General features: G+C 32.7%; 11 protein-coding genes and 1 pseudogene across 11 annotated transcripts; 6 read left to right on the top strand and 6 right to left on the bottom strand.

Moving 5' to 3' along the window:
• Positions 1 to 36,448: 36,448 nt before the first annotated feature.
• LOC124944519 (transcription repressor OFP13-like) lies at positions 36,449 to 37,075 on the bottom strand. The gene has a single exon (XM_047484791.1). It carries the CDS (start codon positions 37,073 to 37,075, stop codon positions 36,458 to 36,460), a length of 618 nt encoding a protein of 205 aa, XP_047340747.1. The 3' UTR covers positions 36,449 to 36,457.
• Positions 37,076 to 38,651: 1,576 nt separating this feature from the next.
• Positions 38,652 to 48,110, bottom strand: LOC124919871 (pentatricopeptide repeat-containing protein At5g04810, chloroplastic-like). Its single transcript, XM_047460234.1, has 10 exons — positions 47,036 to 48,110; positions 46,837 to 46,964; positions 45,692 to 45,832; positions 44,497 to 44,583; positions 43,764 to 43,917; positions 43,497 to 43,556; positions 41,284 to 41,712; positions 40,272 to 40,567; positions 39,994 to 40,123; positions 38,652 to 39,374 (listed from the first exon to the last, which is right to left on the bottom strand). Exons 1-10 carry the CDS (start codon positions 47,996 to 47,998, stop codon positions 38,820 to 38,822), a joined length of 2,943 nt encoding a protein of 980 aa, XP_047316190.1. The 5' UTR covers positions 47,999 to 48,110; the 3' UTR covers positions 38,652 to 38,819.
• Positions 48,111 to 58,513: 10,403 nt separating this feature from the next.
• LOC124944509 (lysine-specific demethylase JMJ25-like) lies at positions 58,514 to 61,704 on the top strand. The gene is made up of 10 exons (XM_047484779.1): positions 58,514 to 58,693; positions 58,774 to 58,889; positions 59,011 to 59,110; positions 59,210 to 59,342; positions 59,405 to 59,468; positions 59,545 to 60,220; positions 60,324 to 61,017; positions 61,102 to 61,187; positions 61,375 to 61,494; positions 61,588 to 61,704. Exons 1-10 carry the CDS (start codon positions 58,514 to 58,516, stop codon positions 61,657 to 61,659), a joined length of 2,241 nt encoding a protein of 746 aa, XP_047340735.1. The 3' UTR covers positions 61,660 to 61,704.
• A 17,950-nt stretch (positions 61,705 to 79,654) lies between these two features.
• Positions 79,655 to 84,105, top strand: LOC124919869 (vesicle-associated membrane protein 727). Its single transcript, XM_047460232.1, has 6 exons — positions 79,655 to 79,812; positions 79,963 to 80,161; positions 80,242 to 80,443; positions 80,520 to 80,640; positions 82,100 to 82,162; positions 83,741 to 84,105. Exons 2-6 carry the CDS (start codon positions 79,972 to 79,974, stop codon positions 83,882 to 83,884), a joined length of 720 nt encoding a protein of 239 aa, XP_047316188.1. The 5' UTR covers positions 79,655 to 79,812; positions 79,963 to 79,971; the 3' UTR covers positions 83,885 to 84,105.
• Positions 84,106 to 88,074: 3,969 nt separating this feature from the next.
• LOC124944501 (lysine-specific demethylase JMJ25-like) lies at positions 88,075 to 91,246 on the bottom strand. The gene is made up of 10 exons (XM_047484770.1): positions 91,067 to 91,246; positions 90,871 to 90,986; positions 90,649 to 90,748; positions 90,417 to 90,549; positions 90,292 to 90,355; positions 89,541 to 90,213; positions 88,744 to 89,437; positions 88,574 to 88,659; positions 88,279 to 88,398; positions 88,075 to 88,194 (listed from the first exon to the last, which is right to left on the bottom strand). The coding sequence occupies exons 1-10, from the start codon at positions 91,244 to 91,246 to the stop codon at positions 88,123 to 88,125; spliced, it is 2,238 nt and encodes a 745-aa protein (XP_047340726.1). The 3' UTR covers positions 88,075 to 88,122.
• A 7,624-nt stretch (positions 91,247 to 98,870) lies between these two features.
• Positions 98,871 to 103,782, top strand: LOC124939318 (iron-sulfur assembly protein IscA-like 1, mitochondrial). The gene is made up of 3 exons (XM_047479803.1): positions 98,871 to 99,166; positions 103,217 to 103,334; positions 103,427 to 103,782. The coding sequence occupies exons 1-3, from the start codon at positions 98,971 to 98,973 to the stop codon at positions 103,533 to 103,535; spliced, it is 423 nt and encodes a 140-aa protein (XP_047335759.1). The 5' UTR covers positions 98,871 to 98,970; the 3' UTR covers positions 103,536 to 103,782.
• Positions 103,783 to 104,860: 1,078 nt separating this feature from the next.
• On the top strand, positions 104,861 to 105,718 carry LOC124919868 (germin-like protein subfamily 3 member 2). The gene has a single exon (XM_047460231.1). The coding sequence runs from the start codon at positions 104,942 to 104,944 to the stop codon at positions 105,593 to 105,595; it is 654 nt and encodes a 217-aa protein (XP_047316187.1). The 5' UTR covers positions 104,861 to 104,941; the 3' UTR covers positions 105,596 to 105,718.
• Positions 105,719 to 106,427: 709 nt separating this feature from the next.
• On the bottom strand, positions 106,428 to 107,605 carry LOC124919867 (protein YIPF5 homolog). Its single transcript, XM_047460230.1, has one exon. It carries the CDS (start codon positions 107,366 to 107,368, stop codon positions 106,625 to 106,627), a length of 744 nt encoding a protein of 247 aa, XP_047316186.1. The 5' UTR covers positions 107,369 to 107,605; the 3' UTR covers positions 106,428 to 106,624.
• Positions 107,606 to 119,112: 11,507 nt separating this feature from the next.
• On the top strand, positions 119,113 to 123,367 carry LOC124939302 (ribonuclease H2 subunit A-like). The gene is made up of 8 exons (XM_047479788.1): positions 119,113 to 119,261; positions 119,349 to 119,420; positions 120,503 to 120,626; positions 120,717 to 120,804; positions 121,174 to 121,311; positions 121,393 to 121,480; positions 122,373 to 122,493; positions 123,001 to 123,367. Exons 1-8 carry the CDS (start codon positions 119,177 to 119,179, stop codon positions 123,182 to 123,184), a joined length of 900 nt encoding a protein of 299 aa, XP_047335744.1. The 5' UTR covers positions 119,113 to 119,176; the 3' UTR covers positions 123,185 to 123,367.
• A 4,587-nt stretch (positions 123,368 to 127,954) lies between these two features.
• On the bottom strand, positions 127,955 to 138,701 carry LOC124944484. Its single transcript, XM_047484746.1, has 2 exons — positions 138,416 to 138,701; positions 127,955 to 128,196 (listed from the first exon to the last, which is right to left on the bottom strand). The coding sequence occupies exons 1-2, from the start codon at positions 138,699 to 138,701 to the stop codon at positions 127,955 to 127,957; spliced, it is 528 nt and encodes a 175-aa protein (XP_047340702.1).
• On the bottom strand, positions 129,237 to 130,240 carry LOC124939295 (annotated as a pseudogene).
• On the top strand, positions 132,167 to 133,053 carry LOC124939286 (ras-related protein Rab2BV-like). Its single transcript, XM_047479775.1, has 2 exons — positions 132,167 to 132,331; positions 132,565 to 133,053. The coding sequence occupies exons 1-2, from the start codon at positions 132,167 to 132,169 to the stop codon at positions 133,051 to 133,053; spliced, it is 654 nt and encodes a 217-aa protein (XP_047335731.1).
• Positions 138,702 to 144,179: the final 5,478 nt, after the last annotated feature.

Genomic DNA, 144,179 nt, shown 5'->3' with positions numbered 1-144,179 from the left:
AGGTTTTAGAAGCATGCACGATGTCCTTATATAGAATTCTAACAGTCACATGGCCTAACCGCCATTTCGATATAAGGCGAGCCCACTAATTAATGTAAGACATTTTTTCCCACAAGTTTTCATCATTAATTTAAGGGTTATGTCAGTCATTTTCCTTAACCGTGAGAGGCACGCGTCTTCAAGTTTCTAGAAATGACTGTTCAATATTTTGAGCGGGAAAATTAGATGACAGCGCATAAAAGACAGCTTCCCTTAATCAATTTGAAGATGAAGTGTCTAATATCACACGTAGTTAGACGTTTCATTTACTTCTACAATCTAGGTGAACTAAGTGTCTATTAGATGCAGGCGTCTAATCACGTGTCTTATAGATGTCTATCCGTCTATTAGACATGTGTTTGGTTAGACGTGAGCGTCCAACTGCTCTTGTCTTGTACACATTTGAACATCTATTAGACTTCGATGTCTAACCGCATAGGATTTTCACCAAGACATTTCACATTAGATTGTGTAAGTATTTGTACATCTAAGTACTTGCTTTTCTTTTAGACGACCTCGTCTAATAGACCGATTAAAGCTTTCGTCTGCTTACATCTTTATTTACACAATAAATTTCTCCTCAATTTATGCATGTACAAGAAGAATAAACAAATGTTTTTGCAGTCCTCAAGACCAAAAATATTTAAAAGTAAGAAAACACTTAGTCCTTGGAAGTGGCATGGGCCATTATTGATCCTCTAGAACAATTCTTCAGAAGATTATCCTCCAATCTTCCTTCCTGCATCTTCCCTATATCACTTACACAAGTAAATATTTACAAACTTTGGTACCCACATTCACTTGGGTCCTCGATCAATCAGTCCCTTAGGAATCCATATTTGAGTTATCTTGATGGATTTCCCATTTTGTGTTGTAATAAGTGCGTATGATTTTGACTTAGAAGACAACTTCCTGCTAGCCACCGATCCCTTAACTTTAGAGGATGGTTTTCTTTTAAAACTCTTTGACTTCTTGTCAGGTTTTGGTTTGCCAGACTTACTGGCTGCATCTAACTTAAGTTTCAACTAGCTAACTGTTGGTGGAAGATAAGCTATCTCATCCGTTAAAGTTAACTCCTCACGGTATGGATCAGTTCCAGTGTTAGTTAAACTCCCTTTGACAAAGCTTATTGGCTTAAGTTTGTCAATTGTTGAGTTTAATTTCTTATAGGACTTGTCTAAGTCATTGTTATAAATCCTAGACCGGATTTACATCCAGCAAGCCTCAACAGACTAATCTGATATTTGATAGTTTCTCCAGACCTTGTCCAAGAACTTACAATATAAGTTAAACCTTTGTTTTCAGAAGAAAGGGTTTGAATCTTTTCTTTGAACATTTCATTCTCAGATGAAATCTCATCCATGTTTTCAAAAACTTTTGGCTCGGAGGTTTGAGAAAACAGTGGTTCATCTTCAGATTCTAAGCTTGTTTTGTTTTGAGATTCTCACAACTTTTTATACTCCGAGACCATATCATTTAGTGCAGTCACTAGTTCATCTCGTGAGAAGTTTTCTGGAGAAAATTCCAATACCTCAGATTCCTTAGAATCTTCCTCTTCTCTTGCCATGAAGAAAGCAACCTCTTCATCATCGCTATCACTGGATGATGAATAATCTGAATTACTTTGAATCCACTTGGCCTTGTTGTATGCTGCCAAGAGGACCTTCAGCTCACCTTCATTGTCATTCTTCTTCTCATCACGTTTCGGCTTTCTACACTCTGACCTGTAGTGACCTAGATTAATACCACATTTAAAACACTTATCATTAGCTTTTGATTTATATTTATCATCATTAGTATTTTTTGAAGAACTTGAGTTAGGAATGCTCTTCTTCATGTATTTCCCGAATTTCTTCACGAGAAAAGTCATTGCATCGTTGTTGAGCTGATGGGCAGACGCCTTTTCTTCATTTGCAACTGGTGACTCTTTAGAAGGCACCAAAGCCTTGGTAATGATGACGTATGTGGGGTGCTCCACTTCATTCCTTGAGTTCAACTCGAACTCATAGGCCTTCAAATCGGCAAACAAGTCGAAGAACTCCATCTTATTGAGGTCTTTGGACTCCCTCATCGCCATAGTCTTGATGTCCCACTCCCTATGTAACGCTCGCATGACCTTTATAGCAATCTCTCTATTGTTGTAGGTCTTGCCAAGAATGGATAGGGTGGTGACAATCTGACTGAATCTTGCATCAAACTCAGTCATCGTCTCTCCTAAACGCATCTTGAAGTTGTCAAACTGCTGAGTGGCAACAGTGATCTTGTTCTCTTTGGTTTGTGTGTTGCCTTCATAGAGTTGAGTGAGTCTGTCTCAAATTTCTTTGGCAGCCTCGCAAGATATGATGTAGTTGAACATGCTATCATCAAGGGATCTGTATAGGACATCCATGGTCAGGTTGTTGAGGTTGTTCTTCCTCTTATCTTCATTTGTCTACTCAGATTTTTCTTTGTCGATCTTGATAGGTCCTACGGTGACAACACTCCACATGTCATCGTGCAAGGAAGCAAGATGGGCACGAACTCTCTTCTTCCACACCATGTAGTTTTCTTTCGAAAACATAGGAATCTTAGAGGAGTTAACATCTTTTGGCATGATTCAAGTTCTAGTTTCTTGAGAATAGAAAACAGAGCTATGATACCAATTGATATGATCGGTGTAATCAATAAAGACAGGGGTCTGACTATTGATGACAACTACGGAAAAACGGTTTGATAGAAATATTGTTAGGGATTACTATCATTGTCTATTCTTCGCAAACCTTCATAAACATTTAAAACGATTCAACTGAGAAATTGTTTGTTTGGGTTTGAAGCCTTGAACCAATGAATAATGAAAGACAGAAGGAAAGAACACAGCAAGATGTTTATGGATGTTCGGAGCTAACTCTCCTACGTTGCCCCTTCTTGCAACAACCGGAAGAACTTCACAAAACTTTTTGAATCAAAGACAGTTCATTGAATAGCTAACACTCTGTTGAACAGAACTCTGTTCAACTTACATTATGATTAAGAATATCTCTCAGCTAAAACAGTGTTTTTGATTCTCTCTCTTGAACTTGAATATGATGTACAATCAGTAAGTGCAAGAGTGATTCGTAACATGAGGAGAGTAACTGGTAATTCTTCTAGCAGATTTGTCTATTGTCCTTGAGCAGCTAAATATAGTGGAAGGACACCAAAAGTCAAATCTTCTGTATGGACACGTGGCACGCGCCCATAGGATGGCCGCATAAAGGACAGAGTACATCAGTCTATGTGCTTCCAGAACGTGGCCGTACTGAACGATAGTGCGTGGGATATCCTTCTGCAACTGTCCGGTACTGAACACATAGTGGGAGGAATATTTGCGTACGTGGCGATCATTCATTTGATGCAAGTAGATGGCGTACTGATCTGCAAGAGAAAGTGGAGCAGGAGTAGCGTACAACTAGTTGATCGTGGGTAGACGTATGCTAACTTAAGACGGTTGATGAAGAGAGGCATTAGACGTGCTCCATTAGACCACCAAGTCTAATAGAGTTAGACGCCAACGTCTTATCAAAGAGATCCATTAGACTACCACGTCTAATGTAGTTAGATAACACTGTCTAACTACGCATCCCATTAGACTACCACGTGTAAAGGAGTTAGACTACAACGTCTAACCTTACATCACTTTAGACTAATCTGAAGGAGTTAGATACCAACGTCTAACTTAGTGTCTGTTAGACCGACACGTCTAACTACGTATCTGTTAGACCGGCATGTCTATCTACGTATCTGTTAGACTGACACGTCTAACTACGTATCTGTTAGACTTGCATGTCTAACTACGTATCTGTTAGACTGGCACGTCTAACTCCATATCTATTAGACTGGCACGTCTAACTACGTATCTGTTAAACCGGTACGTCTAACTACGTATCTGTTAGACCGGCACGTCGAACTACGTATCTGTTAGACCAGAATGTCTAACTACGTATCCGTTAGACCGTCACGTTTAACTACGTATATGTTAGACCAGCACGTCTAACTTCGTATCTGTTAGACTTGCACGTCTAACTACGTATCTGTTAAACCGGTACGTCTAACTACGTATCTGTTAGACTAGAACGTCTAACTACGTATCTGTTAGACTGACACGTCTAACTACGTAATATGTCTAATTAGTCTGCTTAAACCACGTCTAATTTAGCGAAATCTGATGCACCTGCATAGAAATAATTAGACGGATTTAACACTTTTTTGTTAATTAACTTTTTACTTAGTTTTCCAAACAATTTCTTCTAAGTTAATTAACTCTTAATTTTTCCCAACAGTATGGATCGACCTAGATGGTGATCAATTTGTTCAAAACAGTTTGTGATCAAATTTTTAATTTTTTTAGGATTCTTCGGTCCTAGCTCAAGAACATTGGTCATAGGTCTCAGTCCTAAATTAAAAATATCGATTCTAGGTCTCGATCCTAGCTTATTTTTATCGGTCATTGGTCTTAGTCTGGACCGAGAATCCTTGGTCAGATTTCTCAGTCATGGGCTAACAAGCATTGGTCCTCAAGAACACCAAGTGCATATTTTTTTAATTAGTTTTTTAGCTCAGATTCTTTTATCTAAGAGATTGGGTAGCTTCACAAAGCTCCTAAGAACATGTTGATCATCATCTTAAGGTATGGATCAACCTAGATGGAGATCAATTTGTTCAAAACAGTTTGTGATCAAATTTTGAATTTTTTATTTAAAAGTTGTTTTAAAGTGAAAGGAGCTATCAAATAGTTTCCTTATAACACATATACTTAATTGGTACCAAAACAAAAAATATTGGATGCTCGTTTTGACAAATTCAAGAAATCATAATTTTCATTTTATTTTGAAAATTTTGATTTTAGTCAAACATGATCGAAATGAGTGTCCAGCATCATTACAACCATGTTGGGAAGTTTTCTGGCCTGTGATTCGGTCGAATTAACACAAGAATAACAAACCCGTTTTTTTAATTTTAAAAATCAAATTTGAATTTTTGTTTGTTAGATTTATTCATCAATTCTATCATATCCAGATAGTTTATAAATCATCTAAGGATGGATTTCCAACCATCAAACATTATAAACAGTAAGCATACAAGCTTAAAAATTTCAAATTCAAACTGTAGATATGAACTAGAGGTTGATTTGAACCTTACCAAGGATTGGAGAACAATCCTTGATTCTTATGGAAGCTTTCTAGATGCACAGATCCGAGCTTCCAAGCCTTAAATATAAATTTCAAAAATCCGAAACTCTCAAGTTTTAATGGCGGATATCGAATTTCTTAGATTTAAGAGGGTTGTGTTTATTGGTTCTCTTTGGAATGACCTTAGGGTGGTATTTATTGTAAGAATATAGAAGGAGATTGTATTGGATGATCTTTCAATTACATAGGGCATGTCTCTTATATAGACATTAAATTAAACTTATAAAGAAACTAATATAATATCGATATTAACACAGTTTATCATATTGTGATAATATCTTACAGATATATTATGAAAGGATCGGTGGTACCAATAGAGACAGTGGTCTAACTATTGATGACAACTTCTTGATAAAAATGATTTGATAAAAATCATGTTAGGGATTTATATCACTTTATATTCTTCATAAACCCTTGCAAACTCTTGAAGAGATTCAAGTGCGGAAACGTTTGCTGAGGTTTGAAGCTAAGAACAAATGAAAGAGAAGACGACATAATGTAAAAGACACAGCAGGTTTTTATGGATGTTCGGAGCAAACTCTCCTACGTCACGTCACCCCTTCTTCCAACCACCGGAAGGATTCACTATACTTTTCTTTGAATCAAATACAGTTTCAGTGCTAGCTAACTGTTGAACAGAACAGACTCTGTTTAACTTACAGAAGGTTTAAGAATATCACTCATCTGGACAGTGTTTTTATTCTATCTATCTCTTGATGTACAAAACTCAGTAAGCAAGTAAGAAATTCGTAAGATGGATTGTAAGTCCGACAGCTCGTCTATTGTCCTTGAAGATCCTTAAATAGGAAACAGGTACGGTCGAATCTTCTACATTGAAATGTGGCAAGCACCCATTGGAAAGCCTCCATAGTACACGAGTACAGCAGACTACATGCACAAAGATTGTGGCCATACCAATTTGGTAGTGCGCCGAATATTATTCTAGAATTGTCCTGCAAGGAACAAGTAGTGGAAAGAATATTTACTTACGTGGCATTCATTCATTGGATGCAACTGACTGTCGTACGGATGAGTGGAGAAGGAGTAGCGTATAGTTAGTTGATCGTGGGTAGACGAATTCTGACTTCAAGCAACTGCTAAAGTGAGGCATTAGACGTGCTTCGTTAGACTGCCAAGTCTAAGGAAGTTAGACGCCCACGTCTAATAGTTGGATCCATTAGACCACCAAGTCTAATGTAGTTAGACGGCACGTCTAACTATGGATCACTTCAGACTAGTCTGAAGGAGTTAGACGCTCTACATCTAACTTTCAACTGTTAGACTACACGTCTAACTACGTATCTCTTAGAATGCATGTCTAACTACGTATCCGTTAGATTGCACGTCTAACTACGTATCCGTTAGACTACACATCTAACTACGTATCCGTTAGACTGCACGTTTAACTACGTATCCGTTAGACTGCACGTCTAACTACTTATTCGTTAGACTGCACGTCTAACTACGTATTCGTTAGACTACACGTCTAACTACGTATCCGTTAGACTTCACGTCTAACTAGAAGCGCGTCTAACAACCAACATGTCTAATGAACCTGATTCAAGCTAAGTCTAACTTAGCACGTTTTGATGCACCTGCACAAAACAATTAGACGGCTTAGTTTCATTCTTATTTAAGTTTTTCACAAGTTCATCATCAAAATACCGTTAGTCAAAATAATTTGACCCAACAATTTCCTTTTTGATGATGTTAAAACTTTGCACAATTAATTAGATAAGTTAAGTACCCATAAAATTAAAGTAAGAATGATACTTGTTCGCAAACTACACAAATAAGTTCCAAAGATCAATATTCCAAAACACAAGTTTAGAAACCAACAAAAGATAGTTTAAAAGAGAGGAGATTATTGTTCTTCCCTTTTCATGTTTGGGTAAGCAAACCCTTCACCGGTCAGGAGGTTTTGAAATGGAGGGAGAGCACAGCCACCACGACCACCTCTTCCACCGCTTCCACAACTTCCACCACCATGGTCACCGCTGCGACCTCCACCTCTTTTGGTTGGTCTGTAACCTCCTTCATCAACTAGTTTTATTTTGGATCTAGTGTCGGTCGAAACACCTCCTCTACTGCTTCCACCGCCTCTTGAACTTCCTTCCCCCTTTTTAACATTATCAACGTCAAGGGAAATAAGGTTTTTCTCTTTATTAGCAGCAACTTCAGCATTTTCAACGGCTTGAATCTGTCTTGCAAAGGAATCAGCTTGTTCCATTCGCTCAACATCAGCTTTGTTCATGTGATTAGTTAGCTCAACCATTTGACCTTGAACCATATTTACTTCAGCCATAACTTCTTGATGAAGATCAATGTTGAATTCCCTTTCACAATCAAACCTTACGGACTGCCGTTTGAAAAAAAAAATTCGAATTTGGAGTAGGTATTGTTGAGGATGTTGATCTTATACGTGTTCCTCTTCATAGTTTTATCCATTTCTTTATGATTTTCTAGAAGAGAGGCGAATTCCTTCTTGTTTGATCTTTGACTCTTTTCGATTATTATCATTTTGGATTGCAAGTCCAAAACATTCTTTTGAAGGGTGCTCATCATCTCTGCCATAGATTTTAACAGTTTTCCCCCTCCGAGAGAGGTTTCTTCATTTGATGAAACTTCATGAGAGTCGGCAGGAGCGGTTTGAATTGGACTGACATGAGTGTGAACCTGCAACGACTGCTCTGGTTCATCCGCCTCAGAAGCAACTTTAGACTTATTTTCATCTCCTAGAATGTCTTCACACACCTTGTGAATCTGATCAGAAGGACCGTCGGAGTGAAGAGGAAGGTCAACAACCTTCTCATAGATGTTCGCAACTGTAATTTCCAGAGTTGATCGAGGAATTGGTGAACCGGGAATAAGGCATTGAGATAGTGGAAGACTTTATGATGACGTATCATTGTTGTCTTGTTCCCCCTCAGCGGAAGAACTCTTATCAGATTCCTTTTCTTTTGAGGGTTTCCCCTCAGAGCGTGCTTTGATAGGCTGACTGACTTCAGCCTCCTTCACTAGAGATGCCTCTATTCCAAGAACAGGAGATTCCAGCGCATCTGCTTCTTGAAAAATATTCGGTTGAACGGGTTCGGTATTGATCTTTTCTTCTTCAATGATTGGATCAGGTTGAACTAGATCCTGAGTCTGTTCAATTCTAGGTTGAGCCATAAGACGTTTTTCTTCAATAGACAAATTTCCCAGTTCAATGAGATGAGCAGCGGCTTGCTCATCTTTCGGTAGAATCAGATCAAAATCTTCAAAAAGTTGCATCAGATTATCTTCATCTGAAGAATTACCGAATGGATGTACTCCTGAGCAATCTTCTTCATGAACATATCTAAGTACGATTGAGATATAGTCTTGCATGATTTCGTCAAGTTTCTTCAAAGCCTTCTCCTCTGTATCAGCATTCTTTTCCATTAGATTGAAGTTAGCTTTTCTTGCTTCGAGCACTAGAAAAAAAGTCTGACCTCTGAGATTGGCTTCAAACAGCTCCAACCAGCTCCTTTCTCTTTAGAGCTTCATATACCTCAGAAGTTTTAGCCCATTTCAGGACTCGCTTTTCTATGTTGATCAGCTTCAACCATTTTTCTCTTATACCTTTTCCTTTGATGACCTGATCATATCTGTTGGACATCCTATTCATAACCCACGTATCGAAGATGTTAATCTTTGCAGCAGCTTTTACGTTGGCCTGATCCACCATCAAGTTCACAATACATGTTACCTCTGAAACCTCCTCATTTGATGTAGTAGTAATGGTCTTACCCTTTCCAATAACCTTAACAGGTTTTGGAGTAGGCCTCGGTTCTCCGATAGTTATGCCAGCAGCTCTTCTAGTGGCTCTCATTATCTCATGAGGAGTTAGGGGTTTGGAAAAATGTCCAGATAAACGTTAGATTGGACTATCTTTCCTGTCACTACGAACTCTTCTTGAACAAGTTTGGATATTGATGTCTCGTCATTTGGCAAAGAGAGAGCCTTTTAAGACATGACAACAGCAACAGGGGTATAAACAGCACCCTGCTCTGTTTCGGCAATAAATGTATCTTCAGCAGCTACTGGATCAGTTTGACGGACATGGGATGGAATCCTGTCAAAATTTTCAATATTTGGACCAACTGGCTCAACAGTTGGCCCGACAGCATGTTCCACTATAGGAACAGAAACAGATACATCTTGTTCCAACACAGGAACATTAAACTTGGGCACTTTGGCCTGAGATGAAGTAGGTGTTACCTTAGATGAAGCCTTCAAAGACTTAGACGCCCTCGGCGCCTTTCACTTTTCTCCTCTAAAAACGGAGGACTTTATCGGCTTTCTTAACTGACTAGCAGAAGGAGATAGGGGAGACATTGGGATAGCAGCAAGTGCGGAAGGACCTTTCTTTACTCTGGAATCAACTACCCTAGAGTCTTTCTTCGAGGAGCTTTTCTGACTATTAGAACTAGTCTCTGATTCGTTTGTTGTTCTTGCCCTTTTGTCCCTTGTCGAAAGAATAGAAGCAGTAGGTTGCTTAGAACGGGTGATGGATCTTCCACCCGTCTGTTGGCTAGACGCGCCAGAGAGGGACTCCTTGGAGTTCTTCATTCGAGTGAGAGTGTTGGCGACGGTGAAGACGTTGAACACTCGGCTAGAGTTAATAGCCTCTTTATCCCCCATAGGAACCCCTAAGTGTTCCTACAATCAACTGAGTTGAGCAGAAAAGCTCACGCTTTCTTTATTTTTGGAGTCAATCATCCCACACAAATTTATGAAAAGCGTGGAAGCCCAGTTGACTTGAATGCCCTTGGAGATGGTCGTCATATAGTCAAATCGATCCTGACTATAGAGATTGAAGGATACCGCTCTTCCTTGAAGAGCCTTTGTAACAATATCGTTCAATAAGATGAAATGGGGTTTGAGAATCTTCTTACTCCCATTTAACCTAATTTCTGAACCGTCGGATGAGAATGCAGTCTTCATTTCTATAATAATTTCCGATGGAAGATGAAGACTGAATGTGTGGCCCTCCGATGGAAGTTCGAAAAACTTCGCATAGGACGCCTCATCGAAAGAGATAACCGTTTCATTCATCGTTGTCGTAATAGAATCGCCAACCATGGTTTCTAATTTAAAGAACTCCCTGACTTCCTTCTCGTAGAAGATAAATGGGCCGCCAAGATACTTCCCGAGACCAGAATATTCCTGAGATCTGAACGTGTTGACCACCTCATGTTGATCGAAAGTATACACAGAGGGAAAATCCACCTACAAAGTACAATGTCCGAGGGTAATCTTCTTGTTGCCCATTTTCAGAGAAGATGAACAGACACAAGATGAAAAAAGGTTCTTAGAGAGAAGTTTGAAGAAATCTAGAGTTCTTGAGAGATTTTAAAGAGAAAAACTTTTCAATCACATGCAAGATGTCGTTAAATAGACTTCCAAGAGTCGCATGGCTTAACCGTCACTTTTCCTAAGGGTAGGACCCATTAATTAATGTTAGACGTCTTTTCCCACAGAGTCATCATTAATTTTGGGGTATATAAATCATTCTCTCTTAACTTGAAAGACATGTGTCTTCATGTTATTTGAAGGTGACTGTTTTATGTTTGAGCGGGAAAATTAGATGACACGGCATGTGGGACAACTGTCCTTGATTAGTTTAATACACACGTAGTTAGACGTTTTTTTTACTTCTACAGTCTATGTGATCTAAGTGTCTATTATACGCATGAGTCTATTAGACGCGTGCGTCTAATCACGAGTCTTATAGACGTCTAGCATCTATTAGACGTCGATGTCTAATTACGCATGAACAACACGTATTAGACGTGTGTTTGGTTAGATGTGGGCTTCCAATTGCTCTTATCTTATAAACATCTAAACGTCTATTAGACGTTAGCGTCTAACCGCGCATGTTATTAACCAAGACATATAGACTTAGATGCATAGAGTGTGTATGTAAAAATACATCTAAGTACATACTTTTTCTTTTAGATGACCTCGTCTAATAGATCGATTAAAGCATTTTTTCTGCGTGCATCTTTATTTTTACAATAAATTTCCCTCTCAATTTATGAAAATATAAAAAGAATAAATGAATGTTTTGAGGTCCTTAAGACCAAAAATATTTTTAAGACAGAAAACACTTAGTCCTTAGAAATGGCAATGGCCATTGTTGATCTTCTAGGATATATACTCAGAAGAGTATGCTCCATGCATCCTTCTTGCAGCTTCCCTGTATCACCTACACAAGAAAATATTTACAAACTTTGGTACCCACATTCACTTGGGTCCTCGATCAATCAGTCCCTTAGAAATCCATATTTGTGTTATTTTTATGGATTTCCCATTTTGTGTTGTAATTAGTGTTTATGATTTTGACTTAGCAAACGTCTTCCTGCTAGCCACTGATCCCTTAGCTTTTGAAGATGATTTTCTTTTAAAACTCTTTGATTTTGAGTCAGGTTTTAGATTGCCAGACTTGCTGGATGCATCTAACTTAATTTTCAGTCAGCTAACAGTTGGCAGAACATAAGTTATTTCATCTTTCAAAGCTAACTCATCATGGATTGGATCAGTTTCAGTGTCAGTTAGGCTCCCTTTGACAAAGCTTATTGGCTTAAGCTTGCCATTTGCTGATCTTAACTTCTTACAGGACTGGTTTGGGTCATTGCTATTAAATCCTAAACTGGATTTAGATCCAGCAGGTTTCAACAGACAAATCTGATATTTGACAACTTCTCTAGACCTTGTTCATGGACCAACAATATAGTTTAGAATTTTGTTTTTAGAAGAAAGAGTTTGAATCTGTTCCTTGAACATCTCATTCTCAGATGAGATCTCGACCTTGTCATATTCAAGAGTTTTTGATTCTAGAGTTTGAGACAAAACAGATTGAGACACTTTAGAGGAAGATTTTATTTCATTTAGGGATTCTTCTAGCTTCCTGTACTCTATGACCATATCATCTAGTGCAGCTACCAGTTGTTCCCTTGAAAATTTTTCAGAAGAGAAGTCAAATATCTCAGATTCCTGAGTTTTTTCTTCTCTTGCCATAAAGCAGGCAACCTCGCCGTCATCACTTTCGCTGGATGAAGAGTAAGAATCATTATAGTTCCGCTTGTTCTTCCCGTCCCCTGCCAAGAGAGCCTTCAGCTCCTTTTCTTCGTCTTTTTTCTTCTCATCACACTTCGGCTTCCGACATTCCGATTGGTAATGACCTAAGATGCCATAGTTAAAACACTTAACATTAGCTTTAGATTTCTTATTATCATTTGAATTTGAATAGTTTGAGTTAGAGTTTCTCTTCTTCATGAAGTCACCAAACTTCTTCACGAAGAGAGACATGGCATCGCTGCTAAGCTGTTGGGCAACTGTCTTCGCATCAGGAGCAACTGGTGACTCTTCTACAGTCACTAAAGCTTTGGCAATGATGTTGTATGAGGATTTATCTTCTTCAATCCTTGAGTTCAACTCAAACTCATAGGTCTTGAGATCAACAAACAAATCGAAGAGCACGATCTTGTTGATGTCTTTGGATTCCCTCATAGCCATCGTCTTTATGTCTCATTCCCTTGGTAAAGCACGCATGACCTTGATAGAAATATCCCTATTGCTATAGGTCTTGCCAAGAATAGATAGAGTGGAGACAACTTTGCTGAACCTTGCGTCAAACTCGATCATTGTTTCTCCAGGATGCATTTTGAAACTGTCGAACTGTTGAGTGAAAACCATAATCTTGTTCTCCTTTGTTTTCTCATTGCCCTCACATAGTTGGGTGAGTCTGTCACAGATCTCCTTGGCAGTTTCACACTCGATGATGTAGTTGAACATACTATCATCAAGAGATCTGTACAGGACGTCTAATGCCATATTGTTGAGGTTGTTTTTCCTCTTGTCTTCACTGGTCCATTCGGATTTCTCCTTTTCAATCTTGATGGGACAATCTGTGATAACACTCCATATGTCGTCATGAAGAGAGAAAAGGTGAGTACGAACTCTCTTCTTCCACATAATATAGTTTTCTTTTGAGAATGTGGGGATTGCGGTAGCACTGGAATCTTTGATTATGGTCGACATTCTTTGTGATACCTTGAGAATAGAAATAGGGCTCTAATACCAATTAAAAGGATCAGTGGCACCAATAAAGACAAGGGTCTAACTATTGATGACAACTTCTTGATGAAACGATTTGATAGAAATCCTGTTAGGGATTTATATCACTTTCTATTCTTCACAAATCCTTGTAAACTCTTGAAGCGATTCAAGTGTGGAAACATTTACTGAGGTTTGAAGCTAAGAACCAATGAAAGAGAAGACAGCAGAATGTAAAAGACACAGCAGGTTGTTTATGGATGTTCAGAGAAAACTCTCCTACGTGTCACCCCTTCTTCCAACCACCGGAATGATTCACTATACTTTTCTTTGAATCAAATACAGTTTTAGTGTTAACTAACTGTTGAACAGAATAGACTATGTTCAACTTATAGAAGGTTTAAGAATATCACTCAGCTAGACAGTGTTTTTATTCTATCTATCTCTTGATGTACAAAACTCAGTAAGCAAGTAAGAAATTCGTAAGATAGATTGTAAGTCTGGCAGCTCGTCCGTTGTCCTTGAAAATCTTTAAATAGGAAACATGTATCAACGGTCGAATCTTCTGCATTGAAATGTGGCAAGCACACATTGGAAAGCCTCCATAGTACACGAGTACAGCAAACTTTGTGCACAATGATCGTGGCCGTACCAATTTGGTAGTGCGCCGAATATTCTTTTAGAATTGTCCTTCAAGGAACAAGTAGTGGGAAAATATTTACTTACGTGGCATTCATTCATTTGATGCAACTGGCTGTCGTACTGATCTGCACGGATGAGTGGAGCAGGAGTAGCGTACAACTAGTTGATCGTGGGTAGACGGATGCTGACTTCAAGCAACTGCTGAAGCGAGGCATTAGACGTGCTTCGTTAGACTGCCAAGTCTAAGGAATTTAGACGCCCACGTCTAATAGCGGGATCTATTAGACCACCAAGTATAATAGAGTTAGATGGCACGTTTAATAGAGTTAGACGGCACGTCTAACTACGGGTCACTTCAGACTAGTCTGAAGGAGTTAGACGCTTTGTATCTAACTTTCAACTGTTAGACTGCACGTCTAACTATGTATATGTTAGACTGCACGTCTAACTAGGTATCTGTTAGATTGCACGTCTAACTATGTATTCGTTAGACTGCACGTCTAACTACGTATATGTTAGACTACACGTCTAACTACGTATTCGTTAGACTGCACGTCTAACTACATATCCGATAGACTGCACGTCTAACTACATATCCGTTAGACTGCACGTCTAATTACGTATTTGTTAGACTGCACGTCTAAATAGCAGCGCGTCTAACAACCAACACGTCTAATGAACCTGATTCAAGCTAAGTCTAACTTAGCACGTTTTGATGCACCTGCACAAAACAATTAGGCGGCTTAGCTTCATTTTTATTTAAGTTTTACACAAGTTCATCATCAAAATACCGTTAGTCAAAATAATTTGACCCAACATATTATCTTTATATTATATCTCTAATATATTATATGAATTATATTTATTATTTATACTCCTCCTAAGTCGATTGGGGGAGTCTACTGGCTTGAATCAGTCAAAATACATTTAATGTATTTTGGTTGTTCTTTAGTCAACTCGCTAGAGTGGGAAGTGACGAGGCCTACGGTTGTAGGGGAAATGATCACGACCTCAAGGTGGTCATTTCAAGCTTTTAATTGAGTTGATTTGGTGTACCAACGAGGGAGTTCCAAAAATCTAATTCAACACGGTTGTTGAAGCTTATCCAGACAACGGTCACGACGAAGAAGAAGGATGGAGTAAAAACGAAGTCGTTTCATGTGTATCTTGGTGTATGTTTTGACGTCGTTGGCGTCTGGGTGATTTCAGTTAAAGGGGTTGACGTCCCGTTAGTTGATTCGGTGCTCCTTGGAGCACGCTTCCTTCCGTTACAACGGGTTGTGTGGAGGCACCTTGGGCGTTGGTTGACAATTTAATGTCGATCCCAGGGTTTTGGTTGCGACTGTTGCTTATTTTTTGTAATTTCGGCTACACTCGATTGTGAATTTACTTATATTTTAAAACCTTAAAGGTTTGTTTGAAATTTATTTTTCTTTTACTCTTTTGACTTTAAATTTAATCTTTTAAAATACACAAAATATTAAAATAAATATGGCAAATATTTTACCAAAATATTTTATTTTTTTCATATTTTAGGATTTAAATAAATAATTCTCTTAGGTGAATTGGATACAAAATTTACTCTAAATTATTTATTTTTGTCCTTTAATTTTTCTAAAATTATTTTGAGATATTATAGGTAAAACATTTATCCCAAATAATTTTATTTTTTATTTTGGCCTTAACCCTTAATTAATTTGATTAATTAACCCATTAATTAGTCATAATTAATTGTTTTAAATAGGCTTTTGGCCATGAGGATAATTATTTTGATCTTATTTATTTAAAAATAATTCAAAATAATTAATTTTTTTATTATATATTGAGATGTAGATTTTTAGTGCTTACAAAAAGTCTTTCAATATCCTTGTATATACTCATTTTTCACACCTAATTTTATAGTTTATTCTTTTCATAAATTGAGTCTATAAAATTTTCTCAAATTCATTCACGGACTCATTGCACGATTTATATTAAAGACGATTATTTTTAGAACAATTGAGTTTTTGAAAATAATTGATTTTGAATTCTTAATAAAGTTAAAGTAGTGATTTGTATATGTTACAACACTTAGAGCTGTTATTATACTTAGAATATTCAATGTTTATTTAATTAATTACCTTGAGTATTTATAAAAAATAAAAATTAAAAAAATATTTTACAAAATATATATTAACGTTTTTATAAAATTTAGTTAGTTATATTTTATTTTATTTTAATTAGATTAGTTTGTTAGATTTGATTTCTTGAATAAGTTAGTTAGTTTTTTTATTTATTTAATTAGAATTCTTCCTTATAAATAGGAATAATTAAAAATAAAGTTGTTTATTTGTGTTTTTAACAAAATCTTTTTTTGTAGGATGAAGGGGTGTGTAAAGGGGATAACGTGCAAAAATAAAAAGATAACGGTGTCTACACAATCATGATAAGCAAAGAAAAAAGAGGTTGCTAAAATAAAGGAAGAAGTTGTTAAAGTAAGAATAATTCGTGAAGAGAAGCATGAAGGCTTGGTCAATTTTTTTTAATTAAAAATTAAAATGACCAAGTATTACATCATTATTAAATAAAGCTTAAATCTCATAGATGAAAACTTGATATTTATTGACATTATTTTAAACATTTGTAAATGTTTTGTAAATGTTTAAAATAGTATTTTTCACAACGGTCAAATGTGTTAAATGGGCCTTTGGGCCCTAGTATTTCATAGCTTTGCCTATAAATACCCCTCTTAACACCCTAGGGAGCTGGACTTTAACTCTCGACATTCAACCTTCTCTACCTCTACCTTCTCTAAAATCTGCCCTCTTTCTTTCAAGAGTTCCAACTAGTTTTGTTGGGTCTTTTTTTTAGAATTTTCATTCCTCTTTGTAAAAGAGCAACCCTATTGTAAGCCTCTTTGCACAAAAAAAAAAAATTTTTTATATATTTCAATTTGAATTAGAAATTGTTTTTTTTTATTTATTTTATCTTGCACTCAAATCCCATACATTATTCCTCTTAAGTTTGCTATTTTGATAGGCGTGTAGGATTTTCTTTATTTTGTATGTATATATGTAACATAATAAAACATAACTAAAAAATAAGATAAAAATTTCAATGTAAATAAAAGGTGCTTGACCAAAAAGAAAAAAGTTTCTTTTTAAAACCAAAATCGGCCCTTGAATTGGCCATTTCAAAAGACTTTAAAGCATAACAAAAAAAAAAAGTATCAAAAAAAATCTGTTTATTTTTTTTATATACAGTTTTATTTATTTATTTTATATTTTTGAATGGTTAGATTTAAGTATTTTGCATATATAAATGTATAGTTAATAAAAAAAAATTGGATTTTTTATGCAATTTGGGATCCATTTGAATCACCATAAATAAGTTAGAACAGGGTCATGTTGAAAACCTGAAGCTGACCCAAGACCGAGGATCCAGGACTTAGGACTGAGGAATGAGGACCAAGGACCGAGCATCAAAAGACCGAGGATGGAGGACCTAGCTGCATTTATTTGTTTATTTATCTTTTTATTTATTTATTATTTTATTTTCTGTTTTCTTTAGTTTAGTGTTAGGGTTTGTTTGTTTGACATTTTTTATTTTGCTTAATTAAGAGTTGGTGGCTTACTTGATATCCTAGGTTAGAAAAAAAAAATTAAAATTAAACCCTAAAATTGAACTTATCCCAAACTTAGACTTAGAATCTTCTTTAGACATAGGACTTTTTTTATTTTTTTTTATTTTTTTTATTATTATTTTTATTATTTTCATTATTATTTTTTATTTAAATAAAAAACCCCAAAATAGTAAAATTTTATACTTTTAAATAATTCACTAAAGTTTCTTAAAAATTAATGTAGACTTAGGATAATTAATTTTTGATTAATAACTTGCCTATAGTTTTGATTTTTAGGATAACTTTATGTGTGAATTATTTACTCTCATTTTCTTTTATCTTTGCTTATTTTGGCAAAGATAAAAGAAAACGATAGCAAATAATTCACCCATAAAGTTATCGGTGAAATCAAAACTAGGCAAGTTATTATTTAGATTAATTTTTAAGAAACTTTAGTGAATTATTTAAATTTCTAAATTTTACTATTTTGGGTTTTTTATTTAAATAAAAAATAATAAAAATAATAATAAAAATAATAAAAAAAAAATTAAAATTATATGTCTAAAGAAAATTCTAAGTTTAAGTTTGCGCTAAGTTCAATTTTAGTTAGGGTTTAATTTTAATTTTTTTTTTCTAACCTAAAATCAAGCAAGCCACAAACTCTTAATTAAGCAAAATAAAAAAATGTCAAACAAACAAACTTTAATACTAAAGAAAACAGAAAATAAAATAATAAATAAATAAAAAGATAAATAAACAAATAAATGCAGCTCGGTCCTCCATCCTCGGTCCTAGGTCTTCTGATGCTCGGTCCTTGGTCCTTATTCCTCAGTCTTGGATCCTCGGTCTTGGTTAGCTTCAGGTTTTCAACATGACCCTATTCTAACTTATTTATGGTGATCTAAATGGATCCCAAATTGCATAAAAAATCCAAATTTTATTTTTATTAACATATAAGTATACATTTATTTATATATGCAAAATAAATAAATGAAACAGTATATAAAAAAAAGATTTTTTTTGTTATGCTTTAAGTCTTTTTAAATGGCCAATTCAAGGGCCAATTTTGGTTTTAAAAAGAAACTTTTTTCTTTTTGGTCAAGGAACTTTTATTTACATTGAAATTTTTATCTTATTTTTTAGTTATGTTTTATTATGTTACATATATACATACAAAATAAAGAAAATCCTACACGCCTATCAAAATAGCAAACTTAAGAGGAATAATGTATGGGATTTGAATGCAAGATAAAATAAATAAATAAAAACAATTTCTAATTCAAATTGAAATATATAAAATAAAAAAATTGTGCAAAGAGGCTTACAATGGGGTTGCTTCCTTCTCAAAGAGGAATGGAAATTCTAAACAAAAGGCTTATGACCCAACAAAACTAGTTGGAGCTCTTGTTTAGATTTTTGAAAGAAAGAGGACAGATTTTAAAGAAGGTAGAGGTAGAAAAGGTTGAATGTGGAGAGTTGAAATCCAGCTCTGGAAAAAAAACTATTTTAAACATTTACAAATGTTTAAAATAATGGAGCAATCTCCACTTGACATGTCAATAAATATCAAGTTTTCATCCAATGAGATTTAAGCTTTATTTAATAAATGATGTGTAATACTTGGTCATTTTAATTTTTAATTAAAAAAAAATTGACCAAGATGCTTCTCTTCGTGGCTGAATTATTCTTACCTTTGACAACTTCTTCCTTTATTTTAGCAACTTTTTTTTCTTTCTTTGACCTAGAATGCTTTTCATGATTGTGTAGACACCGTTATCTTTTTATTTTTGCACGTTATCCCCTTTACAAACCCCTTCATCCTACAAAAAAAAGATTTTGTTAAAAACACAAATAAACAACTTTATTTTTAATTATTCCTATTTATAAGGAACAATTCTAATTAAATAAATAAAAAAACTAACTAACTTATTCAAAAAAATCAAATCTAACAAACTAATCTAATTAAAAACAAAATATAACTAACTAACGAAATGTTATAAAAACGTTAATATATATTTTGTAAAATAATTTTTTTATTTTTTATAAATACTCAAGGTAATTAATTAAATAAACCTTGAATATTCTAAGTATAATAACTTCTTTAAGTGTTGTAACATAGACAAATTACTACCTTAACTTTATTAAGAATCCAAAATCAATTATTTTCAAAAACTCAATTGTTCTAAAAATAATCGTCTTTAATATAAATCGTGCAATGAGTCCGTGAATGAATTTGAGAAAATTTTATAGACTCAGATTTATGAAAAGAATAAACTATAAAATTAGGTGTGAAAAATGAGTGTCTACAGAATGCCCCTCTTGGACAAAATTTGTAGAAAACACTCGGTTTAGAAAAATGCATGTCCAAGCTTGAAAATAGGCACTGCGTTTTGAAAACACCCAATTTATAGTTTATTTTTGGCTTCCTTGAATGAAAAGAGAACAAACCTGACGAGTCTCTCGGGAGACCCGTGTAATTTACCCTTCATTCTTCAAAGTCGGTTTATCATCCACTCGTTGACGATTCACCTTTGTTTAGAATATGCATCGCTCCTGGTTTATTGATCGTGTAGATCAAGCCTGGTGGTTTCGATCATATTTCCACACACCTCGCCTAGTCTTTGGATTGTACATGAGTACACATCTTGACTCAGTTTGCTGATTGTGTTTATTGTTTATTACTCTTTTCATTGAGCAATTTAATATTTATTTTAATCACAACTATGTTTAGTGATTAAGTTTGTCTCGCTTTTCACATGGAGCAAAAAAATCTTAATGATTATTCTAATCACAACTCTTCTTAGTGATTATTATAGGTTTAATTATCGCTGGTCAATTTAGCGAAATACTATTTAATCACAATTCTTCTTAGTGATTATATAGATTTATCTTGCACTCAAATCCCATACATTATTCCTCTTAAGTTTGCTATTTTGATAGGCGTGTAGGATTTTCTTTATTTTGTATGTATATATGTAACATAATAAAAACATAACTAAAAAATAAGATAAAAATTTCAATGTAAATAAAAGGTGCTTGACCAAAAAGAAAAAAGTTTCTTTTTAAAACCAAAATCGGCCCTTGAATTGGCCATTTAAAAAGACTTTAAAGCATAACAAAAAAAACAGAAAGTATCAAAAAAAATCAGTTTATTTTTTTTATATACAGTTTTATTTATTTATTTTATATTTTTGAATGGTTAGATTTAAGTATTTTGCATATATAAATGTATACTTATATGTTAATAAAAAAAATTTGGATTTTTTATGCAATTTGGGATCCATTTGAATCACCATAAATAAGTTAGAACAGGGTCATGTTAAAAACATGAAGCTGACCCAAGACCGAGGATCCAGGACTTATGACTGAGGAATGAGGACCAAGGACCGAGCATCAGAAGACCTAAGACCGAGGATGGAGGACCTAGCTGCATTTATTTGTTTATTTATCTTTTTATTTATTTATTATTTTATTTTCTGTTTTCTTTAGTCTTAGGGTTTGTTTGTTTGACATTTTTTATTTTGCTTAATTAAGAGTTTGTGGCTTACTTGATCCTAGGTTAGAAAAAAAATTAAAATTAAACCCTAAAATTGAACTTAGCCAAACTTAGACTTAGAATCTTCTTTTCTTTAGACATAGGACTTTTTTTATTTTTTTTATTTTTTTTATTATTATTTTTATTATTTTCATTATTATTTTTTATTTAAATAAAAAACCCCAAAATAGTAAAATTTTATACTTTTAAATAATTCACTAAAGTTTCTTAAAAATTAATGTAGACTTAGGATAATTAATTTTTGATTAATAACTTGCCTAGTTTTGATTTTTAGGATAACTTTATGTGTGAATTATTTGCTCTCATTTTCTTTTATCTTTGCTTATTTTGGCAAAGATAAAAGAAAACGAGAGCAAATAATTCACTCAAAACTAGGCAAGTTATTATTTAGATTAATTTTTAAGAAATTTTAGTGAATTATTTAAAGTTCTAAAATTTTACTATTTTGGGTTTTTTATTTAAATAAAAAATAATAAAGAAAATAATAAAAATAATAATAAAAAAAAAATTATATGTCTAAAGAAAATTCTAAGTTTAAGTTTGGGCTAAGTTCAATTTTAGTTAGGGTTTAATTTTAATTTTTTTTTTTTTTAACCTAAAATCAAGCAAGCCACAAACTCTTAACTAAGCAAAATAAAAAAATGAAATAAAATAATAAATAAATAAAAAGATAAATAAACAAATAAATGCAGCTCAATCCTCCATCCTCGGTACTAGGTCTTCTGATGCTCGGTCCTTGGTCCTTATTCCTCAGTCCTGGATTCTCGGTCTTAGGTCAGCTTTCAACATGACCCTATTCTCTTATTTATGGTGATCTAAATGGATCCCAAATTGCATGAAAAATCCAAATTTTTTTTTTATTAACATATAAGTATACATTTATTTATATATGCAAAATAAATAAATGAAACAGTATATAAAAAAAGATTTTTTTTTATTATTTTTTTTATATTTAATTTTTTTATACTTGCTGTTTTTTTGTTATGCTTTAAGTCTTTTTAAATGGCCAATTCAAGGGCCAATTTTGGTTTTAAAAAGAAACTTTTTTCTTTTTGGTCAAGGAACTTTTATTTACATTGAAATTTTTATCTTATTTTTTAGTTATGTTTTATTATGTTACATATATACATACAAAATAAAGAAAATCCTATACGCCTATCAAAATAGCAAACTTAAGAGGAATAATGTATGGGATTTGAATTCAAGATAAAATAAATAAATAAAAACAATTTCTAATTCAAATTGAAATATATAAAATAAAAAAAATTGTGCAAAGAGGCTTACAATGGGGTTTTGCTTCTTCGCAAAGAGGAATGGAAATTCTAAACAAAAGGCTTATGACCCAACAAAACTAGTTGGAGCTCTTGTTTAGATTCTTGAAAGAAAGAGGGCAGATTTTAGAGAAGGTAGAGGTAGAAAAGGTTGAATGTGGAGGAGTTGAAGTCCAGCTCTGGAAAAAAAACTATTTTAAACATTTAAAAATGTTTAAAATAATGGAGAAATCTCCACATGACATGTCAATAATATCAAGTTTTCATCCTTAAGCTTTATTTAATGAATGATGTAATACTTGGTCATTTTAATTTTTAATTAAAAAAAATTGACCAAGCATTCATGCTTCTCTTCGTGGCTGAATTATTCTTACCTTTGACAACTTCTTCCTTTATTTTAGCAACCTTTTTTTCTTTCTTTGATTGTGTAGACACCGTTATCTTTTTATTTTTGCACGTTATCCCCTTTACAAACCCCTTCATCCTACAAAAAAAAGATTTTGTTAAAAACACAAATAAACAACTTTATTTTTAATTATTCCTATTTATAAGGAACAATTCTAATTAAATAAATAAAAAAACTAACTAACTTATTCAAAAAATCAAATCTAACAAACTAATCTAATTAAAAACAAAATATAACTAACGAAATGTTATAAAAACGTTAATATATATTTTGTAAAATAATTTTTTTATTTTTTATAAATACTCAAGGTAATTAATTAAATAAACCTTGAATATTCTAAGTATAATAACTTCTCTAAGTGTTGTAACATAGACAAATTACTACCTTACTTTTATTAAGAATCCAAAATCAATTATTTTCAAAAACTCAATTGTTCTAAAAATAATCGTCTTTAATATAAATCGTGCAATGAGTCCGTGAATGAATTTGAGAAAATTTTATAGACTCAGATTTATGAAAAGAATAAACTATAAAATTAGGTGTGAAAAATGAGTGTCTACAGAATGCCCCTCTTGGACAAAATTTGTAGAAAACACTCGGTTTAGAAAAATGCATGTCCAAGCTTGAAAATAGGGACTGCGTTTTGAAAACACCCAATTTATAGTTTATTTTTGGCTTCCTTGAATGAAAAGAGAACAAACCTGACGAGTCTCTCGGGAGACCCGTGTAATTTACCCTTCATTCTTCAAAGTCGGTTTATCATCCACTCGTTGACGATTCACCTTTGTTTAGAATATGCATCGCTCCTGGTTTATTGATCGTGTATATCAAGCCTGGTGGTTTCGATCATATTTCCACACACCTCGCCTAGTCTTTGGATTGTACATGAGTACACATCTTGACTCAGTTTGCTGATTGTGTTTATTGTTTATTACTCTTTTCATTGAGCAATTTAATATTTATTTTAATCACAACTCTGTTTAGTGATTAAGTTTGTCTCGCTTTTCACATGGAGAAAAAAAATCTTAATGATTATTCTAATCACAACTCTTCTTAGTGATTATTATAGGTTTAATTATCGCTGGTCAGTTTAGCGAAATACTATTTAATCACAATTCTTCTTAGTGATTATATAGATTTAAGTATCGCTTGTCAGTTTAGCAAAATATTTTTTAATCACAATTCTACTTAGTGATTATTATGAATCTAAGTATCGCTGGTCAATTTAGCGAAATACTATTTAATCACAATTCTGCTTAGTGATTATATAGATTTAAGTATCGCTGATCAGTTTAGCGAATACTTTTTAATCACAATTCTACTTAGTGATTATTATGATTTAAGTATCGCTGGTCAGTTTAGCGAATACTATTTAATCACCATTCTGCTTAGTGATTATATAAATTTAAGTTCCGCTGGTCAGTTTAGCGAAACACTTTTTAATCACAATTCTGCTTAGTGATTATTATAGATTTAAAGTATCGCTGGTCAGTTTAGTGAAATACTTTTTTAATCACAACTCTGATTAGTGATTATTATAGATTTAAAGTATCACTGGTCAGTTTAGCGTAACATTTTTTAATCACAACTCTCTTTAGTGATTTAAGTTCGAAGTTAGACTTCCTTAATTTTCAAAGCACTAGCGTCTTCTTCAACGGTCTTGAAATACTTTCAAGAATCGGTTCCATACTTTCTTCCTTAGAGTATGTCGAGAGGAAACCACAAGTAACCGATGTTCTTCGAGATTCATACTGTCACTTTTGGGGACTTGTCTTTCGCCGAGACGTTTTGCCTTGAGCTTTTCGAGGGATTTGTTCGCTCAAATGCTTAATCTTTCAACCATGCGTCATGAGGTTGAGTCTCGCTTCTCAAATTCGGAGGTCAGTGTGCTTAAGATTCTATGGCCTTGGGCTCTTTTTATACTCGGGGTATATTTAATAAAATCGGTACATTCTTGTTCTTGCATTGGCAATTTAGACAAGAGTCTAGATGAACAACAAATGGTGATTTCAATATCTCAACCTCTACGAGTATTTTTCTATTTTATTCAGCCTCTTTTCTTTATGACCGGGGTGTATCTGATAGATTCAAACACTTTGTTCTTGCTTAGAAATTAGATAGAATCTAAATGAACAACAGTATTGTATTTCATATCTCAACCAACACAGTCTTTGTTTAATTGATTTTACTTTTCTTGAGGTCTTAGATCTTTGGCACTTGACCTCCAATTGAGACGAAACATCGCCTTTGTTGATGACATGGTTCCGAGTTTGGGCATTCATCTTTTTATGAGCTCCCTCTTAAACATCAGTAGTTTAAGCTTTTGTCTAGGCTCGAGATAGATCCGTTTGCGAAGCGCTTTACTCAGATTCCACAAGTTACATTAGTTCGTCAAGAGACATCCATTGGGGAGAAAAGTATTTTCCCGCATCCCTACTTATTTCTTGCACTCGCTCATCAGTTCGCTTGGTACTAGAAAAATTCAGGGGACTATCTTGTTTTTATCTTCCACAAATGCCCCTAGTTTTGACACAAGAGGTTTGATTGTTTTGGATAGATTTGTGATCCCAATTTCTCGTTGGCTTTAACTCTTTGGGGATGTATTTTGTCCTAGCTCAAGATTTGGCTTGCTGGGGATTTGAGACCGTACTTGTGAAAAGTTGCCTACGTATTCTCATAAAAGGAGAAATTCGGTCCGAACATAGTTCCGAAATTGTATCACGAATAGATCGTGATTCTGCATCTCGTTGAGGAATTTTCTTAAGTTTCTGCTGGAGTTGCAATTGACTTAAGCTGGGGAAATTTTCTTAAGTATCTGCTGGAGTGGCAATTGACTTAAGCTGAAAATCATTTAAGATCCTAAGCTGCTAGAGAATAAAGTGATTTATCCATGTGTTAGGCGTTATATTTACTCATTTAAGCTAACTATGTGAGGATCTTTCAATCATTTCATTTTCATAAAATACCCCTAGTGTTGATATAGGGTTTATTTTTGAAAATGTTTAGGACAGGGCTCATACAAGCTGCCTACGTATCCCATAGCTAGGGGAATTCAGGTCCAACGTAGTTCCATGCACATGCTTGTGAAAATGTTTGTTTGAATTCTTGTGAAAACGTTGAAATCCTAAGTCGAAGAGAAAAATACTTTAGCTTTGGGCGTTATATTTTCTCAAGTGGGACTCTGTGAGGATCTTATAGTCATTTTTATTTTAATAAAAATACCCCTAGTATTGACTAAGAGTTTTTGGTTTAGGAATCAACTCAGAGTGTGATTAACTCCCTTTTTAATGTATATGCAATGAATGTATGCGATGTGAAATGAAATGTCTATCAACTTCTTTCGATAATTGATAGTGGTGACCGCACCCTAGATGGGTTGCCTACGTACTCTCGAGAGAGATCAGGTCTCACATAGTTCACAACTTGTGAAGTTATGAACTTTGGTTATATGTGTAATGAATGCACGTGGTAAGAAATGTCTATCAATTTCTGTCGATAATTGATAGTGGTGACCGCACCCTAGATGGGTTGCCTACGTACTCGAGAGAGAGATCAGGTCTGACGTAGTTCACAACTTGTGAAGTTATGAACTTTGGTATATGTGTAATGAATGCATGTAATGCGAAATGTCTATCAATTTCTGTCGATAATTGATAGTGGTGACCCCACCCTAGATGGGCTGCCTACGTACTCTCGAGAGAGATCAGGTCTCATGTAGTTCACAACTTGTGAAGTTATGAACTTTGATGTATGTAATGAGCAATGAATGCATGTTATGTGAAATGAGATGTCTATCAACTTCTTTCGATAATAGATAGTGGTGACCGCACCCTGAATGGGTTGCCTACGTACTCTCGAGAGAGATCAGGTCTGACGTAGTTCACAACTTGTGAAGTTATGAACTTTGGTTGTATGTGATTCGACACGCATGCTTTAGACAAAGTATCTTTTGAGCATGTCGACATTGAAGGGTGCTGAGAGTTCTTCTCCGTCCAAGGTGGTTAATCTCGTGGCGCCGCCTGAAAAGACCTTCTTGATGAGGTAGGGTCCTTCCCATGGTGTTTGGAATTTCCCTCTAGGGTCTAGTATCTGTAAGTTCTTCTTTAGAACTAAATCGCCTTCTTGAATGTTCCTAGGTTTCACCTTCTTGTTGAAAGCTCTGGTCATTCTTCTTTGGTATTCTTGCGTGTGACATAATGCGTCTAACCTCTTGTCTTCCATGAGGGCTAGCTAATTGTACCGTGACTTACACCAATCTTCCTCCACTACTTGTGTCTCGAGTAAAACTCTTAAAGTAGGAACTTCGATTTCGATAGGTTACACTGCATCCATTCCGTAGACTAATGCAAATGGCGTTTCTCCCATTGACGTTCGAATGGTTGTTCTATATCCCCATAAGGCGTATGGAAGCTTCTCGTGCCAATACTTGTACGTCTGAGTCATCTTCTTGATGATAGTGATGATGTTATTGTTCGCTGCCTCTACTGCACCGTTCGTTTGAGGACGATAAGGTGAGGATTTGTGGTGTTCAATCCTGTATTCATCTAGTACTTTGAGTACTTCTCCTCGGAAGTGTCCACCATTGTCTGAGATCAAGGCATGAGGAACTCCATAACGTGCAATGATGTTGTTTCGTATGAACTTGGCAACATGTGATGACTTGAGAACCTTGTATGATTGAGCTTCGACCCACTTTGTGAAATAATCGATAGCTATAAGGATGAATTCGTGTCCGTTTGAAGCGTGAGGATAAATTTTCCCGATGATATCTATTCCCCATGTCGAGAATGGCCATGGTGAAGTCATGTAGTAAAGTAGAGATGCTGGGGTGTGCTTCAAGTTCGCGTAAACTTGACATTGATAACACTTCTTAACATATTCTACACATTCTTGTTCCATGTTCTGCCAGTAATAGCCAAAGCGAAGGATCTTCTTAGCGAGTGTTGATCCGTTCATGTGTGGGCCACATGTTCCTGCATGTACTTCCTCCATGATATGTGATGCTTGAGGCTGGTCGATGCATAACATGTTCTGACCGTCATAGGAGCGTCGATATAACTTTCCTGCGAGTAGCACATAGTTGATTGTGTATTGGCGTAGAGCTCTCCTCTCTTTCTTTTGGAAGTCCGAAGGATACTCTCCATGTTCAACGTACTTCTGTAGAGGTTCGAACCAAGGTTTGGGCACCACTTCGGTGTTGGCAGTCGTCCTTTTCTCAAAGTCTCGTTTTTGTTTCTAACGAATCTTTAAAGGCTTGATTTTGATTCCTTCCGGGATTTGCATCATGGCTACTAAAGTGGCCAAAGCGTCTGCGAATCGATTCTGACTTCTCGGAGCATGTGTGAATGTTACATGTTCAAACTTTTCTATTAGAGTCGATAAGTGTTGATGGTAGGGTTTGAGGTTGTCTCCTTTGACTTGCCATTCACCATTAGCTTGTGAAATGACTAAATTTGAGTCTCCTACTACTTCTAGACGTCTCGCTCCTTTTTCATGAACAATCTTCAAGCCAGAGATGCACGCTTCATACTCTGCCTCATTGTTCGTCACTTGATATTCGAGCTTGACTGAGATTGGGTTGTATGTTCCCATAGGATCGATGAGTAGTATTCTGATGTCATAACCTTGTTTTCCTGAAGCTCCATCGAATAATAGCTTCCAGGTTGTAGGGTTAATAGTCATCACTTCGTCGTCTGGGAATGCTAACTCCTCTTCTTCTTTAACTTCGATTGGTTGGTCTGCGAGAAAATCTGCTACAACGCTCCCCTTGATAGATTTATGAACTGTGTACACGGTGTCGTACTCTAATATCATCATCATCCACTTATCTAATCTCGGAGACAAAAGCGTTTTCTGGAATAAATGACGAATTGGATCGAGTCTTGATACTAACTTGACTGTGTGGGCTTGCATGTAATGCCTTAGCCTCTTAGTGACCCAAGCTAGGGCCCAACACACCTTTTCTACTAGCGAGTAATTAAGTTCGTAGCCTGTCATGCGCTTGCTTATGTAGTAGACTGCGACCTCCATCTTTTCCTCGTTTTCTTGGGCTAGTAGACTACCCATTGCGTTTTCCGTGATTGTTAAGTATAGGATTAGCGGTATGCCTGGTCTTGGCGGCATCAGAATGGGAGGATTCTTGAGGTATCCCTTTATCTTCTCAAATGCGTTCTGACAAGCGTCATCCCAAACAAATATTTCATTTTTCCTTAAAAGTTTAAACAAAGGATCACATGTCATAGTCAACTTGTTTATGAATCGACTTATATACTGGATCTTTCCTAGAAAGCCTCTCACTTCTTTCTCGCTTCGTGGAGGTGGCATTTTCGTGATCGCTTCTATCTTGCTCGGATCAACCTCAATTCCTCTTTGCGTGATTAAGAAGCCTAACATCTTTCCTACTGTCACTCCAAATGTGCACTTATTTGGGTTGAGCCTAAGTTGGAACTTCCTGATGCGTTGTAATAATTTGTCAAGATTTTGGATGTGCCCTTCTCGATCTTTTGATTTGACAATCATATCATCGACATAGACTTCTACCTCCTTGTGGATCATATCGTGAAGAATCATCGTGGCAGCTCGTTGATACGTTGATCCTGCGTTCTTCAACCCGAGAGGCATGACTCGATAACAAAATGTTCCGACTTCTGTGATGAACGTTGTCTTCTCTTTGTCTTCAGAAGCCATCAGTACTTGGTTGTAGCCTGAGAATCTGTCCATGAATGATAGGAGTTGATGGCCTGCTGCATGATCCACTAGCACGTCGATGTGTGGTAGTGGAAAGTTGTCTTTAGGGCTTGCTTTGTTGAGATCCCGATAGTCTACAAACACTCGGATCTTTCCATCTTTCTTTGCGACTGGGACTACATTGGAGATCCATTCTGGGTAATCTACCACTTTGAGGAATCCTGTGTCGAGCTGTTTCTGAACTTCCTCTTTGATCTTGTCCACGATGTCTGCTTTCATTCTTCAGAGATTCTGCTTCACCGGTTTCGCGTCTTCATAAAGTGGTATGCGGTGTTGGATGATTTCTGAATCAATGCATGGCATATCTTTATAGGACCATGCAAAAACATCTTTGTTTGCTTTTAAAAGTTTAGTCATATTTTCACGTTCTAAATCATTTAAACTTTTTCCGATTAAAATAATCTGAGGATCTTCTTCTGTGTTAAGATTTATTTCAATTGTTTCTTCTACAGTGGAAAAAATTTCCTTTTGTTTATCTAGATATTGTCTCATCTCATAGGTCATTTCTGATTTAAACGTTTCATCGGAAGACATATAATCAAAAGTTTCTTCTTCATTATTAAAAATATTGTTCAAAGTATCCACAGACTTAGAGTTATCAAAATAATGTTTTGCATGTGAATGAAATTCAGAAATGATAGATTTTAAGTTCAAATCATTTTTAGCGGATGCATGTTTCGTCAAGTACGGATCCTCCTCCTCGCTATCCATGATGTCTTCACTATCGGAATCCGTGTGGATCAACTCTTCTGGCCTAAATGGCTCAGAAGGTCTTGTGTATGCGTCGTCTTCAGAGTTGTTCCTTGATCCTGGCTCGCATTCACGGAAGAGTTCGTGCATTCCTTCCAGTACGTCCTGCCAATCGTCTGGTTCCCCCTTAATCACGAAAGAAAAAAGGGTTTGAGTAAGAAGGCAATCAGAAAAGATTTCCAATCCTGGAAATCGACGTTTGGAGGTTGGGTGTATGAACGGTTCTGGGAATTGGAAGTAAGGAAGGGTTTCTCCTTGTTTTACGAATTGGCCATTCAAGGTACGTGGGATTGGAATATAAGTGCCAACTATTTTACCTTTGCTTTCCTCATGAAGCCCAAATGGCTCGTAACCCATACCACGACGATTCACATTTCCTACCATCTGCACTAAACCTGGTATTCCTGAAGCTTGTGGACCTAAACCAAAACCCGGAAAATAATTCATCTTGTTCATCAAATTCAACACTAAAGGAGAGAAATAATCAAACACCGGTATCTTGTACGGATCATTACCTTTCTCTGATATCATACCCACAGTAAAGTCGTTGAGGCGAGCCTCTTCAGATGTAGCATGTGCTGAGCAAGTTCCTACCGTAATATACGACTCACCATTTATCGTGATTAGTTTTCCTTGCAATACAAATCGAACCATCTGATGTAGGGTTGACGCTACTTCCTTCATCTGGTGTAACCACGGTCGACCTAGAATGATATTATATGATGGTTTCATATCGATGACGACAAATTCTACTTTAGATGATACTCCTGCTATTTTCACGATTGTTTTGAAGCTACCCATAATTTCTTTCTTCGCGCTATCAAAACCGAGAACACATAAGTCTGAAGGTACAACACTTTCTCTCTGGACACTGATCTTCTCTAATGTTCTCCACGGACAAATATTCAAGGCTGACTCATTATCAACTAAGGCCATCGGAACAGATTTCCCTTCCATGCTCACAGAAATGTATAACGCTTTAGAATGATCTGCACCGTATGAAGGCAAATCTGAATCATCAAAGGCTATCTTCGGTTTTGTTACTACCCCACATACCATTCCAACCAGCTGTTCTGGGGAAGTATTCACTGAGATGCTAGCTTGAGAAAGCTCGTTTTGTACAGCCTGTCGATGCTCAATAGAATACATCAAAAGTTCCCACATTGACACATTGGCATTTGTTTTCTTTAGTTGGGTGAGAAGAGCGTCGTCAGCATTCTGAGCGTGTGGAACATCAGCTTCTTTACCCTTTTCTTTGTTAGTTTCAGTTTGCTTCTCCGAAGGCGTTCTTTTCATGAATGTGGGCTGGTAGTCGGTGCCTCCTCGTGTCGCATGTACCTCAGTTTCATTGGGATTGACATCTTCATCTATCTTCCAAAAATCATTCGGGTTTACAACAACTTCACATTCTTCAGTTTGAGACCACCAATCGTTTGCATATTCAACATTTGCTTGTAATGGCTTACCTTTCCACCAGTCATTCAGGATGTTCTCATCAGCTTTGGCCAATTCGTCTTCCCACCAGTTGTCTTGGTTAGATTCTTCGAAATCATCAAAATCAGAAGCGGAAATCATCCAAATATCATCCTCCATTAGGCGAGGGGAGTCTAACATCCTCTCTATCTTTGCGTCTAACTCTACCAGGTTGACATTGTGCTCCGGCAAAGGGTTGGACTTCACTTGGGGTGCCGGGATAGTTCCATCATCGATAAGATCCTGAATCTTATGTTTGAGGGCGAAACATAAGTCAGTAGAGTGTCCTTTCGCTTGGTGGTATTTACACCACTCATTGGTAAGTCTTCCCATTATTTCTCTCCCTAGTTGAGGGGTCAACACTTGAATGATCTTTCTTGGTAACAGCACTTCTAGAGCCTTGGATGTCGACATTCCCAGATCAATGAATGTCCTGCGAGGAGGCTTAGTACTACTAGTTCCCGTTTGAAGTGGTGTGTGAACCTGTCTTGGTGGAAACATTTGTTTTTGGGGAAAGGATTGTTTTGAGGGACGCGCTGCTCCATCATTCTTTTCCTCCCAGATGTTGGCAACATGGCTAATTTCTGCCTTCTTCCGTGGATTATACCGGGGGGCGCTGAGTATGACTTTTTCCCTTCTTCGGCTTCCTTTATAAGAGCATCATCATACCCCTCACCAGCACTAGTTAAGTCTTCCAAGAAGCGGTATTTTGCACCTGACAGTTTCTTTGTATATTGTACGTTCATATTAACGTAAAGCATGTCGACTTGGGCCTGCTCACTAGGTAGTTCATCTAATTCAGAAGCGACTTCTTTCCATCTGTTCGCGTAGCTTTCAAAAGTTTCGTTTGCCCCTTGGCGGATTTGACGTAGCTTCCGCTCAGGTTTGTCAACCTTGACAAACATAGTGAACCGACTAATGAATGCCTTGGCCAATTCCTCTATGGTCTGGTATTTTGCAATATTCTGGCGTGTATGCCATTCTAGAGCTGTATCCGCCAAGTATCTAGGAAATAATTGAGTCATCGTGACTTCTCCTAGATTGTGTGGCATCATATTCAAGACATATTCGTTCATGAAGGTCGCAGGATCCTTCTTTCCTGAGTATTTTGGGAGATTTGGCAATTTCAGTCCGAGAGGTATGGAAGCGTTTTTTGCAGCTTCCATACTATACCTCCAAGATTCCATGGCCCTAGAGGTCCCTCTAACAGTTGGTTCACTTAGCTTCTTCAGGATTTCAGCTTGTATCTTCTTCATGTTGTTCATTTCCTCTACTTGATCGAGAATAACATCAGATATTGAACCATTTTGTCCATCAATGGACCGAGGTGCCCAATTATCTCTTCTCATTTTTGCACCAGCTCTTGCTCTTTCGTTGACCTCTTTAAACTCAGCGTCACACTCTTCTATTAGCGCCTTTCCTTTATTGATCTGGGTGATCCATGATAACTGTCTATCTGCATATGCCTTAGCTTCTTCATCAGAGTCATACCATTCTTCTTCCTTCACTCTTTCATCATTCTCAGGATTTGAAACAGTTGGTTTAGAGGAATTCAGATTAGAGGGATGGGGTCGTGGATCATTAGGAGGAACCATCGCTTCCACTTGTGCCATTAGAAGTGTTATCTTGTGTTCTAAAGCTTTCAAATCATCTTTGATTTCCATAGATTCTGCTTGGATGCTAGTAAAGTGACTTGTCCTTCGTCCTGGTGTGGGTTGCTCCTCCGAATCAGACATAGCTCTTGCGTAACGTCCGGTAATTGGGTCACGTACAGAGTAACAACCTGTGATTGGATCACGCGAGGTTGCCATAGATTAAATATCTGTATTCAAAATGGGGTATAATGAGTTTGGACCCTTTATTAAGATAAGACAAGCAATGCACTGCTCGTATGCACTTAATCCCTAACACGCAATAGACGCTCAATTTACCCATTCACATTTTATAACATTCAGAAAAGGATGGGTAAAATAGAATGAGTTATTTTATTAAGATCCTGAGTGTTTTGGATAAAATCACAAACTCACAATCGCAAACATACCACCCCTCGTCCTCATGTTACATACTCAAAAGAAAATCTAATCTAGCAAAATAAAATCTAGTCTAATAATAAGAAAATACATGAAGGAAAACTAAAATAATCCGGTATCCGTCTTCCTTAGTCTTCTTGCCTTGACATTTTCCTTCTCTCAGATGGTTCTTTGATTCTAAGAGGAATCTCTTTCCTCTCTGAAGGGATCTTGCGCTTTGATGCTTTAGTCCACTTCTCAAAGTATGCTTGGTAAAATTTGAAGTCGATGGGTCTGTCGATGGGTGACAACGTTCCTTTGAATGGTTCGGATTTTCTTAAGCCAAATTGTCTGAAAAGAGGAGGCGTGTAATATGATACTATTTGATTTAATCCGCACAACACAATAATTGGTTGCTCCCCCATTGAGTAGATCATCTTTCCTATTTCATACCAAGGTATTAAGTCTCTAATATGCATGTTGTCTCTAACCTCCACTGGGATTCTAATCGCCTCGAGTCGCGTCCTTTGAATATCCAGACTGAAAATGGTGGGTGTAGGAATTGGAGAGAGCGCTTCAATCTTCTCGAGGATCCAAATGCAAAGTACCATGGGTGCTCCTCGTTCGGACATTCGATTTTGGAATGGTTCATTAAGGCCTAACAATGTTTCCACGAGGACCAAACCCGAGATATCGTAAGCTTCTGTTCTTAATGTGTGAGCAACTTCGAATGTTTTTGAGGATGGTCTTCCGTCGCTTGGAGCCAAAAGATAGTGGGCTATGAGTACTGTCATCACAATTAGATGGACATTGGGTATGTCCGGAATTTCGTCGTTTCTCATAACCAGCTTGTGCCAGTTTTGGAAGTCGATGACGTTGTTCTTTAGTATTAGATCTACATCAGCCTTTTCGTAATCAAATTCCTCCCTTATGACTTTCTTCAAAGATACTGACTCTGAAAGGGGTTTCAACACTAGGATAGGATCGGATCTGACCATAAGAATAGCTCGAAATTCTTCAAATGTAGGGCATATCTGTCTTGAGCCTAGGTGGAATGTTCTAGTAACCGGACTCCATCTTTTGCGCATTTCAAGTAGCAAACCAGGATGAGGTCGTGTGTTCCATAGGCGAAGGATCTTATTCAAACCGTAGACACTACATTGGAGCCTTCCCATTTCGAATTTCCTAGCCCATTGGTTCACTTGTCTGCCATCTAACATCGACATTGTAACCTATGTATTAAAGACACAAAGACAAGAACTCGTTAGGTTAGATTCCTCTTTTAACTTTTCTAAGTTTCCTCGATTTTACTCTTTTAAAGTTATTAGGTTTATCCTCAAAATTTTGGAATTGTTCATATGTTTCATGGAATTTTTAAAACTTTGAATGGATAAACTGAGCGCCTAGAAATATCTATATGCATACATGTATTTATCATATATAGCAGTCAAGTAAAGGGCTTCGTGACGTGGCTTTGTTGCTCGACAGGACGAGACGAGGCAACGGCTTGGTAGAATTGGCTCTTTGGATTTTTGTTCTAAAGTTGGAAATGGCTTAAGAGAGAGTTGTTCCACCGACAAGGATACTATCCCAAAAGGGATCTCTTGATGCAAGGGGAGATCTCAATTGGACATCCCCCTCACCTCTATTTCAAAATCCCTCATTTTTAATAGTAGGGGATATTTGAAAAGAAGAGAGGGTTAATCCGGGTTTTTTTCCTAGTGTTTTTCTCAACTCTCAAATCACACAAAAAAGCCTTCAAGGCAAGGGTTGAGGGTGTCATTCACATTGACTACCCTTAGCACATAAAATATAGATGTGTGAGCTTCATCCAATGATGTATACCCACACACCTCCACGTTGGAGCTCCAAGTCTCATGCAAATAATCAATTAATGTGAACATGGAGTATGAATTAAAGCGTAAGAAAGTTTAAATACTTGACCAAAATTACTTTCAAGTCAAACGTCGAATGTCCCCAGCAGAGTCGCCAGAAAACTAATAAAAAAATTTAGTGACTTCTCCAAATGGATGAAAGAGTTAGGATTGAAATTCGGGATTACATTAAATCCAAGCTCACTCAAACTCTAGTTTCTGAATCCGTCTATATCGAGAACCATTGGTTGATGTTAAGAATGTGGATTCAGACGGCTAAACTGGTGGGTTCGAGACCAACTTCATTTACTCCACCGAGAAAAGCTCCATTAATAAAACTATGGTTCATCTTCCCATTCATCCTCAAATACATTAACAAATTAGGAAAACGTTTAAAGATGAATCTCCTATAAAATGAAAACAGTTATTTATGTTATATATTTACAATAGATTATAACAAGATTTAATTTAATCAATTCATTAATAAAATTTCAGTTTCATTGATTAACTAATAAATTATTGTTCTTATCTACTTCATTTTATATCTTTTGTTCTTCAATTATTTTTCTTCTATTGAAAATCTACGAGTTTCATTAGTTCTTCTTCATCAATATTAATTCTTTATCTTCATTTTGTTTTTAGGAAGGCGAGTATGTCTTAATTGTAGTTCGAAATAAGCAAAAATAACATTTCAATCACATTAATCTTTTAATACTTAATATATTCATACATAAGAGTCCACTAAATTAAGGTTTGAATTCTACAAAGTGTAATATTTAAATTGTATATGAAACTATATTTTACATTATATTTTTGGTCTTCTTCCTCAAATCTCTCTTTCTCCTAGCTCTCATAGATGGAGATATGGGAGGAGACGACGAAGATGAAGAGGAGGAAGATGAAAACAAAGAAGAATAAGAGGTAGCAGAATCAGAACATGGCGGCATAGACACCCCAACAAGAAGATCAGCGAAAGCACCAACAATAAAACCATGGTGCATCTTCCCATTCATCCTCAAATACCATCCCAACAACTCCTCCAAACTCTCCCAATCTCTCAATCCATTTATTTCAACCATCTCCTCCATTGATTTCCTAAAGTCCCCATATGGATCTGCAGAATCCATCGCCCAAGCTACGCTGATCTTTTCAAATGGAATTCCCTCATGATCAGATATAATTGGTTCCCTCTTACAAACAAGTGATCTAGTTCCATTGGGATCGAAGAACAACCTCTCTGATTTCAACCCACGTATGATCATCGACTCAGTTGAATGATCCCCAGTGTAAATCTCCCTTTCTTCTTGAAAAATAAGACTATTTGGTTGCATGCATGAAGACAATTGCAATGGCTGCTGATGAGTAATTAATGGTTCTTCGTTCTTGCAGAGAAATGGTAGCTTCATCTTCTTCCCCATTTGTGTTGAAAACAGTATTTTGTGTGTGTCTAGTTTCTAGAGAGAAAGAGGATTGGATTGGATTGGATGGGGGATAGATTCATCTTCTTTATAACCATTGTTTCACTGGCATGTAATAGGGAATATAATAATATTGGAGTATTTTAATGTAGCCATCTTATTTGTGTTGGTTAATTAACAACATAAAAGGATAAAATAGGTTGAAACAATGAAAGAAGACATTTAGAAATCCATTGTGCTTCTAATGATAAGGATGTGTTGTGCTGGAAAGAATCATTGTTTGGTAATTGTTGGTGTATTAATTATATTTTCTTCTTCTATCTTAAAATACAATTTATATGCATGTATATGATGGTATTCCTTTGTTTTTTTAATATTTTTGTACTGAATGTGAATATTTTTAGTTTAGAGGAATTATAACGATCCTATAGTAATGATCTCAATTTAACTTAAGACGATTTTAGTAAAAATTGAACCCATTCAAAGATAAAAATTTTGTCACTTGAAATCCCTTGAGAAGTTAAGAAAGATGTTGAAAAATAGTATAGCTAGGAAGAAGCGAATTATACCTAATACAATTTAAAGATTGTGAAGATATCAAAATATTTATAACATAAGGCTTTTGAGTGAACTCGATCCAACAAAGTAAATGAAATAAAAAGCCGAGATTTGGTTTGAAAAGTTTTATGATCTCTTCACACTAATTGTTCTATCATTGGATAATCGGAATTTTTATCCAGTTTTGGCTCAATTTAGATCATTACAATATCCGAATCATAATCTTCTTTTTATCTTAATTTATAATTTAAATTAAAGCTTATTTTATCAACTTCAAGCTAATCTAAAACAAATTAATATTATTAAAACAAATATAACTTATTACTAGTGTTTCAAGCTAATCTAAAACAAATTAATATTATTAAAACAAATATAACTTATTACTAGTGTCTCACGCAGATAAGACAATGCAATTACCTCTTAAAAAATAAGGGTTTAAATAGAAAGTAATATAATGTTAAAATAATATTAAAATGATAACAATAATAGAGTAATTAAATTAATTATTGATGCATGTTGGATGGGCTGTCTCTATGTGAAGATGTACCAAACTTCCAATTATGAAGGCAGACAAGCAACATACAGAAGATTCTAGACACATGTTTGTTGGGGACAAAATATCAGGTTCAAGATTTAGTTTTAAATTAATTGTAAATAATATATACATATATATTAATAACTTTATTTTGAGTTATGTGAGATAAAAAAACATCAATTGGTATTAAAAATACATAGTTTATTTATTTATGCATGCAGAATTAGTGACAATAATGAGATCCTTCATTATGATTGGCCTAAATTTGAAATTATGATATTAAATTCTATTAAAAACATTACAAAAATGCTATCATTTAAATGAAGTCATAACTCTAATAGTCCTGATAAAAAAAGGAAATGTAGATTAAAAAAAATGCTATTGTTAAGAGTTTTGAATTGTATAGTGTGGCATGTTTTTGTAATTTTACCTGCTTCTAAACATATTATTTTCATCAATATATGTTACAATTAAGACAACATAATAAATGGATCGAATCAATTCCAGACTCAGAATAACATAATCGAGCTCCAACAGTTTAGATTCAGAGCACAATCTGGTCATTCTTGCATAAATAAATGAATACATTAAGTAATCAACTATTTTATCCAAAAGTTTTTGAACAATGATAAGAGGAAGCTCGTCACTTGTTTACTTAAACCATGGCCTTTGACCAAAACTAGGATTCCCATCAAGCTCATCAGTTTCATCATCACTTTCAGTATTATAGCATTCCTCACCTTCATCATCATCATCCTCGTCGCTTATATTGTTTCTCAGATCGTTATTTCCCAAAATGGAATTCGAATTAAGGGTATGATGGGAGTTCCAGTCGGGAGGGAAGGTCTTTTGCAAGGCTTGTGTGATCTCTCCACCTGCCCTTTCAATTTTGCACAAGCATTTTGACCAGTGAACCGCAGTCCCCATGTCAATAGTCAAGTCAGATTGGATCATCTCTTCACAAAGTGACAGAATTCCCGAGTAAATATATCCTTCAGCTACTGTTGCCCTTGAAAGCAATGACGTCATCAGGCAATGGTATACAGCCTTGTCTGGTTTCAGGCCCGTCTTCTTCATCTCTTCAAAGCATTTCAAAGCTTTCTCCGGAAGAGATGCCCTGGCCCACCCGTGTATTAGAGTTGTGTAGGTTTTCACATTTGGCATCACTCCAAAAGCTTCCATTTCGGCAATCACTTCGGTTGCTCTCTGCCAAGATGATAGAGATAAACAAAATGAATCTATTTTCAAATAATCAGACATTCTATTGATTCAAAGCTGATCATGACATGTACTTGATTTGGAACCAGTACTTCAAATTCTAATACATTAGGGGCTTGGTTGGTGTTTGATTATTTGAATTTAATCCAATTATCCAAATAATACAATATCCTATAAATTCAAATTATTCTCCCCCACCAAATCGTAGGCTAAAATACTTTCTTTTATTCTTTGTACATAAAACTAAAAGAAATTTTCATCATTCTATCTAAATAATCAGATTACTTACAAATATCTAATCCATCCAGTATCCCCAAATCAAAACCATTACAAAACAATAACTAGAGTTATTTTTAGGAAAAAATATGTATATATGTACATGAATGCCTAAAATGGAAAGCTTATTTAAATTGTGCAAAAATACTCATCCTTCTTCTTTCCATTAATGTTAATAAAATAACTTTTAACACTCAAAATCCTTGAGTGTTAACGGGAAGGGTTGGTTGTTAACTCACAAAAAATGTATATTTTTGCACAAGTTAAAGTAGTTTATACAAATATCTTTTTCAGGCATTCATGTAACTTTTTGGCAAATAAAAAGGCCTACCAACATATCACCAGCTTTGCAACAAGCATTTATCATAGATGTGTAAGTATGAACGTCTGGTTGAACCCCTTCTTGTTTCATTTGCTGCATCAGATCAGTAGCCTCCCAAACATCACCTCTTCTTGCCCACCTATATATAACCAACCACAAAGACTAGAATCTTAAATAGAAGAATCCAAAAGTATCCAATTCTGGACTCAATCTTATACAGGATATTCAAATCGATGATCAGATAGCCCTGACTTATAATACCTCTTAACCAGAAATAAAGAACATACCCATCAATTAAAATGTTATAGATAAACGTGTTTCTGGGTATTCTCTGAGAACTCATTTCCTTTGTAACTGCCAAAGCGCTTTGCATCCTGCCTGCTTTACAGCATGCCTTAAGCAATGCCTCGTAGGTATACACATCAAGGTCCAGTCCGTCGTTTTTTACTTGTGTAAAATACTCAAAAGCTTTTCCAACATCACCAAGAGATGCATAGCCATGCATGATGGTGGTATATGTATGTCCATCTGGAGCTATTCCCGCAAGTGACATCTCATCTAATATTTTGACAGCCTTTTCCATCTGCAAGGAGCAGTGTGAATAGAAAATTTATCTAACAAAAAAACAAAACTGAAAGTAGTGAGATTGAAGAGCAGGAAGCCATATAGAAGTAAGACAGACTTTTCACTAGCAAAACCAATTCAAGAACATTGACTACAAGAAAGAATTGTCATAACAGACTATGAAATCAACATTTTTTTGCAGATACTGGTTGGCCTATTTTGTTATCACATTTATGATATGGATTATGATCAAGAATAATCTACAATTGTTACGTTTGTGAAATAATCTGAAAATTTGCATCATGATCTAAAAAATAATCTGTATACTAAATGAAGTTAAATATCACAAAATAATCTGAATTGGATCATGATCCGGAAAATAATCTTTAAAATGGAGCAAAAATAAGCACACTTTAATATGCAAAAAAACAATATTATACTAAACAAAAAAATAAAAAAAATAACTTTCGTTAGTACTGTGGCAATTTTCCAATAAGATTGTGATTCTGTAGGAGATTGTGACTAATTACATACCAGTTTCCAAATAGGCTCACAATTAAATCTAGTATTTCAGTATTAAATGATGGCAAAAAAGTTACCACATTTAAAAGCCTCTATAAAATTAGAAAAAATCACTAATGTTGATTTTCAAAACCTAAATTATTCTCCTCTCATAGTATGAACCTTGTACAGTAATTGAAAGTCTAATTCTTCAATAGCATGTTACGAATTTACCTGTCGTTTCTCAACCAGGCCTAGAATTAAAGCATTGTAGGTGTGAACACTTGGAATGCATCCTCTCCTCCTCATCATGTTGAAAACCTCCAATGCTCTTTTAATTTGTCCGGCTCTAGAAAAGCCATGTATGATGGGCATAAATGTTCGTGTTGTAGGCCTGTGCCTCCCTCTTTCCATTTCCTCAACAGTATGAATAGCACGATCCATATTACCCATCCAACAAAATGCTCTAATGATGTTATTGTAAAGTACAGTGTCTGGTTTAAGACCATCTCTAATTACATCTTCAAATACCGCAAATGCATTGGCCCAGTCTTTTAAATTTATAAATCCAGTGATCAACATAGAGTATGTCTTCAAGTTATGCTTTATACCCGCTGACTTCATCGCTTTGCTGATCTCAATGGCTTTGTTAACTTTTCCCATCTGAAAAATGGTATTCAACCAAAATCAGTACCATATCACTTTCAAGGACAACATTGCATGTGAATTGATAGCGGGTGAAGATACATTCATAAATATGATGAAAATATGAAAAACTAATATTGTAAAGTAACAATCGCAAGAATTGTATTGCTCCTTCCGAACAATGAATTCAGAGCTCATTTGGAAACTGGTATTTTGTCACAATTCCCTTTTAAAAATTACCAAAGTTAAAATTCAAAGTGAAATTTGTTTCATTTGGTATATGATCCAGATTGTATAGTGTGATTTTTGCTTTATTTTGGTATAGTGAATATCTTTTGGATCATGATCCAGATGAAAAACATAACAAATGTAGAGTTTTATATATCATGATCTAGCTCAAAAAATTGCATACGATAAAGCATTATATATAATTAAAAAAAAAAGCATTATATGCAACTACTAGAAACGATGATGTACTGATGAAAGGGTATTATGTTGGCTTAAAGATATTGTTGCAGTGATGCAGTTAATGTTTGTGCATGGGAAAAGACCAAATATTGTAAAGTAACAATCGCAAGAATTGTATTGCTCCTTCCGAACAATGAATTCAGAGCTCATTTGGAAACTGGTATTTTGTCACAATTCCCTTTTAAAAATTACCAAAGTTAAAATTCAAAGTGAAATTTGTTTCATTTGGTATATGATCCAGATTGTATAGTGTGATTTTTGCTTTATTTTGGTACAGTGAATATCTTTTGGATCATGATCCAGATGAAAAACATAACAAATGTAGAGTTTTATATATCATGATCTAGCTCAAAAAATTGCATACGATAAAGCATTATATATAATTAAAAAAAAGCATTATATGCAACTACTAGAAACGATGATGTACTGATGAAAGGGTATTATGTTGGCTTAAAGATATTGTTGCAGTGATGCAGTTAATGTTTGTGCATGGGAAAAGACCAAATAAATGCATAAACTCTCGAAGGTGTAGATATATGCATGAACTAATTAAGAGAAATCGCCCTTGAACTTTTGATGGTGAAAATAACCCCATTTGACCTCTATAGCAGCAAATCCTAACCTACCGCTAAATATATGATAGCAAGCTGACTGGATTGTCTTTTTGTTTAAAAGGAAGTTGTTATTCATCATTATGAATGTCACTGTTGGATCTATTTGAAGAGAGAAGGAAAGACTGAGTGTAGTAAGGCTCCATTTATCACAAGTTTAAGAACAATGTTCCTCTTAGATTAGTTCTTGTATATTTGATCTTTTGTTCCTTTGTTCATGACATGAGTTGGTATAGAAGCATCTTTTCCACTTGCAGTTTGGTTGCAAGATTCTGAACGAAATCTAAAGAAGTTCTTCCACATTTAAGAAGAAAAACGGTCTGAGTCTTTTGATATTTAGATTTTATCAAAATGGAAAAAATCAGAAAAACAGTCCATTTGGTAAAAATGAATATCTATAAACATTTCTACAAATTTGACAAAACAAAATCACTTTTTTCACACCTCTACCACATTTTTTTATCCATTTTTCACCTACAAAAGTAACATTTACTTCAATCATATTTTTCATATCAAATACAAACAAAATCACTTTCGAAATTAACTTTGGCAATTTTCAAAAGTCATTGTGATTGTGATAAAATACCACTTTCTAAAAAGGCTGGCAGCAAAAGTGTTGAAAAATAACATTCAGGATTTAGTAGCAACGACAACATCGGAGGTCCATTCCTTTTTATCTACCGGTAAAATCTGAGTAAAGGAAAGAAAAATGATACTGTCTACCTTAGTGTAATGATTGATCAGACATCCATAGCTAATGACTGATGGTGAAAACCCACATTCCTGCAAAAGCTATCTACATTAGATAAAATGGAGAAAACAAGAAAATGGCATTATATTGTACCTTTCACACATGTTAATAACAAAGGTGGATGCATCATAAGACCTCCATTAGAAGGGAATGAAACAGGTCATAAATAAAAATATTAAGTCAACACTTTAATCCAACAACTTTAGAGATCCCTAAATCATCTCGTTAGTAGTAACTACCTTGAGTCTACTGAAAACAACTAGACACTTGTCTTCATCTCCTATCATCGTGTAGCCATCCATCATGGTGTGATAGATGTCAATATGAGCGTCAATACCTTCTTCTTCCATCTCCCGCACCAAGGCTTCAGCTAGATCCATGTTACAGTTTTGGCTGTTTAGAAGGGAGGAAAACATGATAATATAAGTAAAAAAAAAGCATGGCAGTAACTTCCTCTAAAAGCGGCTAAAGTTATGCAAGGTGAAGTCGAGATGTGGATGAATGTTCAAGATCGTGAAGAGATTAAAGAAGGGCAAGACCAAATATGAGAGGGGAATGCAAAGTTTGAGTATTGACGCTCATTTTGACAAAGATTCGTCCTAAATCTGTTTGCAAGAGTAATGTGGTTTCCAAAAGAAAAGGTAAAGGTCAGATAGGTAAAATTATGAAAGTTTGTATCAAATCCTGAACAGTGATCCTAATGAAACATGGGAATGATAGATAAATGATCATTGTTGTGCTATGTGACAATCGTTTGGATGGTCTTGGATGCTGATTTGGGGGATGATGAGATTTATTTTGAAGGAAGACACATGGAGGAGTTGGCTTGATTGTTTAAACCGGCTTCGTATAATTGTTTTTTTTCATTTCATTTGGCTGTTACAAATCACTTTTTTTTCAATCTATTTTAGAATAGAAAAAAAACACAGAGCAAGAGAAAAGTGTTGGGGAAACAATCTATTAAGAACTTACCAATGGGCATAAATTATACTTCCATAAATGTTTGAATTCAATGGTGTATGTCTCTGTTTTGCCTCCCTAAACAACTGCTCTGCAGCCCTGCACAAAACAATGATAATATTATATTCCACTTTTCAGAACATCCAGCCCACTAGCCGTTATGTAACATGACCAATATTAAATGGCTTGAGAGGAGAGTTCATGATTAATAGGTCATGAAAAAATTAAACATAAGCTATTTGAGTTTTCTTACAAAAAACAGGTATGTTTCTTACAACAATGGTGTTCTCAATTGTTGCGTACTATGTACCTTTACAAAGTATTAGCAAGAAAATTACCCGAAAAGAAATTCAATTTTCAATAATAATAATAATAGGCTATGTTGCACGGATACGGGTACGGGTATCGTATATCGGAGGATACGGCGATACGGGAAATTTTGAAAATATAGGATACGATACGTTTAGGATACGCATATTATTAAAATTATTAAAATATGTATATTAAATAATAATTAAAAAAATTAAAATATATTAAGAGTTAGTTAATAACTTGATGTGAATCTTAAGTTTATCTTGTTTATCTAAGAAGAACATCAGATAGACAAAGTAAGATGAAAGAAGCTTCAGTGAAGAGGATAAAATGTTAGTTTATGGTTAGTTTTATTTTAAACATTCAAGTCCTCTTAAAATTTTTACTTTTTAAAAATTACCCAAAACGTATCCAAAAACGTATCCAAGCCGTATCCAAACCGTATCGGATTGGTCAACTCCATAAAAAGTCATCGATACTTCTTTTGCCGTATCCGATACCCGTTTTGCCGTATCGTATCCGATACTCCAAATTTATTTATTTTTGGAGTATCCGTGCTACATAGATAATAGGGTTTATAACAGAAAAAATAACTTGAGAAATAATGGCTCACTCAAAAGTGCATCTTCTATTGTGTTGACATGTTATTTCAAGTTTTTCATGCACTTACTTTAAATGATAATGCAAAAACCAGAAGAAGGTGCAGATAATTTTTTGTGGCACATAAGTAAAGTTTAATAGAATACAATTGACAGAAACAAAGTCATGAGAGTTATAAATCAAATGAAAAGGACATGAAAATGAAGTAAATGACAAGGAACAGTACTATATAACAGAAAGCTTCAAAGTGAACTGAAGTGCTAACCAAGTGGAAGATGAAGAACATTCTACTTACTGGATATTGCCAACTCTTGCAAATCCACCAACGAGGACATTATGAGTGACCAATGTCATTTCAATGCCTTCTTGCTTCATTTTTCTAACACAAGCTAATGCTTCTTCCATGTCTCTACCTACTGCATAAGCATGAATCAGGCTGCAGATAATGAATAGTTAAATACATAAAACATTTGGTTGTCATTCATAATGCTACAAGGCTTAAGCTATATGTTAAATCAATAAAATAGAAATCAGTTCCTTTGACATCTGACCTCTTCTTCTTCCCAACATAACCTACACTTTGTAAAATTTCATGATATACTTAATTTCTCATTAACTATAAAATTCTATATAATGAATGTAACAAATGTGAATCCATAGCAAAAATAAAAATAAAAAGTAACAAATATGAATCGAACTCTAATGGAAATATGAGAATAATATAACTCTAATACTCCCCTTCACACTGGATCATATGAATCCAGCCTGTGACATAAATATGAAAAATGAAGTATGCGTTTTCTGGTCCTTTTCTCAAAAGAATAATAAAAAGTATGTGTTTTCACAACCAAAGAAAAAATGATTGCATGAAGGGATATCTGAAGTTACTAGAATCTTCTTATCACTGCATCACGAAATTGTAGCACTCCAAGCATTATATAAGAAATTAGAAAAACTTCCAAACTTTATTCACATCTTGCATATTCTCTTCATGTGTAATTTTACTATGTATCTATTAATCTTCTTAATATTCTATCAATTTGGTGAGACACCATTGGACAATCGATATTTCTCATCCATATCCAGCCAGGTGTGGATGAGAAAATGGGACACGCCTAAAAAGGGCACTAGCAGTTGAACGGGCAACTGGTTATTTCTCATCCATATCCAGCCAGGTGTGGATGAGAAAATGGGATACGCCTAAATAGGGCGCTAGCAGTTCAATTTTCATCCGGCTAATTGGGCTTGGTGAGTGCTAAGAAGATTCATGTAGGGAAATGGGACGGTTAGATCATGAGCAGTTAAAGAAGAGAAAAAATCTTAAATGATCTGCGCAAATGTATATTATGTGACTAGTTTCAATTAGCAAAATAGTTGGCCAACAAATAAATTCAATGAAGCAAATGTAACAAGTCTATAGAACATCATATAGATAATTACCTTGTATATACATGCGATGTTGGTTCTATTCCTCTAGCCCTCATGTTCTCGAAAACACTACGAGCATTATGCATATCTCCACGCCTTGCATAATATTTCACCATCAAGCCAAATTCTTTTCTTGAAGGCTAAAAATTGAAAGAGTCAACATACATAGTTCTTGTTGTTTGCAGTCATAGTTAACAAAAAAAAAAAGTACCTTCTCTATCCTTTCAAATGCTTTAACAACAGCTTGCCAATTCTCAGGCTGAGTATCCACAACCCTTCGAAATTCCTTCCTAGAACCGTCTCTTTCTTCATGCCACTTCGATTTATGCTCAATTTCTTCCTCTCCATAAACCCACCTCTTCCGATCATCAGACCGGTCCTTCAGTCTCCTACCATCGTCCAGCTTCACAGTCAATATTCTCCCATGAAATTCCACTCCGTCAAACTCCACAGCCTTCATTGCGGACTTAGTAGCCATCGAACCATCAAATATTACGAACCCAAACCCCATATTTCTTTTAATGTCATTGTAAGCCTTAATCACTATCACATTCTTTATTGGACCAAATTGCCTAAAATATTCAGCAATTTCATTCTTCTGAATCCATAGTGGAAGATTCCCCACAAAGACTTTTCCTTCTTGGCGGAATTCATCTCGTCGAGGCTTCTCCAAGTTTGAACTATCATTATCGTCTGAAGACTCATCTCCCACCGAATGAAACGACTGTAGCGGTTGGGGTGGTAATGGAGGAGGAGGAGGAGGAGGAGGAGAGAGTTTACTTGTTAACCAGAGCTTGCCTGTAAGATTTTTCGATTTGTCATTCTCTGCAGTAGTAGTATTAGCTAGGTTTTTAAGAGGGTTTGAGGTGCTTTTAGGGTTTGGAGGGGGAGTTTGAGAAGGGAAGTTCTTAAATGTCTTGTGAGTACTAGGACGGCGTATGTTACCAGAAAATGACGATGATGAGGTGGAAGAAGAGGCAGTCGAATTGTCGGATTCAGGTGAGGTGGGAGATCTTAGATAGATAGTAAGCGGAAATACGGCGGCGGAGGTGGCGGAATTATGTGATTTTCCGGCGAGGGAAGAGGCGGAAAACAGCGATAAACAAGGTTTCTGTGTGGATGTGTAAGAGAAAGAGGATAGGTTCATTTTTGGTGCTGCATCAAGAACTTCCATTAGGAGGAATCTATGCAGCAAAGTCAAGTGAAGATTGAGCAGCAGCAAAGTAAACAAATATGGGGAGAATGATTGTTTGGTCTGAATTCATGAAATATGTTGTGCCTTTTCGTAAACTTACATAATAATAATGCGATTTCTTCTTCCTTTTACGTTGTTACAGAGCCCCCAATGGTTGGTTGGTTGTCCTCTTGCGCTACCTGCTTCCAGGAAGCATTTAGAACGCAATCGAACCAAACCAATAGAAACTCTCAATCAATAAAACCAGCCAACAATAGGAATTTAAAACTAAATGCAATCCAAAGTACAACAAGGTAAACACTTACACAGCATGCTCAAACTCATTCTCAGATATTTACAAGACCTTCAGAACACTTACACACCATTACTCTCAATTATAGGCTTAAAAGTAACAAACCCATATCTAAAACATTTTCTTCCGATTCATGGTTTTCGATTTAAGATGAATTAGACTAACTGGTTCTATTGAAAACATCACAAAATATAACATATCTCAAACAATAAATCCGCATATAATCGAAGAATGACACTCAAGAACAATGTAAAATGTTTTCATTGACATCATCGATTACATGATGGATGAGTACTTACAGGCGGATTTAATAGCTTCGGAATGTTCCTAAGAAGTTTTCTTTAAATCAAAGCCCAAGCTTTTCCCATAGTCTAGATATCAAGCGTTCCCCAGAACCTTGAAGACAATCTCCGATCTTTCTTCCTTGCTCTTTCTTCTCTCTTTCTTGCTTTTTCTCTCCTTTTTTCTGTTCAAAAATAGAAAAAGAATGTTCCATTTAAATCTTTCTTTTATTCATAATATATAACTAACTGATTATATATTATATATTATATATTATATATTATATATTATATATTATATATTATATTTATTCTATCTAATTCTAACTAATATATTCTATAATATATTTATTCTTATTCTATCTAATTCTAACTAATATATTCTATAATATATTTATTCTATTTAAACAACTTAAATCTAATTTATTAATTATTAAATAAATATTAATATATTAAATATTATATTTATTCATAATTAAAAAATATTTTAATTTATTAATTTCTAAATAAATAATACAGGTAATAATATATAATCTATAGCTTCCTAATTAAATAGTCTCTAAATTATTTATAATTTTAAAATATATTCATAAAAATAATAGTCACAGTCATAATTTTAAAATTTGAATTCTTTGTCTCTATAATTTGTAAGGCTAAAACTAGGGATAGTAAAATTACCGATATTAAAGGTATATCGAAAATATTGTACCGTAATATATCGAAAATATTGACTTTTAAGGTATACCGAAAAAAATATAAGGTATAATACCGATGATACCGTAATTATTGGTACGGTAAAGATACGAGATTTTTAAAATTTTGGTATATCGAGATATACCGAAATAGTATTTATTTATAAGTTAATATATATATATATATATAATACTTATAAGAAAATAATTAGATAGATTTGAAATTAATTTAATTATATAAATATAATTTTTGAATAATATCAAAATATAAGCGATCTCTACCTTACCGATGGGATTGATTTTTTTAAAAATTAATATATTTTTTAGGTATCAAAGGTATAATACCGATACCGTACCGAAAATAAGGTATATCGAAATTAAGGTAAGGTAAATGTATGAATTTTTTGTATACCGAAATTAAGGTATATCGAAACAGGGTATACCGAAATCAAGATAAGGTAAATATGTATGCATTTTTTGCATACCGAAATTTTAGGTAAGGTATAAGGTATGGATAAAATATTAAGGTATACCGTACCGACTCACCTCTAGCTAAAACGGAGAAGCGCATTCTGTCGGTATAGATTGAAATTCATTCTTTCACCAGGTTTGTATATTTTCAATTTTATTGTAATTTGTGTCTATATGAATCGTTTTTACATTATTTATGTTTCGATGATAATTTTCTTAGTATTTAATAAATTTGAAAGTTTAGAATCTTGAAATTCAATAATTTTTAATGTCAAAATAAATCTAATTTATTATTTTTCTCTCTTTAGTATTTTTTATTTTTCTAATGTCATGTTTTGTTTCGTTTTCCTTAAATGATTCATTTTTTTTTAATATATCTTGAAATATTAAAAAAAAAATCATGTTATATTAATTATTGTAAAAATATTTTTAGTCTGGGTAGACTTGAAATCATAGCTCGTAACAGAGAGGATGAGAAATATAATAATAATTATATTAGAGTCTTTTCATACTTTAATAAAAATAATGTAAAAATTGTACAACATAAATTTAATTAAGGATAAGTTTGATTCAGCTTATTGGATCTAGTTAATTTCATAAAAATTTACTTATAATCGCTAAAAATGATAAGTTTGATTCAAACTGTTTAATTGCTAACTGAATTCAGATTATACGAATCTAGCTTATTTATTTTTTATATTTATAATATTATATATTTAAATATATATATTTATAATATTATATATTTAAATATATATATTTATAATATTATATATTTAAATATATATATATATACTTATTAACTTAATTTTATATATTTATAAATTATTTAAATTAAAAAATAATATATTTTAAAATAAATTATATGAATATATTAATTTTTATATTTTTTTATTAATATATAATTTTAAATATGTTTAATTGTAATTTGTTGGTAGATTATGCAAAATTAATATAACTAGCCTGAAAATGGATAAAAATATATTTATAATATTATTTATTTATAAATATTTTAAAAAAAATTAATATTATTCAAATTTAATTAATTTAAAATTAGTTTTAGTTTAAAAAAAAAATAGTTTAATTTTAAACTTAATGTTAATATTATTCCATCGGCACCCCACTTAACCCCTCAATTGATTATCATCTTGTGATTCACGCCTTTTTATATGACTTTTTTTTATCTCCTCAGGGAACCACCTACCAAATTTAGTCGACCTCAATTGATGACACAATTCTTATCTCTCGTCAAACTCAACCACCAATCCATCACACTCGACAAACTACCCACCACCCGACCTCCATCTCGTGACCTCTCACTTTCAAATCTCGTCAATCTAACCACTAATTCCGACCGCACACTCGACAAATCACCCACCACCTGACCTCCATCTCGTAACCTCACACTTTTAAATTCTTTCCAAATCAAACACTAATTTCGACCTCACACTCGACAAACCACCAACCACTCTACCTCCATCTCGTGACCTCACACTTTCAAATGTTTGTCAAATCAACCACTAATTTTGACCTCACACTCGACAAACCACCCATCACCCGACCTCTATCTCAAAACCTCACACTTTCAAATGCTCGTCAAACCAATAACTAATTTCGGACTCACACTCAACAAACCACCCACCACCCGACCTCCATCTCATGACCTCACATTTTCAAATGTTCGTCAAACCAAACAATAATTCCGACCTCACACTCGACAAACCACCCACCACCCGGCCTTTATATTGTGACCTCACTTTCAAATGCTCGTCAAACCAAAAACTAATTCCGATCTCACACTCAACAAACCACCCACCACCCGACCTCCATCTCGCGACCTCACACTTTCAAATATTCGCTAAACCAACCACTAATTTCGACCTCACATTAGACAAACCACCCACCACCCGACCTCCATCTCGTGACCTCACACTTTCAAATTCTCGCCAAACCAACCACTAATTCCGACCTCACACTCGACAAACGACCCACCATCCGACCTTCATCTCATGACCTCACACTTTCAAATGTTCGTCAAACCAACAACTAATTCTGACCTCATACTCGACAAACGACCCACCACCCGACCTCTATTTTGTGACCTCACACTTTCAAATGCTCGTCAAACCAAACAATAATTCCGACCTCACCCTCGACAAACCACCCACCACCCGACTTCCATCTCGTGACCTCACACTTTCAAATGCTCGTCAAACTAACAACTAATTCTGGCCTCACACTCGACAAACCACCCAACACTCGACCTCCATCTCTTGACCTCACACTTTTAAATTCTCGTCAAACCAAAGAATAATTATGACCATCACACTCGACAAACCACCCACCACCCGACCTCCTTCTTGTGACCTCACACATTCAAATGCTCGTCAAACCAACAACTAATTTCGACCTCACACTCGACAAACCAGCCACCATCTGACCTCCATCTCGTAACCTCACCTTTCAAATACTCGTCAAACCAAACAATAATTCTGATCTCACACTCGACAAATCACCCACCATCCGACCTTCATATCGTGAACTCACAATTTCAAATGTTCGTAAAACCAACCACTAATTCCGACCTCATACTTTCAGATGCCTCGTATCCTTTGTTTAAAAGTTGTGTCACTATATATTATAGTCAATAATGCATTCTTGAAAATCTAAATTTGCATGTTTGAGATTTGAACTATAATCTCAAATATGAAATGTGAACACTTTAACCACTAGACGACTTAAGATTGTTAAAATAATTTATTATTTTGTGTATGTATAAATATTTTGTATTTAATATTTATTACCATTTTGTTAATTTTTATATTAATCAAAAAAATGTTGCAATTCTTTGAATACGGATGATAAATATATGTTAATAAAAAAATAGTATATATATAATGAGAGGAAAAATTATAATAAAATATAAAATGTATTTATATAAAATTAATGATAAAAAATAATATAATATATATAATGTAACTTCATTTAATATATATATATGAGAGAAAAAATTATAATAAAAGATAAAATGTATTTATATAAAATTAATAATAAAAAATAATATAATATATATATAAAATAATTATATTTAATATAGGAAAAAAACTCACTTAGAGCTATGTATTTGCACAACTAGTCTAATATTTAGACGTATATATTAATAAAAGGTTATTTAAACAAAAATTAAATTGACTTGCCTCTTTAAGTATACTATAATTAATTTTTATATTTTAATTCATATATTTATTAATTAAATATTAATATATTTTTTCTCTTCTTCTTTTTTATTAATTAAACAAGTTAAATTTATTTTATTCTTAAATTTTTATTTTTTTTATATTAGTTTCTCCTTTTTATTTCATTTTCCTTTTTTTATCAGTTTTTATTTCTCATAATTCTTATATTCTCATTTCTTTTTTAAATTAACAACTTATTTATGAATTTTATATTTACTGTAATATTTTTTTTTAAGAATTTCTTTCTTATTTATTTTAGTATGAACAAAAATAAAATTAATAATTTTTATTTAATTTTTAATTCATGACTTATAGTAAGAACATTGTTTTGTGTAATATTTAATTATTACTTTTTTGTTATTTGATTAATGAATTGCTATTATTATTCAACTCTTGATTATTAATTAATTTATTTTTGTTTTGAAGAATTTTTATTGTTGAAAGGATAAGCTATTGTCATATTAACTATTGAGACCAAATCAATTTTAATATAAGAAAAAAAAATATAAAAAAGAAAAAACTTAAAGTATATATATATATATATATATATAATAAAATTAAAATAATTAATAATAAATACTCATATAGAAATAATAATAAAATTATATAAAAAATAAAAATAAATAATTCAATTATTAATGAAAAAGAATGAGAGAGAAAATATATTAATATTTAATTAATAAATATAAAAAAAAATTAACTATTATTTATTAAAAAAGGTTTAAATGAGCTAATTTTTGATAGAATGTTTAAATAACATTTTATTAGCACATAGATTTAAGTGAACTAGTTGTACAAATACATGAGTATAAGTGAATTTTTTTTTAATATATATATATATTATATAAATTATTAATAAAAAAAATATATATATTATGATGAGTGAGAATATATATACTTAATAAAGGAAAAAAGAAAAAAATGTAAGATAAAATATATTTATAATTTTTAAAATCTAAAATTTAATTAAGAAAGAAATAATACAAAAGAGAAAATACCACGAGTGGATTATTATGGTAGTTATTGACTTTAAGTAGCATTATATATATATATATATATATTATATATAATATATATATATATATATATATATTATATATTATATATATAATATATATATATATATATATATATATATATATATATATATCAAATGAGCCCTAAATTCTTTCCTAAAATTTGGAAAATCTATTAATTTGGAAAATCCTCATTGATATTGGGGTATAAATAATTTGGAAAATCCTCATGGATATTGGGGTATAAAAAAGTTGAACTTGTTTGTTTTTTATGGATATTTATCAAAAGCAATTTTTATTTAATAAATAAATAAGTTATTTAAACTTTTTTAGAATGAATTGTTAAAATATAATTTTATATTTAAAATTGAAGTTTAATAATAGTCTATTATTTAAAATTAAGTCATTTTTGCTAAAATTTAAGTAAGACAGATTCTGAAATTTTAGAAATGACTCATTGATCAACAAAGTTGCTTAATATATTTGTGCCAAATTCGAACTTAATAGGGCCTCTAGTCTTAGGTTCACACATTAAATTTTTTAAGCTGAAAATATTGAAGATAATGAATTTTTACTTAAAGATTGATTGTGAACCATCATAACTCAAAAATTGATTCCAATACAAGTTTTATTCACAAACTTTGCACAAATTCAAAACCTAAATGAGACTATTGGATGTTATAAAAAAATACAGGAAAATTGTGAAAATATTTGAATGTATTCCCTAATTATGCGATTAAAAAATGATTTTAGACTTTGGAATTTCATGTATTCTTTGGGAATTTTATTTTGCTATCATTCATGATTGTGTAACTAGAAACATGTTAGGGATATAATGGTTTAAAATTATCTGCATAATAGGGGATGAGAACCTTCAAACTTTAGATGAATGTTAAAACTTAGAATAACTTATAAAATAAAATCTAAACATCTTATGTACAAAAATGTGAAAAGGTTTATGTAAAGACCTTTTTAACGGGTACAAAGGACTTTGCTATACTTTATATACATCTACAGTATTTTACCCTATATCATTCATGATTGTGTAACTAGAAACATGTTAGGGATATAATGGTTTAAAATTATATGCATGATAGGATGAGAACTTTCAAACTTTAGATGAATGTTAAAACTTGGAATAACTTATAAAATAAAATCTAAACATCTTATGTACAAAAATGAGAAAATGTTTATGTAGAGACCTTTTTTAACGGGTACGAGGGACGATGATTCCCTTTCCCATAGATATGTGTGAAGTAATGACTATTGAGTGTGGCTCATTGCAAGATTGGTCTATTAACTAAGTTGTTTGTCAGTTCTAATGTCAAATTGATGTACAATATGTGCATAATTTTTAAATATTTTTTTTGATATTATTTATAGGTGGAGATAAATACTCGCCATTTTTTCAAAGGTTATTCAGACGGTGGAAGATATGATAACTAGTGGTCTGTAATGCTCGACCATAAAGATTGACATCTATCTCACAACTTTGAGAACTTATTTCCCGTCATTGTGACGAATTCATTAGGGCATTGACAATCCAAGATCGAGATTCTAAGGATGAATTTCTTAATATTAAGTATAAATGGTATTGAATGTTCTAAATTTTGGGCTTTGTATCCAAAAACCTATATTGTATACGGACTTACAGAAAAATTTGGAAGGGAGATTCTATAACGAGACTTCACTTAATTTAAGAATTTTCCGAACATTGTAATCATATTCGGAAAATTCTCAAGCTTCAAGTTTCATTACGAAATTGTTTATTCCAAATTCTTCGGTAATCTCGTATACAATATAAATTTTCAGATTAAAGTCCAAATTTAGAACCTTCAATGCCATTTTTACGAAAATATTAAGAATTACAGCAATGGGATATATATGTCTCTGGAATGATAATGCCCTAATGTACTCGTGACAATGTCGGTGCAATAAATTCTTAAATTTGTGAGATGGAGCCAATCTTTAATTTTGAAAATTTCAGCTCACAAAGTATCGTATCTTCTACCTACTGAATAATATTTGAAAATTTGACGAGTATTTATCTCCATCTATAAATACAAACTTAAAAAAGCTTTACTAATTTTACATCGGTTTGACATTAGAAATTAAAAACGGCTTAGTTTAGTAAATCAATCTAAAAAAAAGCTAAATGATGAATAACCTTTGCTTAAAACATAGTAGAAGTAATCTTTGAACGGACATGAAGTAAAAAATGCGGAGGCCTTTTCTATCTAACTTAATATAATAAACTAGTAAAAATACTATAATGAAATAAAGTGATGTTATCATCTAGACCTTCTTTTGGAAGTGAAAATTTTATTTCAGTTTTCCTAGGAAGTCTCAATCGATTAATGCTTCTTTTCTTCAATGGAATCTTTGATCTTTATTATGATACTAAACTAAAATTAGGTTCATTCACATCTTCATCTATATTAACACACTAAATACCTGACTCTTTTATCACCATTTAATGATGTTATGCTATTATCATAATTTTTTTTTTGCGACATTCCTCTTAATTTATTAGAAAAAGATCCTGCAATATAATTAGAGTAATTCATCTCACTATTTTTCTTCTTACAAGTAGACTAACTATTCTTACAAGTAGACTAACTATTCCAAAATATTTATCTCATTGTATTTTTTGTTTATTTCTCTGGCGTCGTGATAAAACTAACACAAATACAAATAAGAAGTGCAATGAGAGAAATCTCTAGAAATAATCAATCTACTTGTAAGAAGAGAAATAGCGAGAAGAAAAAATCTAATTATACTCCCGGATCATTTTCAAATATACTAGGAGGAAAGTCACGAAAAAGAAAAGATTATGATACTAACAGAAAACCAAACCATTGAATGATGATATCATAAAGCTACAATAAGCCACACAAAAATATTGAAGCTTCCTAAAAAAAATGGAGATAGATTTAGGCCCATTTAAAAGAATATTATATATATATATATATATATATATATATATATATATATATATATATATATATATATATATATATATATATATATATATATATATATATATATATGACAACATCCTTCTATTTGATTAGAGTACTTTACTAATTTTTATGTTAAATTCGGTTAGCAATTTTTTATGTTTTATTTCCAAAGGACCTTAGGGCTCTGTCCCACGTGTCGGCTTAGACGGGCCGTCTCTATTTTAAACAACGTGTTTTTACAAAAAAAAAATAAAAAAATAAATAAATAAAAAATTGGAATAAACCAAGTCCAGGAATGCTTATAAGTTATAAGCATATTTCTACGCTAAATCTAGGTGACCATGTCCATCTATTCTTAAAATGCTTCTAGTTCCTCGTAGAGAATAGATAAGAAAATGTTAAAAGTGTAATAATACACCTAGGACGAGGAGGGTAGAATGTGGCACAACCTGAAATAATTCAAAAAATCAAGGTTAGCACATTAAATTATAAGAATATTAGACAAATTAGCATGTATTTCGTTCATTTGCACGAATAATAATATAAAAAATCGTGAAAAAAATATTACGGTAAAAATTTTATGGGCGGGTCAACCCACAATCCAACCCAAGTATCCATTTACTCTCACATATATCCAAATTAACCACAGCTCTCGACCCGGCAATCCGGACACTTTAAAAATTAAGCATCATTATATATATATAGATTAGTCAGTTAAAAAGTTGAACTTATATGGTTAAAATATCACGCGTTTATCAAATTTTGTGTTGAATTCAAAATTTAAAGTGTTATTAGCTTAGTTGGTTAAAAGGTTATATTTATTTTGTTAGGTTGCAAGTTTGAACCATACCTATAGCATTTTTAATTTTATTTTTAACCGTTTTAAGTTTATGGGCGGGTCAACCCACAATCCGACACAAGTAACCATTTACTCTCACATATATCCAAATTAACCACAGCTCTCGACCCGACAATCCGGACACATTAAAAATTAAGCATCATTTTATATATATATATATATATATATATATATATATATATATATATATATATATATATTATTTCACAAGTTTAAAAGTTAAGAAACACAAGTTATGCACACAAATAAAATGCTAAAATGATAGAAAATAATTTTAAAAAACAGAGGAGAAGAGCTCTTTCAATTTAAAAATAGAGTTTGAAAACAGAGATGTGAATATGGATGGTACGATTGTTTTATTTGAATATTGATTTTAATAATTCCGGATGTAGTTTTGTTTATTTCCTAAAAAAAATATTTATTTATTCAATGTCAACAGGAAAACACAATATGATAGATATATTACCTATGCAAAACTTGATTTGAACTTTTAATTTTTAGAAAATCTATAAATATAGCTTAGGAAACTTATACATATTTAGGAAATAGTGTTATAAACATATACATAATTAGGAAATGGTGTTATAAACATATAATTTTAGAATATATAAGTTTCTATATATCTACTATATATATATACATATGCATAAACATTCATTGATTTTATTTGTATTAGTTTTTATCATGGCTTCAGAAAATCATACAAGAAGTTCACCAGTACCTTCTTCAAGTCTTCGGGGAGGAAAATCACGGAAAAGAACAAACTATGATGTTAGCATAACAATAGAAGGAAACAAAAACTGCAATAAACGGTTAAGGCTTTCGAGTAAAAAGGAGATGAATTCAGAGCACTTTCAGAAGAAGGTTAGAGATACAAACAACATCATGCTATTTCATTATTTAATCTTACTAATATCTTATGTTAAACTTTGTTTTTCAAGCAGAGAGATGAAAAGAACCATATAAAGTGTCATCAATGTAAAAAGAATGACAAAAGTAATGTTATTCCTTGTACCAATTGTAGGCAAACTGTTTATTGTACTTATTGTATAAAAAAATGGTAAATTCTCATTCTTTCAAAAATGAACAGTTGTTTTTTTTCCTTTTTTTCATGGATATTTTATATTCATATTAAATCAATGTGTTCTGACGGAATCGAACTTGAATCTTTGGTTTCTTAGGTACCCGAAGTTGATGAAAGTAGATGTTTCCAAGCAATGCCCACTTTGTCGTGGAAACTGCAATTGCAATATTTGTCTGCAGTCAAGCGGTATCATTCAGGTTTGTTTAGCTCTTTTTCTGTCCTGAAATATAAATTATAAAATTTCTTATCTCTTGTGAAATTTCTACTAGTAGTTAAAATAGTTTTCTAACTTTCAGACTTCCAAGAGGGATATCACTCGTAGGGAGAAAATTCACCATCTTCATTACTTGATTAAGTTGCTCATTCCATATCTTAAACAAATTAATGAAGAACATAATCAGGAGATCGAGATAGAGTCTATAATCAAGGGTAATTTCTTTCTTTTAAATTTAAAAGATATCTTCCTTCTTACCAACATATTTCTTTTACAGGGGTGTCATCAACTTCAGTTAATATAGAGAATTCTCCTTGCCAAAATGATGAACGTATATACTGGTAATGATTCCTCATAATAAGATGAAGATTAAATTGATAAGTAATAATCTCAATAATACTTTTTTTTCTTAATCAGTAATAATTGTTCAACTTCAATTGTTGACCTTCATCGAAGTTGTTCCGATTGTTCATATGAGCTATGCATAACTTGTTGTCGTGAGATTCGGGGAGGAGCTGGATTTGAAGTTGATGAAAGAATAGAAATTGAGTACCAAGATAAAGGTCCAAATTATATCCATGGAGGAGATTCAATACCAAATATTTCAAATTTGGAGAATATTTTCAAGAAACATGTAGATATCAAATGGATTGCAAATGATGATATGAGTATTAATTGTGCTCCAAATGTGATGGGGGGATGTAACAACAATTGTGCGCTAAAACTCAAATCTATTCTTCCAAAAGATTGGATTTTAGATCTAATAGATAAAGCAAGTGATATACTGAAGAATTGTGAAGGAGATGATATCATTCATGATAATCTCGGAGAGGAAGACAGGCTAGGAAACGAAGATAACCACATGTATTGTTTGGACTCAGCTGATACCCAAAAAAGGGAAAGTCTAGAACAATTCCAGAAGCATTGGACGAAAGGTGAACCTATAATTGTTCGCGATGTTCTTAACGAGACAAATGGGCTAAGTTGGGAGCCAACGGTTATGTGGCGTGCACTTTGTGAAAGTTTAGACAAAAAAATGACTTCCAATTATATGTCTAAAGTGAAGGCTATTGAGTGTTTGACTGGTTGCGAGGTTGGTTTATTAAACTAAGTCGTTTATCATTTCTAATGTCATGAAATGGTCGTAGAATTTGTACATATTATTTTTTGTATTAAGTTTGATTTGTTATTTGTAGGTGGATATAAATGCTCGTCATTTTTTTAAAGGTTATTTGGAAGGAAGGAGATACGATAATGGGTGGCCTGAAATGCTTAAGCTTAAAGATTGGCCTCCATCAGACAAATTTGAGAAGTTACTGCCACGTCACTGCGACGAGTTTATCAGTGTGTTGCCATTTCAAGAGTATACGGATCCTAGGGATGGAATTTTAAACATTGCTGTAAAGATGCCATCAGATGTTCTAAAGCCGGACTTGGGTCCAAAAAGCTACATCGCTTACGGAATAACTGAAGAACTAGGAAGGGGAGATTCCGTAACAAAACTTCACCTTGATATGTCGGATGCGGTAAATATATTAACACATATAGCTGATAATTTGGAGGTGGATTATGAGCAACAATATACAATCCAAACATTGAAGAAGATACATTGGGCTCAAGATTTAGAGGAAAATTGTATGTCGGATGCCACCGGAGATGAAGGTGTAACAAAAATCAAGGAAAGTGAAATTGAAACAAGAGAAAGAGGAGCTGCTTTGTGGGATATTTTCAGAAGGGAAGATGTTCCCAAATTAAAAGATTACCTTCTAAACCATTCTACTGAATTTAGACACATTTTAGGCTCCCCTGTTGAACAAGTTTTTCATCCAATTCACGATCATATATTCTATTTGACTATGGGTCACAAGCAAAAACTCAAACAGGAATATGGTTAGTATGTTCGAATTTTTTTTCTTATTAATTTAGTATATGCTTCAAACAATTTAAAATAATATAATTCAATTGTCATTTCAGGTGTAGAACCATGGACGTTTGAACAAAGACTTGGTGAAGCCGTATTTATTCCAGCTGGTTGCCCCCATCAAGTTAGAAATTTAAAAGTAAGTTATCTCTATCTAATTTGTATCACTAAAAATCAAGCGAGTTCAATAATTTCTTAATATTCTATTTTGATTTTACAATTATAAAAAAGAATAAGATGTTTGATTATTTAGATAAATGATTAAATTTAAGTAAATTCTTGATTTTAAAACTTTATTGTTGTTTGTATTATTCTTATGACTACAGTCATGCACAAAGGTTGCAGTAGATTTTGTTTCGCCCGAAAATATAAGTGAATGTATTCGATTGGGTGAAGAATTTAGACAACTTCCTAAATTTCATAGAGCTAAGGAGGATAAATTAGAGGTATCTTTTTTTCTCTATAAGAAACTATATATATATATATATATTAATAAGAAAAATAAACATCTTTTAAATTGATTTTATTTCTCAATGCAGATTAAAAAAATGATAATTCATGCGATGGACAAAGCTATTAAAGATTACAAAAGTTTGACATCCCACGAATAAATAACTTTGAAGGCTCCTACAAGTATTCCTTGTTTTTTACAACCAAATGTTAAAGAATTTTATTAGAATTTATATTTTTTTAATTCTTTTGTAATGATAAATGATCATTTCTAGTTAAAGTTCTCTAAATTTTATTGCTTATTATATATTTTTGTTCACATATTAGTAAAAAAATATAACCTAGCTAATAGAAATTATTCAATTTCATAAGAAAATATTTTCAAATGACCTCTTTAAAAGTAGTTTCTTTACCCAAAATCTCGTTCATTTGTTTCGGTAAAACCACGTAAATCTGCAAAATAGAACCAATTATTATTAATAATAAAATATTCTTTATTGTTTATACTGTAATATTTCGGATGGGCCCAAAGATCACAACCGTACGACTTCGTGGTGAAAATATCTAAACATGAAAAAAAATAATTAATTTTGTGTCAAAACACATGATAAACAATTTCTTTCAATTGCAAGATATCCATGAAACATGTTAGGGATATAATGGTTTAAAATTAGATGCATGACAGTATGAGAACCTTCAAACTCTAGATGAATGCTAAAACTTGGAATACTTACAAACTAAAATTTAAACACTTTATTTATAAAAATGTCGGAAGGTTTAAGTAAAGACCATTTTTAAGAGTACGAGGGACAAAACAAACGGTGATTCTCCCAGAGATAATTTGCACTTTGTGTGAATTAATGACTATTGATTGTGGCTAGTTGCAAGATTGGTCTATTAAACTAAGTTGTTTGTCATTTCTAATGTCAAATTAATTAATGTATATTTTTTTTTTAACTCAAAACCGAATTCCAATCCAATCAATACCTTCCTTAAGCTTGTATGTAGAACTATTCTAACCTAACCTAATCATGAATGAATGTTCGAACTTGCTCTTCTCCCTCCATAATAATAATGATGGCCATATACGATTTGCCCTTTTAAATTCGACTAAGTCGGTTTCATTTTTAATTTTCTCTTTTTGTTTTTATATCGATCAGTCGACACACGGTGAATGACTGTATTTGGTCAATCTCATCGTTTCGACCCGGTGGTGATTTGGGTATATATATGTCATTCACCCAATTTGCTCACATATCGTCCAAGTTCTGTTTTCTTCAAAACGAGGAATATATTGGACGAGTCCAATGATCACAACCGTAAGGCTTCAAGGCTTCGTGGTGAGAACTACCTAAACAAGAAAGAAAAACAATTCATTAAAAAAAAAATTAAAAAATAAACGCATACGAAGAAAAATTTCTCCCAACGGCTAGTTATCCCGTGCCTACTTTGATTATCTTACACTGTTTTTCATTCTAATTGATTAAACGATACAATTGATATAGATACAATTGATATAGAGCTTTGGAGTGGGATGAAATTTTGTATCAATGGACGAGTATATGGAGCATCTCTCTCATGCTTACCGGCAACCAACCCCAAATTGTATTATCAATTTTGTCACATTTATTTTAGTCTAACTTGAAGATTATATTTATGTTATTTTTGTTAACTCCAATTTTTTTAACTAAATTTAATTATTAACATTGGCTAGTTTTTAAAAATATTAGATTTTAAAAATAATATTTTATTTTATAATAAATATCTTTCATTTTTAATTTGATGAACATTTATGTAATAACCATATTAAAATATTTTTTTTAGGTATTAAAGTTATAATACTAATATCGTACTTAAGGTATATTAAAATAAAGTTAAGGTAAATGTATGAATTTTTTATATTGAAACTTTCAGTAAAATATAAAGTATGAATACAAATATTAAGGAATACTGTACCGACCCACCCCAAGTTATATCTGAGACCAATGTCATATCAATCGATTTTCAAATTAATTAAATTCAGGACATTTTTTTAAATAAATATAAATGAGATTAATAGACAATTCAATAGATAGCTTACAATAAAATGAAACCTTAATTATTTTGTAAATTTGAAAAATAAGTGTTAGATTTAAGACGAATTAACATCCTCAAAAAGTCAACAAAGACGTACACAATGCAAGAAATGCGCAATTGCGACACAACCTGCACAGAGCGCACGAAACGTATGATCGTGGCACGGATGACACAATTGACACAAAGAAATTGTTTTGAAATTGCTTAAAAAAAAGAAAAGAAAAAGAAAAAAAAATAAAGGATAATTGTCACGGGCTCAGTCTTTCCACTGACGATCCGTGCGGCACTAGTTATGATCTTCGCAAGAACGAGTAACTAGTCAGCCTTTCTCGACGCAACACTCGACGTTTAATGGAATTGACACAAGAATTCTAGAGAGAGTAAACTCTTACAAAGAATATTAATATTATCTCACTTGAATACTTGGTACTTTACAAAGGAATACCTCAAAGGTATTTATAGGGCTATCCCCAACTACTATATTAATTACATAACTCCCAACTACCCCATTAATTGTGTGCTAACCAACTACTACATTGATGGCTTACTACCCAACCACCACCTTAATAATTTACTAACCAACCACTACATTAAATGGCCCATTAATGTAGAGAATGACATATTTTCTTACAGGGCTTCTAGAAGGTTCCTTGGTTGGGCCTCCATGAATGATTAAGCCTCTTGGGTTAGGAAGACAAGTGGGCCGTGACATTCTCCCCCACTCATTCCGGCGACGTCCTCGTCGCATCCTCTTTGTAGGTCTCAATGATGTCTCCAAATGCGACAAAAGTTTTGAGCGATATGTTAGCTTTCCATCCCGTTTCTTCTCTAAGAAAGGGCCTTCGTATCGCCTCACAGACCCCTTATGAACTTTGGAAAATCGTCTCTCATGATAGAGGAGAAGTTTTACTACCACTCGGTTTCCTCCGAACTCCAAGTGTCTTCTCTTTTTGTTCTCCCATTTCTTCATTCTCTTGGCGGTCTTGTCAATTTCGCATTTCCCTTTCTTGAAGAGCAACTCCTCCGATTGTCTCTTCAATCCCTCCAATTTGGGAGATTCAATGCGATAAATGATTGTCGCCGATGGTTTAGTACCATTGACTAACTCTTCTCTATGGTCCACCTCTCTCTCATGGTGGAGTTTCTTTGGAAAATCGGCGGGCATTACATCCTGAACTTTCTCTAGGACAGTTGTAATTTTCGGAGGTGTCTTCTCTTGGACCACAGTTTTCTCATCTTCTTTCAAAGTAACAAAAGATGATGAATAGTCCTCCTTTACACTTTTTGAGAGTTGCATGGCAGAGAGGTGCCTAGTTTCTCTCTTTCCTTCTCGTGTTAAGTGTATTGTGCAAGTATTGCCTTGCTCTAGAATGTACATAGCATTAGCAGAAGGGAGTATAAATGCATTTACCTTGTCTAGGAACTCTATTCCAAGAACCATTTTGTAGTCGTCCATGTCAATAATGGAGAAATCCAGAAGGCCAGTCCACTCTCCCAAGTTGACTTTTACATTACGAGCAACTCCATAAGTTGCACTTGGTGCCGAGTTGACTGCTTTAAGCCACCCCTTTTCTTTGGTGTACCTAATCCCTAGTCTTTCCGCCTCTTTTACCTCTAGAAAGTTGTTGTTGGCTCCCGTATCCAACAAAGCTTTAACCATATGGCTTCTTACTTTTGTTTCCACGAATAATCGTCCTTTCTTCGCGGTCCTTGGCCCTTCAAACTTTGCTTTAACGGCACTAAGGAGATTTAACGACCCCAATCGAGCTTCATCGTGAAGGCCTTCCTGCTCCTCCATCAAAGCGGATAGTTTGTTCTTCATAGGGCACTCTCTTGCTTTATGCGGCCCTTCACAAAAGAAACACTTTATTCGGGGTCTCTCTCCACGTTTCTCATTCCGATCTCCTCTACCATTGGGCTTCGTCCTCTTAGTTGGGTCTTCATTGCTGTAAAAATGGTCTCCACCATTTTCCCCCTCGTCATTCCTCTCATAAGTCGACTTTGGTTTCTCTTGTCTTCTCATTTCGACAAGAGATTCAGCAACAGCGATCGCGGTGTTTAGATCTTGGACACCACGCCGTTCCAACTCAAGCTTTGCCCACATTTGTAGACCATCTGTGAAAGCAAACAAGGCTTCGTCGTCTGAGTAGTTAGGGATCTCAAGGAGAGTAGCGATGAACTCCTTGACATACTCCTTGATACTCCCCCTTTGTGAGAGTCGCCGCAACTTGGCTCTTGCCTCTCGAATAGCATTTTCAGGGTAGAACTGCCTCTTGAGCTCTTCCTTGAATTCGGTCCAAGTGTTAATAGAACACGTACCTCTTTCTATGTCGCCACTCCTTCGCCTCCACCACAACATTGCGGTGTCTTCTAAGTATGTCGTGGCAGTATCTATTTTCCTCGCCTCTTCTACCAGGCCGAGTGCTTTGAAGTACTGGTCCAGACCCCATAAGAAGTTATCAATCTCCTTCGCATTCCTCTCGCCTAAATACGCTTTAGGCCTTGGAACATCTATCCTTGACGGATTTGGGATTCCTACAGGCGCACGTCCGCACTCTTGCGCAACCGCCTTCTTGAGTAACACCACATTCTCTTCAGTGGCTTGTAATTTAGATGACATTACCTCGAGTTTCTCGGTCAAGGTACTGATTTCGCCAAGTAGGGTCTGCTCCATGATCTGAGTTTGCTCTTGACATTTGGACAAGACCTCGTTCAAGGCACCTTGCATTCCTTCTCGGAGCTCGTCTCTCTCTTTCTCGAGCTCGGCAATGCGTTCCTCTAGGTCCCCGGCATTATCTTGTCCGTACGCCATAGTGAGTTCTACCTTCTCCAGTCTGGCGAGAATGTCAACGATAGCATCCCTTGATCTCTCTCTTTCTTTGGTAGTTTTGGATCCTCCCGTTTGAACTTTGCGGGAGATCCTACCATCTTCTCCGGTCCCGTGGGGAAGATTCTCTACTTCATCCACGACCTTTGAACTTTCATCCGATTTCTTCGTCATTTCAGCTCTGATACCAATTGTCACGGGCTCAGTCTTTCCACTGACGATCCGTGCGGCACTAGTTATGATCTTCGCAAGAACGAGTAACTAGTCAGCCTTTCTCGACGCAACACTCGACGTTTAATGGAATTGACACAAGAATTCTAGAGAGAGTAAACTCTTACAAAGAATATTAATATTATCTCACTTGAATACTTGGTACTTTACAAAGGAATACCTCAAAGGTATTTATAGGGCTATCCCCAACTACTATATTAATTACATAACTCCCAACTACCCCATTAATTGTGTGCTAACCAACTACTACATTGATGGCTTACTACCCAACCACCACCTTAATAATTTACTAACCAACCACTACATTAAATGGCCCATTAATGTAGAGAATGACATATTTTCTTACAGGGCTTCTAGAAGGTTCCTTGGTTGGGCCTCCATGAATGATTAAGCCTCTTGGGTTAGGAAGACAAGTGGGCCGTGACATAATGAATATAAGGAGTCTAATCACTTTTTCCCACATTGGAATCCTATAACATTTTCAAACTCAATTGCAAGTATAAATAGAGAAGTCATTTCACCATTGAAGGATACCCCGAAAATTTCTTTAGAAAAAAAGAGAATCTAAAGTTTTTTTTTGCTTCTTAGTACAAATATTTTATCTCAACTTCATCATAAAATATTTTGATTCGAAGTTGGAGCAGTTAAGGTCGGTCAACATTATTACAATCCTTAACATGTAAGTTATTTTTTAATTATGTTTAATTTCTGCAATAAATATGCTAGGAATGTTTAGGATTTGAGAAATAGTTTAGGTGTTTTGAATGTATTGATGTAGATACAATAATTTTGTCGATTCTACAATAAATATGTTAGGATTTTATTTTGTTGATTTAACTTTGATTCAAAATATAATTATATATCTAAAGTAACTTGTGCATACAATAAAGTGAAAATGACTTGTTGATGCTATAGTTTTATGAAGTTGAATAAGATATATTATTGCTAAATTCATGCACATTAACTGTTTGATGAAATGCTTTTATCCAAAGTTGCTTAAAACTTATCGATTTTCTTAAGATACAATGATTCAAACATTCTGAAATTTGATAAGTTGTCATTCTTTATACTATATTGTCATAGATTGTGCAAACTCGGTTTAGTAGATTATTTCAAATTGAGTCATTTTCTAAAATGGTAAGTATGGAAGATTATGAAATTTCAGATTTCAGAATCTGTCACACAAATTTACATAAATAAAGTATGGTTTGGATATAAAGAATGAACTAAAATTTTGTCATAGGTTAAATAACTCATTGGTCTACAAAGTTGCTTTTTATTTTTGTGCCACATTCGAACCCTAAGTAGGGCCTCGCCGACACACACCCAACAATCTTTTTAAATTGAAAATATTAAAGATCACTTTGTAAGATTTTACTTAATGATTGATTGTGAACTAAACATAACTCAAAATGGTTTGGTTTTATCAAATTTTGCAGTCCACACCATCTTCTATTAAGTTTTATTCACAAGTCTTGTGAAAATTCAAAACTTTAATGAGACTTTTTGATGTTATTAAAATTGTAGGAAAACTATTTTTCACCATGGTCAGTTTTATTCACAAACATTTTGCAAATTCAAAACCCAAACGAAACTGAGACTTTTGGATGTTATAAAAGTTGCAGGATAACTGAGAAAAATTATTGAATGTATTTCCTAACTATGTGATTAGAAATTGATTTTGACTTTGGAATGTCAAGTGTTTTTTTGGAATTTTGTTTTGATAATAGGTACATCCTTATATCCCTTGTTTTACCTCATATATAATCCCTTGTTGCATGATAAGATGAAAACTCTCAAACTTTATATGAATGCTAAAACTTAGAATTAACTTACAAAATAAAATTTAAAACATCTTATTTAAAAAATTGAATAAAGGTTTATAGTATAAGGTTTTAAATGTGTATTTCATATTTATAAATAGAGATAAATAATTGTCATTCAAGAGTTATTCAAAAGGTAGAAGATATAATAACTAGTGGTCTGAAATGTCAAACCTTAAATATTGGCCTCATCCCACAAATTTGAGAACTTATGTCCCCATCATTATTACAAGGTCATTAGTGCATTGTCATTCTAATAACTTAGAACTTAGAGATCCTAGGTCTGAATTTCTTATTATCTAAGTAAAGATAACATTGAATGTTCAAAATTTGGGCTTGGATCCAAAAACCTATATTGTACATTGTACACGGGATTACCAAAGAATTTTGGAAGAGCGATACAAAAATGAAACTTTACTTTTGAGAATTTTTTTCTCAAAAATAAAGTTTCATTACAAAATCGTCTCTTCTAAAATTTTCGGTAATCTCATATACAGTATATGCTTACGAATCTATGTACAAAGTTAGAACATTCAATGTCATATTTACATAAATATTAAAAAATAAATACATCCCCAGGATATTTATGTTCCTGAAATGACAATGCCCTATTGAACTGTCACAAGAACTGTCACAAGGATAATAATAAATTATCAAATTTGTAAAATGAAGGCCAATATTTAAGGTTGAACATTTCATATTATTAGTTATCGTATCTTCTTCCTTTTGAATAATCCTTGAAAAATTGACGAATATTTATTTCCATTTATAAATACAAAATTATAAAAATTAGCACAGATGTTACATTAGTTTGACATTAGAAATAACAAACAACAGAGTTATCATGTTATTTACATTTTATTTTCTCGAAACCTCGCGCATCTAAATGTATCATATTCCGATCATAACATGCGTCTAAGTATATCACGATATGTTCATAGCATGCGTCTAGATATCGTCATGATTATAATCGAAATAAGATTGAGAATAATAGTCTACGCATGCGTCTAAGTATATCACTATATGTTTATAACATGCGTCTAGATATCGTTATGAGTATAATTGAAATAAGGTTGAGAATAATAACCAACGCACGTGGTGACTAAAGTTAAGTCCACAGCGATACAAGAAATTTGATAGGCGAAGTTAATTTTCAAATAGTCATGTGTCAAGATGTTTCTCGTTTTTATTTTTTATTGTTTTAATTTTCTCTTTTTGTGATTTTTTTATTTTTATTTACAAGAGATCGGGTGAGAAGAAAGAAAATCAAACGGGCCTTATCCCTTGATTTGGTTGTGTTAGGCCTAGGTATTTGTCGCGACTAAACCGTGGCTCATTATCTTTGTTTGCAACATGGTCATGGGGCTCAATCACTACTGGTCAAAATCAGGTCATAACTTGTTTTTCTTGGTCGCAAGTTAAAAGTGAAACACAATCGCAACCTCAACCATGATCAATCAGAAATCAAGAAGTGGATTTAAATTTTTAGGCCTGGGTTTGGGTAACATCATTTTACTCCCCTTCATATCACTTAATGCATTAACTAAAATATTAAAATATTTTTTGTTTTAAAATTTTATTTTATTTATAAATTTCAATATCTTTTAATTTTTTTTACCAAAAATAATTACATTTTTAAAATCATCAACCATCATTATTTTTTTCTCCATCTAGGTTATTCGAAGAAACCTCAATCCTAATAAGCTCTTAGTCGTCATAAAAATTGGATCTCGATTGTTGGCCTTGGCTACTTTTCTTCTTTGCTAAGCAAAGTGAAACGTAGCCTTTGATGACCACCTTCATTTCTTCGGTCTCGCCTTCGATGGCCTTGTTTTTTCGGTTGACAAGAATGCCAAAATAAACTATGGTGGTTGACCTTAGCAACAATTTTTTTATTTACAATTTCAATTTAGATAGGTAGGTTTGGTTAATTTCATTACATCATATACTAAGACTACATTTGAATCAAACTTTTCTCTAATAATCTGTTGGGATTTTTTAAGAATATATCTTACATATATTATAAAATTGAGGAATTTAACATTTAAAATTTAATGAAACTTATAATCACTATTTATGTTGACAGTCACAAGTTTCACTGTTTATAAATTATTAAAAAACATCTTATAGTGTTTATAGAATTATTTTATTTCGTTAACCTTTTACCGTTATGATGACAGTTATGATTTGTACTCTTTATACTTGATAATAAGTACTTTTCTTTTCTCAAGAGAGGCCTACATCATAAATTTTATTTTCCCTCTTCTCATGGCTGAAACCTCCTTCTCATGGCTGAAACCTCCTTCCATAGCGGCCTAGGAGTTTTCAAGATCCCATAAAAATTGTAAGGATCTTGAACTTCTCTCATTTGTAATTCTATTTTTAAATAAAATTTGCACGTGATGCTTTTCTTTGTTAATGTATATTTTTATCTTTAGCTTTCTTTTGATTTGATGATTGTTGTTTTTACTTTACATTACTTAGGGTTTGAAAATATATCCATTATTTTCATTACAAAATGGTTGAAAATATACTCACTTTAGGTTAGTTAATATTTTGAGTTTAAAACTAGTTTTAATCTTTTTTGGGTCAAGGCATGATTTCAACCCAAAATCATTCCTAGATTGAACTTAGACTGAGGGTTAGAGCTTTTAGTGGATTCCTCGACCGAGGAACACCCTTATATCTTAAACCAATCTATTGATCGAAAAATAAATATATAAAGTTAACCAAAAATCTTAGCATTTTGATTTTTTTTCTCGTCTTTTAGTGTGATCTTTAGCTGAAATTCTTTGTTAATCTTGAATGCGTGCTGAAGGAGATTTAGTCGTAAGTGTCAGGAAAATAGTGTCGACGGAAGCACTCGACAATCCTTGATTCTTTGACTAAGTTTTTGTTTGATCATGATTTTATTATTGGGTCAGTTGACAAAACATTGTTCAGATTTGTTAAAGACTCTCATATTCTACTTGTTCAAGTTTATGTTGATGATATTATATTTGGGTCAACTAATCCCAAATGATGTGAGAAATTACCAAGCTGATGTAGGACATATTTGAGATGAGTAAGATATGAGAATTAACCTTCTTCCTCGGTCTTCAAGTTCGTCAACTTAAAACCGGTACCCTCATCAACCAAGTCAAATACACCAAGGAATTGTTAAAGAAGTTTAGAATGGAGAGCTGCTCGACTGCAGTCACTCCAATGAGTTCTTCCAGAAAGTTAGACAAAGATGAAGATGGACAAAGCGTTGACATCACTGCCTATAGAGGACTCATCGACTCTTTGCTCTATCTTACTACCAGCCGGCCCGACATTCAGTTTGTTGTCGGTGTCTGTGGAAGATTCCAGACTAATCCTAAATTATCTCACTTTATTGCTGCTAAGCATATTTTGAAATATTTAAAGGGTACTCAAAATGTAGGACAATGGTATCCGAAGGATTCCAGTTTCAATCTAAAGAGTTTCTCAGATGCAGATTATGTAGGTTGCAAAATTGATCGAAAAAGAACCAGCGGAACTTGCCAGTTTCTTGGTGATCGTTTGATATCTTGGTTCAAAAAGAAGCAAACGTCGGTTGCTACGTCTACAGCTGAAGCCGAATATCTTATAGCAAGAAGTTGTTGCTCTCAGCTCTTATAGATTCAACAACAACTGAGGGATTATGGAATTTAAGCAGAAGAATCTCTGATTTTCTGCGACAACACAAGTGCAATTGTTATCACCTACAATCCAGTTTTGTATTCTCGGACAAAGCATATTGAAATCAGACATCATTTCATTCGAGATCATATCTGTCAGAAACATATTCGCCTTGAATATGTTCCAACAGATCAGCAAGTGGCAGACATGTTCACGAAGCCACTATCCGAGACTAAGTTTTCTTACTTTATAACTATTTTAGGGCTTGTTGATCTTGACTGACTTATTTTAACTAATCATGCATAAATTGAAGGGAACATGTTGTTTAAATGTAACTAGACAGACTTGTGTAGACAGAGGTCTCAATCTGTCTAATGGATCAGTAGTCTAAGGAATGTACCTACTTAGACGTATACTTGCTTAAGTAGTCTGTGTTTCCAGGTTGGAATGTCTTGGTTTAAAACCTACGTAGTTAGACGTTGAAGCCTAATAGACGTTTATAAGACTAGTGTAGTTAGACGATAACGTATAACCAGACACACGTTTAACACATGGTGTTTATGCGTAATTAGACGACTGAAGTCTAAGAGACTCTTGGTTGTCTGGAAGACAAACGTGATTAGACGTCGACGTCTAATAGACGCCTATTCAACTTAGATGCATCAAATGTGGACATTAAATGAAACTTCTAACTATGTACGTCATTAGACCTCTCATCTTCAGGAGAATGGGACAACTGTCCACAGCTTCATTATCTACCTATGTACTTTTCCCGCCAAAAATCGAACAGTCATCTCTTCAATAAATTGAAGACTTGTATTTTTAATGCTAAAAGAATGACTAAAATTTCTGATGTCCTTTCACTACACGTATTACATTAATGACAAACCTTTATGATTATACCTTAAATGCTGCTTATTTTAAATGATACGCCTATTGGGAACATATAATCAATACAGTTATCAGTCATACGTTAGCATTCCTTTATAAGAGAAACGATTATATTCAAAGATAATCAATATCACCCCTGTGAATCTTCGCTTCTCTCTTTAAGAAATCTTCGTGCGTCTCTTAAAATTCGGTAAGAAATCTTCCCATCTCTCTCGAAATGGGTTCTCTTGTGCCATCCACCCTTCAAATAGATTTCGATTCTATGTCCATATTGGTGATTCCTGAAATGGTCACCATGTTTGAATCCCTCAAAGCGTCAGGTCTTGAAAAATTTCTCAAGGCTCCTATCATCATTCACGAACCGGAGGTTCGTGAGTTCTTTAAAAATGGATGCTTATACGACAACAGGCTTATCATAGCAAAACTTTTTGACAATATTGTTTGCTTCACCGAAGAATCCTTCGCTCGATTCTTCGATCTTCCGACCGAGAGGCTATTTGAGTTCCCTACATTTTCTAAAGAAGTCCTGTCTGAGATGGGGCTTGTCTTCTCCGACACTACTCGTGATGGGACTCTAGTTCCTGTCAAATCTCACGGACTAAGGTCTGCCTTGAAAGTTGAGTTCTCCTTGCTCAGTGATATACTCTTCAGGTCGATTCTGGCCAAGGGCTTCTCAAACTCTTACTCGAAGATGGTCTTCGAGATGATGATTGCTTTCACTAAGGGGACAACAATCAACTGGTCGAGGATAATTTTCAGAAACTTGATGGCGATAAACTCTCTTAAAAGGAGGTCTCCTGGGTATGTTGTTCACCTCATCATGCTCCTTCTTACCCTTTCCTCAAGTGTCGGGGGATCTGGGATCCTAATCAAATCCTTTAGAGTCTTAAACTATCAAAAAGTTCTCGACTATGATCTTCAGGCAAGAAAGCTTAAGCTCAAGAAAAGAAATCGGGAGATCCTTCTGGTCGAAAGTGATCAGTAGGAATCTATCGCTCCCGATGATGTCAAAAGGGGGGAAAGTAAAAGAAGTGGCCTTAGGCCCAGGGGGAAATAAGGATAGAAAGGATAAGAAAAGATCCAATTTTTTTTTGGAAAATTTTCGTTTATGTTATTTATCTCCTCCAGATATTTTGAATGAATAAATGATCTTTTGTTCATTACTACTTTGATGGTTATCAACTGCATCTATTTATTTTATTCTTTTAATTAAATTTTAACATCATCAAAAAATGGGAAATTGTTGGGTCAAATTACTTTGACTAAAATAATTAAGAGAATAAGTCTATTTTATGCAAACTTTATTTTGATGATATGTGACTAAAATTTAATTGTGATTAAATTTAAATATGAATAAAGCTAAGCTGTCTAATTGTTTCTGTGCAAGTGCATCAGACTTTGCTAACTTAGACGTGGTCTAAGTAGGCTAATTAGACGTGTTACATAGTTAAACATTACAGTCTAACAGATACGTAGTTAGACGTTGCAGTCTAACAGATACGTAGTTAGACATTGCAGTCTAACAGATACATAGTTAGACGTTGATGTGTAATAGATACGTAGTTAGACGTTGGCATCTAACTCCTTTAGACAAGTCTGAAGTGATACGTAGTTAGACATTGTAGTCTAACAGATACGTAGTTAGACATTGAGGTCTTACAAATACGTAGTTAGACGTTGGCGTCTAACTCCTTCAGACAAGTCTGAAGTGATACGTAGTTAAACTTTGGCGTCTAATAGATACATAGTTAGACATTGAGGTCTAACAGATACATAGTTAGACGTTGTGGTCTAATGATTTGTAGTTAGACGTTGGCGTCTAACTCCTTCAGACAAGTCTGAAGTGATACGTAGTTAGACGTTGAGGTCTAACAAATACGTAGTTAGACAATGAGGTCTAACAGATACGTAGTTAGACGTTGAGGTCTAACAGATACGTAGTTAGACGTTGAGGTCTAACAGATACATACTTAGACATTGGCGTCTAATAGATACGTAGTTAGACGTTGAGGTCTAATAGATACGTAGTTAAACATTGAGGTCTAACAGATACGTAGTTAGACGTTGGCGTCTAACTCCTTCAGACAAGTCTGAAATGGTCGTAGTTAGACGTTGCAGTCTAATAGATACGTAGTTAGACGTTGAGGTCTAACAGATACGTAGTTAGACGTTGAGGTCTAACTCCATTAGACGTTGAGGTCTAACTCCATTAGAAGTGATAGTCTAATAGGTAACGTAGTTAGACATTGACGTCTAACTCCTTCAGACAAGTCTGAAGGGATGCGTAGTTAGACGTTGACGTCTAACTCCATCAGACTTGTCGGTCTAATGGAACATGCCATTAGACGTTGACGTCTAATTCTCTTAGACTAGGCAGTCTAATGGAGCACGTCTAATGCCTCGCTTCAGGAGCTGTTTGAAGTTAGCATACGTCTACCCATGATCAACTAGCTGTCTATTACTCTGCTCCACTCACTCATGTGTAGTTTGACAAGCCAGACAATTGCATCAAATGAACAAATGCCACGTACGCAAATGTCATTCCAACAGTTTGTCTAGTACAAGACAATCTTAGAGAGGATATTCGGCACACTACTAGTTCGGTACGACCACAATCCATTTACTCAGAGTCTACTGTACTCTTGTCTTTTTAGCGGCCTTCCAATGGACGCTTGCCACGTGTCCATGAAGAAGATTCGACCGTTGGTGTCCTTCTATTACAAATAGATGCTCAAGGATTAAGTTAATAATTTTCCAAAAATGCCCATAACAAGGTGTGTGCACGAAGAAGAAGGGAGCGCAAGTGAAACGATAATGTTTCAATCCCATGTTGACCAAGCATGTGGGTTGATTAGGCGCTGGCCTTGTGGACCCGTCCGCTGCCTTGGTAGGCCAGTTCCATGTGGTTGTTCACGGCTATTGGCTTCGACTTCGAGGAAATTATTATTTTTATTATTAATTTCAAAATCTTCAAAATAAACCTAAAATGAGGTAGACACTCAATTTTTTATAACTCAATTTATAATTTATAATTGTAAAAATTCTGAATCTAACAAATTATTTCAAAAAATATTTTTATATAGGTTAATTACACATGATTAAAATAAATAATTGATTTGGAACCAATGTCGTATTAATAAACTTTTCAATTAATTAAATTCCGGATATTTTTTAAATTAACCTAAATAAATTAATAGACAATTAAATAGGTAGTCTAGAATTGATATGAAACTTGAAATTAATCATTTTGTGTTTATTTTGCAAGTTTGAAAAAAAACATGACGTTAACTTTGGAATGAGTCAATGACGTCAAAAGGTCAACGAACACATACGATACGCACGACACATCCCGCGTGGATCGCACAAAACACACGGTCACAATATGGATACAAAGATAACATAGAATGACGTTGTTTTGAATTTATTGAAGAAAAAAAAATAAAGAAAAATTTGTAAAATTTTATTTGGAAGTGAGAACTTTGATATTATAATCACTAAAAATTTAAATACCAATTTATAAAATTAAAATAATTATTTTGATTTAATTTTGAATAAATAAAATCAAAATAATTAACTCCAATGCCAAAACCTAATTAAAACAATTAATTATATTAATTATTGTGATAATTAAAGTTTAATTAATTAAGTAAAATGGTCAAAAAAAAATTTTATTTGAGATAAATTTTGTATTCATTTTATCTTAAAATAATTTTAGAAAAAATTAAGGGATTAAAATAAATAATTTAGGATGGAATGAGGTACCCATTTCATCCCCAAAATCATATATTTAACCTTAAAAATATTTTTAAAAAATAATAAATTGGAAAAATATTTTTCATATTTATTTTGAGATTTTGTGTATTTAAAAAGATCAAAATTAAAGCCAAAAGAGTGAAAGAAAAAATTAATTTCAAACAAACCTTTAAGGTTTTAAAATAAAATAAATTATTAATCGGGTGTAGCCGAAACTCAATAAAGAAGCACCGAAAACACAACCGCTGTATGAGCGATGGAATCCCATCCAACGCTCTAGACGCGCCCGCGTAGCAGGTTGTAGCCGAAGAAGCGCACTCGCATCGCATTGGATCAGCTAACGCTCTGTTAGCTGAATCGCTATCAAGACGCCCAAATACAACGGCGCCTAGACAAAATACGAACAGAACGCTCAACGTCCACGTTTTCCCTTGAAACAATGTCGTTTCGTTCGCCGATCATCTTCTCCATCGCGACGCCGAATGGATAACCATCCGTAGCCATCTTTGATTTTTCAAAGATAAAATTTAGTCATTTCTGGACGAATTGACTCCGTTCTAAAGGTGAAATAATCATCCTACCATGTTGAACATTTCTCCTACATCTATAGGCACAATCAATGCCTATATCACCAAGTTGACCCAAGAACAACCAAAACGCCATCAATGGCTTTTGGCTGATTCAATCCACTTGAATGGATCAACCGACCTCAGACAACTATAAATAGCCTCCCTCAACATTTCCAAAACCAAGAGATAACATTTGAAGCCCCGAATCAAAGATTTTCAAAAATCTACCATTAAAGCACAAAGCTTCTAATTTTTCGAAAATTCTATATAAGACTCTAAAGCTTGGATCCAGACATCCTAAAATAATCTCTAATGTCTAAGGAGTGTTCTTCAATCCTTAGTAAGCTTCTAATCATCCTTTAATTCATACTTCCAGTTTAAAATTGATTTTTTTATATTTCAATTTTCATAAGCTTGTATGCTGTCTAGTTTTCGAATTTGATTATTGGAAATCGATCTTATGATTATTTATGAGCTTTCTATGAAAGCTAGAACCGATCAATCGGTCTTAAAAAGAAAAACCCAAATTTGAATTTAAGAAATAAAAAAAAGGGTTTGCTGTTTTTGAGATAATCCTTGAGGAAACCTAGAAATCTTCCCAACATGATTGTAATGATGTTGGACAACTGTTTGGATAATGTTTGATCCATCCCGATTATGTTTGATCAAAATTAAAATGTTTGAGTTCTTCATTTGGTCCAAGCGAATATCCAGTGTTCTTGTTTAGGTACCAATCAAGTCTATGAGGTTTAAAGAAGCTGTTGGCTAGTTCCTTTTACCTCAAAACAACTTTAAAACTAAAACTCAATTTTTGGCTACAAACTGTTTTAAACAAATTGATCATTATCCCAGTCAATTGATACCTTGGGTTGATGTTCTAAATGTTCATGGGAGCTTTGTGAAATTACCTAGAACCTAGGATAAAAGAATCCAAGCGTTCATAAAAATTACAAACCTGCAATTTTGATGTTCTTGAGGACCGAGAGGTCCGACCGAAAAACTTAACCTAGGACCAAGAGGTCCAACCGATGTTCTTCCGCTAAGACCGAGAGGTCCGACCGATGTTCTTCCGTTAAGACCGAGAGGTCCGACCATTGATTTTTACATCCGGCCGAGAAGTCAGACCAAGGACCGAGAACCCCCAAACCTAGGACCGAGAGTCCTTAGCACCTCGACCGAGGATTCTTAGCCCGGACCGATATGTCCGACCGAGGGTCTTGGACCCCGACCGATAAAAATGAACCCAAGGCCTATGACACCAGTCATATGGCCTATTTGGTTTCCATTTTAAAAATTCAAAATTATTTTTGTAATTTTGGAACCTCAAATCATTTTTTAAAAATACCGAAAAATTAGAAAATCCTTTCAAAATATTTTTGGGATGTTCCCACAAAAATATTTTGACAAAGGCATGTTTAGGATTTATGTTTAAACCCTAATGCATTTTAAAACTGATGTTTTCAGGTATTTTTCTCTCTAGTCAATGTCATCCGCAATAGGTACCAACATTTAAATAGTGTTGTTACAATATTTTAAATAACGCTAAAATCTATACATGCCTAGAACCGAAAGATTAATCGGTAAAAATAAAACGTGATACAATTGATTTTCAAAAGCCAAATCTATAAGTATAGACCATTTTCAAAACGGGTATGGATGATGAAGCGCGAAAGCCTTTTCCCGAGAATCACCAAACTACAAATTAAAAGAAACTCTATCCAATACGTTTGTACACACATGCCACTTTTATTAATTTAAAAAAAAAATTAACGACTCTGTTTTTAAATAAACAATCAGTTAAATTAATTATGTTTAATTAATTTAAAAATAACGAATTTCTAAAAAAAACTAAATTGTAATTTGATTATGACAAATTCTCTGGATTATTCAAATTTGAACCGATAATTAATTTTAAAAACTTTCGGGAATTATTCGAAACCTTTTAAAATAATGTTTTATTTTCAAAAACGATTTCTGACATGCAAAGTATTGTTAAAATTCTCGAACTTCGAACTTTTCGCGAAAATTAAATTGATATTAAGGGTTTTCTAAAGGTTACCTAGACTATTTTTTTTATAGGCTGTAAACATATTTTTATTTTTATACATTGGAATACATAAAGTTTATAAATAAAATGTATTTATATTTAGGTTTTAAATATTATTGACTTTCTTAAATTTTTTTTTTTTTTGAAAAACAACTATTATTTATTTCCTAGCAAAGAAAAGGATAAAAAAACTGTTACTGTCACGTTTATCTTAAGCTATAAGTTTAGGGGCATAATTACTAATCTTTCCACGTCTTCCTCATTGCAATTGTCGTCATCCGAAACTTCCTTATTCAAGTTAGATCCTCTATAGTCTTCTGCACCAAGCAAACGAATCGATTGTGAAAGTTCAAATCCGCTTAGCTTTCGCAATATATAATTAGGGTTTCTTCTCCCTCGACGTATTGCTGGTTTCCGACTGTGATCACATCTTATCAAATTCTTACATAGTTGAGGTAATCCTGAACTCTTCTGTTTCCGTCTTAGGTCTTGATTTTGTTTTCAGTTTTAATTTGATACAAGCTACGAATTCTCTACCAAGTATTTCATATTTTTGGAATGATAGATGATCGTACTTTTGAGCGTTGATGTTTATTCTATTATAGGTGAGAGAGATGAGTCAAAAAGGTTTAATTTATAGCTTTGTAGCAAAAGGAACTGTTGTTCTGGCTGAGCATACCCAATATTCTGGTAACTTCAGTACCCTAGCCGTACAGTGCTTGCAGAAGTTGCCTTCAAATAGCAGCAAATATACGTATTCTTGTGATGGCTACACGTTCAACTTTCTCACAGACAATGGATTTGGTATTTGATTCTGCATTCTTCTATATAAAAAAACAAACGTGTTCCTTTTTCTTTTGTTGAATTCTTATTTTGGTTTGCAGTGTTTCTAGTTGTTGTGGATGAATCAGTTGGTAGGAGTGTTCCTTTTGTGTTTCTTGAGAGGGTACGTGATGACTTTAAACAGCGCTATGCTGGAAGTATACATTCTGATGATCCACATCCACTGGCTGATGAGGATGATGAAGAGGATGACTTGTTTGAAGATCGATTTAGTATTGCATACAATCTGGACAGAGAATTTGGGTTTGTATTGTCTTATATTAGTTACCTATTGATCATATTATGTGCTGATTTGTTTTTGCTATAATTTGGTAAACAGGCCAAAGCTTAAAGAGCATATGCAATACTGTATGAACCATCCTGATGAGATAAGTAAGCTGTCCAAATTAAAGTCCCAAATAACAGAAGTGAAAGGGATAATGATGGACAATATTGAAAAGGTATGCCATTTTGCTTTCTTAGTGTTGCTAGAGTAGGCAAGCTCTCTATTGAAGTTAAGTCCACTTGTTATCACAAAATGAAAAAGTATATTAACCCTTCCTTTGGAAGGTATTTGTTGATTTGTCTTGTGAAAGGTCATTTGTTGCTTTTTTATACAGTTTGTGTACAAGAATGAGCCTATTTTACAAGTCTCTGTTAAGGAAAAGGAGAAACCATATCTCAAAATTAAAAATGAACATGAGTGCTTTAATTTTTAATTTGAGAAACAATTATTGTACACGATGTTGACAATATATGATAACTTTAATTTGAATTTTGAGAAACGGTTTCTACATTTCTAAAAACAACTTCTTGCTAAATAAGGCCAGTGTTCAATTATCAGGTTAAGAGTATGTCACGAACCATTGAAGAATTTAGGGTTAAGGGAGAGACCAAAACCGGGTGACAGGGCATGAGAGAAAAGAGAAACAGACGAGAGGAAAGAGATAACAAATGTTCATACATCTATTGAACTTTATTTTTATTTATAAATATTATTATCTACAAAAATTATTGTCCTCAAGGATTGGATGAAGTTGGACCATCACATGTCCTCTTTATTTGTCCATGTTACACACATAATGAAAGACAAAAGGAAAAGTAGTCTCGAATTGGCTGGTTACTTAACAAAAACATTTTAACGGAACCAAAACTAGGAATAATTACCCGCACCTGTTTGGACCTTTACAGATAAGCTTTTATAGGACTCTCCGCAAACAGTTTTATTACTTATGGTTAACCTAACTTTACTATTCACTCTAGCTCTTTGGACATCTGAAGAAATTAGATTGAAGACGGGTGGATTATATTCCTATCATAGTATATAGCTTCTGTGATTTCAGCAAAAGAAACAAAAAATGCATTGTAGTATAAATATTCCATTCCATCCATCTTAGTATAAATATTTGAGTGTATTCCTTTTTCAGATAAAATGCTAAACCCTTGTTAGATGTAATAATTTTGTTGCAATGGGGTCTATATTCTGAGTCTAATTCTAGATTTCTTTATGGTGTAGCTGTAAACCACTTGGTGTTTTTATGTTATTGATGGGAAATGATATTCTTCTCTAGTTATGTTGCAGAATGATTGAAATGACATGACTCCTTATCTTCTTAATAAATATAAATGCATTATGTTAAGGTCAGGATAGTTAATGGAGTTTATAGTGGGTTTTACTTTCATCTTATCCTTTTATCTTTCCAAGCCTATATCTATGAAGGCAATATGTGACGTTGAATAATTCAAGTCAGAGAATCAATTTCCTATTTGATTTATACTTATTTCAATCCCTTTCTCAATTTCTTTATTTCTTCTTCACTAAATCCTATTTTTCTTACCCTTATTATGGCGTGGAAATTATATTAAAAAAATGATAATAGTAATGCATTTAGCTGACAAATGATTATCTTTACTGCATAGGTTTTGGATCGTGGTGAAAAGATAGAACTCTTGGTGGATAAAACTGAGAACCTTCAATTCCAGGTAATTTTTCTTGTGATATATCTTGAATTCTACATCACAGTGAACAATTATGTTGATGAAGTAAACCGAACATGCTAGAAAGGCTCAAATTACTTGCTCAATTAAAATAATTTGTCGGATTAGATTAATGTCATTGGGGATAATAAAGGCTGATCATTTTTCCACTAGCAAATGTTAGCAGATTTGCAGTTTAGTGATACATTAATTTGGTTTTTGCTAATATATCAAAATATTGTTTCCTAAGCTGATTTTGTGAACAATATATAATTTATTATATTATCCTTATAATTAAGAAGTTAGATCTTTTAGGCTATGTTTGGATGGACATAATTAGAATCGGAATTATAATTCAAGTTCTCTAAGAATTAGAATTGCATTACCATTCAATTCTAGGTTTGGAGAAATCATAGAATTGCAATTCCAAATAAAGAACAGAATTCCAACAATGGAATTAAACTTAAAAATCACACATTGTAATTATAATTTCAATTCCATATTTTAAGTCATCAAACAATAAATGAATTTGAAATTTGATCCCTAGTTCTAAATCCAAATCTACTATAACCATACATAGCCTTAGTTATAATGTGGAGTATCACATAATCTTTTGATAAAATCTTTACTATTGACATTCTTTTCAATGTTGAGCTTTTACACTATACCAAAAAGTTTTATTATAAATTAAGAAATTTAAAACTTTCTATTCATTATGAATGTTCTAAAATAATATTGTTTCTCCTCATGTCAGACAAAAAATATATAAAATATGACTATAATTAAAATTCCAACTAATAAAATACTTTTTTTTTTCTTTTCGAGAAAAAGCTAATTAATACTTGAACAATTCTGTTAATAGTTTGTGTTTAAAAATTCAAGTAAAATTGAAATAGAGAAAGTGTATAATATATTATATTTTTATTTAATGGTTAAGATCAAAATTATCAAGGGCAAAAAATAGGTTATTAGTTAATAAAAATAATCATTCCTTGTCACTATAATTCCTTAGCAAATGATAAGTTTTCTAACATTCTAACATTTGATAACAAAAGAAGTCAGTTTTCTACCATTAGTAATTAGGTTGGATGATCCATCTAAACCTTTAATTTCAAAAATCAATGTTATGTGAAGACCTCCTTGTTTTTAGTTAAACGATAATATTATTAATTAAGAGCGGGTAATTATTGATATTCATTATTCAAGTTTATTAGCCAACAAATAGTTGTAACTCTTATTTTGGGTATATGAAATTATTTGATATCAATATTGTCCATCTGGAAACACTTTTTGGAGATGCATCTGGGTTTGGATGATAAAACGTCGATAAATTTCCTTGGAAACACTTTTTTTCGTAAGGATCTCATTCGAATGTTGATTTAGACGAGATAGTGGTCTGGAACCTAACTTGTATTCATAAATTTGTTTACGGTTTCTCATCCAAACAGATTCAGACCCAAATCTAGCTCCATAAAGTTTTCCAAATGGGCCCAAATCAGTTTGATTGGGTTCCTAGCTTTCTCAGTTGTTTCTCTGGTAAGATTTATAGCATATTTTTATGCTGGTTGTTTTCATTTCATTCAGGCTGATAGTTTCCAGAGGCAAGGAAGACAACTGAGGCGAAAGATGTGGCTGCAAAACATCCAAATGAAGTTGATGGTAATTGGTGCAACTCTTGCCCTAATCCTCTTGCTCTGGCTAATTGCATGTGGAGGTTTCAAATGTTGAATATAATAATCTGAATGATATGAAGAATTCTCTGTTAGTAGTAGAGTTGATTCTTCTCTTCTTCTTGTTCACCTGTGTACAAAAACCTCATCTCAATAAACAATGACTGGAAACCTACCTACCTACCTGCTTGCTCTCTCTAAAACATTGTTTGCTTTAAGTATGTATGAACTGTCCTTCCAAAAAATATAAAAATTAATGGTATCTAGATGTTATCTACATCTCTTTTTGATGACGTTGAAAGTTGATCTGGTGCGATGAAATTCAATGTTCATTGGAGGAAAGGTTAGATATAGCAATGGACTGGAATGTCGGTTATAGTTTTTCTCCCCTTGTCTTGTATCTTCGCTTTACATTATCATTACTACATGTCTATTGTCTAGATATCAGGTTTAGAGAAACATTTCCATGTGTTTATTTGCTGCTGCTTTAATAACCGAGGAGTGTCTGAATTACATGTTGAAGAAGGAAATGACATGTGCTTGTATAATTGAGATTTTATTGTAATTCATTGAAAGAATGGGAGATTGGTGAATTAAGTTTTCCAATTTTGGTTAATGATTTGTCTAAAGGATTCTTCAATAATTCAATGGGATTTCAATAAGTTGATCATCTATCTCCCACTATTGTTTGTAATGGTTATGAAGACATTTATTGCTATGATGGATTGATAAAAGGTTTGAATATTTGAAAATAAAATAGTTAGAATGTGAAGTGGATTTTGATCTTGATTTAGGCATGCATGTTATTAGAAGTTTAACATTTGAAAAATCTAATGTGGTAACAATTTGAATAAATCATGAGATGGATAAATTAATTTTTATTTTGGAATTGTTAAGGATAATTTATCTAATTATTAATATTTATTTATTATAGGATATTTAGTTTAGGGTTTAGTAAAATCTCAATAAATCATGAGGTGGACAAATTAATTTGTATTTTGGGATTGTTAAGGACAATTTATTTTATTATTAATATTTATTTATTATAGTATATAGTTTTATTTATTTTTTTAATGTTTTTTATATTTATGCAGGTAGTTAGGTTTAAACGATTATAAAAGTAATATCAAGTAATTCCCTCATTTATTTATCATTAAATAAATTTTACTCTATTGTTTTATGTTCTCTTTAGCTATTTTTTTTCTTTCTTATGTACGTTTTTGTAGTTTTGTTGGTGGTGACAAGTGTGAAGTGTGGCCATTTTTTTTTTGTATAAATTAGTGTGATATTGTTGCAATTCTTATGAATTGATTTTCAAATGCAAGGCATGTTGAAGTAAACAATTAAAATATAATAATACTGTGAAAAGAAAGCTTAAAAATTGAAAATAAAGTGTTTGAAATGATACGTTTAGAAAGTGAAAACAGAATCTTAAAAATTGAAAAGAAAAACAATATCTTAAAAAAACCATAACACGTGACATAAGAGTGATCGAATGCAAGATGTTGCTTCACAGGAATGTTAATTATTAATATTTATTTATTATTTTATATTTATAAAAATTGTTAAAAGTATTATAAAAGTGTGAAACTGTTGGAGCACATGAATTCATGTTAGATTTTTTTTCTTTAAAATCTCTTTTTTTTTTTTTATCATACTTTCGTAGCTATTGCAACCATTACAGATGACATATTATATCTTAATCCTAATTCAAAATTAGTGACTTTACCTTCTATATACCTAAAATTGGCCTAATAGGGATTAAGAGCAGAATTATAGAATCATAATACATAAAATGGAGAGCAAGTTGACTCAATCAAAAATAATTTTGTATAAAAGATGTTAAATTATGGTGATCGGATGGGTTTTGATCGGAATATAGGCTTAGGTTCATGGTGTAATAAAATAAAATAAAATTTTAACAGGTTAACCATAGTGAATTTTTCTTTTTTCACGCAAATCTTGTGATATTTGTGTGTTTTCTTGATTAATATTTTATCTCTTCTTTATATTGATTAGTCTCATATTCATATTTTGTTTTTCGAGCCTTAATTTTTTTTTTATTCTGAGACTATCTATTTTTTGAGATGTCAAGTATGAAGTATGGTATTCTATTATTGGATCACAACACCAGAATTTTTTTTATGATAGATAAAGATGTGAAGTTTGCTCTATTAAGGTTTGATAAAATGCTCAGTTTGTGGACAGTAGAAGAGAAAAAGAGAAAAGATCGCAAGGCTATGTCTAATATACATCTACACCTGTCAAACAATATTTTACAAGATGTTCTGAAAGAGACCTGTACTGCTGAGTTATGACTGAAGCTAGAAAAACTATGTTTGATGAAAAGTCTTACTAGTAAACTGCATTTGAAACAAAAATTTATATTTTTATCGTATGTCTAAAAGTATGATTCTACAAGAGCAATTATCAGCATTTAAAAAACTGTTGCTGATTTGGAGGCCTTAGAAGTCAAGTATGACGATGAATATTTAACTTTAATTATGTTGTGTTCTTTGCCCCCGTCATTTATAATGCTTCGTGATATTATGTTATTTAGTCGTGATATTATCACGTGATATTATCACAAATAATAATGTTTATAATGCATTATTCTCTAAGGAGAAGATGAAACATCTTTTTAGTCATTTCGATTGTCCAATAGAGGGCCTTATTGCTCGAGAAAAAACCTAAGAAAAATGTTCAAAAAGTAATGAGAGAGATAGATCGAAGTTAAGAAAAAAAACTTGGAATACTCGCAATTACTACATAAAGGAGGTCACATAAAATCTGAGTGTTGTAAGCTACAAAATAAATGTAAGAAAGAGGGAGTAATTCGACTGAAAAGCAGATTGGAAATTTCGGTGAATCTAGTATTGTCGAAGTTGAAGACATTGAACTCCTCATGGGTTTTGCTAGCGATGCGAGATTACAAGAAGAATGGATACTCGGTTCTGGTTGTACGTATCATGTGTCCCAATCGGGACTGGTTTTCAACATTTGATATAGTTTCTAAATGTGTTGTGTTAATGAGAGACAATTCATCATGCAAAGTTGTGGGGTATAAAAACAATAAAAATCAAGATTTTTGATAGAGTTGTTCGAACAATTGATGATGTGAGACATTTTCTTGATTTAAAGAGAACTCTTATTTCTCTCGGTACCCTCGATTCAAAAGGTTACAAGTACACTGTTGAAGGTGAAGTTACGAAGGTTAGTCGAGGTGCATTTATATTTGTCAAAAGAACTATGTCTCTAAGATTCTAGAGAAATTTGATACGAGTAGTTGTAACTAAGTGAGAAATCCTATTGTGCTTGGAACAAGACTCATCAAAGATAGATAAGAGGGAGTAAAGTTCAATCCTACTAATTACTTCCAAATCACTACCGGTCGAAACGATGAGATTGACCAAAGACAGTGACTCAATCCACTATCTCTTCTCCTTCCTCCATCTTCCTTCAAGATACTGTAATCTGGAGGAGAGTCAGAGCCTCCACAACCAAACCATCATCGGACTGGCCCTTCTTGAGCCGTTGAATTTCTCATGGACCAAGCCTCGATCGGGGAGCTTTGTGCAGTTTGAAGGACTCTATGATCAGCCGCCACCCTTAAGGATGAGAAAGCTGTCAACGCCACTCGTCGATCCGGCGCCGAAATAGAGACCATAAAAAATTTGTATTCATGACGTCTAACAATCATCATTTTGTCGTAAGAATTAAAAACATAGTGCAAGAGAATACAAATATGTTTCATGGATATCTTGCAGTTGAAAGAAATTGTTTACCATTTGTTTTGGAACAAAATTAAACGTTTTCTTTCGGATTTTCACCACGAAGCCTAAACGACAGTATAAAGAATAAAGAAGGTTTGTTTATTACTAATTGGTTCTATTTTGCGGATTTATTTGGTTTTATCGAAATATAAAAACGACTATATAATTAATTATCAAAACATATATAAAATTCGATTAGTCTTTTCATACTTCATTATTAAGTAAAATAGTAAGTAATTATCATGTAATAAAATGGGGTGAGATTTTGGGTCAAGAAGCTACGATTGAAGAGGTCATTTGAAAATCATTTTCTTATGCAATTGAATAATTGTTATTAGTTAGTTTATAATTTTTCACTAATATGTGAACACAAATATAGAATAAGCAATAAAATTGAGAGAACTTTAACTAGAAATAATCATTTATCAATACAAAAGAAATAATAAAATATAAATTCAAATAAAATTCTGTTAACACTTGGTTGTACAAAACAAGGTATAGTAGTAAGAGCATTCAAAGTTATTTATTTGTGGGATGTCAACTTTTTGTAATCTTGAATAGCTTTGTCCATCGCATGAATTATCATTTTTCTAATCTGCAGTGAGAAATAAAAGCAATTTAAAAGATGTTAATTTTTTTTATTAGAAATATATAATTTTTTATAGAGAAAAAAATATACCTCTAATTTATCCTCCTTAGCTCTATGAAATTTAGGGAGTTGTCTAAATTCTTCACCCAATCGAATACATTCACTTATATTTTCGGGCGAAACAAAATCTACCGCAACCTTTGTGCATGACTGTAGTCATAAAAATAATACAAACAATAATAAATTTTTAAAATCAAGAATTTACTTAAATTTAATAATTTATTTAAATAATCAAACATCTTAATCTTTTTTATAATTGTAAAATCAAAATAAAATATTAAGAAATTATTTCAATAGTGATACAAATTAGATAGAGATAACTTACTTTTAAATTCCTTACTTGATGTGGGCAACCAGCTGGAATAAATACGGCTTCACCAAGTCTTTGTTCAAACGTCCATGGTTCTACACCTGAAATGACAATTGAATTATATTATTTTAAATTGTTTGAAGCATATACTAAATTAATAAGAAAAAAAATTCGAACATACTAACCATATTCCTGTTTGAGTTTTTGCTTGTGACCCATAGTCAAATAGAATATATGATCGTGAATTGGATGAAAAACTTGTTCAACAGGAGAGCCTAAAATGTGTCTAAATTCAGTAGAATGGTTTAGAAGGTAATCTTTTAATTTGGGAACATCTTCCCTTCTGAAAATATCCCACAAAGCAGCTCCTCTTTCTCTTGTTTCAATTTCACTTTCCTTGATTTTTGTTACACCTTCATCTCCGGTGGCATCCGACATACAATTTTCCTCTAAATCTTGAGCCCAATGTATCTTCTTCAATGTTTGGATTGCATATTGTTGCTCATAATCCACCTCCAAATTATCAGCTATATGTGTTAATATATTTACCGCATCCGACATATCAAGGTGAAGTTTTGTTACGGAATCTCCCCTTCCTAGTTCTTCAGTTATTCCATAAGCGATGTAGCTTTTTGGACCCAAGTCCGGCTTTAGAACATCTGATGGCATCTTTACGGCAATGTTTAAAATTCCATCCCTAGGATCCGTATACTCTTGAAATGGCAACGCACTGATAAACTCGTCGTAGTGACGTGGCAGTAAGTTCTCAAATTTGTCTGATGGAGGCCAATCTTTAAGCTTAAGCATTTCAGGCCATCCATTATTGTATCTTCTTCCTTCCAAATAACCTTTAAAAAAATGACGAGCATTTATATCCACCTACAAATAACAAATAAAACTTAATACAAAAAATAATATGTACAAATTCTACGACCATTTCATGACATTAGAAATGATAAAAGACTTAGTTTAATAAACTAACCTCGCAACCAGTTAAACACTCAATAGCCTTCACTTTAGACATATTGGAAGTCATTCTCTTGTCTAAACTTTCACAAAGTGCACGCCACATAACAATTGGCTCCCAACTTAGCCCATTTGTCTCGTTAAGAACATCGCGAACAATTACAGGTTCACCTTTCGTCCAATGTTTTTGGAATTGTTCTAGACTTTCCCTTTTTTGGGTATCAGCTGAGTCCAAATAATACATGTGGTTATCTTCGTTTCCTAGCCTGTCTTCCTCTCCGATATTATTATGAATGATATCATCTCCTTCACAATTCTTCAGTATATCACTTGCTTTATCTATTAGATCTAAAATCCAATCTTTTGGAAGAATAGATTTGAGTTTTAGCGCACAATTGTTGTTACATCCCCCCATCACCTTTGGAGCACAATTAATACTCATATCATCATTTGCAATCCATTTGATATCTACATGTTTCTTGAAAATATTCTCCAAATTTGGAATATTTGGCATTGGATCTCCTCCATGGATGTAATTTGGACCTTTATCTTGGTACTCAATTTCTATTCTTTCATCAACTTCAAATCCAGCTCCTCCCCGAATCTCACGACAACAAGTTATGCATAGCTCGTATGAACAATCGGAACAACTTCGATGAAGGTCAACAATTGAAGTTGAACAATTATTACTGTTTAAGAAAAAAGTATTATTGAGATTATTACTTAATTATCAATTTAATCTTCATCTTGTTAGGAGGAATTATTACCAGTATATACGTTCGTCATTTCGACAAGGAGAATTCTCTATATTAACTGAAGTTGATGACACCCCTGTAAAAAAAAATGTTGGTAAGAAGGAAGTTATCTTTTAAATTTGAAAGAAAGAAATTACCCTGGATTATAGACTCTATCTCAATCTCCTGATTATGTTCTTCATTAATTTGTTTAAGATATGGAATGAGCAACTTAATCAAGTAACGAAGATGGTGAATTTTCTCCATGTGAGTGATATCCCTCTTGGAAGTCTGAAAGTTAGAAAACTATTTTAACTACTAGTATAAAATTCACAATAGATAAGAAATTTTATAATTTATATTTCAGGACAGAAAAAGAGCTAAATAAACCTGAATGATACCGCTTGACTGCAAACAAATATTGCAATTGCAGTTTCCACGACAAAGTGGGCATTGCTCGAAAACATCTACTTTCATCAATTTCGGGTACCTAAGAAACCAAAGATTCAAGTTCGATTCCAAGTCAGAACACATTGATTTAATATGAATATAAAAAACCCATGAAAAAATAGGAAAAAACAAGTGTACATTTTTGAAAGAATGAGAATTTACCATTTTTTTATACAATAAGTACAGTACACAGTTTGCCTACAATTGGTACAAGGAATAACAATGCTTCTGTCATTCTTTTTACATTGATGACACTTTATAGGTTTCTTTTCATCTCTCTGCTTGAAAAACGAAGTTTAACGTAAGATATTAGTAAGATTAAATAATGAAATAGCATGATGTTGTTTGTATCTCTAACCTTCTTCTGAAAGTGCTCTGAATTCATCTCCTTTTTACTCGAAAGCCTTGACCGTTTATTACAGTTTTTGTTTCCTTCTATCGTTATGCTAATATCATAGTTTGTTCTTTTTCGTGATTTTCCTCCCCGAAGACTTGAAGAAGGTACCGATGAACTTCTTGTATGATTTTCTGAAGCCATGATAAAAACTAACACAAATAAAATCAATGAAAGTTTATGCATATATAGTAGATATATAGAAACTTATATATTCTAAAATTATATGTTTATAACACTATTTCCTAAATATGTATATATGTTTATAACACTATTTCCTAAATATGTATAAGTTTCCTAAAATATAATTATAGATTTTCTAAAAATTAAAAGTTCTAATCAAGTTTTGCATAAGTAATATATCTATCATATTGTGTTTTCCTTTTGACATTGAATAAATAAATATTTTTTTTTGGAAATAAACAAAACTACATCCATCCGGAATTATTAAAATCAATATTCAAATAAAACAATCATACCATCCATATTCACATCTCTGTTTTCAAACTCTGTTTTTAAATTGAAAGATCTCTTCTCCTCGCTCACCAAATGCTGAAATAATAGAGACTAGGGATAAAGCGTTGAGACATTTCCCAAGTATAACTAAGTAAAATAAAAAATTTAAAACTAGTTTTACAAGTAATCTTTTTCTTTCAAAATTTTCCTCTAAACCAATTGGATGACAAATTTAAAAATGTCAAAATTAGTATAATATTTTATTAAGTCCTATTTTGAGTTCCTAATCTTATATTTGAGCGAGACAACTTCCGAGGAGTGACGTTTCATCGCCTCGTTTTACGATATTCGAAACAAAGTTAAGTTACAAAATTTATCAAATATCGACAAATTAAATCGTATTCCACTTGTATCTATCATTTTAATTTGTCATCTATTTTCACGAGATTCGAGAAGAATGTGAATTGTGAATTATCAGTTAATCGAGTCGAACGTTTTCGTAAGTAAAAAATGTTGGAATTTTTTATTAATGAATGAAAATAAGATTGTGAATAAATAAAATCAAATAAAATTCACACAAATTCAAACGTGAATTAACGGTGAATTTAATCCAAATTATAACTAAATATTAATTGTTTAATTAATATTTAATGTCTAAATAGAAAATTAAAATTTAAGATTAAGATAAACATTCAACTTTAATTGGCTAATTAGCCAATTGGCTAAAGTATGGACTTTTCAATTAGCTAGCACATTGTATTTTTGTAAATCATCGTATAAACATGTTATTTAGTTATTGACTAATTAATAAATGAAAGAGTAATATTTATTGTTAATAAACATTTGGATGGTTTTATTTGAAAGTTTAATTCTCAATAATATATACTCATTCATTATTCATTTCATATCACTTCATCATTGATTATTTTCTCACTTTAGAATTCCAAAAGTCATTTTCTTATTTTGTGAGTGTTTTCCAAGTTCTTCGTTCGATATTTTCCGTTGAAACCCGGTAATAGTTCATGTACTTTATCAAGTTCGTTGCGTAGTGATTTTGGTGCTGAATCACTATTATATTCGTTGTACCCTGAGAGACAGGCATATGTGATAAGCTCCAGCACAAGGGAGACAGTGAAACTGTTTTAAGAAAAATATGATAAGCATATGTCTCGAATAACATTGTATTTGGTGATTTCGTTCTTCTTTATATTTTATTTATTTAATTTATTTGTAACAACATTATATATATATATATATATATATATATATATATATTATGTTTATTTAAAGACAAGATATCTAACAATCTTAAAACAATTTTATTGTGCTAAACTATTTAGTAGTTTGCTCCATCGAAATTTGTTGTTTTGATATTTCAGAAATACGAGCTGTAATGTTACAAAAGAGATGATGAACGTTGCTTAAGGGATGAAGCCGATTCTAAATCCTTTAAAAGAGTTGCCAATAACCATTGTTTAATAACGCTAAACTTAAAAAGGGAATTATCTTCTCTTTTATTATATATATATAATGCTAAGATAATATTATATATATTGAAAAAGAAAATGGACAAAAAAATAGTTTTAATTAATAAAATTAATTAATGATATTATTTAAAAATTAATTATAATTAAAACATATGGTTTCAGTTGTAAAATAATTAATTATAAATATATATATTCTTAAATTAATTAAGTATTATATATTTAACCATTACAAACAAATCTTCTGTTGTTATGGAAGGTGAAAATATGCATTGGTTTGGGCATATGATTGATTCATTCATTTTCATGATTTTGGCATTTTATTTCTGTGCATAACCTCTGTTTCTTAACTCCTCAAATTGTGAAATAAATTGTCTAATGATCCTTGTATATTATCTTATCATTATTTAATGTGCTAACCTTGATTATTATTTTTTGAATTATTTCAGCTTGTGCCACATTCTGCCCTCCTCGTCCTATAGGTGTGTTAACATTTTCTTATCATTCTCTATGAAGAACCAGATGCGTTTTAGGAGCAGATGGACAGATGTAGTCCCCTGCATTTAGGGTAGAAATATGCTTATAACATAGAAGCATTCTTAGGACTTGGTTTATTCCACCAAAACAAATGTAAAAACACATTTTCAAATATGGCCAATCGTTTAAAATAGAGACAGACCCGTTTAAGCCGACACGTGGGACAGAGCAAGGTCCTTTTGGAAATAGAACATAAAAAATTGCAAACATAATTTAACATACAAAGAACTATAATGAAATCGTTCCTATTGTCATCTCTAATCTTCTTTTAGAATTGTGATTGATTGGTTAAATAGTCCAAAATTATCTTCCTCTTCCTAGGAAGCTTTAATATTTTATTGTAGATTTTTTTTCAACAAAATCTTTTATTTTTATATATAGTCATTCAGTTTTTACATTGTTTATGAGGCTGGTCTATTAAACTAAAACGTATGTAATTAATTTTTAATGTCAAACCGATATAGAATTTATGCTGATTTTCTATGTTTTTATTTTTATATTTGTATTTATTGATGGAAATAAATACTCGTAACTTTTCAAGGATTATTTTGTAGAAGATATGATATTTGGTGATCTAAAATTTTCAAAATTAAAGATTGGCCTCCATCTCACAAAGTTGATGACTTATTGTACTGTCATTGTGACAAGTTCATTAGGACATTTTCATTCTAGGAACATACATATCATATTGCTATAATTCTTAATATTTTCGTAAAAATGGCATTGAATGTTAATTTGGACTTTGATCTGAAAACCTATACTGTATACGAGATTATTTACTTAAACCTTCCGACATTTTTGTAAATAAAGTGTTTAGATTTTATTTTGTAAGTTATTCCAAGTTTTAGCATTCATCTAAAGTTTGAAGGTTCTCATCCTATCACGGATCTCATTTTAAACCATTATATCCCTAACATGTTTCTAGTTACACAGTCATAAAAGATATGATGTGAAATAGAGGGATATAAGGTATAGCAAAATAAAAAATCCCAAAAGAATAAATGAAATTCCAATGTCTAAAATCAATTTTTAATCGCATAGTTAGGGAATACATTCAATTAATTTCCACAATTTTCCTGCATTTTTTATTACATCCAAAAGTGTCATTTATGTTTTGAATTTGCGAAAAGTCTGTAAACATAACTTGTAGATTGTGGACTACAATAATGATAGAACCAAACAGTTTTTGAGTTATGGTTTGTTCACAATCAATCATTTAAGTAAAATTTCATAAGATTATCTTTATCCCTCTAGAATTTTTAATCCGAATTTTTAATCTGGATGGAGTAATGGGAAACAATCTCATATTTATGAAGAAACTTAGAAAATGGACTAAGTGTTTGTCTAATTTCAGTATATCTACCATAATACCTACCACTTTTATCCCATTCAATAATTCACTTTAGCTTTTTTTTTTTTTTAAGTTATCCAATGTTTGTCTTTGGAAAGAACCAAGTAGAGAGATACATGTACCTAGGGTATAAACGAGTTAAGAGTCAAGTTTTTCATAAGTAGCTCGATGAAAGCTCGACTAAAACTCAATTTGACCGAGCTCAAGTCGAACTCGAGTAGCTTGATTATAAAATTTTGACCGAGCTCAAGTCGAACTCGAGTAGCTTGATTATAAAATTGAGCTCGAACTTTATATTTGGTGTTCAAGTATCTCATGTAGCCTGTTTTAAATATATTATATATAATTAAATAAAAAAATCCTAGTTGTTTCTCTGCGTCGCCCGCCCAAGTTACTTCCATTCCCAAACCCACCTTCCTGATTCTTCCTCCATTCAAGAGACAGTAATCTGGATGAGAGTCAGAGCCTCCACAACCAAACTATCGTCGGACTGCGTCGGACTGACTCTTCTTGAGCCGTTGAATTTCTCAGGGATCAAGCCTCGATCGGGGAGCTTTGTGCAGTTAGAAGGACTCTAAGATCAGCCGCCACCTGTAAGAATGAGAAAGTTGTTAACGCCGCTCGTCGATCCGGAGCCTAGATAGAGACCATAAAAAATTGTATCTATCTCTTTCTACCTTAACTACTTTTGTTGATTAGGGTTTTTATTTTCTTGTGTTCTTATTTTGGTGGACTATTTTATGTATATTGTGGAAGATATGTTTTTATATCAAACTTCCTTATTATACATTTATACTGATACATTTGTTCTGAATTTATATTATTGTTTACTTTGGATAACTCTTTAGAGAGATTTTAAATACTTTAAATGGTATGTTTGGATCAGTGGAATTTGAATTGGCATTAGAATTCCAATTCCATGATAATTGACAATTCAATTCATATGTTTGGAAAATAATAAAATTGTAATTCAATCTCAATTTATATGTTTGAGAAAATTATAAAATTATTATTCAATCTTAATTCCTATTTTATAAAATAAAATATAATAAAAATAATTACCCAAATTATATAAATTTAATTTAATTCTCTTTTATTAATCTAATATAAACTAATTATCTTCCACTTCAATATATTCTCTTGATTTTTACTATATTGATTTTCATGACAATTGAACACGTTTATTTTGCACGTTTAAACACGTTTTTGACATGTTTAACGCGTTTTCACACTTAAAACATATTTTCACACGTTTAACATGTTTTTCACGTTTTAGCACGTTTAACACGTTTTTGATATTTTTAATACGTTTAACATGTTTTTCACAAGTTTTGACAAGTTAAACACGTTATTGGCACGTTAAACACGTTTTTGACATATCTAACATGTTTTTTACACGTTTAACATTTTTTCACATGTTTAACACGTTTTCATGTTTTTCACATGTTTTACACATTTTGGCACGTTTAACATGTTTTTGACATATTTAACATGTCTAACACGTTTTTGGCACATTTAACTCTTTTTTCATATGTTTAACACATCGTTTAACACATTGTTTAACACGTTTTTCACACGTTTAACACGTTTTTCACACGCTTAACACGTTTTTTACACGTTTCACATGTTTTTGACGTTTTTAGTACGTTTAACATGTTTTTCACGTTTTTGGCACATGTAACACGTTTTGATAAGTTTAACACATTTTTGACACGTTTAACATATTTTTAGCACATTAAATACGTTTTGGCACGTTTAACACATTTTTCATGTTTTTAACACGTTTAATACGTTTTTGACATTGCAACACGTTTTGATACATTTAATACGTTTTTGACACCTTTAACACATTTGACAAGTTTTAACATGTTTTTGGCATATTTAACACATTTTTGGCACATTTAACACGTTTTGGCACGTTTAACATGTTTTGACATGTTTAACGACACATTTAACACGTTTTGGCACTTTTGACACATTTTGACATGTTTAAATAGGTTTTTGACATGTTTAACATGTTTTGTCCCGTTTAACATACTTGTGAAACATTTAAAACTTTCGATCTGTTTAATTTATTTTTTGCTCCATCTAATATGTTGTTGACATTATTGTACGTTTTTTATCCATTTAACAAAATTTTGATTTTTTTATATTATTTTAATTACTAAATTAGTTTAAGAAATAAAATGTGAGATTAATATGAATTATTTAAATAATATTTAAATCATTCATACTAAATAAAGTCTTTAATATGGTAAACCCTGTTAATTTTCAAAAATATTAAATGTGTCACAAGTGTGTTAAACGGGCCAAAACGTATTAAACATGTCAAAATATGGTTAATATGCCAAAATTTATCAAAAATTCCAAAACGTGTTAAACGTTCCAAAAACTTGTTAAACATGTCAAAACGTGTTAAACGTGCCAAAAATGTGTTAAATATGTCAAAATCGTGTTAAACATGTAAAAAATATAAAATATGCCAAAACGTGATAATTGTTAAACGTATTAAAAACGTGTTAAATGTGCCAAAACATGATAAACGTGTTTAAAGTGTAAAAAACGTATTAAACGTGTCAATAACGTGAAAACGTGTAAAAAACGTGTTAAATGTGCCAAACATGTGAAAAACTTGTCAAACGTGCCAAAACGTAAAAAACATGTCAAAACGTGTCAAAAACGTGAAAACGTGTAAAAAAATGTGTTAGATATGTCAAAAACGGGTTAAATGAGTCAAAAATGTTAAATGACCAAGGTATACTTGTAAGAACCTTCAAAGTTATTTATTCGTGGGATGTCAACTTTTTGTAATCTTTGATAGCTTTGTCCATCGCATGAATTATCATTTTTTTAATCTGCATTGAGAAATAAAATCAATTTAAAAGATGTTTATTTATTTTTTATTAGAAAATATATATATATAAATATATATATATAGTTTCTTATATAGAAAAAAAGATACTTCTAATTTATCCTCCTTGGCTCTATGAAATTTAGGGAGTTGTCTAAATTCCTCACCCAATCGAATACATTCACTAATATTTTCGGGCAAAACAAAATCTACCGCAACCTTTATGCATGACTGAAGTCATAAGAATAATACAAACAATAATAAAGTTTTAAAATTGAGAATTTACTTAAATTTAATAATTAATCTAAATCAAACATATTATTTTTTTATAATCGTAAAATCAAAATAAAATATTAAGAAATTAATAAACTCTTTATTTTTTAATTGTGATACAAAATAGTTAGAGATAACTTATTTTAAATTCTAACTTGATGGGGGCAACCAACTGGAATAAATACGGCCTCACCGACCCTTTATTCAAACGTCTATGGTTCTACACCTTAAATGACAATTGAATTATATTATTTTAAATTGTTTGAAGCATATACTAAATTAATAAGAAAAAAAATTCGAACATACTAACCATATTCCTGTTTGAGTTTTTGCTTGTGACCCATAGTCAAATAGAATATATGATCGTGTGAAAAACTTGTTCAACAAGGGAGCCTAAAATGTGTCTAAATTCACTATAATGGTTTAGAATGTAATCTTTTAATTTTGGAACATCTTCCCTTCCGAAAATATATACCACAAAGAAGCTCATCTTTATATTTTCCTCCAAAGAATAAATGAAATTCGAAAGTCTAAAATCAATTTTTAATCCCATAGTTAGGGAATATGTTCAATTAGTTTCCACAATTTTCCTGCATTTTTTATTACATCCAAAAGTTATATAATTGATTGACTTATAATATTTATAACAGTAGTAGTTTTTGTTAATACTTTATCATTTAATATAAAAAGTCTAAATATGTTAGAACTGATTTTGAAATTTAATACATTATCTTTTATTTAATTATTATTATGTTTTAAAATTAACATTTAAATATTTTAAATGAAGATTTATATTGCAAATCAACCAACAAAAGGAAGGAGAAGTCTAAAGATTGAAGCGAACGGGAGAGGAATGAAAATGTCATAAACAAGGCGATAGAGAAAGATACACAGTTGATTATATATATATATATAAATGGCTTCTTCTGGTAAAATTATGGCGGCAGCTGCAGAGAGGGTCGGTACAGCGGTTCGTCGTCAAGTTCTAACCCTAACGGATGCCGCAGCTGAAAGGATTCATCAGCTTCTGCAGCAACGTCAACGCTCTTTTCTTAAGCTCGGTGTAAAGGCTCGAGGCTGTAACGGCTTATCTTACACCCTCAATTACGCAGGTTTGCTTCTTTCACTTTCATTTTTCAATTAAATTAATTGGGTATGGAACTTACTAAGCTGTTTCCAGTCTATATTACCGAAATATTAATTGGTCTTGCTCCAAAAAGGCATTTTTTTGGATGAATTCCCTATTTGAGAGAAAGGGGTTGTGTTTTGATTAAGTTTAGTTGAGAATTATGTGTAGTGAATACACAAATCTCAAGAATTGAAAAGGAATCAATGTAATGGACAAGTGTCCTGTAAGGAACTGTTAAGTTGGTTTTTTCTCTTAGTATTTTGGGACCCAAATGATTTGTTTAAATATCTGGATAACTTTTCGATTTCAATTGGATCCTGTCATCTATTTGCCAAAAATATGACCTTGGGACTGAGATTGTGAGTCTTGATGTTCCTCAAGCTTGTTATTTGATTTTTTGCTTGTGTTGTTAACATTTGAATGATAATAGTCTTGTAGCGTCAATTGTCTAGCTGAATTCAGATTGTTGGTTTATTGTTTGCCAGCTCAATTTCTTAGTAATTTTTCTTAGCTCTATACATATTGAATATGTGTATCATAATGAGACCTGGATGTGTACAAAATTCCTTAGTTGAGTATGATTATTTAATATGTAAATACTGTGTTTTTTGCTACAACGTTATACAAATGTTCATTTCATTGAAGTCTTTAAATAAAAGATATAATTTCATAAAGGGATGGAAACTATAACTGCAGTGAGGTTGTGGATTAAAATCTATCTTTTCTTTTATTGTTTTTGTTTTATGTTGACTTAACTCTTATTAAGAGTACAAAATGTTAGCATTTGCTAGTTATTTAGACTTGGTTGTTTATGCGAAAGAAGAGGGTGAGAGTAAGTTCCCATGTGTTAGCTAGTAATATACATTGTTTATTTCCTCTAATATACAATTAAGTTCATTTAAATATTGTTACTATGATTCATTCGGGGTGTTTCAGCATGAACTTCTGGTTCAACTGCATTCATTTTTGGTTGTCTACTTGTTTCAGACTCAGTTTATTGTTTTTATTTACCAAATGATCTTTTGCATCTCACTATTTTTGTAAAATCTCATCTATCTGTAATATGTTCAAAACAACTATACATCTTAAATGTTATATGGCTAAAAAATGCCACAAACATGTTGTTGCCTATAAGGCTATTGATAATGTTATGTTATTGAATTTGAATGATGAATCAACTTATTTTGACTAGTTACTATTGATTAGATTATAAGCATCAATATCATATTAGCTTATAATCACCAATTTGGACTTCATTTGTAGGGGTCAGCTCATTTGAACCCTCATGTTGGCCTTGATGCTTCATCATGTACTTAACCTTGAATTTGTTGTAAACAACTATCTGACAACCATTTGTTGGTTTATATCGAAGTTGAGGATAAAACTTAAAATATCAAACCACTAATAGTAATTTGAGGAGCGAGCATGACATGGTATATATTATTCCTTGAAATGATATCCCTATATATGAATCTGTTAGTAAATGATCAGTAGCAGTTGAAACAAGTTGGTTCAAAATATTGATATGTTTAGTTACTTAATGGCAGCGGTCATCTTGGAGTTTAAAGCATTTAATAGTTGTTTTGTGTCATGAGTAGATCAAGATATATAGAGCTACTCTAGGCTTGGATGTAGAGAATTATATTTAGGCATAATTATCCAAGGGACCTGGCCTATTTTATTAGATCCCTTTCTTGTTAATTGGTCATCCAAATGCGAACTGCTGGATAGCCATTGAACTGACAGTACTGGGAGACAAAAAGCCTCAGTCATGATCTGGCCAAAACAAGCTCTAAATTCATGCAAGGGAAAATACGTTAGATTATGTAATACTAGTGTTACTACTCACTCCTTGCTCTGTTTGATAACAGTGTGTTTTTAACTTATCTCATAAATATGATAACTAAACTTTCTTCCTTTCCCTTGGTTCAAAATATAGGATTTGGTTCTACAAATTTGATCACTAATCGAACACTTCAAGTCATGAATGTAAAAAGAGTTGGATGGATCAAGTAGTAACTAAATTCTTATAACTTCCATATTGTCAATTATTTGTTAAGAATAATGAGCATCAATCATCATCTCAATCATAATTACGTGTGCATAATCTGTAGTAGCTTGAATTAGGAAGAAGTAACTGTAAATGTGAGCAGTTTATATGACTTGACAAATGCAAATTACAGTGAAATGATATTCCATAATGATGGAATTTAAAGGATGTAGAACAAGTAAAAATGTTAAAACCAAGCTGATTTCTTTTATCTGTATGCAGTTCTAGGTTTCATTTATGAAAGTACATATTTTAGTGTTTTTCCATATTATTGACTGAGGCTTCTTCTTTTTTGTCAAAAGGCTTTGCCTTTTGATTTAATAAACAAAACATTCAAAGTTTTGAAATGAAAAAGAGAAAATACTTAACAGGCTAAGTACCCCAAAAGCTTATAAAAGCCAAAAGACAGTTGTATTTAAGAAAACAATTGAACATGCTCATCAAGACGGATTGATCAAAACTTATTCTTTGTCAAGCATCCTGTTGGGATTAGTATTGGGGAACTTACACCAATTCCTAATCTAAATATGGTAACAATGGAGGACAGCCTTCCAGATTTGTTCATCATTTCTTCTCACTCGGCTTAGGACTCCTATATTCTTTCATTCTAGATTTCATTGATTGATGTTGTAAAATGTTCATCTCAAAATAATTGAGAACAATGTGTCATCTACAGTGTGAGTCATGTCTTTATACGGCTCCAATTGAGGGTAACATTACAACATCATGTATTTAACGACTTTCCTCCAGACAACAAGAGAGTAGGGACAATTAAAGATTAGATGATCAAGAAAATATTGGATTGTTATCAATCTTATTATAATATCTTTAGTCAACAGGTTTTCATGATAAGAGACCCGCACAATAATGAATAAACTGATCCTAGGAATCACCCTGCTGGTCCATATTTAGATGCTTGAGTTACTTGTTATGAGAGTAAAATTGGGTTTTAAGCAGAAATCAAAGACGTTAAGATTAGCGTACTTAGAAAATGAGTGTATTTTGAGGTTTGAACCCTAAGAATGGAGTGGAAATGATCTAATGTGGACAAATTGAATCTTGAGGGGCTAGATTCCTGATGCTTGATGTAGAAACTATAATGAGATGATAATGTATTAGGGGAATACAAGTGCTGGTAATGGTTCATTGGAATTGATATGCTTTTAATTTCTGTGAACAGTATGATGAAGTTAACAGGATTTTTTTGGTCAATTGCTTTGCCTAAAGAGAATCAGATCCTGTTATCTTATTGTCTGAGTCATCTTTGAATGAGATTTAAAGTTTAGAGGATGTGTTAACTTGAAAAGCACTTTACCTAGTGTGTAACATTTACGTAATATAGTTCTTGTCTAATTTTGTTGATGGTGAGGATTTGTTAATCTTTTTTTGGCTTGTGGTTTCCATTTCTCAATGGAGTTCCCTTAGGCTATGTTCGGTTAGAGTAGAGTTGTAATTTTTGGGGAGCAGGTCTAGTTCTATTGTTTATATGAGTACTTAAAATGAAGAATTATAATTTAAATCCCATGAAATTAAACATCAGTGTTATTTCTTGAGTTTCAATTCCTTTCTAGGAAGAATTTCAATTCCATCTCTCCCAACACTGTACAGTTCCAATTATTTTTATTTTCATGGCTCTTTATAGTTTATTATATTCAATGAACATATAATAAAACTATTTCAATGTATTTTATTAATACTAAATACAAAATTAAGGAAATAAAACAAGAAAAATAATAGTATTTTATTAATTTTGTGATTTGCATTTATTAATAGTAAAGACAAATAAAAGAAGATAAGAATTATATTGTATACTTGGAATACTAATTCCAATTTTAAGTAAACATACATAGTCTTAATCTATTTTCTTTCTGTTCTATGGTGAAGTATGTATTTGAATTAATATATTATAATATGATGTTTTGAAAAAAGGATGCCATGGTTTCTTTTATCTGATATTTCTGGTGCAACATGAAATGTTCACAGATGATAAAGGGAAGTTTGATGAATTGATTGAGGACAAGGGTGTCAAGATATTGATTGATCCAAAAGCTCTTATGCATGTAATTGGTACTAAGATGGATTTTGTGGATGACAAACTCAGGTGGGTGTTCCATCTAACCTCTCATATTTATTTTTTTATATTAATTTTCAAAGAAGTTGCAATTCCCTGAGTTGTCTGGTATTCTAATCCAGATCGGAGTTTGTCTTTATCAATCCAAACTCAAAAGGCGAATGTGGGTGTGGAGAATCTTTCATGACGGGAGGCAAAGGTGATGCTGCAAAACCTGGTGGCGGTTCATGAACATAATTTGTGATAAACACTTGTAAGAGAATATGTCTCTTAGCTGAGGCTGAGAAGTTTTCATGGCTTAGAAATAGAATGATATAATAAAATGAAAACAAGTTTGTCTGTTGAGGTAAAAACACAGTTTGGAATTTATTTATACTGGGATATAGGTAGCGCTTTTGTTCAAATGTTTTTGTGTACAATTGGTCAATTTAAGTATGCAGATATTGAAAGTGGAATAATATTTTGGTCAGATTTCTTTTCTATTTTATTGGTTCTGATGCAGTATTGACACTTTCTTGGTGTTCAATCATTAAAGGTGGTTACCTCAAGCTTGGTAGTTGGTTAAGATACTATTTCTTTGGCAATTTTTGTGTTCGGCAGGGTTAATACTGCCAATGTTATGTAACTTTGTGAGGGATTAGGTTAAGCGCATTGGGTTCAATCGAAAATTTAATAATATTAGTTAGTCCATAGTTTTCAAAGCAAGTTTGAGAACAAACTTTTGCATGACCATTTTCTTTACAACACACTCTTAGATTGAAAAACAAAATTCATTTTTTTATGTCAACGCTGGCCAGATCTTTCTGATGAGAAAAACTCGAATAGGGTTGTGAGGTTAAGATAATGTTACGATGCTATTCAATTTATTAAGTTAAAATAGCTATGAAAAGTGTAAAAACTAGATTGAAAGTAATAAATTGGGCAAGAGAGATTAACAAAATGACCTAAACAATCTCCAAAGATGCAAAAGTCGAACAAAGAATCCTCAAACAAAAACTGCCTATCAGCTTATACTCATACATACACAAAATCCATATATCATGCCAACATATCTTTATCTTGCCCTAGATGTACTCAAATACACCCCCACTTTGTGACCTTATGAAAGTCAAACTTCACCATACCAAACATTCAATTCTTTTAAGTTCATTTACGCAATTATCTTTGTAGTATTAATAGTTGGAATACCTCTGTATTTTTAAAACCCATTGTGAAACAAACAAACAAATTCAGTATAGAAATTACCATTTGTTATGAAATCAAGAAAAAAACATTAAAAAAAAAAGTCTAATGTATCCTCCTGGAATGAGAGCTCACGATGATCACGGTTCACAATCATTATATCATATTCATCCCACAGCTAAGATAATGCTCTAGATCATCAAGATTCTTAAAGTTGAACAGTTGTTCAAGTGCACATGAGTGTGAAGACAACTTATAGTAAAAGCATACTAACAATCATACTGGTTCCCATGCTTATAAACTGACATAATCATATATTCTTCATTCACAAGCAAAAACCTACCTTTTCCCTTTAGTTATAATGGATACCAAAGAACTCAAACACAAAATGGTATTCTGGCAAAAAAAACCCAACATTACTCTCCCATTATAACTATTTATTTCTCTTTAGCAATATGTTCTTAAAGATGATACTATTGCTAGTCATATTTACATTTAGTACCTATAATCTATCATTAGCCTCAGACCCTGATCCAGTTACAGACTACTGCATACCTGAGGTTGCATCTTCATCTTCTCCTCTTCAACAATGCAAGAACTCTTCATCTGTTAACGTTGAAGATTTCGTATTCAACGGAATAAAGGATAGTGGGTCCCTCAAGAAAACTGGGTTTTCAGCCTATTCTGTCAACTCTACTGTCTTCCCCAGCCTCAACACATTGGGAATGTCGTTTGTGAGAGCTGATTTTGATGTCGGAGGAGTGAATGTTCCTCATTACCATCCGAGAGCAACCGAGGTGGTGTACGTGTTGGAGGGGGAAGTTTATTCGGGTTTTGTCGATACTCAAAATCGAGTTCTAGCCAAGGTGATAAAGAAGGGTGAGGTTATGGTGTTTCCAAAAGGTCTGGTGCATTTTCAGATGAATGTTGGGAAGAGGCAAGCTACATTATTGGGGAGTTTTAATAGTCAGAGTCCGGGAACTGTTAGGATTGCCAACGCAATTTTTGGGTCTGAGATCGATGAAGGTCTGTTGAAGAAGGCTTTTGGAATGGATTCTAAGGAGATCAAGAAGATGAGGAAGAGATTCAATGCTGATGAGTTAAACTAGAGATCATGTTTTATTTCATTGTTTTTTTTCTCTCTAATCATCTTCAAATGGAAAATCAAAGCATTCAATTTGGTAATATAAAGGAAATCAAACATTATTATTTCAATGCATCATTTTGTTAGATCTTGAGTTGCTTTAGATTAGATACATTTAACTACACCCACTCCGGGTAGTGAGGTACCTGACCAAGTCCCCTACTAGACTACAACTATCCCCAATTCCCTACACCTCTTAAGTTAAGACTCCTTATCACTTGAGCTACAATGGGTGGGTGGGATTCTAATTTCTTTACTTCTAAATTTAAATTTCCTGTATGCAAATCTCATATACAGTAGTAGTTGTTTCTTAAATCCAATTAAAGAAATCAAATCAAACATTCATTTAACCATAAGAATTAGTTAATTACCCATTGCTAAATATGCCAAAGTGACTACAGACTAATGTGCAAAGTTCCAATCCTTACAAAGATATGTATTTCAGAATCCAAATCCAACCAGAAATGATCTAAAAAGAAGGTATTGTAAACAGAGAGACACAACCATACACCATCAATATGATAACACTTTCTTTATGTACAGAAGGTGCAACCTTTTGGTCACATCCTCTCAAAACCATTCATAATTGATCAAATAAGAACATACAGATGGACTGGTTAAGAAAGCAACATTCTCATACCAAATAAAGTCAAACACTTTCTCAATCTCAAAAGGGTGCAATTTATATGATAGAAGAACATGTGAAAGTACCAATAACTGCAAATCTTAGTCCCCAGCAATCTGATATTACTTTACTAATGTTAAAATTGGATATGTCATAACATGAATTAAAAAAAAAAAAAATAACTTTCTTTCTGGAAATGGACCAGTCTATCTGAAGGGAAAAAAGAAAAGAGGAACAGAGGTCTTAAAACAATGTAATGTAATGTAAAGCAGCATTTCCTCACAGGTAATCAAAACAGTTACACAAGGATACTTACTCAAAATGCATGCAAGCTAATATCAATCAGTATAGTAAAAGAGATGAACAACCTCAAAATATCACTAACAGTGAGAATAGCATGTAAATCAAGAAACATGCATACGCTATAAGGCCTCGATGTTCATCACCACAAGATGCTAACTCCACCAGAAGCCTGGTACAAACCCTTGTCGACCAAATCACAAAAACCCCAGCCATCACGAAAATTCCGGCACCACCTTGAGGAAGAAACAAAGCCACAGCCGATAAAAGCACCATGGGAAGCATACAGTACCCAATCAAACTCAAGCATCTGTAAACATCCAAATTCCCATTCCTTCCTGCCAGCATATTGAACACAACATACAAAAACAAAGACGCCATAGTTACCCATCCCAAAAGGATCCCAAAATGCAGCTTCCCTGCCAGCAATTGAAATAGACCAAAAGCCATCAAGAACAAGAAAGGTCCTGATAGATCCGCATCTTCATGGAGATCCGCGTTCACTCTAATCGGGTTTAGTATTGAAATACTTTTATGCCAGATCTGCTTCGTATTGATCCCGAGTTCTTCTAGAAGAGGAGGCTCGTCGTCAAATCCCGACCCAATTCCAACCGCGCTGCTTCCAAATTGCGGCGTTGAGAAGGATGTGGATGCAGCGGCGGAACCAACATCAAATGACATAAACGGGATGCTATTGTTAGCTGACTTGGGTGGTTGAAAAGGGGGAGTTGGTAGTCGCCGCCGTTGATTTCCTGCAGCTGGGTTTCCACCTCCCGGGAAAATCACTGGTGGGACGTTGAATTCCTTGGCCATGAATATAGAATTCCAAAGAATCAAAATCAGATAGAGATAATTTTAGGGTTTTGAGGAATTTCTGATCGAATCAGGAGTAGGTTGGGTTATTATAGAAGCGAATGGATCTGATGAGATGAACTAGGGTTCTTGTATTTGGTGAAGATGAAAGTGAGATCAGCAATCGGAGGTTCCTTTGAGAATCGCCGGAAAGATGGATGCCGATGATCCTTGTAATTGAAGAGGAAAAAGACTAAGTGGATTTTATTGGGAAGCTTCGGTCACATAATTTCTTTGTTTTGTAACCTATTTGTTTTTATAATTATTAAATACATAATAAATGCAAATATTAACATCCAAGGAAACAATTAGCTTTTAAAAAAAATAAAGTGCCTTTTAAGCTTAACTATGAAGCATCTAACTATAGTCAATAAGAAGACTAAGTTTTTTAAATTAAAAAATAATAATAAAGTATATTTTATAAATATAAATTTATCATAATTATTATCATAATCTTAGTCATGCTCATAAAAACTAGCATAAAAAATTCACATTTACAAAGTTGAAATAGACAATACTCACATCTTTGTCGTCGCCATCATTATCGTTTTTATCGCCTTCATCATCTTTTTCGTCGATAATATCTATGGTCTAAACATGAGGGACTTCAATGGTTGAGACAATCTAGTGGTCGTCTTACTCCTCTCATTCAGCGTTGTTTTAGTTATTCATCAAAAAAAGAAACAGTATAACAAATTTGATAAGAAGACATTCATTTAATTTTTTTCTCATTAGTTCACTGATTTTATCCTCATTTCTCGGTTAACCAAAAGTATCATTTCTTACATAATAGACATCTCATATTACTAATCTCGTAAACTTATTTTTGCACCCAACTATCTCAACAGTACCAACATTTTTTAATTTCACTTTTGCAAACCAACAATCTCATCATATCATTAACCTCTTCGGTAGACCAACAATCTCATTCATATATTTAATCACTAATATTTTTTGTTTTCCAATTAGTCTATCATATTACTAATCTCTTATCTTTTGACAAACCAATGTTACCGAATTCTTATCCCTCGGTAAACCAACCACAAATCTTAATCACACTTTCCAAATCATTACATCAACATCTCGATCATGTGTTGATCCAATTGAAAATTTTAAAAAAATAAGTTTGAATTTTAGTTTTGAAAATTGTTACAGAGCTTGGTTAATGTTCTTGTTTTGGTTGTGTTCGACTATAAATATTATTTCAAAGCTCTTGAAACAAAATTAGGCCATAAGATGGCCTAAATCAAAAGTTCTCAAATTTTGTCCTAAAAATGATTTTGAAAAATCAATTGTTATAGAGCTTGATTGATCGTGTTTAGTGTTAGGGTTTATGATCCCTACAATCATATAAGTTGTTTGTAACTAACAGATCATGATTTCATAGTCTGTATTAAAAGATACAAACCTGTAATTTTTCATACTAAATAAAGAACACTCGATCCCCAACAACCGAGTCCTATAAGACTGAGACCGAGAAAATCGACCTAGGACCGATATTTTTGAGCTAAGACCGAGACCTATGACCGGTATTTTTGAGCTAAGACCGAGACCTGCAATGAATGAAGAGTATAAATCTATGCAAGACAATAAAATTTGGGAACTTGTCCCATTACCAAAAGGGGTGAAGCTTGTTGGTTGTAAATGGATTTTTAAAACCAAACGGAATTTTAAAGGTAATGTGAAAAAGTATAAAACACGTCTTGTGGCTAAAGGCTTTACTCAAAAATACGAGATTGATTATAAAGATACTTTTTCTCCGATTTCAACTAAAGACTCTTTTAGAATAATCATGGCACTCGTTGCACATTTTGATATGGAGCTACATCAGATGGATGTAAAGACAACATTTCTCAATGGAGAAATTGATGAAACAACTTATATGGTGCAACCAGAAAACTTTGTGTTAGGAGTTTCAAGGAATATGGTTTGAAAATTAAAGAAATCCATCTAGGGCTCAAACAAGCGTCTCGTCAGTGGTACCATAAATTTCATGAGGTAATTCTCTCATTTGGTTTTGGGAGAATTTAATTGATGATTGTGTGTATCACAAATTTAGTGGGAGTAAACATATATATCTAATTTTATATGTTCATGACATTTTGCTTGCCTCAAATGATATAGGCTTATTGCACCAAACTAAGACTTCTCTGTCGAGAAATTTCGAGATGAAAGATCTTGGTGAGGCCTCATTTGTATTAGGGATCCAAATACATCGAGATCGTTCTCGAGGAATTCTTGGATTGTCATAGATGAGCTATATCGATAAAGTACTTAAAAGATATGGCATGCAAGATTGTAAATTAGGAAATGCCCCGGTCTCTAAGGGAGACAAATTTAGTCTTCAACAATGCCCTAAAGAAAATTTGGAAATTCAAGAAATACAAAAGATTCCATATGCTTTGGCAGTTGAAGGTCTAATATATGCTCAAGTTTGTACGCGTCCAAATATCGCGTACATAGTTGGCGTATTAGGAAGATATTTGAGCAACCCAGGTTTGGATCACTCGGAGGCAGCTAAAAGGGTTATGAGATATCTAAAGAGAACTAGAAGTTACATGCTCACATATCGAAGGTCGGATAATCTTGAGATCATTGGTAGAAGATCCACTTCGGGCTATGTTAAAATTTAAAGGGACATTTATATATTTAAATGAATATATATGGTCATTGATTATAATAAGTCAATATTATGTGATATAAGGATATTTAGGATTTGACTTAAGGACATTATTGTTATTAATGTTAAATTGTGGATACCTTGCGGTATTTCTAATTTGATGAGGGACCAAATTAGAAATTAGCATAATAAGGCAGTTATGACGGTTATGGTCTCCAAAAGGCAGAAGAAATTATAAAAGGGAGGTTGGTTGATAAAAAATAAAGAGGAACTTATTTTCATCACACGCTCTCTCTCTCTGAATCCCTATCATTGGAGAAATAAGGCTAAAGGATTTTTGCTCTTTTGGAAGACCATCTCATCTAATCATGTCTAAGGATCTAGGTATATATATTCCGCTTTTGTCTTTCATATCTCAGGAACAAGAATGAAGATCTAGGGTATTATAGTTTATGATTTAAGTTTATTATGGAATTATTTTAATTAATTCCAACAAAAGGGAGATAGATTCGGACTATTTAACAAATCAATCACACTTCTAAAAGAAGATTATAGATGACAACATCGTTCTATTTCATTATAGTATTTTACTAATTATTATGTTAAATTTCGTTAGCAATTTTTTATGTTCTATTTTCAAAGGGACCTTATTGCTCTGTTCCACGTGTTGGCTGTTGGCTTAAACGAGTTGTCTCTAATTTAAACGATCGGTCATATTTTAAAACGTGATTTTACATATTTTTGGGTGAAATAAACCAAATGAATGTTTCTAAGTTATAAACATAATTCTAACCTAAATGCCTTAAATGCATCTAGTTCCTCATAGAGAATGATAAGTAAATTTTAAAAGTGTAATAACACACCTGTAGGACGAGGAGGGCAGAATGTGGGACATAATTCAAAAAATAATAATCAAGGTTAGCACATTAAATAATGATAAGATAATATACAAGGATCAATAGACAATTTATTTCACAATATTAGGAGTTAAGAAACAGAGGTTATGCACACAGATAAAATGCCAAAATGATCATGAAAATGAATGAATCAAACATATGCCCAAACCAATGCATATTTTCACCCACAGTAAGACAGAAGACTTGTTCAGCTACTACTACACATGGATGAGCCATTGAGTTACAATTAAAGCAATGCAATGAGATCCCTTGGTTGTCAAGGTTCTCCTTCTTGGGTAGCAAAGGGAAGTGATAACCATCCTTTCAGTCGTCTAGACTTGTTCAACACATCGTCTTAAATCAAAACTTTGGTCGAATCCAAAATCTTTGACCGCGAATTGACAAAACCGAAACCACTGACCAACAACTCCTCCTCCTCGTGACTGCAGGAGGGAGAAACATGAATTCTTCATAATTATTAATCATGAATGAATGTTCTATATATACCATCCTAACAACAGCTAGCTAGGCAAACAACAACTTACAAAGAATCGAATTTCTTCCATAACCTATATACTAACTATATTTGTATTTTCAAGCAGCCTAACATGAATTAACAATTAATCTAGAGAATAATAATATGAAAACGCAGATTGCAATACAGAATTGATTTGAAAACGTGGATTGCAAAATCTGATTTATAATTCTATAAAATCTTTTATAAAATCCTCTCTTCTAGCCTAGCGGCAATAAGATGTAGATAATATCCCTAAGTTCGTGGTTAAGTGTGTTTGCGGGCTACATACTTAATCCGTTGTCCCATTTTTAATTCCAATTTTTTTTTATAAAATGTCATTCATAAATCTCATCTATATTTTTTTTTGGAAAACGGTTAAAATCATTTCATTAAAATCCCAAAAGTGGGAAGGTCGGAAATCAAAGTTAGACAAACCCTAGGTATGATTAAGGATGAAAATCAAAAGACCCTAAAAAACTAATTAGTGACATTCATACATTCTAAAAAACAGAGATTACAAACAGAAAACACTAAATTCAAACATAACCATTCCAGCTTGGAATTTTCGAATGCAATCTATTTTCATTGAGATGCATTCTTCCCTTTCCTCTTCCTCTAACGATAAAAGGAGATTATATTGAAGAGGATGATGAGTATTGTTGTTTCTCATTTTGAATTCTCTCTTTGTATGAGCCCGTTCTGATTTGATAGAAATAATTGTTTCTGTGAATTTCAGAGCTTCAACTTTAATTTATGTATTCTTATCTTCCTTATATTCAGCTTCAGCTTCAGACTCCTCGTCGGTTTTGGAATCTTTTTTATCGGCTTTAGAATTCTCTGCTTCAGTTTTAAAATTCTGGGTGTTTTCCTCTTGAGTTTACTCAACAACAACTTGAGGTTCATCTTCCATTTTCATTCTAATCATTTGTATTACAGAAAATTATATTTTTCTCTTCACTTTGATTCCTTATACTTTCTTTATCTTCTTTCCTTTTTTCTCAGAATTCTTCTTGCTTTCTTCCTCTACATTTTCCTCATTTTTGCGTTTTTATCACTATCTTTGACTTCCATAATATGCTCTTCAATTCTTGATTCTTTCGTTTAATTTTCCTACTTTTTTGATTCTTGGGCTTTCATGATTTTCTGTTCTTCCTCAATTACTTTTACACATTTAGTAATAACATGTTGGAAAGTATTGCAGAAAACACACACCTGTTTGGCCTCTATTAATATGAGATTTCCATGACGGTGGGTTTTCCCTTCCTATCAACAACAACCAGTTTCTTTGGCAGTGTACATTGATGATGTATTTCAATGCTTATTCAAGCAAAAGTAAGATGTTTTCATCCCTCTATAATTGGGTCCATATATAATGGTTTCCCCAATAGACTAGAAAAGTGACTTAGAGCTTCTGTATAATACATGTGTGTTGGGATGTTTCTAAGTTTGAACCATATTTGGGATGTTCCTAAGTTAGAAGACTCAATTCTTCATATCATCTATCCAACTTCATGCAGTTGGATTCAATAGCGGACCTAGAAATATTTTCTCGGGGGGGGGGGGGGGGGGGGCCAAATACATAATAACGTGCATTTTTGGCTATCAAATAAATGCATTTTTTAATTAAAATTTTACTCGATAATTACATAAAAATACTAATAAGCACAATTACTAAATTATTCTTGTCCCTGAGTCGGTACAAAAGAAGACAAATATCTTCATTACGTTGCCTATACCAATCAATCAATTCAAGAATTTTTTTTTTTATTTGATGAACTACTTGACTCATCATGTCCTCGAAAAGGTAATCCTTGCCTCAATAGAAAGCGTGTTACATCAAATATTGTCGTTAAACATGTGTGATAATTTATTTCTATATCACGACCATGTGTACGTAAAACGTTTCTCACGTTATGTCTTTGATCTTAAAATGATTCAAATTGAATTCTAGCTTCATTATGACAACTATTTGAAGTTCTCATATGACGATTGAATCTTTCTAATGCTCTTTTCCAATTTTTGTACTCATCTCCGATAAATGTATCATTTACGTTTTCTCTATTTAAAGGTTTGAAAAGATAACACCAAAAACAAAATGATGAATCTTTTGATATACTATATTCTAACCATGTATATTTGATCAGTAACATTAGACTCATTAGTAGGCTCATTAATTGATGTAAAAGTACAAATTCGTTTATAGAACATCTTCATTATTCTATATCCTACATAAAATAAATGATTAAAAATAAATACGTGTCACAACCCCTAAATAAAATCTAACAAATACATTTATTTAAAATTAAGAAATATAAAATAATATTTTACCCTTATATTTATATAAATGGTTATTTTACCCTTATATTTGTAAGTAATTTATATTATTAATTATATTAAAATTAATAAAATATATATATATATATATATAAATAAACTATAATATAAATATAGGTTTAAAATAAATAATAATATTATATGATTTTCATTATTTCATATATAATTCTTTATATTTTAACTTATATAAATAAATGTTATTTATATATTAACTAAAATTTATGTATTATTATAAATATTGTATTTTAGAAAATATTTTTTTGTATAAAATAAAATATTAATAATAATTACTTTAATAAAATTATATTGAAATTAGAATATTATAATTATGAATTAGTTTTTTTTATTAATTTTTATAAAAGGAAGGGTTATAAATTTTTTATAAAAAGAAATGTTAGAGGCAGGGTTTGATCACCTGACCTCTACTATACATTTCAGCTCCAAAACCACTTGGGCAAAGCCTTATTTAATAAACATATATATATATAATATCTTAAAAGTTTTACCCTGGTTGGGGGAGGCCCGGGCCCCCCGAGGCCCCCCTTGTAGGTCCGCCACTGAGTATGCCCAATTTTCATAATATCATCCAAGTTCGTTCCCTTTTTGAATTGTAAAAAATAGAGATCATGGATGTTTGCAGAAACCTTCTTCAGTCCCTTCTGATCACCATTGTTTCATTAGTGATTCCTTAGTGCCTGGGAAAGATACACGGTTATTTCCAATGTAGTTCCCAACAACTACATTTTCCCATTCTTTGACGCAATTTTCCTCCACTTCAATGGACAATTTATATTCAAAAGGAGAGTTGAGAATCTCAACTTTTGTTTTAAACTCACCCAAGTAGATTTGACATTTGTATGAATGATCTTCTGCTTTCTTTTCTGCATTCTTTTTTCAGACTTCATTTACCTTTCAATTGGAATTACTCCTAATAGTATAAGTCTTTGATTTGGGGGACTTCATTAGCTTTCTCATTGTTTCCATTGACCAGTTTACTATCTTCTTGTATTCTTCCCTTTTCAGTAGGTTCCAATCTTGAAGATAATGTAGATTGAATTGGACGGTTGTTTGTTGTATTTTCTCTTTTTTTTATCACAATTTCTAACATCGGTAGCTTTGTGATTTTATTTTTAAGTCCAAAAAGGTTTGCTCTTTCATTATACATAACCTTACATATTCCTTCATTTCCCCCTGTCTGTACTTTCTTCAGAATTTATATCAGTAATGAGTTTTTTACCTTTGTTGCATTTCTGTTTTTCATGGATAATTTCTTCAGCAATCCTATCGATTTCTTTTTTAGCTACCTCTTTTAAACCTTCCATCACAAATTCTCTGACTTCCTTATTCTTATTTTTTTTCCCATTTTGATGAATAGCAGAACATAACAACAAAACGAAACAATAACAGAATATGGTACACTAGAAACCCTAACTATTACAGAACATGGTACACTAGAAACTCTAACTATTACAGAACATGGTAAACTAGAAACTCTAATCTTCCAACTAAGCTTTACAGATGAATGAACGACCTAGTTATTAGAGTTGATACCGTGTCGTTCGTGCCGATTGTGCGCATGTTCTTGATTTGACAAGTGACTCTGAGCGACTATCAACCGCGACCACAACAAGTGAAACCGCGACCTTGATATCGTACTGATCGTGTTTGTTTTTCCGTTCGTGTTGATCGTGTCGTTCGTGCTGTAAAATCTCCAGAATTTTTAAATCCCATGTATATCTTAATCAACACTAAATTTGAACGTGGATTTCAATCCAATTTACAACCAATTTCTTTACTTTTGAACCCATTCCCATCAATATCTTAATCAAATTCTCTCTAAAAGCAAACATATTAAGGTATTTATATAACATCTAAAGCTGAAAATAATTATAAATATATTATATCAATTTTAATAAAATATAAATGAGAGGAGAGAGATAAAAAAATATAATTAAAATCATGAATAATTGTAATTATAAAAGATATATAAATGAAATAGTTATAAAAGTATATTCAACTTTATTTTCATTTTAAAATTTATCAAAGTAAAATTGAAATATTTTTTTAAAATTTAATATAAAAATTATTGATTTAGATAAAACTTAATTTAATATTTAAGTTTTGGTTAGTGTATATTGTATAAGCAGTTTTGTCTAGTCATTTGTATATCGTTTCAATTTATTAATGGGTTTGATTTTATTAATTAGATCAATTTGTTCAGGTTGATTTTATTTATTAGTTAAAAATATATTACTAAATAATATAATTATACTCATATTAACAATAATGTATATTGTAACCCAATTCCTAAAAACTTAAATTATATAAAAGAAAATTAATTGAATCATTATGGGTTGATTGATTTTACACCTAGACCACCAATAGATCGATACTCAATTATCGTCGATAAGTTTAAAAACAGTAGTTAATTAATTAAATTTAAAGTTTTCGATTTTATTCAATTTAAATGGTTCCATTTAGTAAGTGTGGACCATGACAATTGGATATTAATTTTTTTTATTTAGTTTAATAAATATATTCACATATAATGATTGAAGTATTATAATTTATACATAATAAAATGAGGGGAAAATTATAGTTGACCTTTGGATACATTGATACTATGATTGTCTTACCCTAGTTCATGGCTTACTTTTTTGTTTTTTGGGCGACTCGTTTAAACTTGAGACAACCCGTTTAAGCCAACACGTGGAACATTTCACTAAGGTTTTTTTGAAATAGAACATAAAAAATTATCTATAATATTCTTTTGAAAGTGTGTTTGATTTGATAATGAGATATTCTAGGTTAAAAAATGATATATCATTACATCAAATGAGACTAAATTTTATGGAGGTGCTATGATGAAAGGATTTTTGGGATAAAGTGGCAAAAAAAGGATTTATTTGGTTTATTTTGGTTAAAATGGAAAAAAAAAAAACTTGTATGAAATATGAATAAGTTTATTTGAGTATAATGGGTTTTGGGACATGATAAAGTATTAAATAAATAAGAGAAATTATTTATTTATCTCCTATTAATTAAGCTAAATATAATAATTAATTCCTATATTTTCTCAATTTAGTTATTTCTCTATTACTATTATAAATAGATAAATTATTGTAAAGATTATTCATTCAAAATAATACAATTCAAATCAAGAATCCAAAGTTTAAACAATGGCGTATCCAAGATCAAAGGGTACTTGCATGGCTCTTTTCAACAATGTATTGATTATGAAGAGACATTCAGTCCTGTGGCAAAACCCACTACTATTCGTGTTATTCTTTTTTGACAATATCTTATCAATGGTTCATTCATCAACTTGATATCAGAGCAATGCATTTCTTCATGGGTCTCTACAAGAAGAAGTTTACATGGCACAACCTCACGGTTTTGTCCATCCAGATTTTCCTAATCATATATGCAAACTTCATAAAGCAATATACGGTCTTAAACAGTCTCCTCGCGCCTGGTATGCTACTCTCCGGACTGCTCTACTATCTATTGATTTCATAGAATCAAAATCTGACACGGCTCTCTTCACGTATCATGCACCTCAAATAACAGCATACTTTTTAGTATATGTGGACGATATTATTCTCACGGGCAACTCTAAATCGTTTCTAACAAAAATTATATTTCAATTAAATAAATTATTCCCTGTTAAAAATTTAGGTCAATTACATTACTTTCTTGGAATGGAAGTCACTCGTACCAAAGATGGTTTATTTCTTTCTCAATCCAAGTATATTGACGATATTCTCACTCGGGCTGATATGATTCAAGCAAAGCCATTACACACTCCCGTCTCTGCTGGCTCATCCCTTTCTAAACATGATGGTGATCCTTTATCTGATCCGTTTCTCTATCGTAGTATAGTAGGGGCTCTACAATATCTTACACTAACTCATCCTGAGTTAGCCTTTGCTGTCAACCGAGCTTGTCAATTCATGCAAACTCTCACATCTTCTCATTGGGGAGCGATTAAACGTATTCTTTGATATCTTCGTCATACTCCTCGTCATGGGATCTTTCTTCGTCCAAATTCACAATTCACTCTTGCTGCCTACTCTGATGTTGACTGGGCAGGATGTTCCGATGATCGTCGTTCAACAACTAGATTTTGTATTTTTTTAGGTGACAACCTCGTTTCTTGGAATTCTAAGAAACAACAAGTAGTTGCTCGCTCTAGTACTGAATCTGAATATCGTGCTCTTGCATATACAACTGCTGATCTTTGTTGGATTCAATCTCTACTTAGTGAACTTCGAGTTTCACTTTCTTCTTCCCCGGTTCTATGGTGTGATAATATTGGTGCTGCATTCTTATCAGTAAACCCGGTATTTCATGCTCGCACAAAACATATTGAAATCGATTTTTACTTTGTTCGGGAAAAAGTTGCTAGTAAACAACTACTCATCCAGTATATTCCTACTGAAGATCAAGTGACTGATATCTTCACCAAAGGTCTTTCTTCTCATCGATTTTCTCTTTTACGTAGCAAGCTCACGGTTTGTGCCTCACCTTTTCGTTTGAAGGGGATGATAAAGTATTAAATAAATAAGAAAAATTATTTATTTATCTCCTATTAATTATGCTAAATATAATAACCAATTCCTATATTTTCTCAATTTAGTTATTTCTCTATTACTATTTATTATTATAAATAGATAAACTATTGTAAAAATTATTCATTCAATCAATAATATTATTTCAATCTTTCTCTTCAAGAACTCAATCAAATATTTCTTGTTTATTTTATCAATTCAAGAAATCTAACTGGACATTTAAGTCCCCAATGTTGTTAAAAATTACTGAGCGTGCCACTGGGTAATAGAGTTTAATAATTTAAAATTTAGAAAAATTGGTAGGAGTAAAATGGTATTTTAAATAGAGGAATTAAGTGATTGAAATGATTGAAGTGATGGATAGAGAAAAATCAAATTTAATAAAAAAAAAACAAATAGGATATGTCCTAAAATCCAAACATCTTATCAACTATCAAATCAAATAATTTTATCATTTAAATACTAAAATTACCCTCTAATTTTATTCTCTCTAAACTATTATTCTTTCACCTATACCATATCCTCTAAAAGCAAAGGGTAAATTAATTTTTAAATTTTAAAAATTAATTTTTTTATAATTTTTATTTAGAATAAAATACAAAGAAAACAAAAAACTCTTTTCTCAAACAAACTCATGTTAACTTATTTTCTGTCTTTGTTTTGATAGGTAACTTTTTCTTCGATCTAAACCTTTTAGTATATTTAAGGGACTCATTTCTATAAATATATCTTCTTCTATGCGTTTCCTTTTCCCTACCGCAGTACTACCATTTGCTAAATTTCTGGCGGGAACAAATCTGGACTGAGAGAAAGAGTTTCAGTAGAACATCAATGGAATCTGGAAGTGATTTTCCTAAATGGGCTTCTGAACCCTGCATCATGGGCATTGACGAAGCTGGACGAGGCCCTGTCTTAGGTTTTTCATTTACCTCCATCTCTCTTTCATCACTAATACCTACATCGATCTCTTTCTGTTTTCACGAACTTGTTTACTTGAACACAGGTCCCATGGTATACGGATGCTTGTATTGTCCAGTATCGTATCAAAAGACTCTTTCCTCGTTGAATTTTGCAGGTTACCATAGTTCCTCAACTTACATTACTTGGATCATTTTTTCTTTCTGGGTTTGTTTCAATTTCATAGCTTTGAATGGTTAAAATAAATATTGAACTGTATATAGCTAATTTAACAATCATAATCATTCTACAATCCTTAAGTTTAGTCAGCTTGTTCCATCCAATACACTCATCCACATAACACATTAAAGACCTAGGCATAACCGAAAACATTGATATTTGGTCTTGAACATTAAAATGAAGTTGGATAGTTAGCTATACAATATAGCTAATTTGACAATTATAATCATTCATCAGCTTGTTCCATCCAAATAGCAATAGGCACTAAAAGAACAGTCAAGTAACAAATGATTGATTGACTCTTCAGGATGGTTATAATGGCATCCCCCCTATTAGCTAGCCATAGAAATCCTTTGTGCTTGAGCATATCGTGTGTCAACACCTCGCCTCTTATGGCAGATCATGTACAGAAATAAATTGTTGCAGAATCTTTGTTCTTGAACTCCTTTTGAGCCTTCCTTTCCTCGAGTTATGTATTTATGCCTATTTGTTATCAGGCTTTTTGATCCAGATGATGATTAGAAAAAATCTACAAATTCTTGTCAAAAATCACAACCTTTATACAAAATGAAGCCAAAATCACACATAATCTAGACCATAATTTCGAAAATAATCTAAACCAAATGAAGCAAAAAGATTACACTATAATTTGGATCATAATTCAAACATAACTTGAATCATCATCTAGAACAATATAAATAAATAAAAATCACTTTTAGTTTGAATTTTGGGGATTTTCCATTTAGATTGTGATTGTAATCAAATATCAGTTTCCAAATAAGCTCAATGTCACTTGATTTTTTAAATCTTTGAGCAAATGTTTTCCTTCTTTGAGATCTTAATTTGAATATATTTTTTTCATTGTGTTCTTTATATTTGAAATCCATTAAGAAGAAACTGGAGGAAATGATTTATATGTAGAATCACTTCATTTGCTTGTAGACCTTAATCTCGTAAATTTGGCTGGAGTAATTTAATCTCTCCTGTTAGATAAAGTATCTGGTCTTTTTCTTATTGTAGATTCAAAGACCTTAAAGGAAGAAAAAAGGGAAGAATTATTTGATAATTTGAAGGCTGATGAATCTCTGGGATGGGCTGTGGATGTCATAGATCCAAAGGAACTATCTGCAAAAATGTTAAAGAAGTTAGTCCATGACAGTTTAATATTAAAATGTACTACTATAAATCACCTTCTTTGATGATGCTAAGTTATGTGTTGCTCATTTGGTTTCAGAACCAAGATTAACCTCAATGAGATCTCACATGAATCTGCCATGGGCCTTGTCAGAAGAGTAACAGATATGGGAGTTCTTCTGACTGAGGTAGTAATTAAGAAGATGATACTTTGTCAGTCAAAGAATTGTCAACTATTTTCATGATTATTTTTGTTCTTGAGACCAGAATTTTTTTCCTTGGAGGAGGCTAGCACATCATTCAAGAGCTTGTTTGATGTACTTTTTCTTTAAATAATCCATTTTTTTATAAAAAAAAAAATCTTGTTTGATGAAAAGTGAATTATTTGGGATTATTTGAAATAAATGACTAAAATATCTATGTATTTAATATTTTAAAATGTTATAAAAAAATAAAGTTGAGTATTTATTTTAGTTTTCATTATTTGAATGATTTGATTAAAATGATGGGATAAAGGGTATCAAACAAGGACTTTGTGTTTATGGTTACTGTTTCAGGTTTATGTAGATACAGTTGGAGATCCAGAGAAATACAGAGTGAGATTGACTGAACGATTTCCATTCATAAAATTTGTAGTTGCGAAAAAAGCTGATAGTCTATATCCAGTTGTGAGTGGAGCAAGCATTGTTGCTAAGGTGATTAACATTTTTTTTAACACACTGAATGCGAATTAGTTTTGTTTGAAACAATTCCAAAACATTTATTTGACATGTCAGGTTACAAGAGATCGAGCAATTCGAAATTGGGAACTAGATGAAACTGCTGATAATATAAACAGAAATTTTGGCTCTGGGTATCCAGGAGGTACAAATCTATACTCTTTCATTATTTAACAACTAGTGTTTTGATTCAAGTTATAGAACTCGGTATCTGTTCTATCTTAAAAGGTGGAGTATGCCTTTTGCATCCCAATAGGAAGAATGAAACTGGAGTATTGTTTATCTGTTTCAAAAATATTCATTACAAACTTAACTGTTTAATTTATGATGATAGTAATTATTTCATTTGCTAGACTCAATAAGGTAAATGCATGTGAGAGTTTTATATGAAATTTAAACTAAATTCTAATGAAAATAGAGGGAGAAAAGGTTGGATGCTGAAATGAAGCCTTTTTAGTTATCATCCTCAGATTGATTTAGTGTTCATTAGGTTGTCTTCTCAAATTTTCACAACCATTTGATTTACTATCTTTCATTGTATATTTGTATTTTGATAATGTTGAACCATTTGGTTATCACATTTATGATCCGGTAAAATCTACATTTGATATGTTTACCAAAACTTACGAGAATTTAGAAAATCATCAGGATCATATCCAAATAATAATTTTTATTTCAAGCGATGCCAAAACTCACACTATAATTTGGAACATAATCCAGAAAAATCATCTCTATACTGAAGGAAAATTACAGTTTATAATCTGGATTATGATACAAAAATAAACTATATATATCAATTGAAGGAAAAAAACTTTAGTTGTAACTTTGAAAATCAAGGGAACTTACAGTCTATAATCTGGAGTATGATACAAAAAAAATTTATACCAAATGAAAAAAATAACTTTCAATTTTAACTTTGGCATTTCCAATCATATCGGGATTACGAAAATTACAGTTTCCATGTAAGCTCGTTATTTATATGTAAGTGTTTTAAACAGAAATAGATGGATGATTTTTGTGCATATGTTTGTATTCAGACCCTGCAACTAAAACTTGGTTGGGTGATCACAAACACCCGGTATTTGGATTTCCAACATTAGTACGGTTCAGCTGGGGTACATGTACTCCCTTCTTCAAAAATATGGTTGAAGTTCTTTGGTAAGACAATTTATATGGCACTTGCTTTGTTACTTTATCTTTTACTTCCTGTTCTTTTGGCATATGGGTTAGCCTTTTGTTGTCATTAAGGTTCAGTGTCAATTTGATGCAATCCTATGCTTGAATTCCTGCAAATAATTCAATAGCACCTTGTCTCTATAGTTTCTTAATGAGATTTTTAAAGTTAATAATTCCACATCATTGCCTTTCCTCTCTAGTTTAAGAGCTTGATTATTTGTAAAAAAGAAATTTGTTTGATGTAAAAGTGGTTTATTTTGATAAAATGACCAAAAATATCTTTAGTTTTTTAGTTGGTGTTTTGAATGATTAGATTGAAAATGTGATGTTTGATGGGATGGTGTAATGGTTATTTTATGTTACAAACATAAATAAGGTATAAATTGTACATTGAATCATGAAACTCGCAATAAAATAGAATATTAGTTTCTATTGTGATGGTTATTTCATAACTTCCATTTGTGAAAGTCTTTGCATTGTGTTTGATAGGGAAGCTGATGAAATGGAAGATGATGATTCTACGAATAATAATAGGAAAAAACAACAGAAACTAACTAGTGTTGGCTTTACCGGATTGAAGAAGACTACGAAAACAGAAGAAACTGAATCAAGTGGAAAAGGGCGTTGCAAATTTTTTCAGGCTCGAAAACTCCAACAAGTCTCTCAATTCTAATTGAGAAAAGCTGGTAGCATTAAAGTGTATTTCTGGTGATTTTATAACAAAATTGTTTGAAATATCAGAACCAATTTCACGCTTGCTTACTGCAAGTCAAATTGGAAACAGTTCAGTTTATCTGACTTAGTTTCCAATTGATTCTAAAACTATTGAGCTTTTAAATATTTAGATGCTATATGATTAAAAAAAACACATAAAAATAACCTTATTTAACATTCCAGACTTGTACAATTCCAAGTCTCAATTTTAATACATATTTATTTTTATCAGATTATAATAAAAGAAGTAATTGTTAATTGTCAAACAAATCACAATTATCATATTCTTAGTATATTAATTTATTGTATATTTTTCAATTCAAAAGAGTGAAACATGCATGAGGTCGCCGGAAAGATGGATGCCGATGATCCTTGTAATTGAAGAGGAAAAAGACTAATTGAATTTTATTGGGAAGCATAGGTCACATAATTTCTTTGTTTTGTAACCTATTTGTTTTTATAATTATTTTCTGTTTAAAAATACATAATAAATGCAAATATTAACATTCAAGTAACAATTAGTTTTCAAAAAAAAATAAAGTAGCATTCTAAGCTTAACTATGAAGCATCTGATTATAGTCAATAAGACTAGGTAAGTTTTTTAAATTAAAAATTAATAATAAAGTATATTTTATAAATATAAATTTATCACAATTATTATCATAATCTTAGCCACACTCTTAAAAATTGGTTCATTATAACATTTCACATATTTATAATTAAAAAATTACATAAATGATCAATATTTTTTTAAATTACACAATTTCACATATTTTAATATAATATTTTTTTTATTAATTATTAAATTTTGTAAATTATAAATTAATAAATATATTTTAAAATTATATAAATTATATGCATATATATATTAATAATATATAAATATATTATAAAAAATTTAATAAAATATTAATAAAAAGATAATTAGAACCATAAATTGTAATGGTAAAAGATGAAATAGTTATAAAAGTATATAAGTTTAATTAAAAAAAATTAATTATCAAAATAAAATTGAAATATATTTTCAGAATTTAATATAAAAATTGTTATTAATTTAGATAAAACATAATTTAATATTTAAGTTTTGGTTAGTTTTGTCTCGTCATTTAATTTGTACATCCATTTCAATTTATTAATCAGTTTGATTTTTATTAGTTAGATCATTTGGTTCTGTTTGGTTTTATGTATTAGTTAAAAATATATTATTGTTACTCCAGAAATTCGGTGTATATTGAAAATCCTTTTAATAAAATATTATTTAAATTTTTTTATAATAATATTTTTAATATCTTAAAATTAATTATAACAATAATTAATTAGTTTTAGAATAAGTTTAAATAATTTTTAAATTTAAAATAATCAAATTATAAATTTGATTAAAGAAATATTTATTTTAATTAAAATTAATTAATATAAATAATTATTATTTTTATTTTGAAGAAGAACCAATTTATTTTTAGTCTAAAATCAATAAGAGATTTGTGTACATGTATAACATAATTTTACTAGAGTTTTGTTTGAGTTTGATGTTTGGTGATACTCAAGAAAAAACTTTAGCACTATATCATCCTCCGTACCTTTAAAAAACGGTTTTTACTTTATAAAATATTAGTATTTGAAAAATCGTTTTTATTATGTTTTATTTAACTAATTATTTTTCAAAATTTTAGATATGTATAGGATTTTTTGCATTTAAAATTATAAAATAATATTTAAATGTTAGTACATGCTATTGATGTCGAGATTTATTGAGGGAAGTACCTGAAAAACATCCGTTCAAGGCATTAAAATTTTAAAAATAAATTCGAAGAGGCATTTTTCAAGATTTTTTAGTTGAAAATATTTTCTATTTTTTGGATTAAAAAAAATAATTTGGGGCTTCTAATTGTTAAAATACAATTTAAAATTAAAATCCCAAATAAGCAGGCCCTTAGGTAGTGTTCGGTTCGCGAACCAGGTCGGTTACACGGGTTTTGAGCGGGTTTGGCTCGAAGTCAACGGGTCGGGCGCCCGGTCAACACGGATGTTGTATTCCTTAGTCGCTCGTGCTGGTCTTCGGTCAGAGGTAGAGATTCTCGGTCGAAAATCAAGCACAGACTGAAATCCCTGGTCAGGGCAAATTCTCGATCGGATGTAAGGGATGGCTTAATTTTCTTGGTTGAAAATGAAGCACAAACGAAATCCTCAGTCATACGCCAAGAACAATAAGTGCAGGCTTTGGAATTTCGATTGGAGCTTCCATTCACCGATTTGAAGGGATGAGGAGTTTCGTCTAGCTTCAGTTGTCATTTATAATATCATCCTGATACATCATTCGATCGGAAGATGTTTTATTCAATTTGAACAATTCTTGAGCAAAAATCGGGATTTCGATTTTTAAGGTCTAAATGGGTATAAGAAACTTACCAACAGCTTCCTTATACATATGAATATCATTTAGAAATTAGAACCAAAACATGATTACTGGTTAGCGTTATTCAAGAACCGAAATTTAATTTTTTATGAAAATTTTGGATCACGGAAAAATTTCAATAGAGTTCATTATTTTGTTTATTTAATTATTAAAAAATGTTTAAATTTACCTTTATTTACTCGTTTTATCCAAAATTTTATTGTTATTTATTTAAACTCACCCTACCACCGAATCTTGGGTCCGTTTCTAATCACGACCATTTTCCAACTTTAGAGCTTGTTTGAAAATGATTTTTTTCCCACTTCTTTTGGTTTTATTTTTAACCTACAAAATACACAAAATATTTTAATAAACATATCATTTATTTTGTCTATTTATTTTATTAATTTTTTTTCTTCATATTTTGAGACTTTATAAATAATTAATTTTGGATAAAATTGATACACCATTCATCTCAAATAATTTATTTTAATTTTTTTAAGCCCTTAAAATTAATTTGAGATAAAATAAATACAACATTTATTTTAAATTATTTTATTTTCTTAACTTTTATTTTAATTAATTGAGATTTAATTAATACAATAATTATTCTAATTAATTAATTAATCATAGTTTGACGTTGATTTTAATTATCTTAAATTTATTTATTCAAAATAATTATTGTAAAATTTGAGTGTTTACCATCACTAAATAATATAATTATACTTCTATTAACAATAATGTATTTTGTAACTCAATTCTTAAAAACTTAAATTATATATATATTTAAATTGAATCATTATTGGTGGATTGATTTTACAGCTAAACCGCCAATAAATCGATCAACTCAATCATGGTTGATTAGTTTCATAAACAGTCAGTTAATCAATTCAATTTAAACGGGAAATTTGATGAAATGGCCCTCATAAGAGGTCTAATTCCAAAAAAGACCCACGGTTGATAAAGTTGGCAAAAAGGGCCTTTTTGCCCTGTGAAAAGTCTGTAATACCCCTTGCACCTGTTTTATCGCTCAATTACGAGAAATGTATTTCTCGCATTTGGTATTTCTCGCATTTGGTGCTCAATTACGAGAAATGTATTTCTCGCATTTGGTGCTCAATCACGAGAAATGTATTTCTCGCATTTGGTATTTCTCGCATTTGGTATTTCTCGCCTTTGGTATTTCTCGTCTTTGGTATTTCTCGCATTTGGTATATCTGAGTATATATATTGAGATTCGGACATTTCTTGCTAAGGTTTCGAATCGATCTACAATAAACTACGAAAGAACAATCTCCAATAGAAGACGCGGTCGCGATGCATTCATCTCTGTATATCAGATTAACACACATACATGACGACGACTCAAGACAAAACGCCTTATCATCGGAGGCTCTACTTGCCCCCGTCACCGTCGAACGCAATGTTCGCTCCGACCTCGACACCACACTTCCAAAGGCTTGTATGTATTCTCTAGCTAGATCTTGTTCTTTCAAATTATTAAATCTTTGAGATTGGGTCTTTCATCAAATATGCAGACTTGGCTAGATAGGTCAACTGGGTTTGAAGGAAATGGTTGGTATTATATGAGATTAGAAATTCGAATCCCTAAAGTTGATCTTTTCTCTCTATGATTAATTGGGCTTTTTTTCGTTTCTTCTTTAGTTCTAGGGGTTTTCGTCTTATGTATACAGGATAAAATGAATCACCAAAGATGTTATAACAACAGACAATGAACGAATCCGGGAGATACACTGCCGGAAAAGGTGGATGTAAGTATCGAGATGTTTCTTAGGTTGCTGGTTGTTGGATTTCTACAAAAATAAATTTGATTGTCTTACATATACTTCAGATATTCATACTCTTGTGTTTTATCTGCCAATTAATCACAGGCCTACTGAAAATGTTGATCTTGATAATGTAGAACAAGCTTCATTGAATACACAATTGTCATCTTCTAATATTGGATTTAGGCTTCTCCAAAAGATGGGTTGGAAAGGAAAAGGTCTTGGGAAGGATGAACAAGGTAAATAAACATCAGTTCTCCTATTGAAGTAGATTGATTATAATATGTTATAGCAAGGTTTTATGGGTGAACTGGCTCTCAACATAGACACTAGAATTGAACATTTCTTCAGGAACTTCATTGTTTGTGCATCTGTTATGTTTTCTCTATCAAATAATTGGGTAGTAAATTATTTTTTCGGTTTATATTAAGGAATAATTGAGCCAATAAGGTCTGGTATGCAGGATGCAAAATTGGGAGTTGGAAAACAGGAAGAGGATGATTTTTATACTACTGAAGAAAATATCCAAAGGAAGAAACTTGACGTGGAGTTAGAGGAGACGGAGGAGATTGCTAAGAAACGAGAGGTATGCTTTTTGCAGTTTGTATGTGTGCATACCCGGATAATTGGAGATTGATGCTTGCTTTTTTTTTTTTACAAAACCAACATTTATTAGCAGAAGGCAGCACATATTTCTTTTATATGTGTGTCTTTTGAGGGGAATTGGTATCATCAAGTTTGGAAGGTCTTGAGAATTTCGTGCAGTTTTTATTACCAGGTTGCTTGCTTCTACTGCCAAGGTCCAAGATTCTGCAAAACAAGCTAAGCCAAAAAGGGAGGCAATTGTTTTTCATTGTTACTTCTGTTGGGACTCTTGTCATTGTTGTTTCCTAATTAGGAAGTTTCTTATGTTGGCTAGATTTTAAACAGTAGCTCGACAAAGAAGAAGGCAAAGATTTCAATAGCTTCAGTTTTCGGGAATGATAGTGACGAAGAACAGTGAAATATGTTTGTTGGGTTGAACCTGAATCTGTTTAAGTTTGTAAACTATTACTGTCTTTATGTCTCTCTTTTGCATCATCTTTAAGCAAACACTATGCCAATTACAGTTTATTTATTGAGTTTTTACAGTCAGATTATTAAGGGAAAATTACAGTTTATTTGTGGAGTTTTACAGTTAGTTTATATCCAAATGTTTATTATTTTTTTTTCTAAACCCATTATGTTATTAAGACCGCAGGCTGAAAAATATCTGTTTTGAAATAATTTTATGAATATGAAAACCAAAAACAGATGATAATTGACAAATCGTTGTCTGGTTTCATTTTACGAGTACAAATTTATAAGCATTTTTCATCATAAAACATGCACAATCTCTTAAAGTGATAGCTAAAATATCCTCTATAAAAGATACAGATTTTTCTTTATTTCATGTCAATCCGACAGACTCATGCTTCAACAACTGGAATCATATCAATAAGAGGCTAACTATGGAGAAATTAAGAACCTAACTATGGGCCTTGATAAGAACACAAAAACTCCTTGCGGCTTTTGCTTTGTCCTGTAAGAATTGTTGACATTATATATGTTGGTATTAGATATAAACCCTTTAACCATCTACTTTATTTATTCCCCATTTTCTTGACTAGATATTTTACATATTTGAATAGCATGTTTGGTATGACCCAAAATTGAAAACACTCACATACATCAACATTCATAAATATGTTATGCGTATCACAAGAATTGAAAGGGTATAGGATTCTAATCTCAGTTGTGAATCAAAAAACAAAATTGACAAGTTTTAAAAACAAAAGAGTCCCCCGACTTTATCAGACAATAGCATTGACAACACTTGCAATTCTGGGTCATAAATCAACACATTCCTTCCCAATTGGACCAGTAATGGCAGAACCTGGTTTTTTTACCATTAAACAAATAATTGTGAGTGAATGAATGAGGCCTAAAGATGATATAGTAATTTAACACATTTTGAGCCATTTTTTACCTTTCATTTCTCTCTTAGGATTCACTATCACACCAACATTATCTGCATAGTAACAACATATTTATCAACCAATATATTTAGATATTACAATCAAAAATTTTCATATATAAAAAAGATCGAGAAGTAGGTAAGACTTAGAACGTAAATAAGTGAGTATAGTGTTTCTAAATACATCATTCATCATACCATAAACTCTATTCATTATCCCTAATACTCTTTCTTTAATATCTTAGTGGGTATATACAATACCCAAATACCCTTGAAAACCAATACTAAAGAAAAACTATTTCCAAATACTCAGCAGAACAAATAAGGGATTGTATCAATCAGATCGTGAAAAGAGTGGGTTCTTGTCTAACTGTTCTAGTAAAGAATAACAAAAAAATGGTTAAACAAGTAACAAGTTATAACACAAAACAAAATCAAAATATACTAAATCACCTTCAAAATACATGAACACTCCATCCTTTCAGCGTCAGGGCTTGCGTTGTCTAACAATGACAGCAAGAATGAACTTCTTTCTCAAATCAGGTTTCCCTTTCTTCACCGTCGCAATAACCATATCTCCCACACAAGTATACGACAATCGATTCAAACGACCCTTGATCCCCTTCACTGATATGATGTAGAGATTCTTCGCGCCGGTATTGTCGGCACAATAGATCATAACCGCCACAGGAAGACCCAGTGACATGCAGAACTTGTTTCCCGCCAATCCTCCGCGACCTAAAACGCTTTGTTTTTCAACATTGAATTACTATCAAGTATCAAGCATGTAGTTAACAGAGAATTGTATAGAAGATGAAAACACTAACCTCGCTTCGACATTTTGGCAGCTTTAGAATACAAGGAAAGTGTGAAATTAGGGTTTTAGAGTATTTATATGAGAACCCTAAATTTAGGGTTCGTGGCCGGATAATATTTACCAAATGAGAAAAATACTAAATGCGAGAAATACCAAATGCGAGAAATACATTTATCGTAATTGAGTCTACTATCATTGTTAAAAACGCAAGCACTGGCACCGAAAGATGACTATTCCATTGTCATCTTGATCAAAGAAGGAAGAATGTTGTTGGAGGACACTCATGCCATATTGAGGGTGCCCTATTGTTTCTTGTGGATGGTCCATATCAGGAGCAGTCGACCCTCTAGCCAAATCTTCATATTTGATAAAAAAAAAAACCAATCTCAAAGATCTAATAATTTGAAGAACAAGATCTAGCTAGAGAATACATACAAGACTTTGGAAGTGTGGTGTCGAGGTCGGAGCGAACATTGTGTTCAACGATGACGGGGCAAGTGGAGCCTCCGATGATAAGGCGTTCTTGTCTTGAGTCGTCGTCATGTATGTGTGTTAATCTGATATCTAGAGATGAATGCATCGCGATAACGTCCTCCATTGGAGATTGTTCTTTCGTAGTTTATTGTAGATCGATTCGAAACCCTAGCCATTTTCATATATTTTACAAATGTCCGAATCTCAATATATACTCAGATATATCAAATGCGAGAAATAGAAAATGCGAGAAATACCAAATGCGAGAAATACATTTCTCGTAATTGAGCCAAATGCGAGAAATATATTTCTCGTAATTGAGCCAAATGCGAGAAATACCAAATGCGAGAAATACATTTCTCGTAATTGAGCCAAATGCGAGAAATACCAAATGCGAGAAATACATTTCTCGTAATTGAGCGGTAAAACAGGTGCGCGAGGGTATTACCGACTTTTTACAGGACAAAAAGGCCATTTTTGCCAACTTTATCAAACGTGGGCCTTTTTTAGAATTAGACCTCTTATGAGGGCCATTTCATCAAATTTCCCATTTAAACGGTTAGGTTTAGTCAGGGTCTATTGGATTATACTACATATAAGTTGTTCTCACTTAAAAAAAAACAAAGAATTAATGGATTATACTACATATAAGTTGTTTTCACTTAAAAAAAACAAAGAATTAATTTTATTTTAATTGAAGTATTATACGAAAAAATTGTCTTTTTAAAGTATTTGGTTGACCTTTTGATACATTGATGAGTTATCCCTATGATTGTTTTACCCTAGTTTATGAACTAAGATTTACCCTATGGTCAGCTCTGATTTAGTTTCTACAAATTAAGTTATATTGTCAATTTAAGCAAATATTTCATTTCAATTTATTGGTCGGTTTTATCAATCTATTTTATTTATTATCTAAAAAAAATATTACTAAATAATATGATTATTCTACAATACACAAAATAACAATAATGTAGGCTGTAATTCAATTCCTGAAAACTTAAATATTAGTAAAATTATTTAGATATAAGTAAATTATATATATAATTTTTTTTTTTATATACCATTTCTTTTTTCTTTTTGTTTAACTTTTTTTTTATAAATATTTATGTATATATTTTGTTCAATATAATTAAGACAATTTGTTTTTTAAAGTCACAAAATTGGCACACAATGCAAAGCCTGAAATTCCGAGACTTTGGTCGATTAATTTCTCCATGTCCAACGGATCTTTCGTTTCTTCTCATTCCCATGCAAATGCTTCTCTGCCTCTCCTTCCTCCTTCTTTCGCCTCCTCTGCAACTCACTTCTCCAATCCAATTTCTCCATTTCATGTGAATTGTCATGGTAAGTCATTTCTCCTTCTTTAATTCCCACATATTCCTTCATTATTTTGTTGGGTTTTGATGATTTTGTCTACCCAATTGTTCTTAATAGTGTAGGTTTGGGGGAAGTAAAAAAAGAAAAAAATAGGAATGGCTTATAAAGTGGATCACGAGTACAATTACCTCTTCAAAATCGTCCTCATTGGCGATTCAGGCGTCGGAAAATCTAACATGCTCTCGAGGTTTACTCGGAATGAATTCCTCCTCGAGTCAAAATCCACCATTGGTGTTGAATTCGCCACCAGAACTCTTCAGGTCTGTCTTATTGCCTGCCTCTCCCATCTCCTTTCTTAAACCTTGTAATCTATGTGAAGAACATGAATGCTGTAAGACAATCTTTGATGTCATGTTGAGATTGAGAATGAAGAATGCAGTGAAGATGAGATGAATTCATTAGCATGAGGCTTTTGCATCACAATTATTGTTGTGAATTCAAGTATACTTTTATGAAAAAGTAGATAATTGGGATAAAATGACATTGATTTCAGATAGAAGGGAAGACAGTGAAAGCCCAGATATGGGACACTGCTGGTCAAGAGCGATATAGAGCCATAACAAGCGCGTATTATAGAGGAGCAGTAGGTGCCCTTTTAGTCTACGACATTACAAAGAGGCAAACATTCGAAAACGTTGGCAGATGGCTTCGCGAACTAAGGGACCATGCAGATTCAAACATTGTGATTATGATGGTAGGAAACAAGACTGATCTTAACCATCTAAGGGGAGTTCCTGATCAAGATGCCCAAACGTTTGCAGAAAATGAAGGGTTATCATTTTTGGAAACATCAGCTCTTGAAGCACTTAATATTGAGAAGGCTTTTCATACTGTTTTGTTTGAGATTTATCAGGTTATTAGCAGAAAAGCCCTAGCTGCTCAGGAAGCATCTCAAGGGTACCCTAGCCAAGGGACTGCTATTAATGTTGGGGATTATAATAGTAACTCCAATAAGACTAGGGGCACTTGTTGTAACAATTGAGAGCTTTTTTTATTATTTATTATAGTGCATGCATTGTGAATTTCTTGACCATTTTTTCTTTTTGTATGTAGTAGGGTCAAAGACATCGATATTCTCTCTTATAACATGCTCTTATAACATATTAAATAGTTAAAATCTTACAATTATTATTGCAAGAGGGCAGTTATTGTTTACGAGTTTCAAAGTTTCGCCATCTATGAAATGAGTGTGTTATTTGGGTTTTGTAGATTAGCTCTATTTGTAGAGCTCAATCCTTCAAAAAGTCCTAACTTCCTTAATTGGCCTTTAGATAGATCTCATCTATTTAAACTCTCATATATTATCTCTTGCATAATAAACTTTTGAATTTACAGTTTGTTTTCTCTTCATATATTAAGTCTAGGCCTTGTTTAGCAAGATTCGAAGTTATGTCAATTAACTCTGACACCATTTTTTTTTTAAAAAGTTGTAACGAAATATTAAATTTATTTATAAAGTTGTAAAAAAATTATTTTTGTATATAAAGTTGTCAAAATTATTAAGATAACGAAGGTCATCTAACGAAGTTAGATTTGTATCCATGTGACATTCAAGTATAATCCGCCTATTATATATATATTTTAAACTATTTTTCTTTTTCATTTTAAACAAATCTTTTTTTATAGACCTAACCTCCATCCTCACTTCACAAGCAACCGACCTCTTCACCAGCCACCGCCGTCACCATCCAATACTGCAAATTACACATTCCATTTGACTTGGAAAAATATGCAGATGTCGCAGCAGCGACACTAAACCCAATACTGCAAAACGCAAAACCAAACTCATCTTTCTAATCATCTTCAATCTAATCATCATATCCATCTTACTCATCATACGTTTCTCCCATCCCCAAAAACCACAACTCATCATTCAAGACACCATTGTCTTCACCTTAAACCTCTCGTCGTTGCCGTTGAATCTTCTCTCCTCCACTCTACAAATCACCATCGCCTCCAAAAACCCAAACGAGAATTCAGGTATCTATTACGACAATCTAGTATCTACGCATAATACTCATTTCCTAGAGGAGTATATTAGGGTCATTAGTGTTAGGAATTTCAAGTTGAATAATACTTCCTATTGAAATCAATTGATCTGATTAATTTCACAAGTCAACCAAATCATACTAGCAGATCAGCAAAGTAATAAAGAACACCAGATTTACGTGGAAAACCCTCTCAACACGGAGGGTAAAAAACCACGGGGCAAAACCAACAGATTTCACTAATCAGTAAGAAACCGATACAATTGTTCTTCTCAACTTTAAAGGCTAAAGTTGAGGTATACATACAGAGAAACTAATTTCATTCAAACCCAAACAAATCTAGGTTTGAGAAAACATGAAATTCCCTTTACAAGTAAGAGAGAAATGAACCTGAGGGTAATCAAGACAAAGAAGGTGATACTCTGTTCTCCTTCTCTTCTTCTTCCTCTATATCTTCTTCTCTTCTTCTTCCTCTGTATTTTCTTCACTCTGTTTCTCTTGATCTCTTCACAGAACTCTCTCTGAAAATTGTGATAGAGAGAGAAACAAAATTAGGGTTTATTTGGTTTTATATTGCCTAATTGGGCTGGACCCATAAGGCCCAACAATCTCCCCCTCCAGCCCACGGAGAGAGGCACACCGATCTTCAAGTCATCACTTGGTATTCACGCCGACAAGCCGACAACAAAGCTCAAACTTGTCTTTTGGAACTATCTTCGTAAACATGTCTGATGGATTCTTATTAGTGTGAATTTTCTTCAGCTTCATCTGCTGGCTTTCTATTGCATCTCTTAACCAATGAAATCTCACATCAATATGCTTAGTTCTGGAATGATATGTAGCATTTTTGCTCAAATCTATAGCACTCTGGCTATCACAGAAAACAACTGCATCTTCTTGTTGCATACCAAGCTCCAAGAGAAATCTAATCAACCACAATAGCTCTTTACCAGCTTTAGTGGCTGCAATGTATTCTGCTTCTGTGGTTGACAAAGCCACACATTTCTGTAGTTTGGATTGCCATGACACGGCTCCCCCTGCAAAAGTAAACACATAACCTGAAGTGGATTTTCTGTGATCCAGATCTCCAGCCATATCAGAATCAGTGTAACCTTCTAGCACATGTTCACCATTTCCAAAACTCAAACACAAATTGGAAGTGCCTCTTAGATATCTAAGAATCCATTTCACTGCTTCCCAATGTTGTTTTCCTGGATTAGAAAGGAATCTGCTTACCACACCGACTGCATAAGCTATATCTGGCCTAGTGCAAACCATTGCATACATCAAACTCCCTACAGCTGAGGAGTATGACACACTTGACATTTCATCCTTTTCTTTTTCTGTTGATGGACACAACTTCTTGCTCAATTTCAAATGGCTAGGAAGTGGACAACTTACTTTCTTTGCTCCTTGCATGTTGAATCTTTCAAGCACCCTTTCAATGTACTTCTCTTGTGACAAACAAAGTCTTTTAGCCTTTCTGTCACGAGTAATCTTCATGCCCAATATCTGGCGTGCTTGACCCATGTCTTTCATTTCAAATGTCTTGGACATCTCTTTCTTCAACATAGCTATAAACAGAGCATCATGTCCTGCAATCAACATATCATCAACATAAAGTAAAAGGATTATAAATTTTCCATTAGGAAATCTTTTGAAGAAAACACATGGATCTGCCTTGGTTTTCTGGTACCCATGACTCATCATAAAGGAGTCAAATTTCTTGTACCATTGTCTCGGGGCTTGTTTCAAACCATATAGACTCTTCTTCAATTTGCAAACCATGTTTTCTTTTTCTTTCACTTCAAATCCCTCTGGTTGCACCATATAGATCTCTTCTTCAAGGTTACCATGAAGGAATGCAGTTTTTACATCAAGTTGTTCAAGTTCAAGATCTAGGCCAGATACTAGACCTAACACTACACGAATGGAAGTCATCTTTACCACTGGTGAGAAAATTTCCTCAAAGTCGATGCCCTGTTTCTGTCCAAAACCCTTTACGATCAGTCGGGCTTTGTACTTCATAAGTTCTCCATTTCCATCTCTCTTTAGCTTGAACACCCATTTATTTCTCAAGGCCTTTCTGCCCTTAGGAAGCACCACAAGCTCATATGTGTCATTTTCTTGCAATGACTTCATCTCGTCTTTCATTGCATCCTGCCACTTAACTTTGTCTTTATGAGCTTGTGCCTCCTGAAAACTTTCTAGCTCTCCTTCTTCTGTCAACAGGATATACTCTGAAGAAGGGTATCTTTTAGAAGGTTGGTGCTCTCTCTCAGACCTTCTTAATGGGGGCTCTTCTGGCTCCTCTTGACGATGTTGCTCCCCCTGCTCAGGAACACCATAAACAGTCTCATCATCATTACTACCATTCATATCAGAGGTTTCCTCAGTGGCTTCTTCATTTTGTTCATCTTCATCTGTTACTGTTGACTGTACATGTGAAGGAATTGGTATGAGTTCTATGGACTCATCAACCCTCTCTGACTTCTCAATTATTTCTGGACTTATCCCTGTCTGACCTTCAAAGAACACAACATCTCTGCACCTGACAATTCTCTTCTTTTCTGAGTCCCATAACCTGTACCCAAATTCTTCATTTCCATATCCAAGGAAAATACATGGAGTTGCTTTATCATCCAACTTGGATCTTTGTTCCTTTGGAATATGCACATATGCTTTGCATCCAAACACCCTTAGATGTGAGTATGAAACATTCTTCTTAGACCATACACTTTCTAGTATTTCAAACTTCAAAGGAACAGAGGGTGACTTGTTTATGAGATAGCAGGCTGTACGAACTGCTTCTCCCCAAAACTGTTTTGGCAACTTTGCCATCTTCAGCATGCATCTCACCTTTTCTACAATGGTGCGATTCATTCTCTCAGCCACACCATTGTGCTGCGGAGTTCCAGGCACTGTCTTCTCATGTCGAATACCATATTTGGTACAGTATGCTTTAAATTCCTTGGAGGTATACTCTCCCCCGTTATCAGAGCGAAGACATTTCAACTTACTGTCTATCTCTCTTTCTACCATGACATGGAACTCTTGAAAGTAATTGAATACCTGGTCTTTTGTTCTCATAAAATAAACCCACACCTTTCTAGACGCATCATCAATAAATGTTAAAAAATATCGATTGCCACCCAATGACTCCACTTCAAAAGGACCACACACATCAGAATAAATCAAGTCTAACACATTATGTTTTTCTTTTCTGATGTCTGACTAAAAGAGACTCGATGTTGCTTACCAAATGGGCAGTAGTCGCATAGATCCAGAACCTCATCTTTGGTTGAGGGGATGTGCAGCTTCCTCACCAGAATTCGCAGCCCTTTCTCACTCATGTGGCCAAGGCGTTGATGCCACAGATTTAGAGAGCTTTCAGCTTGTACTGCATTCAGATCATCTTTGAGTACCTTCACATGTGTTCTGTACAATGAGTGCCACGACTTCCCTTTTGCTACAATCATTGATCCTTTGCTGAGTTTCCATTCACCACCACCAAGATAATGCTTGAATCCATCTTTGTCCAATGCATCACCTGATATCAAATTTAGACGCAAATCAGGAATATGCCGCACATCTTTCAGTGTTAACCGATGCCCCTGTTCTGTCTGCAAATAAATGTCACCAATACCCACAATGCTTGAGTGACTAGTATTACCCATCTTCACTGTACCAAGATCTCCAGCCTTGTACGTGGTGAAGAACTCTTTATTCGGTGTAGCATGATAGCAAGCACCTGTATCAACTATCCACTCAACTCCTTGGTGATCTTCTACATGTAGATATTGTTCCTTTTCACAAGAAAGAATAACTACATCCTCTGCAGTTACTGTGGCTGTGGTATTTCTGTTTTCATCATCTTTCTTCTGATTTTTGCCTTCATTCTGTAGTCTTTTCCAGGCTCTACAATTTTTCTTCATGTGACCTTCTTTACCACAGTGATAACATTCTCTTCCCTTAGATTTTGATCTGCCTCTTGACTTGCTATGGCCTCTTGATTGTTGTCGGTGTTCAGCTCTTCCCCTGTTCTCTGTGACTAGGCCTGTGCACTATTTGTATTAGTTGACTTCCTTCTTGTCTCCTCATTGAACAAGCTGCTAGTAACTATACTCATAGTAAGCACACCATTCGGAGCTGCATTACTAACAATCACAACCAATGTCTCCCAACTGTCAGGCAATGATCCCAATAGTAACAAGGCTTGTAGCTCATCTTCTAAGGTCATCTCCATCACTGATAATTGATTAATCAAGCTCTGGAACTCGTTTAAATGCTCAGCAACACCTGTGCCTTCTCTAAATTTCAGATTTACCAACTTTCGGATCAGAAACGCTTTGTTACCTGCCGTCTTCTGCTCATACAATGACTCTAGCTTCTTCCATAGCTCATGAGCACTTTTCTCACTTGCTACATGGTGATAAACACTATCATCAAGCCATTGTCTGATTGTGCCGACTGCTTTCCGGTTCAGTTTTATCCAATCAGCTTCAGCCATCTCTTTTGGCTTTGCACTATCTCCTTCAACTGGCTCATACAGATCCTTACAATAAAGGATGTCCTCCATTTTGGATTTCCAAATCTGCCAGTTATTGTTTGTCAGCCTGATCATAGTGCTACTGCCTTCCATCTAAACCTGAGGGAAAAGCACTCTTCAATAGAAAGTAAACCTAACAGCTCTGATACCACTTGTTAGGAATTTCAAGTTGAATAATACTTCCTATTGAAATCAATTGATCTGATTAATTTCACAAGTCAACCAAATCATACTAGCAGATCAGCAAAGTAATAAAGAACACCAGATTTACGTGGAAAACCCTCTCAACACGGAGGGTAAAAAACCACGGGGCAAAACCAACAGATTTCACTAATCAGTAAGAAACCGATACAATTGTTCTTCTCAACTTTAAAGGCTAAAGTTGAGGTATACATACAGAGAAACTAATTTCATTCAAACCCAAACAAATCTAGGTTTGAGAAAACATGAAATTCCCTTTACAAGTAAGAGAGAAATGAACCTGAGGGTAATCAAGACAAAGAAGGTGATACTCTGTTCTCCTTCTCTTCTTCTTCCTCTATATCTTCTTCTCTTCTTCTTCCTCTGTATTTTCTTCACTCTGTTTCTCTTGATCTCTTCACAGAACTCTCTCTGAAAATTGTGGTAGAGAGAGAAACAAAATTAGGATTTATTTGGTTTTATATTGCCTAATTGGGCTGGACCCATAAGGCCCAACAATTAGCCATAAGGAGACTAATGTTGGGTCTTTGTTTATTAATGGCACCAACGTACCAATTGCTTCGTACAATGTACCTTTTTCTCAAACAAGAACAGTTAAACGGGATTATTAATCTTACAATTAAGTTTGACGGTCATGTCATTGGAAGATTGGGGCATTAAATACCTGTAAGTATCATATTCATGTACTCTGTTCTGCTACGACGCCGGCAGCTGGTGAAGAGGGCGGCGACGACAACTGTTGGTGACGAGGGAGGCAACGACGACGACTGCTTGGTGAAGAGGAAGGCAACAACGTTGATGGTGAAGTGAGGATGGGTTAGGTCTGTAAAAAAATAACAAATGGATTTGTTTGAAATACGAAAAGAAAATAATTTAAAAAATATATATATAATGGGTGGATGATACGTGGTGTATGCCACATGAATAAAAATTAACCCCGTTAGATGACTTCCGTTATCTAAATATTTTAAACATTTTTTTGAAAACTTTATATATAAAAATAAAATTTTACAACTTTATAAATAAATTTGACACTTGGCTCCAACTTTGTAAATAAAATTGACATTCTTCAATTTTTTTATATTGATTACTTGTTAGGATCGATGTCAACAATAGCAGGGGTAGAGTATTGTTAAACAATTTATCACTTTCAATTTAATTTTAATTCTGTTAGAGATTGAAATTTATTTTTATTCTTCACAAATCTTTGCAAAGTTTTGAATGGATTCAAGTACGGAAATGCTTACTCGATTTGAAGCGGCAGATAAACGATTAGAAGATGCAGAAATAAAATAACACAAGGAGTTTTATGAATGTTCGGAGATAAAACTCCTACGTCACTCCTTCTTCTGCTTCCAAAAGGTTTTTCACTAGAAAGCTTTGATTCGTATAGACACTACACAAACTCAGTCAAACACACAGGACTTAACAGTTGTCTGCTTCTGAACTTCTAGCTATCACTCTGTTGAACAAACAAAATACTATTCAACTTACAATACTAAAATTTCACTCAGAAAGAACAATAAACAATTGCTCAACTTAACTTAGTGAATCACACAGTGATCTTAGAGAAAGTAAACACACAGAGCTTAGTAATTTGTGAATTCGTAAGTTTCAAAGAAAGACCAAGAGATTCACCGTTGTACTCTGATCACCTTTTACATTGAAGTGTAACAACGGTCGAATCTTTCTTTTGGATACGTGTCCGCTATCCGTTGAACGTACGCTAGGTGTACGGGATCGTAAATGAGAATATATTTGTTGGATCGCGGTATACCGGATTGTACTACAGAATATTCGGTATATGTGACAAATTATTCAACCCCACCCCTTCTATTATTGTAACCGATCCTAATAAACTTATAAACTTCCATATTATCCTAATCAATACCATAATTAATTAAAAATATTAATTTTAACCGCCACAAACAGTTTAAAATTCATCAGCAACTCATCCAAATAACAATAATGGCATTCAAATTGCAAATTCAGAACCCAACGTATCAACAAGAAAGTACAAGATCCATAATACCAGACACCCAACATTTTAGGAACAAATAAGTAGCAAGTAGCCAATTGTGCCGAGATCACACTTTTCAAAAGATTGATCCACTACAATGCTTTATAGCCAGACATCAAAAGAAAACACAACCTGTAAATTGAAGTATCAATGTTAACTTAGTAGACAACGGCATCTTCAGTTATATCAAAACTCTAGTCAATTCATCCACGAAACCTTCCTACACTTCGGTGGTCATATGGTTCAGATCGTTTTTTACTATATCTATCGCCTCCACCAGAATCCTTGCTTCTTCCCCTACCATATTGATCCCCATTCCTATCTGGTCCCACCGCCATCCCTACTGTTATACTTGTCATCTCCTCTACCCCTTCACTATTAGGATATTCCATAGCAAAGTGTTATGGCTTGCCACACCTGAAACAATCACCTCCACCAGATTCACTACCCTCTTTAGAGTCACAGTCACGATCACGATCTCGGCCATGGTCTCGGTCACGAGGTCGGTCTTCATGATCTCAACAGAAATTACTCATGCAAGTCCACCAATGAAACTTCGATACTCCTCAGCTTTCATAAACGAAAATAAAATAAAATATTAATAATAAATTATTGGAGTCATTCATCAATGACTAAAATAACCATTGATGGAGGCAGCGGGAGACTATCATTTGATTGACTCAAGAACGATAAAAAACTCTTATATCATGTTAGAATGAAGAGAGAAATATAATATTGAATTGTTATAAATAGTTACATAGGTATAGACATAATAATTAACAAATAATAAAGATAATGTAATATAATAATATAATATTAATATTATCACAATTTATAATATTGTGATAATATCTTATAAATATATTATTTTATATTCTAACTTTCTGATATTTTTTAAAATTCTCCCTCTAAATCTCTAAAATTTCAAAAGAAGTTAACATAGTGATATATTTTTTTTTATTTGGGAGTAACATGAATATGCGAGAAATATACATTTAATGGATTTTGGGTTAGGTTTGCTACGATTGTGATGGATGTGCACGAAAGAGGAACAATTGAAGACTTTCGAGGAATAGTTGAATAAACGACTTTGTGTGTGGAAAAGACTCTAGGAAGGGTTGAATTGGAGTTTCAAATTGAAGAATTTTGGATGACATGCGTTTGAAAAGAACATGATTAAAGAATTTATTTGCATTACCATTTTAGGGCAAGAAGTAAGCATTTAAATTGAGTTTGAATCTTTGTATAAATTTGTTAAAAAGTCTCGTTAACTTCAAAGTTTTCTTTCATGACAAACAACGTTAAGTTAGTGTCATCATCAACCAACGATAGAAATCAACGATGTCATTAAGATTCTTTACTCTTGAAAGACTCCAAACATCAATATGATTTATCGAGGCATGCAAACAATTTCCAAGCATGATATGATGAACGAGGAAAATGTAAAAAAATAAAAAATTAAGATACTCACATTGAAATAAAATCAAACTTTGCATTATTGATAAATAGCTCAAAAGAGCTTAAGCAAGATATATAAAATTCGAGTTACATAACCAATGAAACAATCAATTGGTATTGAAAGTAGGAAGAATCTCTACTTACATTAAGAAAATTCAAACAACAAATTCGATCATTTTTATATGAACAAAATAGTAAGAAATTTATCTAAATAAAAGACTAACTCTAAACCCTCTACCTTACACAATAAAATGGATAAATAACATGATTTTATCAAATTTAAGTCTCGTTTAAATTTTTATGGTTTAAAGAACTTTAGTTTAAATATATTATAATATTTAGAACTTTCAACTAAGGTGTTAAATCTGTTAACTGATTTGCCATTTCATTTTGTTTATTTAATATCCCTGAATTGAAGGAAGTCATGGTTTGAGTGTATTTTCACTCAACATTCCATTTTTCAACACGGCTGAGTGCTGGGGCCGCTTTATCATCACAAATTCATGAAATTACTCACGGTTCAAGTACCAAAGCAATGCTCGGAAGTTTGTGGATGCCCATATTATTGTTATGATTAAGGTCATGTTAGGATTGGTATTTTTTTTAAATTTAAAAGATAAAAAATTAATGATTGTTGATTATTTTGAAAATGTGATTATATTTTTAATAAAAAAAACTTAAAAGATATTGATATATAAGTAAAATAAAAAAATAAAGGGTATTTTAATATTTTGGTTAATGAAATTAGTAATTTAATTGTTAAAAAATGATTGTTTGAAATATTAATTTTGTTTGAATTATTTTAAAAATTCATACGTAAAAAACGATTTTTTTTTTTTCTAAATATAACGTTATAGGAGTGCTAGTAGAGATCTTTAGATGATAATAATCGAGGTTTACAATTGTTAAAAAATTTTAACTAAATTTTAAATTTGTTATTTATTCTATTAATAAAATAAGTAGGTGTGTGAAAAAATACCGATATTAAAGGTATATCAAAAATATCGATTTTTAAGGTATACGGAAAAAAAAGTAAGGTAGGATACCAATACCGAAATTATTAGTACGGTAAAAATATGAGATTTTTAAAATTTTGGTATATCGAATAGTATTTATAAGTTAAAATATATATATATATATATATAATACTTATAAGAAAATAATTAAATAAATTTGATATTAATTTAATTATAAAAATATAAATTTTAAATAATATCAAAATATAATTATACTGAAATATTATTCAATATATGTCTCTCTATCTTACCCTATCTTACCTTACCGATGAGATTGATTCTTTTTAAGTTAATATATTTTTTAGGTATCAAATGTATAATATTTATACTGTACCAAAATTAAGGTATAGCGAAATCAAGTTAAGGTAAATGTACGAATTTTTTGTATACCAAAATTAAGGTATATCGAAATAAAGGTATACCGAAATCAAGGTAAGGTAAAGGTATGCATTTTTTGCATACCAAAATTTTAGGTAAAAGATAAAGTATGGATAAAAATTGAGGTATAGTACCGACCCACCCTAAAAATAACTCAAATCCAATAACTATATAACATGATTTTGTTAGGGTTATTTTAATAACTCATTCGATTATTTAAATAATTTATATTTTCCAAATTTTCTTTTCAAATTAAATAATTTATAAATCAAAATATTAAAATATTTTTTTATTTATTTTTTTAAATGATTTTTTTTATTAAATATTAACACCTTTTAATATTTTTATTAATAACTCAAATTTTAACCGTCCAATCAAAATACAAGGGTGCGTTTGAAAACGCTTCTGAATTTGGAGATGGAGATGAGTTAGAGTTGGACGAAGAAACAATAAATAATTTATTAATATATTAGTTACATTTGGTAAATGTCTTTTAAT

The sequence above is a fragment of the Impatiens glandulifera genome, chromosome 1, assembly GCF_907164915.1.
Source record: "Impatiens glandulifera chromosome 1, dImpGla2.1, whole genome shotgun sequence".
NCBI classification, from domain to species: Eukaryota; Viridiplantae; Streptophyta; class Magnoliopsida; order Ericales; family Balsaminaceae; genus Impatiens; species Impatiens glandulifera.
Note: the sequence above shows the minus strand (reverse complement) of the source record. Positions and strands in the feature narration are given on the sequence as shown.

Bases quoted from the DNA above. Each gene is read 5' to 3' on its own strand.
- LOC124944519 (XM_047484791.1), bottom strand. From the start codon at position 37,075: ATGGGGAAGAAGATGAAGCTACCATTTCTCTGCAAGAACGAAGAACCA.
- LOC124919871 (XM_047460234.1), bottom strand. From the start codon at position 47,998: ATGGAAGTTCTTGATGCAGCACCAAAAATGAACCTATCCTCTTTCTCT. The intron at 44,584-45,691 runs GTAAGTAGAATG...TGTTTTGTGCAG, and splicing joins GCAAGAGTTGGCAATATCCA to GGCTGCAGAGCAGTTGTTTA. The intron at 39,375-39,993 runs GTAGGCCTTTTT...TCATCTTGGCAG, and splicing joins GCAAAGCTGGTGATATGTTG to AGAGCAACCGAAGTGATTGC.
- LOC124944509 (XM_047484779.1), top strand. From the start codon at position 58,514: ATGGCTTCAGAAAATCATACAAGAAGTTCACCAGTACCTTCTTCAAGT. The intron at 60,221-60,323 runs GTTGGTTTATTA...TGTTATTTGTAG, and splicing joins AGTGTTTGACTGGTTGCGAG to GTGGATATAAATGCTCGTCA. The intron at 61,018-61,101 runs GTTAGTATGTTC...TTGTCATTTCAG, and splicing joins AAAACTCAAACAGGAATATG to GTGTAGAACCATGGACGTTT.
- LOC124919869 (XM_047460232.1), top strand. From the start codon at position 79,972: ATGAGTCAAAAAGGTTTAATTTATAGCTTTGTAGCAAAAGGAACTGTT. The intron at 80,162-80,241 runs GTATTTGATTCT...TTTGGTTTGCAG, and splicing joins TCTCACAGACAATGGATTTG to TGTTTCTAGTTGTTGTGGAT. The intron at 80,444-80,519 runs GTTTGTATTGTC...TTTGGTAAACAG, and splicing joins AATCTGGACAGAGAATTTGG to GCCAAAGCTTAAAGAGCATA.
- LOC124944501 (XM_047484770.1), bottom strand. From the start codon at position 91,246: ATGGCTTCAGAAAATCATACAAGAAGTTCATCGGTACCTTCTTCAAGT. The intron at 90,749-90,870 runs GTAAATTCTCAT...TTGGTTTCTTAG, and splicing joins ACTTATTGTATAAAAAAATG to GTACCCGAAATTGATGAAAG. The intron at 89,438-89,540 runs GTTAGTTTATTA...TGTTATTTGTAG, and splicing joins AGTGTTTAACTGGTTGCGAG to GTGGATATAAATGCTCGTCA.
- LOC124939318 (XM_047479803.1), top strand. From the start codon at position 98,971: ATGGCTTCTTCTGGTAAAATTATGGCGGCAGCTGCAGAGAGGGTCGGT. The intron at 99,167-103,216 runs GTTTGCTTCTTT...AAATGTTCACAG, and splicing joins TTACACCCTCAATTACGCAG to ATGATAAAGGGAAGTTTGAT. The intron at 103,335-103,426 runs GTGGGTGTTCCA...ATTCTAATCCAG, and splicing joins TTTGTGGATGACAAACTCAG to ATCGGAGTTTGTCTTTATCA.
- LOC124919868 (XM_047460231.1), top strand. From the start codon at position 104,942: ATGTTCTTAAAGATGATACTATTGCTAGTCATATTTACATTTAGTACC.
- LOC124919867 (XM_047460230.1), bottom strand. From the start codon at position 107,368: ATGGCCAAGGAATTCAACGTCCCACCAGTGATTTTCCCGGGAGGTGGA.
- LOC124939302 (XM_047479788.1), top strand. From the start codon at position 119,177: ATGGAATCTGGAAGTGATTTTCCTAAATGGGCTTCTGAACCCTGCATC. The intron at 120,805-121,173 runs GTAGTAATTAAG...TTACTGTTTCAG, and splicing joins TGGGAGTTCTTCTGACTGAG to GTTTATGTAGATACAGTTGG. The intron at 121,312-121,392 runs GTGATTAACATT...TTGACATGTCAG, and splicing joins GAGCAAGCATTGTTGCTAAG to GTTACAAGAGATCGAGCAAT.
- LOC124939286 (XM_047479775.1), top strand. From the start codon at position 132,167: ATGGCTTATAAAGTGGATCACGAGTACAATTACCTCTTCAAAATCGTC. The intron at 132,332-132,564 runs GTCTGTCTTATT...CATTGATTTCAG, and splicing joins TCGCCACCAGAACTCTTCAG to ATAGAAGGGAAGACAGTGAA.
- LOC124944484 (XM_047484746.1), bottom strand. From the start codon at position 138,701: ATGGAAGGCAGTAGCACTATGATCAGGCTGACAAACAATAACTGGCAG. The intron at 128,197-138,415 runs GTAACAAAGCGT...GGACCTTGGCAG, and splicing joins GTATGAGCAGAAGACGGCAG to TAGAAGCAAGCAACCTGGTA.